We start from the raw sequence: 144,179 nt of genomic DNA, 5'->3' as shown, positions 1-144,179 counted from the left end.
TCAGGATTGGTTCTATGGATTTGTTCAGGATTGGTTCTTTAGATTTGTTCAGGATTGGTTCTATGGATTTGTTCAGGATTGGTTCTATGGATTTGTTCAGGATTGGTTCTATGGATTGGTTATATAATAATAATAATAATAATTCATTTATTTTGTATAGCGCTTTTCAAGAAGCCCAAAGGTTATATAGATTGGTTATATAGATTGGTTCAGGATTGATTCTATGGAATGGTTCAGGTTGGTTCTATTGCTGGGTTCAGGATTTGTTCAGGATTGGTTCTATGAGTTCGTTCGGGTTGGTTCTATGGATTGGTTCAGGATTGGTTCTATGGATTGGTTCAGGTTGGTACTATGGATTGGTTCTATGGATTGGTTCTATGGATTGGTTCTATGGATTGGTTCTATGGATTGGTTTAGGATTGGTTCTATGAGTTCGTTCGGGTTGGTTCTATGGATTGGTTCAGGTTGGTACTATGGATTGGTTCAGATTGGTTCTATGGATGGGTTCTATGGATTGGTTCAGGATTGGTTCTATGGATTGGTTCTATGGATTGGTTCTATGGATTGGTTCAGGATTGGTTCTATAGATTGGTTCTATGGATTGGTTCAGGATTGGTTCTATGGATTGGTTCAGGTTGGTACTATGGATTGGTTCAGATTGGTTCTATGGATTGGTTCTATGGATTGGTTCAGGATTGGTTCTATGGATTGGTTCTATGGATTGGTTCTATGGATTGGTTCAGGATTGGTTCTATGGATTGGTTATATGGATTGGTTCAGGATTGGTTCTATGGATTGGTTCAGGATTGGTTCTATGGATTGGTTCTATGGATTGGTTCAGGATTGGTTCTATGGATTGGTTCTATGGATTGGTTCTATGGATTGGTTCTATGGATTGGTTCTATGGATTGGTTCAGGATTGGTTCTATGGATTGGTTCAGGATTGGTTCTATGGATTGGTTCTATGGATTTGTTCAGGATTGGTTCTATGGATTGGTTCTATGGATTGGTTCAGGATTTGTTCTATGGATTGGTTCTATGGATTGGTTCAGGATGGTTCTATGGATTGGTTCAGGATTGGTTCTATGGATTGGTTCTATGGATTGGTTCAGGATTGGTTCTATGGATTGGTTCTATGGATTGGTTCTATGGATTGGTTCTATGGATTGGTTCTATGGATTGGTTCTATGGATTGGTTCAGGATTGGTTCTATGGATTGGTTCTATGGATTGGTTCTATGGATTGGTTCAGGTTGGTTCTATGGATTGCTTCAGGTGGTTCTATGGATTGGTTCAGATTGGTTCTATAGATTGGTTCAGGATTGGTTCTATGGATTGGTTCAGGTTGGTTCTATGGATTGCTTCAGGTGGTTCTATGGATTGGTTCAGGTTGGTTCGATGGATTGAGGTTGGTTCTTCAAATAAGCTTTTCTCTTTAAAAGCCTATAATTTTTTTATCTACGAGTAACTTATACCTACCTGTCACACCTGTAGCTCGTCCCTCTTGAGGACACTTGTCTTTTGTGGCGCTGACCGGTACTGATCGTGTTTGTGCACCGCAGGAGAAAGTTCAAGCCCGCTCGCAGTGCATTGTAGGTGCGAGCTGGGCAGTAAAATTGGTCATATAAATATATATATATATATATACATAGGTAAAATATGTTATACAGTATAGGTAAAATTATACATATACTGTATATATATTTGTAAATATGTTGTAGATATATCGTTATAGAAGTAAAAAAGCGATCCCAACAGTTGATGTACTTGTACAAAGAGAGACTCAGGTGCGTATAGGGTGATGGTCATACTCATACCTGCGCTGCACGGAGATGGAAAAATAGCATGGTTGAGTCCAAAGAAGATCCCACGACCTCTGGTGTCCGAGCAAAAGCCGTTATCAGATGCAAGCACTCCTTAGAGGTCGATAAGAAACAGTTTCCCACAGGTCGACATTTACATCCATGGTGCCTCGGGTCACCTGCCTGATCACAATCTCCTAGCAAGGATCTTTGTTTGATAAAAAAACCAGAATAACAAAGCCCTTTAATTAGTGTACATGGTGAAGGTTTAAGTTTTGTTGTGCAGGTCTTCCTCAAATGTATGTGATGCATCACAGCTAAGTTTCCCTGTGAAAACGCGACTTCGAACTGGTTCTTTGCCATTACTGCTCGTTTTTACCCTGAAGTGTTTGTTTTTACCGCTTTAATCTCAAAAATCGATAAACATGTGACTGACGCACCCAAATCGCATCAACATGACCTCCATAGATGAGATCTGCACTCAATAAAACAACACACACACACACACACACACACACACACACTCACACACACTCTCTCTCTCTCTCTCTCTCTCTCTCTCTCTCTCTCTCTCTTTCTCTTTCTCTTTCTCTTTCTCTTTCTCTTTCTCTCTCTCTCCCCCTGCAGGCCGTTTGTGGTGGGCGTGGCATCATGGCGGCGGTGAGCAACTGCTCTGTGTTGTAGTGAGTTCTTTGTGAGTTTTCCTCCTCTCCTGCCCTCCCCTGCCCCCCCCCCCCTCCCTCCTTTCCATCCTGTGTACTTTGGCATTTTGTTTTCATCCTTTCTACACCTTTGTCTTCAAGAGAGAGAGGTTTGAGAGCGGACCCATTTTGGGTGCGGCCTACCGGCTTCGACGATGCTTTGTAAGCCTTTTTTGTGCTTATAATGCACGTTTATTATTTATTCTAGTTTGATTTATTTCGGTTTGGTACCTACTTGTCCGGTTCGGACAAGGGGGGGTGTTAATTCGCTGGGATGGCGAATGCACGCTCTCGGTTAGAGGCGTTCGACAACTTAACAAGGAAGCATGCATTTGTGTGTGTTCCACCCGAAGGAACTTACACTGAGGACATTGTGTTGTCGGTGGGGAAAATAATCGGTTGTGAAAATGTACGAGCAGCGTCGAGAATGAATCAAAAAGTTGTTGTATTTGTGTCCGATGAAAGATTCGTTCACGATGTTGTTAGTGCGGGTTTAACCACAGAGACAGGTCTCTTTGTCTTGGCGTCGCCTATGGACACTCCGTCGATGAGGGTCGTCATATCTAACGTACCCCCATTTATAACCTGCAACCAGCTGATGTCCGTTTTGTCCCGATACGGAACAGCTGTGTCGAAAATCACAATGATTCCGCTCCGGTCTCAGGATGAACGTGTTAAACACGTGATGAGCTTCAGACGGCAGGTGTATATGGTGCTTCCGGATCGAGGCGATGACACGGGGTTAAACATCACGTTCAAGGTAAAGGTGAACAACCATGAGTACCAGATGTATGCGTCATCGGCCTCATTAACATGTTTTCAGTGCGGAGCTTTTGGCCATGTGAAAAGGTTTTGTCCGAAGGTATCGTGTGTACGGTGCGGTGAAGCAGGTCATAGTGACGCTGATTGTAAAAGAGATAACACCCCGGTCTCTAACGTACGAAACAACGTAAACCGAAATACCCGAACGGTTCCTACCGCCGCTCCCTCGCACTCGAGGAGTAGGGATAATACTCCTGTTCGTCTTAGTGAAAACGACAACACCGCTGCTTCGGTAAATAATGAAATAACCCCAGATAACCCACCTGTGGTGGCAGATGCTACGTGCAGTGAGGAGATGGAAGAAAATCCCATTGTGGTGACAAAAAAACGAAGAGCACCTGGTGCTTGTAACTCCAACATTACTTTGAAAAAGGTAGTGTTGGATAAAGACAGTGTGGGTGCAGACGCCCTGGAACGGCTTTCTCAGGTGTCCACAAGCTGTGTTGACACCAGGGAGAAGGAACCTGAATTAATTAATTCTGAAACATTATCGGGCAGCACCGAAAACCTGGGAGAAAAAGTAGATGGCGAGACTAAAGATGATGGTGAGCTCATTAGTGAGCCGCCACCTTCACTACCTGCTGAGACCGAGCGGATTGGGAATGTCTCAGCCCCAAGCTCCTCTTTACCAATGCAAGATCTAAATCATGACACTGGTTCGTCAACTGAGCCAGTGAACATCTCCCTGCAGGAGAGTGAAGCCGAGATTTCAGCTCCTGCTGAATGTCCCGGGTACCAGAGTGAGGATGACTCTACCATAGAACATTCCAGCAAATCTTCGGACTTGGCTGGAATCAAAATGGTGACTGTGCAGACTGATATATGTGACCTGGGTGGAGCTGTTTCTGATTTGTCAGATTCAGAGGATGAAGTTGAGATGACTGAGTTGTCTCAATCTTCATCAGATCAGTCATCCATAGCCCCTCAACTTGTTATTTCTTTTCTGAATGACACCTACCGACACCGAAATGTGATTGTAAAAGATCATTTTCCTGATTTAATTTCATTCATCCAGGCTGCAAAGGACATAATTAGGAGGCCGGATGAATTTCATTTAACAAGGTCGCTGTTTCATCGGCTTAGAAAGGCTGTTACAAAAGCAGGGAGCGAGATTTCCCATCAACCGCTCACGCCTTTTGATAATCCATGAAAAAAATCATCTTTGGAACCTTAAATATGAATGGCGGAGGTGCAAGCCAAAACCGCCAGGTTCAGGTGAAAAGTTTATTCGAGCGCAAGAAAATTGATGTACTCTTACTCCAGGAAACCCATATAATTCAAAATGGGGAGTACGACTGGTGTCGCCTCTTTAAAGGACAATGTTTTTTTAGTAACATGTCTTCTTCTTCTGCTGGTGTAGCCTTTTTACTCAGACCAGGCCTAGTACCTGAGTCATGCCTCTTCCAGGAGGTGATTAAAGGCCGGTTTATTTCATTGGAACTGGTCATTAACAATTTTCGGTTTACACTATTCAACGTTTATGCACCAAGTGAGAGTGTGGAACGAAGAGCTTTCTTTTCATCTTTAATTCGACACATGCAGTCGATAGATCTCAATAATTGTATTTGCATGGGGGGTGACTTTAATTGCACCTTTAAACCCAGTATAGACCGAAATACAGCAGAACCTCATCCCGAAGGTAGTACTGATTTGTTAAATTATTTTTCGGCAGTGGGTGTGCTAGATGCATGGAGACTGCATTACCCCAACAAATCTGAGTATACTTGGGGACGATGTGCCAATGGGAGAATGACCTTCGCTAGACTTGACCGTTGGTACATAAACTCACAGTTCAGGAATGCGGTTATCTCTCCAAATCATTTTCCATCTTTGTTTTCTGATCATCATTTAGTTACCATGGGCCTCTTTTTCCCTCAACCCTTACGCAAAAGTGCATACTGGAAATTCAATACCAGTCTTCTCGAAGATGCTTTGTTTAAAGACGCCTTCCGTGCTTTTTGGGTCATCCAACTTTCAAGAAAGCCCTCTTTCTCTTCTTTAGCATTATGGTGGGATAACACAAAAGCTCAGATTAGAGTGTTTTGTCAGCAGTTTGTTTCAAATGGAACTGACGTAAAAAATATAACAATGGCTTGTTTAGAAGCTGATATTATACGGTTAGAGTGTAAACTGGCTAAAGATAATATCAGAAGAGACCACAGGTTATTGGTTGAAAAGAAGGCTCAACTGAGAGAGCTGATTCAGGAGAAAGCAGCAGGCCTGTTAATTAGATTAAGAATAAACAATTTAAAGGTATCAGACACCCCGAGTAAATCTTTCTTCCAAATGGATTTTGTAAATAAGTCACCCAAAACCCTTTTCTCTGTACAAGACTTTAGGGGAAACATGGTTGCCAACCCTGGAGATGTAAGGTTGTGCATTAGAGAGTTTTTTTCAAAAGCTTATGCAAAACAAAATGTTTGTGAGCAAACCATGGAATTTTTAACTTCTCACCTTTCATCCCTAACTGAGCCTCAGTGCCTGGGCCTGGATTCAACAATTACTTTGCCTGAGCTAACGCAGGCCCTAAGTGAAATGGACTCGGGGAAAGCTCCTGGGATTGACGGCCTACCGGCAGAATTTTTCTTGGCTTTTTGGGACCTTTTGGGCCCTGAATTATTGAATGTCCTGGAATCATCCTTGGTGCTTGGAGAACTCCCACTAAGCTTCAGAAGAGCAGTGGTGTCGCTGATTCCAAAGACTGGGGATCTACGACAGATAAAGAATTGGCGGCCGGTCTCGTTATTATGTACGGACTATAAAATATTGTCAAAAGTGTTGGCCAGTCGGTTGAAGACGGTAATCGGTGATCTAGTCCACCATGATCAGAGTTACTGCATCCCAAACAGATCTATTTATGATAATATTTTTTTGATTAGAGATTTAATGGAATGTGATTGCTTGGAAAAAGATTTTGGGATAATATTCCTGGATTTGGAAAGGGCTTTTGACAGTGTGGATCATGTTTTTTTGTATCAGGTGCTAGAAGCATGTGGCTTTGGTGTCAATTTTAGGGCCTACGTGACTTTGTTGTACAACAATATATTTAGTTTATTTAAAATAAATAACGAACTCAGCTCTCCGGTACAGGTTCAAAGAGGGGTGAGACAAGGATGCCCGGTTTCTGGGTTGTTATTTTCCTTGGTAATGGAATCACTCCTAATTTTATTTAGGAAAAATATTTCAGGAGTGACTGTATCCCCTGGGAGTCCTTCAGTAGTTGTATCGGCTTATGCAGATGATGTCTGTGTGGTTGTTAAGAAGGAGAGTGATATCCCAGCACTTGTTGAATGTTTAAATCTTTTTTGCCTCGCTTCTTCTTTGAAGTGTAACTGGGACAAGAGTAAGGCCTTATGGATTCCCTGTCTCAAGAACATTCCACCTGGAAGAGTGCTGGTACCACCTGTGCATCTACCAACAAAGTTAAAATGCGTGGAAGACGGAGTCAAATACCTTGGGGTTTTCCTGGGATCTCCACATTACGTCCTCAAAAATTGGGACGGGATTGTTGAGCATGTCAAAAAAAGACTGGGACTGTGGAAACGAGCTCTGCCCCACCTTTCCTACAAAGGCAGGGTTCTAGTGGTGAATAATTTGGTGGCTTCTTCCCTGTGGCATAGGTTTATCTGCCTTCAGCCACCAGAGGCACTACTAAAGGCAGTGCAGAGGCTACTCGTGGATTTTTTTTGGAGTGGACACCATTGGTTACTACCAAATGTCATATGTAGCCCCTTGTCTGAAGGTGGCCAGGGACTGATCGACATAAAAAGTCGTATCATGGCTTTTCGGCTGTGTACCATACAGCAGTTGCTGTACAAGGAACGACTGCCAAGCCGACTTCTGGCCTATCACGTGCTGCGAAAAGCAAGCGGGCTCGGATATGGCCTTGAACTTTTCTTAGTCCAACTCCAACATGTCGACACATCTCATCTACCATCATTCTATCAGAGCCTTCTGAATGCCTGGCAAAGCCTTTCAACTAGTCGCCAGCAAGAAACCTATGCTACAAGCATGTTTGTGGAAGAACCCCTTTTTTACAACCTACTGTTTCCTGCAATTCCAAGAAGCCGAGACTTTTATCAACACTTTATTACAGCGGGCATAATCAAAGTGTTGGACCTCCGCCATGATTCTGGTTGGGGGTGGAAGACGGTGCAAGAGATAGCCGATATGACTGGAATATGGTCAAACAGAATAATCGGAAGAATACTAAAGGGAATAGTAAAGAAAAGCTCCCAACTTGGACTAAGATGGACCCAGGAAGTTTTGGTGACATCCAATGACTGGCATTTTCCTGGTTTATTGGTACAGCCTAGTCACGGAGACTTGCCCCCAATTAGTGAGGGACAAAACATTTTTCAGAAATGCAGTAGTAAAGACCTGTATCGGTTATGCACTGCAGTTCTGCTTGGGAACTCGCCGTTAAATGGAGTGGCCAGGTGGAAAGGGCTAATGCCGGAAGGACTCCCATCTGAGCCTGCATGGGAATCAGTATACAGTAAGCTGGTAAGCAAAAGGACAGGTGATCTCCAGTGGCGAATGATACACTGGATCATTCCATCTAATAAATTAGTGAGTCATTTCGCGCCCATATCTACGTGTTGCCCGTTCTGTGTTTACACAGAGGATGTGTTCCATGCGTACATTGATTGTGCAAGGCTTGTGCCTTTATTTCAATGGCTGAACTACATGGCTGGAAAAATGAAGATCACTTTTTCTCTGCGATCATTTATTTTTGGTTTCAATGATATGAAAGAACATGTACATATGTTGTTTTTGTTTTTAGTGGCCACGGCGAAAATGGCAATTTATTTATCGAGGAAGGAAAAACTGAAAGGAAAGCCGATTGGGCAATGTGATGTCTTGTTCTTTTTTAATGCCTTGATATCTGCAAGACTCAAACTTGAATTTTGTGATTCTGGAAGAAAGAAATGTATTGATGAGTTTATGAACATCTGGTGTTTTGATGGGATCTGCATGGTGCAGGAAAATGAATTATTGATATATTTGTAGGTTTGTTGGGATTGAATCAGTGTGTGGTCGGTTTTTCTGTTGTTGTTTTTCTTTTCTAGTTCATTGTACTGTTTTGATTTCCTGTCATTATCTCTTTTTCTTTTCTGTATTTTTGATTATTGTGCCTGTATTGAATAGTATCTTCACCGACTGGCTTGTATTTTTATATTTTTGTAATAAAAAGTCTAAAAAGTCAAAAAGTCTCTCTCTCTCTCTCTCTCTCTCTCTCTCTCTCTCTCTCTCTCTCTCTCTCTCTCTCTCTCTCTCCAAAAGAACAAGAATTTTCTGATAGATGGTGTGTTTAAAATGTTATTTGTTCTGTGAGGAACGAAATGCTTAATTTTGCTTTTTGATGTATTCATAGCTCTTGCATGAGCATGTCCTTTAAAATTGTTTGTGTTTTTTTTCACAATTGTTTGTAAAATATTTTTGTACTTGCTGGTTTCGTTTAAATATCCTTTGCTCCTTTTTTGTGTAGTAATGATCCTTATGCAAATGTTTCTTTAAACTGGTTCCTCTGTTTACAACTACTTTGTGAAAAGTTTTTTTTATACTTTTATAATAAAAGAACACAAAAGTCTCTCTCTCTCTCTCTCTCTCTCTCTCTCTCCCCCTCCCTCTCTCCCCCCCTCTCTCTCCCCCTCCCTCTCTCCCCCCCTCTCTCTCTCCCCTTCTCTCCCTCCCCCCCTCTCTTTCCTTTTCTCAATTTTTCACTTAATTTAATCAAACGCTTAATTTGCTCTTGATGTGTTCATAGCTCTTGCGTGAGCATTTCCTTTAAAATTGTTTGTGGTTTCTGTTTGTGTCCTCACCTTTGGTTGGTAAAATTTTTATACTTGCTGGTTTCTTTTGAATATCCTTTGTTCTTTTTTGGTGTGTTTATGACCCTTATACAATGTTTCTTTGAACTCGTTGCTTGGTTTAACACTGCTTTGTGGAATGGTTTTATACTTTTATAATAAAAGGATACAAGAGTCAGTCTCTCTCTCTCTGTCTCTCTCTCTCTCTCTCTCTCTCTGTCTCTCTGTCTCTCTGTCTCTCTGTCTCTCTGTCTCTCTCTCTCTCTCTGTCGTTGGTGAGTCGTGCGTGGGTGTGGCAATCATGGCTGCTGTGTGTGAGGAGCTGTGAGTACTGTGTTGTGTTGTTGCCTTTCCCATCCCCCTTTTCACTCCCTCGGTGTGCTTGTACGTGTTTGTGAAGTTTTTCCTGTGTTTTCCTTCTTTGTTGAGACAAGAGAGAGAAAGAGAGCGTGCATGGTGAGTTTGGTGCGAGTCCTAAAGAACCTTGTGTTCTTCGGGCCTGTGCTCTGCTTGCCGTGTTCTTCATTATCGTCGTTTATCGGCTCCCTTATTCTATTTCTTTTCATTTTACCTTCGCCTGCAGGCTTTGCTTGCGATAGGTTCTATTTTGTTTTGTTTTTTCAAATATTTCCTTAGTTTTGGTTCATTTATCGCTATGGCAAGCGGTCGTTTGCAGAATAGTATTTATGAGTCGCTGACTCGAAAGAATGGAGTCATCGTGAGTCCGCCCGACGGAGTTCGGGTCGAGGACATTGTGTTGGGCTTGGGAGAGCTCGTTGGGATCGAGAACGTTTTAGCGGCTTCGAAGATGAACCAACGAGTTGTGGTTTTTCTTTCAGAGGAGCGCTACGTAGCCCAGGCGGTCGAAACGGGCTTGTCGGTACCGCCGGACATTTTTGTTAATGTGAGTCCGATGGACACGCCGGCGGTGAAAGTGATTTTGTCGAATATTCCGCCGTGCGTGAAAAGCGGAGATATTGTGTCCGTTTTAAAACAGTTTGGGACCGTGGTGTCACGAGTCTCCATGAGTCCTCTTCGTTTGCGATCCGATTCAACGGTTCGTCTCATAATGTCGTTCCGACGGCATTGCTACATCGTGCTAAAGAACAACGCCCAGTCGCTCAATGCGTCGGCAACGCTGGTTGCTGATAAGCGAAACTACACGATGTACATCGCAACGGAGACGATGACGTGTTTCACCTGCGGGGAGCACGGACATTTGAAAGGCGCTTGTCCGACGTCCATGTCCGGTGGCACATCGACACGGACGGAGCCAAACGCTGCCTCAAGTGGCACATCGACACGGACCGAGCCAAATGCTGCCTCATGTGGCACATCCAGGACGCTGGATCAGCCTTCACTTTTGAGGCTTGAAACTGAGGAACCCCCGACGGAAGACGGGGTTTTCATCACTGTGACCTCCAAGAAGAGGCAAAAACGTGGCGGGGTTGGTGAGGACGTGCAATCAAGCCGTCCGAAAAAAATGGCGTCGGCAAAGGAGCTTAACGTTCCTGTTTCAAAAACGGATTCGTCCACGGCTGGTTTTGCTTTGCAAAACAGATTCAGTGTTTTAGGCGAAGAAGAAGAAGAAGACGTTTCCGCACCTGATTGTTGCGAGCCGCGCACAACGGCCCCAGAACCGATCGTAAACACCTCCATGACTACTGGCAAGGTGACCTCTAATGAGGTGCCTGATGCACCCCCACTCCCTGTTGAGTGTGAAATGTCGGAAACCATGGAGGCGGAAAATGTAACGACCTCTTCTCCGGTAGAGTGCGAAGCCTCCGTTGCAGAAACCTCAGTTTCTCACGTGGATTTTAAAACCCCCATTACGGAAACACCGGTCCTGCCTCCGGGAAAGGGCGAATTTTCCGCTGTGGAAACACTCACATCAGAGTGTGTTAATGTTAATAGAAACTACTCTGATGATGACTCAGACGGTGCCTCGTCGCTTGCCTCCGGTGCTAGTATTGAAGCCTGGAATGATCCAGGTTTGGTTCAAGGTTCCGAGGGAGGCGCTGAAGTGTCACCCACCGAGATCTTAAAGTTTCTTCACGACACCTTTCGAAAGAAACAAATCAAAATCAATAATTTTTTCCCAGATTTGTCTGCTTTCATAACTTCCTCCAAACATCTCCTCCTCAAGGCAGAACAGCTTGGTGTGACAGAGTCACAAGTGTTTCGCCTTAGGAAATGTGTGCTCAAAGCCAGGAAGGAGTTGCAGGCACAGTCTGACTTCTTCCCCACTTAATTATTCATCTTTAAATTTACAAGATGACCTTTTCTATTGTAACCTTAAATATTAATGGGGGGTGCTCCCCCCTGCGTAAGGCCCAGGTAAAGTCGCTTGTCCAGCATAAACGCTTTGATATTGTTCTTTTGCAAGAGACAAGGTGTAGCCCTTCTTGCGTTAGTGAATGGACCAGAATGATGAAAGGACAGTGGTTCTTTAGCAGCTTGGCCTGCTCTCGTGCTGGAGTTGCTGTCTTTTTGCATCATTCTTTCTGTGCACAGGGTGTCGCTTTTAAAGAAATTATTAAAGGGCATTTAGTCTCAGTGAATTTCTTTTTAATGGTTATAAGCACACGATCCTAAATGTATATTCACCGAGTAATAGCACAGAAAGATTTAATTTTTTTACACAGTTGGATTTTACTCTCACGCACCTTGACTTTGATGGTATTGTTTGTCTGAGTGGGGATTTCAACTGCACAATGGACCCCACTCTTGATCGCAATGGAGCAGAGCCCCATCCAGCAAGCTTGGTGCCTCTAAGGGGAGCATTGTCCAAGTTTTCCTTTGTGGATGTGTGGAGGCTCCAGAATCCATCCGCACGTCAATATACATGGTGCCGCTGTGCAAATGGCCGGCTGTCTCTTGCGAGGCTGGACAGAATATATGTCAACAGTGACTCCTTAAATGTTGTGGGCCACGCTGTTGTAGCCCCGAGCGGTTTTTCGGACCACCATATGGCCATTCTTCATGTCCTTTCTCCGGCCCAGAATCGCGGTGCTGCTTACTGGACTTTCAACGTCAGCCTCTTGCAAAATGAAGCGTTTCTTGATGCTTTCCGGGCCTTTTGGGAAGTTTTAAAGTTGCGAAAGCCTTCCTTCTCTTGCCTTGGGCAATGGTGGGATAACGCAAAGGCCCAGATCAGGTCATTTTGCCAACAATATAACTCCTTTTGTACGAAGAATGAAACAGCGATGCAAACTCTCATCGCCAAAGAGATCTTGTGTCTGCAATCAAACCTTCCGGCCCAGAGCGCTGAAAGGACTTGTTCTTTAATTGTGAAGAAGAAAGCCCTCCTTGCTAAGCTCTGCGCAAAGCAGGCTCGAGGGGCTCTAATACGATTACGAATGGAGAACCTGCGTTTCATTGATACCTCTTCGAAATTCTTCTTCGGTTTGGAACTGCGAGCGAAGAGAAACCAGCAAATAACTTCACTGTGCACGCAAGGAGGTCGAACGACTCAGGACCAAAACGAGATCAGAAATTTGGCCAAAGAATATTTTTCAGATTTGTATTGTGCTAGGAACACAAAGAAGAATGTGATTCTTTCAATGACTGCTTCTCTGCCAACCCTGTCTGAGTCTGCACGGCAGCAACTGGACGAAGAAGTTACCCTAGGGGAACTTTTTGCCGCTTTGCAAACTTTGCCCACCGGCAAGGCTTCGGGGCTGGATGGAATCCCTGCGGAGCTCTATAAGGCCTTCTGGGACCAACTGGGACCCGAACTGCTCGGCCTCTTAATTGAGGGCCTGCATTCAGGCTTATTACCACTCAGTTGCCATAGGGCTGTACTTGCCCTTATACCCAAGAAGGGAGACCTACAACAACCTCGGAATTGGCGTCCAATTTCCCTCCTCTGCACTGACTATAAAATTATTTCAAAAACTCTCGCAAACCGCCTCAAGCCTGTCATCGGGGATATTGTACACCCCGATCAATCATATTGTATCCCAAAAAGAACAATACATGATTGTATTTTTATTGTGCGTGACGCGATTGACATTTGTACCGCGGAACAAAGAAATGTTGGTCTAGTGTTTTTAGATCAAGAAAAGGCTTTTGATGCCATCGATCATTTTTATCTCTTTGCTGTTTTACGGGGGTTTGGTTTTGGTGAAACTTTCATCGGTCACGTCAAATTATTGTATAATAATATTTTTAGCCTGCTTAAGGTGAATAATATTTTAAGTCAGCCTTTTTCTGTGACTCGGGGTATTCGCCAAGGGTGCCCTTTGTCCGGCCTTCTTTATTCCCTCTCCGTTGAGCCTCTTCTGAATCGGTTGCGCACACGGCTTCGTGGTTTTTGTCCTCTGCCATCGGCCAACCCGGTAAAGACCGTCGCTTATGTGGATGACCTATGCGCGTTTATTAATTCCGATGAAGATATTTGTGCCCTGGTCGAGTCCACCAATGAGTTTATCTTGGCTAGCTCCGTAAAGGTCAATTGGCAGAAGTCCAAAGCTCTTTACTTAGGTCCCCAGAATGGTATCCCCCCTCCGACCCTGCCAATGCAGCTTGAGTGGGCACATGATGGGATATGCTACCTCGGGGTCTTTCTCGGCACTCAGGATTTCTTTTCTAAAAACTGGGAATCGCTGATTACCAAGACTGAGCAGCGGCTGCAAAAATGGAGGGGACTATTGAGACAGCTTTCCTATCGGGGTCGTACTCTGGTCATCAATAATCTTGCGGCATCGATGCTGTGGCATAGGTTTATGGCACTACAGGCCCCAGGTTCTATTCTTAAAAAGCTCCAAAGTATTTTTATCAATTTCTTTTGGGATGGGAAGCACTGGCTCCGGCCCGGCGTAATAAGTCTGCCCATTGCTGAAGGTGGACAGGGATTGATATACGTAACAAGTAAAGTGATGGCTTTTCGCCTCCTTGCATTACGAAGGCTGCTGTATTCCGATGTACCATGGAAAGCCTTTGCTCACTGCTTGCTCAGGCAAGCAGGGAGACTTGGCTTCGGTGACGAAATCTTTCTTCTTGACGCAGCGAGGGTGGACATAACATCGATCCCCTTGTTTTACAGAAGTATGCTGGAAGCATGGCGGACAGTCGCGTTTTGACGCGACACCAGTGCCTATACTCTCCAAATGTTTTTAAATGAACCAATTTTCTTTAATCCCTTTTTTAAAGGGGTCTGTAGTGACCGTTCCTTTGTGCAAAAGTTCATTGATGTCAACTTTACCAGGGTCAAGCACCTTAGGAATCCCTTTACATATAGATGGAAGCCAGCTGCTAATGTTGCCGTGGCAACCGGTGTGAGATCCATCAGAGTTATTGGAAGGATTTTCTCCGTGATTTCACGAGCTTTTAAACTAACCGGGCTAAAGTGGGATCCAGAGATTGAGGCTGCCCTCCCTCTGTCCCAATGTCCTTTTCCTCGTCTTTTAATTTCATTTCGGGGTTTTATCTCCTTTAACTCGATGGAAAAATCCTCGGTGTATAGTCTAAGTGTTAACACTCTCATTCCTGACAGACCTGCAGAGCCACGAGCTCATTGGAAAGCGTTGCTTCAGGCTGGCCATTCCGCAACAATCAAATGGCATGTGATGTATAAGGAGCCAATTGTCAAGCGCTCTGGGGATTTACAATGGCGGCTGGCGCACTACATCTTCCCTTGCAATGTTCTGTCCCATCACATATGTTCTGAAAATTCAGAATTGTGCCCCTTCTGCGATGCCCCTGAAACCATTTTTCATGCCTTCATTGAGTGTTCGAGACTGTCCTCCCTTTTTAATATTTTATTACTTGTGACTCAGGGGCTCGGTTTGTTTTTCACACATTGTGTTTTTATATATGGTTTTAATATTTCTCATTTAAGTAAAAATGAATGTTTTTTAGGGAACTTCTTGTGCTCTGAAGCAAAGCTTGCCATTTATCTTTCAAGAAAACGGAAATTGCAGAACATTGATATTTTAGCTGATGACCTTTTAAGGATTTTTAAAGCATCGGTAACATCTCGTGTCCATTTTGAGTTTGAAACCCATGATTTTGCTGTCTTTGAAAAACGATGGTGTGCCAAACAATCTTTATGTAGCTTGGTCAATGGTGTTCTAGTAATTAATTTATAATCTGGAATCTTTGCTTCTATGTTACCCCATCCACCATGCTCTTCCTCTGCATGTGTTGCATGTATTTTTCTTTGAAGTAAGCCATAACCCTTTTGTTTGGAAATAATTGTCTGGAATCACATTGAATGATACCTTTCAATAAAGAGGAACAAAAATCAAAATCAAAATCTCTCTCTCTCTCTCTCTCCACCTGCTGGCCGTTTGTATGCTGGTTGTACTGTCATGGCGTCTGCTTGTGGAGGCCTGTGAGTGCTCTGTGTTGTTGCTCCATTCCCCCCCCCCCCCCCCGTTTTCCCCCCCTGTCCTTGTGCCTGTTCGTGGAGTCTTCCTGGTGATTCCCATATACGTTGAGACGGGAGAGAGAGCCGGAGAGCACAGGGTGATCGCTGGTAAGGGTTCGCCGTTTTTGGGCGTCGCCCGATCGGTGTTTGCTCCTTCATCTTAAACCTCTATTTCCTTTTTTTCCTTTCGTTTATCTTTCCTTCAGTTTGTTTTGTTGCCTCCCTTTTCCGAAGTTAGGGAAATCGGAGAGGTCTGATTACTTCCCATTCCCGGAGTTCGGGTAGGGAAGATTATATTATATATTCACCCTCCCCGAGTTGGGGAGGGGTTGTAAGTGCAGCTGTTCCAGCATGGCAGCTGCACTATCTCGATTTACGGCCTTTCAGAGCCTGACCCGTAAGCACGGGTTCTTTTGTGTACCTCCGGAACGTGAGGTTAGTGTCGAGGACGTTGTCCTCGCAACCGGTCGTGTTGTCGGGATCGACAAGGTTGTTGCCGCTTCGCGGATGAACAAGCGGATCGTTATTTTTTTGTCCGACGTGGATTGTGTCCCACAAATTGTCGAACAGGGTTTGACAATCGATCCAGATTTATTTGTTATGATTTCCCCACTAGATAGCCCAGCGATAAAAGTCGTGATATCCAATTGCCCCCCATTTGTATCCGACGATGTACTAATTAAAGAATTGTCCCGATACGGTACCATCGTGTCTCGTATCTCCATGATTCCCTTCGGGTCACGAAACAACGATTTAAGGCACGTGGTTTCATTCCGGCGGCAAGTGTTTATGATTTTAAAAAATTCCCAGAAGGATTTAAACCTTATAATAAAATTAAAACATCAACAGAACGAATATACAGTGTACGTGTCCACCAACGTTCTAAAATGTTTTGGCTGCGGACAATTTGGGCATGTTAAGCATGACTGCCCCCGAAAAGAGAATTCTCCACAAGTACAACCTCCCCTCCGAACCGGGAATAAGCAACCCCCCCACCTTCCCACCACCGATCCAATCCCTTCCACCACCGACCCAAGCCTTCCCACCACCGAACCAAACCCTCCCACCACCGACCCAAGCCTTCCCACCACCGAACCAAACTCTCCCACCACCAAACCAAGCCTTCCCGCCGCCGAACCAAGCCCTCCCACCACCGACCCGAACCTTCCCACCATCGACCCAAGCCTTACCACCACTGATCCCAATCTGTCTACCACCGACCCAAGCCCTCCTACCACCGACCCAAACCCCCCCCCCCCGCCGTACCCCCTTCCCCTCCCCTTGAAACAGGGGCCCCTCCCTCTACTGAAGGATCTAATTGCAGCCATCTCCTGTTAACGCTAGACCTCACCCCCCAGGCGACATCGTCCAATCACAGCTTGTTGCCTGCTATAACTGATCCTACCTCTCTCGCCGTGGTAGCCGATGGGAATCCCCTCCCGATGATCACGTCCTCCCCCCAAACCCTTGCAATCTCTTCCCACTAACCAGGACGAGTTTCAATTAGTCTGCCCAAAAGGAAAAAGACATCTGCAAACAACAGATGAAAACGGTCATCTCTTTAAAAAACCTACAACTGAAAACCGACAGCCCCTCCTCTCTGCCCTAGATTTGTCCCTCGTCACAGAAAATCGTTTCTCGGTATTGGAGGACATAGATGTGGATGAATCCTCGCCCTTGTCTACTGACCTAGAAACTGATATGGTTGAACCGCAAAAATTAGTACCCCCCCCCCCCACCCCCCCTCCCCTGAAGATGGCTCATTTCTCTCCCTCCCCGTCCCCTCCCTCTATGGACTATGCCCCATCCGATAACGTGGAGGGATGTGATGACGGTGAGGAGATAAATGATGAAAACCAGTGTGACACACCATCTGAGCCATCTGATATAGATGACTCTGTTAGTGAATGTGGTAGCCTTAAGGAAAAAGAAACCCCTCCAATCCCTCCCTCCGAGATAAAAAGGTTTCTTAAGGACACATTCCGAAAAAGGAATGTTGTTATAGAAACCTTTTTTCCGGAGCTACCTGATTTTATACATTCCGCTAGATTGATGGTAAAACGGCCCCACGTTTTTAATTTCAATTCCTCCCAACGTCACCGTTTAAAGCAGTGGTTGCAAAAAACTAAGAATGAACTGCTATCAAAAAATTGAGTGGTGGTCACTCCTCCTTGTAGTTGTAATGAGTTTTTCCATTTGTAGCCTGAATATTAACGGAGGATGTAGCTCTGTCCGTAAAGTTCAAGTAAGGGATTTTTTATTACAGAAGAAAGTTGACATTGCCCTTTTACAAGAGACCCATGCCAACGACTGCTGTGTCGCAGAGTGGTGTAGGCTCTTCCCCGGCCTGTCCTTTTTTAGTAATGGTGACTCCCGCAAAGGCGGTGTCGCAATAATTCTTAGCCCCTCCTTTTCGCCTTCATCGCTTAAATTCGACGAAATACACAAGGGATCCCTAGCATCCCTAGAATTCCACTACTGTGGAAAATTCTATACTATTTTAAATATCTATGCCCCAAGTACGCCTGTAGCTCGGCGAGTTTTTTTTAATGCCCTTGGGACACACCTAACGTCCCTCGACAGCCAAAACACCCTAAAAACCCAAGACAATCATGTTTGTATTGGTGGAGATTTTAATTGCACCCTCCAACCCCAACTAGACAGGAACAGTGCAGAGCCCCATCCTGCCTCCACAATCCCTCTCACCAAATTTTTAAAACAAATGAATTTGACAGATATATGGCGGGTACAGCACCCATCAATCAGGCAATACACATGGTGTCGATGCATTCAGGGTAATATTGTACTTGCTCGCTTGGACAAGTTTTATATTAATCCTCCACTTGAACGCCTCGTTCTGTCATCCAAAATTTGCCCATCAGGATTCTCGGACCACAGCGCAACATTTCTCAAAATTTCTGCCCCCTGCCCGAAACACAAGAGTGCTTTTTGGAAATTTAATAACAACTTACTTGATGATAGTACCTTTAAGGACATTTTTCCGGAAATTTGGAATATTCTAGTTGCCTCCCAAGGGAATTTCTCAAACCTCAGACAATGGTGGGATAATGCCAAAACGCACATCAGACTGTTCTGCCAACAATATCGTGCGTATGGTGTTCAAGAGGAAAGAAAAACCACAACCTTACTTGAAGATGAAATCCTGGAATTACAGGAACAGCTTCAGGGAACTGCAAGTGTGAGCTACCAGGGAATGAGGCAACAAATTCATGGAAAAACGGCCTTACTGAATTCCATATCTGAAAGGCGAGCACAAAATGCTTTATTGCGCCTGAAGATGAGGTACATACACGACCTTGATGCTCCAACCAAATTCTTCTTCAGCCTTAAAAGGGGGGCCTCTTCGTCAATGATTACACGCTTGCTCCATGATGGGGAACTCCTTTATGAAGATGGCAGAATCAGGGAATGTGCCCGGAAACATTTTAAACAACGGTTTATGCGGCATGACATTAACCAGGATGCAATATCGGAACTTGTTTCTAACCTTCCAACATTGGCGGAGGATCAGAAGCAGCAGTTGGAGGATCCTCTTAGGTTACCTGAGCTCACCGCTGCCTTGAAGGCCTTGGAACCTGATAAAGCCCCTGGACTGGATGGGCTGACTAGTGAATTTTTCCAGTTTTTTGGGGACGCCATTGGACCTCACCTACTGCGGGTATTGAATGAATGTTTAGAGGATGGACAACTGCCGTGGAGTTGCCGGAGAGCAGTCACCACCTTAATTCCTAAGAAAGCGGACACTCAACTTATAGAGAACTGGCGTCCTATTTCTGTTTTATGTACGGATTATAAAATTTTAGCCAAAGCCTTGTCTAATCGAATGAAACCTTTTATGAATGTACTAATAAGAGAACATCAATCCTTTTGTATTCCTGGACGTACTATTTTTAATAATATCTTTCTTATCCGTGATACCATTCGGTTTTGTAACAATTTTAATATGAATGTTGGTCTGTTTTTCATTGACCAAGGAAAAGCCTTTGACTGTATTGACCACATGTACCTTTTTAGAGTTTGAGAGAATTTTGGGTTTGGACCTATTTTTATCTCGTACGTTAAACTTTTGTATTGTAATATATCCAGTGTTCTTAAAATTAATCAAGTATTGTGTAGCCCCATTGCTGTACAACGGGGAGTACGGCAAGGTTGCCCGCTATCTGGACTTTTATACTCTCTTGCCATCGAACCTCTTCTGCTCCAATTACGTACGCACATTTCTGGCTTCACTGGATCAATTCTTACCACACCGCTAAAAGTCTCTGCCTATCCAGATGATATCTGTATTTATATAAAAAATAGTGCTGACGTCACTGCGGTGGCTCAGGCACTAAAGACATATTGTCAGGCTTGTTCAGGCCAGGTAAACTGGAAGAAGAGTGAAGCCCTTTGGATAGGACCTGGAGATTGCCCGCCAATTGTCCTACCAGGAGGAGTGAACTGGCAGAAAAGTGGCATTAAATACCTCAGTATTTTCCTAGGAGACAACACCTTTGAGCAGCAGAACTGGGTGGGATTACCGGACAAGGTAATGGCAAAACTGGCCCGCTGGAAAGGACTTCTTTCTCAACTTTCGTACCGCGGAAGAACTCTCGTCATTAACAATCTTGTCGCCTCTATGCTATGGCATAAGATGATATGCCTACAACCGCCCGGGAGCCTTCTTATTACACTGCAAAAGAGCATTGTCGACTTTTTCTGGAGCGGGAAACACTGGCTCCAACCCCCCGTGGCATACTTACCACTCACTGAAGGTGGCCAAGGTCTTATTGATATCCGCAGCCGGATTATGGTCTTCCGGCTTCATATCGTGCGCCAACTTGTATATGGAGATGAAGCCCTACTCTGGAGGCCTCTGGCTAACTGCATATTGCAACTTACATGCAAGCTGGGTTACGACCGAGAACTTTTCTTGATGAACCCTCATCAAATCGATTCATCCTTGCTGCCCACCTTTTACCAAGGGGTGATGAACGCCTGGCAAGCCCTGTCCTTTTCCCGTGAAATGGCAACATACAACATGGAAATGTTGTTGAATGAGCCCCTATGCTACAACCCTTTCCTGGAAAACTGCTTGAATAATAGGGGACTCGTTCAATGTTTTGTTGATGCCAAGCTGCTTTTTTTTTTTTTTTTTTTTTTTTTTTTGGATCCAAGATCGAGGCTCGTGAAAGAGCGAACATTAATCACACAGAAAGACAAACCGACACATAAAACATATAACATAGGGAGCGGTAGACAAGATGGGGAGAGAGGGGGAAGGACACAAACACAACATTTGAGAGCAGGGACCGAGAGACATGGAGACATCGAGAGATCTGAGAGAGGGCGAGGGCTTTGGGGGGGGGGGGGGCGTGGGAAGGGGGCGGTGGGAGAGGTATAAAACATATGGACACTGCCAGGACTTCCAGGAAAGAAGTTGGAATTTCAAACAAGGTGGATCTGGGGTGAATTAGCGGGGGTAGAAAAGATCAAGGTTTTGGATGGGGGAAGATAAGAGATGGTGGTGAACAGCTGTTTTAAAGACCTGGAGGGAGGAGTGGGATTGAAGGGAGTGAGGGAGTTTGTTCCAGAGGCGGGAGAAAAGAGGAATGAAAGAGTGAAGGTGAGCGGAGAGCCGAGATTTCGGCAGTTTAACCATCAGAGGGTTGCTGGCAGATCTTGTGCGACCTGTAGGAATATTTGGGGGACAGAGCACAGAGAGAGCTGGGGGTGCAAGGCCGGAGAGGAGTCGGTAGAAGACAGAAAGACCACCTACCTGCCTGCGGTGAGTGAGTGAAAGGCCCTCAGAGATAGCTTCATCGCGGGAGATTCCAATAATTCTGAAAGCTTTGGTTTCAACAGCGTGAAGCCGAGCTAGGTGTGAGGCAGGAGCACCGGCCCATAGGGGAGAACAGTATTCCATTGAGCTGCGGATGAAAGCCTTGTATGTGGTGAGGAGCTCAGGTGTGCCGAGGAAGGACTTCGCACGACGGAGGATGCCCAGTCGGCGACTGGCTTTGGAGGCCAGCTTGGAAATCTGCGAGTGAATCTGCGAGCCAGCTGCGAGTGAAAGACCTCATGACAGAGTCTGGGAGCTGCCGGCTGAGTGCTGCCGCTGTGGCACAAAAAACCGGAATAAAATCTGTCAGGATCATCTCTCGGTTCCTTCAAGGGATATCCACAACGTATCGTAATACCTGCGAGGAACTTGGCCCTTCCCCCGAGGAAACAGCGGGTGACTTCCCCAAACTCCTAGTCTTCAGCCCGCCACTTAATCTGTCCCCTGGCCTGAACAGCCCTGATGATACTGCATTATCCCTTCCCGCCTTTCCAAAGAAAACTTTGTACAACGCGTACGTTAAAATTTTATACGCAAAAACATTTTCTGAGCACCCGAGGCTTCGATGGCGGGATGTTTTACCCCCAATACCACCCAATTGCCCCAATTGGCGAAGTTTTTATCTCTTGCCTACTCCAAAGTATGTTGGAGATATTCAATGGAAACTTGTACACTGGATTTTACCTTATAATGTTTTACTGAACCGGTTTTCTACTGCTAACTCTAATCTATGCCCTTTCTGTGCATCCATTGAAACCCTACCGCATATATACCTTGAGTGTGAACGATTGCAACCTCTTTTTACATTCCTTCAGGAACGCTTTGTGAAGCTTGGTTCCCTCTTCAATCACAATGTTTTTATTTATGGTGTTTTAGGACCGTCTTCCCTTAGGAATGTGGTTTTAATGAATTTTTTAATTGGCCAGGCCAAGTTTGCAATTTATAAATCCAGGAAGAAAAAAATGGGAAACGCTTCTGATTCGTCATATGATGTACTGCTCACCTTTAAGGCTCTTGTAAATGCAAGACTAAAGCTAGAGTACCGGTTTTTTAAAATGAACAAGAATTTAACATGTTTTAAAGAAAAGTGGGTTTTTAATGATGTCATATACACACTTGATGATGATGATTTGATAATAACTTTTCCTTGAGACCATTTTTATTGTGTTTTGTTTTCTTTATGACTGAACATAACTGATTTTTTGTACTCTTGTAATAAAAGGAAGAAACAGTCAGTCTCTCTCTCTCTCTCTCTCTCTCTCTCTCTCTCTCTCTCTCTCTCTCTCTCTCTCTCTCTCTCTCTCTCTCTCTCTCTCTCTCTTCTCTTTCTCTTTCTCTTTCTCTTTCTCTCTTTCTTTCTTTCTCTCTAAGCCGAACTGAACAATAAACTAACCGATCTCAACAACGTCCATTGGTAAGTAATTTGTAACCACCCAAGCTTATTTTGATGGTTTATGGTATTGTCCTCACAATTACAGTACAAGCGGTCACCACAGTGCATATTCCTGATTACATCGACATTCATCGAGTCAAAGCTTGCTAGAAACAATCAAACAACTACAAGTGAATTTAAACAATGCTCATGTTTCCCACCGATAGCATTTCATGAAATTTGAATGGATTTTAAAAGCAGGGATTGTGGTAATCCACCGATCAGTCAGAGTTCACTTTGCTTTATGGGGTTATCAAGATTGACCAAAGTCCAATTACCCTGCGGGGAATCGATATCTAGCTGACTTGCTTAGACATACACTACAACTGCTGCTGCTGCTGCTGCTGCTGCTGCTGCTGCTGCTGTTGTGTCTGTTAATATCGTTGTTGTTAGATATTTAAGACTTGACCAGAGAAACAAAACCAAAACAACCACTAACTAGAACACCACTCGGTAGAGAGCGGTCTCTGCCAGGCTGATCAGTTTACCTTTTGAATCCCACTGATAGGCCAGATCTGGATTTGGACCTGAATCAAAATATAACCTATTTGTTCTCGTCGCTTAACCAACTCATCCAGCTCGTTTTGTCATTAGTCATCCACAACTTTTTGAAATATCATGCTGTATGTCGTTTTTGGCCCTATCTCTCGATGGTGAAGAATCACTTAAAGTTTAAAAACTTTTTTTTTCCGTTTTACTGCATTAAAGCTTTTATTCTTATTCTTAAATGATGTTTTTCTCCTCTAATTCCGAGATATATCAAAATTAATTCTCTGACACTTAGGGCCTACTTTCTTTTTCATTTATTGTTTTGGGGAGAGGGGATGTTAAACAAAACGTATTATTCCAACTTGACCCACGGCGGGAGTATGCGCTCTGCTGAGTGGCGTTCTTGTTGATTGTTTAAAGATATAAAATGTCAAATTAAAGGAGCCATGCAGGTGTTGTTTAAGCAGGTATTATTATTATGACTTCCTGTGGTGGCTGGGCGTTTACTTGGCATTCTTGCACGTCCGCCTTCTTCCCGCCATACCGTTTTGTCCGCGACGAGCAAAAGAATTGATCGGCTCCGTTTTCGATGTTTTCTCTTTAATACCGGACCCTTGGATAGAGGTGTTGTGGAAATCAACCAGATTTACAACGTGTTCCATATGTATGGTTTAATCTCAATCAGATCTGTACATCATTCTGTAAAGTACATCAAGCAACATACATGTCAGGATCTAGGCATCATATGAGAAAGATTGAATATATCAGTCAATGCAAGCAAACCTAGAATATAGGCGGGTACGTACCATTCAATTCTACATGGCATTGTATAATGATGTCGCAGGAGTGGCCTCGAGTCGCGGACGTCCGAGGTCTTATAGACACCGCCCAGCGGTTTAAGGGAGAACCAAACCTGGGTTCAACTTTGGTACAATTTCATCACATTCTCCCCACCGTTAGAACTATACTGCCGCTAGGCAGGAAGCGAGTGCGCGTCAGCATTAATGGATTGAGGAAGTCATCATTTTATTATTGGGGTGTTAAAGACATATTTCCCTATAAAGTCAGTCGGTCCTTCCATAGCGGTCAGGGTGGCGAAATTACCCTGCCAACACAGGGTCGGAAACTACCGGGTACGACATCCCCAAGCCCGGAGTCCCCCCTGCTTCGGAGTAGCCGCTGGAGGCAGGTGTCGGAGGGGCACCTCAGTGCCTTCACTGCTTCAGGCGGGGGTGTATCAGGCGAAGGGAGGGACGGTCACGTGGGTCACAATAGTCTAGTCTTACAGCGGGGTCGTCGGCACAGTAGCTAGATAGGATACGTTGTACCTTGGCGAAGAGCGAATGTCCATTCGTCGCAATGCAACACATGTGTAAATCAGTAAGCCTCTTTACAGTAAGCTGTAACCGTAAGTAAGGTTACATGACAGGAGGCCATTACAGTAAGTCCATTGCAGTCGGTACCTGCCTAGGCTCCCAAGGGTACATGATCGATCCATGTTAGGTCCATGTCATGGAATTACAGTAAGCAAGTACAGTAAAGAATTACAGTAAGCTGTAACAGTAAGTAAGATGACATGACAGGAGGCCATTACAGTAAGTCCATTGCAGTCGGTACCTGCCTAGGCTCCCAAGGGTACATGATCGATCCATGTTAGGTCCATGTCATGGAATTGCCAAGGGAGAGAATCGATGAGAGCCATAACGAGAGTTACTCGACACCGGCAGCGGCCCTGTTGAATCACGAGACTCGAGCGTCCTCTGACGGCAGCTCATACGCATTACAAACTCTTGTTTCGGCACGTGAATCTACCGTTGGCAGCGATCCTTCGCACGAGACACGAGCGGCCTCTGAAGGCTGCCTGGACGACCGGCATGGCTGATTACGACGACACACAAAACGACCGGAACGCGCCTCCCCAGCGGAGCGTGCAGAACCTCCGGGATGCATACGGCAATCCTGTCCTGCTGTACAGCGCGCGGAGGATCGGAGAAGATCGGCTATACCGGCTACCGAGAGGATGCCCCGGATGGAAGGATTGTCCCATTCAAAGCGAATTGAATTGTCCCATTCACAAACCGAGAGAGAGTCCCGGCTGGACAAACCTTGTTTGTCCCAGCGTTGTCCCGGATGGATTGTCTAGATGTCGAGATGATTGTCATGCTAGATGTCCCGGATGGATTGGCCATCCACGGATGTCCGACCGATCCATCCATTCAACGCCTTCATTGCATGGCACGGATCCAGCCGGACCGCGGATGGATCGACCATCCACGGACGCAAAGACTCAGAGACCCAAAGACAGCCATCGCCCCGGATGGACTGTCCATCCATGCTAGATGTCCCGGATGGATTGACCATCCACGGATGTCCGACCAATCCATCCATTCAATGCCTTCATTGAATTGACCATCCACGGATGTCCGACCAATCCATCCATTCAACGCCTTCATTGAATGGCTCGGATCGACCATCCATGGACTCAAAGACTCACTCAAAGACACAAAGACTCACTCAAAGACACAAAGACATCCATGGACGTCATCCTGGGTCCCCACAAGGGGCGAGGTGGGAGTCGTTATACCGGACGGCATCCGGGCGAGCAACAATAACCTCCTGGGATCCCACCCCCCCCACCGAGGTTGCAGCAGCGCGCTGCATACCGAAGTCAGACGACCTTCACAGTCTGGGTCAGTCTGAGTCACAGTCAGTCTGGGGCAGAGGGAAAATGGAATCAGACGAGGCGTCTCGCAGTCTCGAAATGTGCGTGGATACGAGCCAAGAGCTCTGTCCGATAAACAACAAGCCCAGAGTCAAGGGCGAGCAGGCAGTACGGTGCCCCCGTTACTTGCGCAGGTGACAAGGGAGTCGGGCGCGACGCTCAATGTCACCATTTCACGAGGTCACCGTGTACTCCCTAAACGGCGCGGGCGCGCGACCTTGAGGTAGCGCCGCGTTATGTAGTTTACGTCGTTTACGTAAAGGACATTTGGTACGTAGTTTACCAAGGTACATGGAAATGTAAACGAATCCCCGATGAGATCGCGTGAAGCACACAATTACGTTAATGACGCCGTAGAGCAAACGTGTGATTAGTCGGTGACGTCATCAATTGGTTCGGGCACGTGCGGTTCATTGGCGAAACCGAAAGTCGTCCTCGGCCTGTCGAGCCAGCGTGGCACGCTGAGACGAGACGCACGCACGAGACGCACGAGACGCACGAGAGGCCTGAAGTAGCGTCTTGTTCGATGGCTTTCGGGCAGGGTTTGTCCGGGGTTGAAGCGGGGGAATAGCGGCAGCAGTGCGGTAGTTATCAACGGTATCTAGCATGATACGATACATCACGCCAACACAAATCACATTTCACAAATCACATTTCACAAATCCCCGAGTGCCGTGAACCCCTTAGAACCCTTTAAGATTGTTTATTAAGGTTATGACAGCGGAAGAAGATGAAAGTTTAGGAAGACCATGCTCGGCGAGTCCCCGAGTGGAGCCAAACGAGCCTCACGCGTTGAGGCGAGTCCGGGCAGCGGTGTTCGCCGGCCTCGCTGAGAAGCCATGCGTAGGTGGGATTCCGACCAGCAGCAACGGGGCCACAGAGTAGTGCCAGCAAGGGGAATCGCATGCGCTTCGTGTGAAGAAGGGGTCCATCCAGCGAAGATGCGGCGCGCGCGACTGGCGCGTCGTGCCTAGTGAGGATGCCATCCAGCGATGGTGCAGCGCGTGATTTGTGCGTGAGGAGGTGATTCCGGCGAGCAGCGATAGGAATCGCCGGCCTCGCCGAGTAGGGCCCGCGAAGGGAGCAACGTGCGGCTTCGCGGCGAGGAGGTGATTCCGAGCAGCGATCGGAATCGTGGGCCTCCCAGAGTATTAGCACGCGATGGGTGCAGTGCACGACAATTTGCGCGGAGGAGGTGATTCCACCGAGCAGCCGGAGTGAGCCGGCCGTGTGAGGCACAGCGTGATTCCGACGAGCAGTGCGCGATTCGCGCGGAGGAGGTGGTTCCACCGAGCAGCGAGGGGATTCGCGTGGAGGAGGTGATTCCACCGAGCAGCCGGAGTGAGCCGGCCGTGTGCGGCACGGCGTGATTCCGACGAGCAGTGCGCGATTCGCGCGGAGGAGGTGGTTCCTCCGAGAAGCGAGTGGTCAGGGTGAGCCGGCCGTGTGAGGCATGGCGTGATTCCGACGAGCAGTGCGCGATTCGCGCGGAGGAGATGGTTCCACCGAGAAGCGAGTGGTCAGGGTGAGCCGGCCGTGTGAGGCACGGTGTGATTCCGACGAGCAGTGCGCGATTCACGCGGAGGAGATGGTTCCACCGCGAAGCGAGTGGTCAGGGTGAGCCGGCCGTGTGAGGCACGGCGTGATCCCGACGAGCAGTGCGCGATCCGCGCGGAGGAGGCGATTCCACCGAGCAGCGAGTGGTCGGAGTGTGCCGGCCCACGCGGAGGAGGCGATTCCACCGAGCAGCGAGTGGAAGGAGTGTCCGGCCCGTGCGGAGGAGGCGATTCCACCGAGTAGCGAGTGGTCGGAGTGTGCCGGCCGTGTGGAGGCATGGCCGACATGGGAGTCGTGATCACTCGCGTGGGAATCTCATCTCGGGCCGAGGCACGCAAATCTAGGATGATTCTCTCGGACGGAGCCGTTAGCGTTTCGAGCAACCGAGGCTAGACTCGTACCTTCGGCGCCAAGCGGGTCCGTCGTTCCGACGGGGTTGCGGCCCAGGACATTTCCCAGTGGCCTCCTTCAGCAGGCGCCTTGCCGGAGTCCGTCATGCCTGCTCCAGCGTCCGGGCCCCAGGAGAGCAGTTCGCGCTTTGACGGCGCGGTTCCGCAAAATGCTTGCGCTTCCGGTCCCGTCGAGGTAGACCGGCAGCGAGAGTCGGCGGAGCTCCGTGGCTGGAGCTGGCTCGATGGGCTCTCAGCTGGTCATTCCTCTCCGAGGTGGGCCGCGCAGGAGCACGGAGAATGTCGGGAAACGCTCGTCTGAGATCAGCGTTCATCCGGCCATCGCCAGACTCGTGTCCCACCATTCCCGAAGATCATGATTGAGATTAAGTGTTGTGGAAATCAACCAGATTTACAACGTGTTCCATATGTATGATTTAATCTCAATCAGATCTGTACATCATTCTGTAAAGTACATCAAGCAACATACATGTCAGGATCTAGGCATCATATGAGAAAGATTGAATATATCAGTCAATGCAAGCAAACCTAGAATATAGGCGGGTACGTACCATTCAATTCTACATGGCATTGTATAATGATGTCGCAGGAGTGGCCTTGAGTCGCGGACGTCCGAGGTCTTATAGACACCGCCCAGCGGTTTAAGGGAGCACCAAACCTGGGTTCAACTTTGGTACAATTTCATCACAAGAGGTAAGCTGAATCTCTATCTATTGTTGAACCTCTTGTCTTGAAGTAACTTTAGGCAAATTATTGTATTGTGTGGATCGGTGGATGCAAATGTATCATAGTAGGTTTTTGGCGCCAAAATTAATGGCACGTACTGAATGGCTGTATTTTTCCTTTTCAGTTTTTACGTGAATTAAAGACACGCTTTTTGAAACCAAGACAAGTCTCGTGACCCCTGAGGATTATAGACATAAAGTGCGATAACCGCCACAGGAGGAAATAGCATAACTGAGTCAAATGGAGAAGTGCAAAATCTGCAAGATCCGAAATCTTCTAGGCCATGGGCCACATATGGTCCACAAGCATCCCCCCCACCTCTAAACCAAACCAACTTTTTTTGAAGCCCAGAGGCATACTAAACACGATTCCAAATGTTACCAAGAAAAATTTAGGGATGCAATGCCCATTTCGGCTCAACAAAGTAGGGTACCCTCATAATTATGCCGACGCTCTCCGACGTCGACCGAACTTTGACTACTGATTATAATCTTCCACCAGAGGCCTCAAATAGCTCCTATTTCAATATATGATATACCAAATGAAAGATTATGAGCTGTTCTTTTTGAATATGTGGTAAATGAAACTATTGGGACAACTAGTTAAATAAACAGCTCTGCGGAACACAATAATTCAACCCGCGACTGCTTCTTCAATGAAATATTGGTATTTATTTCACAATCAGATTTTTTAACATTTATTTACATGGAAACTTTTCAATGTTGTATTAATCTCTTCATCGTGTATTACATTTGCTTTCAGGCGATACCTTCATATTTTTTCTAACAAGAGCCAATCTGAAATAACAGCCATTTGAATGTTTTAGATTCAACGTTGTGGAACGTTAACATGTACTATATTAACAATCCAGTTGCACAGCAATACCTATATTACATAACGTTTTTATCTGCATATATACTAAACTGATTTTAAATTTCTTTTGTTGAGAATACAAGATACTAAGCAAACATGTTTATTTATTTTAATCAATAGTTGTGACTCTATCCAATATGGCCATCACATAGTGCCAAAAATCGCTTAACCCTCAAAGCTTTGACAAAGAGAATGTACACATATTCTGCTAAACATGTTTGTTACACACACAATACTAAAAAAACCACACACACACACACCCCTAAACACACACACCTACACACACACACACACACACACACACCCACCAATAAGCCGTTTGCCCGGGTGTGGTGCCCACAGCCATCGGCGGTCACAGACACACAGACATTTCATTTTGAATTATACATATCAAATATAACATAAAACACAGGAACACATCTGGTTAATCAATTACATTATAGACAAATTTGAAACATGGATAAACATGATTTAGTGTTCATTCTATGTCACTGTCTGTTTCATCTCCATCCAGGGTACTACTGTTCTCAGCCATGAGTGCATCATCATCATCATCGTCGTCGTCGTCGTTATCGTCGTCGTTGACTGTACCAGGAGCAACGGTACGGGCTAGATCCGAGAGTTGTGCAGGCAACATAGTTCCGTCATACCACAGAGGTTCGAGATGCTCGTCTGTTTGTGTCCATCCGTGGCCATTGTGTGCCAGCGGAACATCAGGTTTAGGGATATGTGCTCGTTTCCAGATTCCCACTTGATAGTTGACTCGCGCAATGTGCTGAAGCAAGCTTCTTCTACAGGGAGGTAAAGTGGCCAGTCATATCATTAAGCAATTGGTCAAAGTTGTCGAATTCTGAGTGAAATACACTGGGTGCTGTGGGTGACCTTACGATCTGACTTGACAGCATTGAGGATGTTTCAGTCACAGCCTCAGCCAATGCTGTCTCGAGCTCCAAAGAAAAGCTGTAACTCTCACAATGACCAAGACGATTTAAGAGTGTTACTAGCTTCTCACTCCGAAACAGGTGCCGAATAGTCATACACAGAAGTATGTGCTTTGGGTGCTTCCATGATCCATTTGTTGCCGCTCGACAGAGGTCTTGACCTATTGACTGAACAAGTCTATGAACTCTTGCTGATGTATGAACTGCTTTGCCAGTTATCGCATAGAGTAAGAAACGTTCAATTTCTGCTGGAATTACTATCTGGTTGTTGGTAAGGTCTTGAGCTGTTGGTGGCCATTTGACCTCTGTAGAGTTATTGTATGCCTCTTGTATTGACTGGTGCATTTGTGTGCCGACAAGTGCAACTGTGTCTTCTGAAGCTAATTGATAGGCTTTTCGAACAGCTGAATCGACATTAATTTGAGTATTGTATACCAAGTATGATTGGAAATCTCCCATTTGACAAAATCCCAGGCTCCTTTGGTAAGCATCATATTTCTCGAGCTTCTTCTTGAGGTTGGTGCTCCTGAAGTTGGGATTCGGGTGTGGACTGTCCTGAAGCCTATTGGTGTAGACCTTCAGCAAGACAGATAGCTTCATAATTTTCTTCTCAGCAATAATTTCTTTGTCAACCACTTTTGTCACTTCTGCCATTGCCATCTGGTGAGCTTTTTCTACTTCACGCTGTCTCTCTTGTTCATCAAGTCGATCACTTCGCCATTTTTCAGGGTTCTGTGTGTATCTGTTTCGACATGACCTGTGAAACTTTGCTTCACATGCAAAGAGGTCATGCCCCCTGATGCGTAAAAGGAGAGTTTCATCATTTCGCACCTCTGCTACATCAATGACATGTTTCCAGCCTTCCCGTTCAAAGTCTATGAGGCCTTCGGTTGTCCAGCTGCCTTGGATTTTTACTTTCTTTCTTGCTTCTGATCTGCAGAAGATACAATCAGCATGGAAGATAATGTGATCACTAGATGATCGGCGGGTTGATCGGGATTCTGGCAAAGATGATGTTTCTGCTTCTTTTAAGCGGTTCAGATTCATCGTAAAACGTTGATAGCATTCCCGGTGAAAACCATGCACTTCTTCAATAATGTCAGGTAGTTTTCTGCATGATTCTTCAAGTCGATAGGGTGAATCTTGAGGTTCAGCCATTCTTCTACGCTTGATCTCCTTCAACTTTTCCATCTTCAGTTCCGGATCCTTTACATTCGTCATCAGCTGTATTGGTCCATACTTCAGCCCTGGTACGTGTATGATGCAAATGGGTTCCGTGTCAGATGTACAATGCTTTCGCTTCTTGTGGGATGTCGAAGCCATGGTTAGATGCACGGTTCTCCAAGTATAGATGTCAGCATCGCAGTCTAAGTCCTACTCGCATCTGAAAGTACACATAAAATAAGAATTAAAAAAGCAGTTACTATTTTGCTTAAGTTAATAACAGGGGTTATTTATCCATATATCAAGATATCCATTATTTATAATTAGTATAATCTGCAAATAGAAAACTTAAATATGTAAATTGACAGCAGTTAAACTTAATTAATTCAAATGGTTGTTGCCTGTTTTCTTCCATATTGAGGAGAGATCTTAACTATGTATTTAAAACATTCATTTGTGGAAAATGAATCTGAAATGCAACTAAAATAGGCATGGGTTACATATTCATTTATTTTAGTGACAATCCCCATAGTTGTAGGAGAGGGCACTGTCATGTCACTTTTGGTGGCAAATTTGGATTTTGCTAGCTAGTGACAATTTTTCTTGTGATCTAAAAAGTGAATCAATTAATTACAATGCATATAAAAACATTACGGGATCATGCCGATGGGTATTGCCTGCATAACTGGATTCAATATAGTGCATGTTAACGTTCCACAACGTTGAATCTAAAACATTCAAATGGCTGTTATTTCAGATTGGCTCTTGTTAGAAAAAATATGAAGGTATCGCCTGAAAGCAAATGTAATACACGATGAAGAGATTAATACAACATTGAAAAGTTTCCATGTAAATAAATGTTAAAAAATCTGATTGTGAAATAAATACCAATATTTCATTGAAGAAGCAGTCGCGGGTTGAATTATTGTGTTCCGCAGAGCTGTTTATTTAACTAGTTGTCCCAATAGTTTCATTTACCACATATTCAAAAAGAACAGCTCATAATCTTTCATTTGGTATATCATATATTGAAATAGGAGCTATTTGAGGCCTCTGGTGGAAGATTATAATCAGTAGTCAAAGTTCGGTCGACGTCGGAGAGCGTCGGCATAATTATGAGGGTACCCTACTTTGTTGAGCCGAAATGGGCATTGCATCCCTAAATTTTTCTTGGTAACATTTGGAATCGTGTTTAGTATGCCTCTGGGCTTCAAAAAAAGTTGGTTTGGTTTAGAGGTGGGGGGGATGCTCGTGGACCATATGTGGCCCATGCCCTATTCCCTTGTGATAGAAAACATGAACCATAACCACTCGAGGCTCCATAATAATAATGACGTCACAGTGTGCAGAGCAATCCATAGGCATATCTGCAAAAGTTTTCATATCCCAGTCCCAGAAAAGTAATGTAACAAGGGTTATACTAGGTGGTTTGCCATTGCCTTCCCGGCAGTAGTTAGGGCAGGAATTTGGAATTTGTTCAGGGTGCCGGAGATAGCTCGCCGACTCTTCGCGAAGGCCAACGGGGGTCTTCGTCCACCAACTAATGCCAACATATGAGACGCCCGGGTTCACGTCGATCCGAGAGACAGCACACACGGACTGGTGAGTGGTGAATAATCCTACCTGTGAAACTCCAGGGCGGCAGTTTATAGCAGGTCGGGATTCAAACCCAGGTTAGAGACAGTTTCGAGCCGAGCGAGCGTGCACCTCCATGGCTCTCGGGCATCCGGCCAACCCGCATAATTGATAAATTGTCACATTTGACCTCATGTGACCCTTTTGACCTTGAAAATGACCTTCAACGTCCGAATCGGAGGTCGGATACGGCCACGCCCACATCATGTGAGACATGCCACGCCCTATAAAACTACGTATTAACATAAAAAGGGTGTCCTTTGAAAAAATTAAAAACCTTTTCAGGTTTGCGTACGTATTACATAGATGGCCACAAACACGGAATTGGGGAATACGTTAATTGTCGTTGTTCAAAACGATCGTCATTAAAACAAGTGTTAAAATATTGAGAGGAAAAAGTCACTTATTGTGAACAAATTAAACCGTTAAAACAGTCAAACGTAACAAGTTGATGGTCTGTCCGCAATAAGGCGACGAAAGTGCAGGCTGGAATCGGCGGATTGCTTCACTGCAAACGATGGACATGTATTTGTGAGACAAACACGTGGTTAATGTCTCCCGTGCGCATCTCGATTGTTTCGGGAACAGCAACCAGGAGGTAAGGATATCTGTTTGGGAATGGACGAACGAGTAGGAAAATGACATGATCGTTTACATCGTGACTCGTCAGTGTTACGTGTGTCTCGCAGGACGGAGTGACCGGATACCATGTGCAGTCACACGACCCTCGCGTGCTGTGTGCTAAACCAATGGGCGCTCGAGTTTACCGGAAACCTCAGTCGGATCCTTCACAGTCAGTCCCCGTGCGGCGTGAATGGAATCCCCCTGCGCCCCTCAGTGCGAGTCCCCCTGCGCCCCTCAGTGCGAGTCCCCCTGCGCCCCTCAGTGCGAGTCCCCCTGCGGCCCTCATTGCGAGTTCCCCTGCGCCCCTCAGTGCGAGGTCCCCTGCGCCCCTCAGTGCGAGTCTCCCTGCGCCCCTTCAGTGCGAGTCCCCCTGCGCCCCTTCAGTGCGAGGCCCCCTGCTCCCCTCAGTGCGAGTCCCCCTGCGCCCCTTCAGTGCGAGGCCCCCTGCGCCCCTCAGTGCGAGTCCTCCTGCGCTCCTCAGTGCGAGTCCCCCTGCGCCCCTCAATGCGAGTCCCCCTGCGCCCCTCAGTGCGAGTCCCCCTGCGCCCCTCAGTGCGAGTCCCACTGCGCCCCTCAGTGCGAGTCCCGCTGCACCTCCTCAGTGCGAGGCCCCCTCCACCCCCTCAGTGCGAGTCCCCCTACACCTCCTCAGTGCGAGGCCCCCTCCACCCCCTCAGTGCGAGTCCCCCTGCACCCCTCAGTGCGAGGCCCCCTCCGCCCCTCAGTGCGAGTCCCCCTGCGCCCCTCAGTGCGAGGCCCCCTGCGCCCCTCAGTGCGAGTCCCCCTGCGCCCCTCAGTGCGAGTCCCGCTGCACCTCCTCAGTGCGAGGCCCCTCCACCCCTCAGTGCGAGTCCCCCTACACCTCAGTGCGAGGCCCCCTCCACCCCCTCAGTGCGAGTCCCCCTGCACCCCTCAGTGCGAGGCCCCCTCCGCCCCTCAGTGCGAGTCCCCCTGCGCCCCTCAGTGCGAGTCCCCCTGCGCCCCTCAGTGCGAGTCCCCCTGCGCCCCTCAGTGCGAGTCCCCCTGCGCCCCTCAGTGCGAGTCCCCCTGCGCCCCTCAGTGCGAGTCCCCCTGCGCCCCTCAGTGCGAGGCCCCCTGCGCCCCTCAGTGCGAGTCCCCCTGCGCCCCTCAGTGCGAGTCCCCCTGCGCTCCTCAGTGCGAGTCCCCCTGCGCCCCTCAGTGCGAGTCCCCCTGCGCGAGTCCCCCTGCGCCCCTCAGTGCGAGTCCCCCTGCGCCCCTCAGTGCGAGTCCCCCTGCGCCCCTCAGTGCAAGTCCCCTTGCGCCCCTCAGTGCGAGTCCCCCTGCGCCCCTCAGTGCGAGGCCCCCTGCGCCCCTCAGTGCGAGTCCTCCTGCGCCCCTCAGTGCGAGGCCCCCTGCGCCCCTCAGTGCGAGGCCCCCTGCGCCCCTCAGTGCGAGTCCCACTGCGGTCCTCAGTGCGAGTCCCGCTGCACCTCCTCAGTGCGAGTCCCCCTGCACCTCCTCAGTGTGAGTCCCCCTGCCCCTCCTCAGTGCGAGTCCCCCTGCACCCCTCAGTGCGAGTCCCCCTGCACCCCTCAGTGCAAGGCCCCCTGCACTCCTCAGTGCGAGTCCCCCTGCGCCCCTCAGTGCGAGTCCCCCTGCGCCCCTCAGTGCGAGTCCCCCTGCGCCCCTCAGTGCGAGTCCCCCTGCGCCCCTCAGTGCGAGTCCCCCTGCGCCCCTCAGTGCGAGTCCCCCTGCGCCCCTCAGTGCGAGTCCCCCTGCGCCCCTCAGTGCGAGTCCCCCTGCGCCCCTCAGTGCGAGTCCCCCTGCGCTGCTCAGTGCTAGTCCCCCTGCGACCCCCAGTGCGAGTGCCGCTGCGCCCCTCAGTGCGAGTGCCCCTGCGCCCCTCAGTGCGAGTCCCCCTGCGCCTCCTCAGTGCGAGCCCCCCTGCGGCTCCTCAGTGCGAGGCCCCCTGCGACCTCAGTGCGAGTCCCCCTGCGCCTTCTCAGTGTGAGTCCCCTTGCGTCCTCAGTGCGAGTTCCCCTGCGCTCCTCAGTGTGAGACCCCCTGCGTCTTCTCATTGCGAGTCCCCCTGCGCCTTCTCAGTGTGAGACCCCCTGCGTCTTCTCATTGCGATTCCCCCTGCGCCTTCTCAGTGCGAGTTCCCCTGCGCCCCTCAGTGCGAGTCCCCCTGCGCCCCTCAGTGCGAGTCCCCCTGCGCCCCTCAGTGCGAGTCCCCCTGCGCCCCTCAGTGCGAGTCCCCCTGCGCCCCTCAGTGCGAGTCCCCCTGCGCCCCTCAGTGCGAGTCCCCCTGCGCCCCTCAGTGCGAGTCCCCCTGCGCCCCCTCAGTGCGAGTCCCCCTGCGCCCCTCAGTGCGAGTCCCCCTGCGCCCCTCAGTGCGAGTCCCCCTGCGCCCCTCAGTGCGAGTCCCCCTGCGCCCATCAGTGCGAGTCCCCCTGCGCCCCCTCAGTGCGAGACCCCCTGCGCCCCCTCAGTGCGAGTCCCCCTGCGCCCCTCAGTGCGAGTCCCCCTGCGCCCCCTCAGTGCGAGTCACCCTGCGCCCCCTCAGTGCGAGGCCCCCTGCGCCCATCAGTGCGAGTCCCCCTGATCCCCCTCAGTGTGAGTCCCCCTGCGCCCCTTAGTGCGAGTCCCCCTGTGCCCCTCAGTGTGAGTCCCCCTGTGTCCCTCAGTGTGAGTTCCCTTGCACCCCTCAGTGCTAGTCCTGTGCACCTCGATGCCAGTCCCCCTGCGCCCCTTTCCAGCCTCCTCCACCTGCACCCTTTGTGAGTAGCTGGGGCAGCGAGTTCCCCATGCACAATATGCTTACGGGGGGTTGTGTTGTTTTTCAGGTATCGAGATTGCTAAAGAAAAAGGTGCAAAGTATCGACTTGGACCAGAACTAGAGATCTGGTAAACTCTCTCTCATTGAGCACCTTTTTCTTTTCTTTTACACTTGGAAAAGGCAACTGTCCCCAGTCACTGTAAAAGGAAACAATTTCTTTTTTGGCAACCGAATTTAGAAACTCATACCCAGGTGTACCCTTGGGGTTCCCTTCGTATGCATACGAAGTTTCAGGTTTCTAGCTGTCATCATCGTGGAGCTGTGTGACTGACGAACACACACTGGCTATTTTATTAGTTTAGATTAATCTTCGGTTCGTAGTCGATAGAGTACCTACATAAATCACATACAGGAGAAAGACATTTCTCTACATCAGTGTACTTTTTACATGCATTAAAAGGACATTGGGAGACAACAAACAAACACACATTGTATGGGATTTGACACCTGGGTTTCCTACATCATGTGACAAGTATTCAGACGGGAAAGTCAAAAGTGATTTCAGATCACATTGCAACAAAGAAGACAAAAACTTGTGATTGTCTTGCATGGCCAATCATTATGAGCTTAAAGGGCAGATCCGGGGATGCAGCCACAATATTTCAAAAAGGATTTGCGGGTGAGTGAGGTTGCCAACATTGCCTGTCAAATAGTGGAATTATTTATAAAATAAGATAGTGGCAGTACACCTGGCGCTCACCTGGTGGAATAAACAGTATACTGCACCGACTAAAGGTATTTTAAACCAATTTGAATAGTTGCTAGAAGACAGGGCATCATGTAGAATCATAACAACATAATCATAAGACTTTAAACAAGCAAACAAAAAAATACCTATTTTCGGGGGAAACACCTATCCCCTCCCATCCCATTCTGTACACCTCCTCAGACCCCAATTTTTCCAATGCTTTGAACAAACATTGGTACATCAGGGATGATGAAGGTTGTGGTGAAGTGTCATCAAAATTGTGTGTGTAGGTTCTGAGAAAAAAAGCAAATACTTATTTTGGGGGGCAAGCTCCTCCATACACCACTGTCGATCCTGATTTTTTTTTAAAAATGCCAGGAACAAGCTTTCGTACAACACGGGTGATTAAAGTTGTGGTCAAGTTTCATCAGAATTGCGTGTGTAGTTTCTGAGAAGAAAGAAAATTCCTATTTTCGGGGGCAACCCACCCCTTCCGCTCCCCTCCCCCGTAGACCCCTAAAGGGGTAGATTTTTTTTTAATGCCGTGAACAAATTTTGGTACATCATTGATGGTGAAAGTTGTGGTGAAGTTTCATCGAAATAGTGTGTGTAGTTTCAGAGAAAAGAGCAAATATCTATTTTGGGGGGTCAAACCTGGATGCACTTTGACCCCCATTAGACCCCAATTTTTTTTTTCATGCCGTGAACAAACATTAGTCACAACACAACAAATATCATTTGTGCCAAATTTGGTCGCAATCCCATCAGCGGTTTCGGAGAAGAAGTTTCAAGTGTTTACGGATGGACAGACGGACGGACGACGCGCCATTGCATAATATTCGTTCCAGGTGACCTAAAAATTATGGAGCAAATGGTCTCATTATGGACATTACACACTCTGTACTATGACAAAGGACCCATGCCCCCTCAACCCTCTTCCACACATTTATGTCTGGGCCAGGAGACAGAGGTCTCAAAGGTGAGCCGACTTGATATTTGTAGTCAACAAAAATAGTCACAGAGTCCAAAGGGGCTGCGAGCTATCTTTCCACTCTCAGGTTATTACCTCTGCCACCGAAAGTGGATGTATGATATGTTTTCACCCCTGTTTGTCTTTCTGTCTGAGCAGGATATCTCGATAAATAATGTACAGATTCGGACGAAACTTGGTAGACAGGTTGGAGTTTGACACGAATGAAATGATTCAATTTTGTTGAAAATCTGGATCCGGATACGATCATTTTTAACGTGATTCTTCACCATTGAGAGAGAGAGGGCCAAAAATGATATATAGAATGAAAGCTCAAAAAGTTATGGATGGATTCGGACGAAACTTGATCGACCGGTTGGGTGTGTGACACTGACAAATTGATTCGATTTTGGTGAAGATCAGGATCCAGATACTGTAATTTTTAAATTTTGTAAGTGACTTCACCATTTAGAGAGAGACGTCACCATCAAGTCTGTACCAACTGTTGTTAACTGCAGAGGTTGTGGAGACCTGCTTTTCACCCATTACTGTATTGGGTCTCTCATAAAGATGAGATTTCCAGTATAATTTTGATGGTTACAAATGAGGCACAGCGACCTCCATTGTCTCCCTGGAGCATTCTGCGCACACGAACAAGCAGAGCAGGACCAGGCTTGTTCGTATTGCATTGAGATCCCATAACTTTCTGGATCTCCCAACTTGTTTTCTAACCGCATGTTAGGCACACGCTTCATAAGATTTTTAAAATTGATGTGACAAGGCACAGAATGACTGACTGCTTCAACAAACCATCCTTTGGTCATTGAAAACCAGCTATGGTGTATTTAATATGTCCTTGTACAGTAGATAAAGGATGATAAGGTTTTCTTTTCTTCCTTTTTGTGGGTTTGTTGTATATTCATCAGCTTTTAAATTAATTTCTCTCCTTCGAAATAGAAGTTTGCCAACTGCAACTCCGGATGATGGATAAACAACACTTTTTCACAGCACACGTTTTGATTACTGCCGTCCGTACATGTTACCTTGTCTGTAACAGTGGCTATGGCTGCGGGGATCACTTCTTCGAGAACGACACGTGTCTTCACTCCTTTCAGGTTCTGGCCGAGCTTTTGCTGTCTCCAATCACTCAAAACATCATCTGTGATGTGGGCATGTAAGTTTTATTTTGATATAGCATATGCTGATTTTCATCCACCCTTGGGGGTAGGAGCACTCAGGTTACCTGTTAAATGAGCAAGTATCAGAGGTCCACAAAATATTAAAGTACAAATGAAGGTGATGAGGTGAGACTGCAAGTGTGTCAATCACAGTCTCTACTGAGATGCCCCTACTGCGATGCACTGCCAACTTTTTCCCCATACTTGAGCTAATCAGGGCCGGTGCAACGGTACTAGGCGCCCTCGGCAAACCTTCAGCTTTGTGGCTTTTAACTTTCGATTGACTTTCAAACCTTGAAAGAAATGTGCATTTGTATGAAAACGTTCTGCGCTTATATTTATAAAATAATTTTCAATCAAAAAGGTGAATCTGATACTGATTGTATGTTGTCATTGTTCTACACTTTTCACTGGATATGTACTCTAAGACATGCTCATGACAATGTGTAATATGGATCACGTGATGTCATACAGGGTGTCTCAAAATAGATGGAACCCATTAACATGATAATAATTTATTACTCAGACAAGAAACTCCAAAAAAGATTACATTTCCTGGAAGCTGATATGATAACAATTAAAAAACTGAAGATTTGAGGTCTCTAGCTCAAAGGATACATTTATTAGAGCACATGTTCCAAATGACCGCCTTTGCGCCTTAGACACACTTGAAGCCGACGAGCGAAGTTGTCAATCACCCTGACACACTCTTCCTTCCTGATGGCACGAATCTTCTGGGTGATGGCCACTTTCAGTTCAGAAATGGATTGAGGACGATTCTCATACACGTTGTCCTTCAAGAACCCCCGGAGATAAAAATCTGGGGGGTTCAGATCGGGTGAATGCGGAGACCACTCGGGTTCGCGGCGCCTGCTGATCAGCCGATCAGGGAATCGGTGGTCCAGCCACTCCATCGTGATGTTGGCTGTATGTGGAGTTGCCCCATCTTGTTGGAACCATTGCACATCTCGATTCACGCCACGACGTCTCCCAAGTCCCCTCCAGAACTTGTTGAGCACCACAATGTAACGCTCCTTTGTGACAGTGACTGCCTCCTCGTCTGCGTCTTCAAACCAAAACGGTCCAATTATGCCATGTTTTGAGATGGCCACCCAGGCCGTGCATTTCACAGAGTGCAAGGGCCTCTGAAGCACCTCGTCTGGGGCGTGTGTGCCCCAGAACACATTGTTCTTGCTATTGACATGCCCACAGAGCAAGAAGTGTGCTTCGTCGCTGAACCAAACATCATCAAGAAAGTCAGGATCCTCTTCGATCTTGTTCTCGAACCACCGGCACATCACAACAGGTTTTGCCATGTCAGCTGGTGTGAGTTTATGCTTGATCTGGATCTTGTATGGGTACAGCTGAAGATCCTTGATAAAGATTCTTTGCACTGACGCACGTGAAAGACCCAGCTCTTGGCTACGTCTTCGGTTGGACTTTTTCGGGCTCCTTCCGACAGAATGTCTCACCGCATTCACATTGTCAGGAGATCTTGCAGTCAGCTTCCTGCCAGAACTGGGTGTTTCTGCCTTCTTGTTGAGGTTGTTTACTGATCCAGTGGCTTGAAATTTGTGTGCCCAACTATAAATTTGGTTTTTCTGGGGATAGTTGTTGAAGTTGAACTTCCTGTGAAATTTTGCTTGCACCGTTTTGAATGATTTCGTCTCCAAATAAGTAGTGACGCAAAATATTTTTTCCTCCTTTGCCCAAGGCATTTTGATTGATAATTATTAACGCACAGGTTGTAAACCTGGTGCGTTATAGCGTTTGCCTGGGAATTTCTGTCTCTCCAAAAGTGAAGCTCCGTTTCTGTCGCTCAGATGTGTAGCCAGTTTCTGTCGCTCAGATGTGTAAACATGACGTCATCAAATCTATATTTAGGCTAACCATGGGCTACCCCTTTGGCTGGTACGCGGCCGCTCGCTAGTACATAATATAGGATATATTTGTTATCTATATTATAATAGCCGTAGATGATTCTGTCTGTCTGTCTGTCTATCTGTTGGGTGTCTGTCCGGGGTGTGGCTTACTCGGTTTGCAGAGTAGCTCCACCCATAGCTCCACCCATTCTGGGAGTGGCTATAAACAAATATCCACCATTTTATTAACTCGCATAGCTTTGAGTCCTGTTTTGTAGGCCCGTGGTGTCTTGCTCTCCCCCAGTTTTATTTCAAATCAAATTCGATAAATCATTTCATTTTTCACAGTCGCTAACATAGTTTTAGACTCGGTTGAAAAAAAACGGGAAGAAAATCCGATGAAAGTTGCCGTTTATAGAACGAAATGAATTCTCAAAGGCCTGTAACTTCAAGGCCATTGAGTCTCTCTCACGCCTTTATCTCCAATCTAACTCACCATATGATTTCATTTTTATCGATGGTTTTACTTTTAGACTCGGTGTCAGCAATAATTGAGAACAATCCACACACGCGGGAAAATGCAGAGATATATTTTTTAAAATCGCGTCATGGTGTATCATACACCGCCCAACATGACACCGCCGGCAATGTGTCGATATATATTAAAAATTCGCTTTTGCTTTTCCGTTATGATATATTACTATTTCGTTTGATGATAGTCGTCACAAAAACGTCAACAATGATGCCGACATATATTTCTTCGTTTTTATTTCATTCAACATATTAGCCGGAAGTAAAATATGTTTCAGGAAATTACCGAGAGATATTTCTTCGTTTTTTTTATTAGTTATGTGCGCATACACTTTAAATAGGTTTATTTGAAATCTTTAATTTTCCACAATATAATTTACTTGCCATTTATCATTTGATGATTACGAGACAAATTCCTCTTGAGGATCGTGACAATTCATGCGTTGCGTGGAAACTTCCATTTCCAAAATGAATGAGACGATCGATGAAGAACGACTCGGTGTCACCAACGCGGGAAAATGCAGAGATATATTTTTTAAAATACACCATATCACCGCACAACACCGCCCAACAGCCAACAAGTATCATACACCGCCCAACAGCCAACGAGTATCATACACCGCCCAACATGACACAGACAGCAACATGTCGACATTATCGCTTTTTCTTTAAACCGAGTGAACCGAGCCGAACCGAATACACCGCGTGAATTCACCGAGCGAATTTCAGCCAATTCCACCTATTTCTTCGTTTTTATTTTATTCGTTACCAGCAGAAGTACCCAGCGTTGCCGGGCGGGGGAGGGGGGAAGGGCACGTACACTTTAAACATGTATATACATGTGGGATGTGGGATATATACATGTGGGACATGTGTACGTGTGTGTACGTGTGTACGTGTGTGTGTGTGTGTGTGTGTGCGCGTGAATATGTGTGTGTGTGTATATATGTGTGTGTATGTGTATGTAGGCTAACCCCCGCTCTAGCAGGGAAAATGGCCTTAAAATGCATGTTGTTGTTGTATGTGTATATACATGTCTGTGTGTGTGTGTTTGTGTGTATATGTGTCTGTACGTGTGTGTGTGTGTGTCTGTTTTTGTGTGTGTGTGTGTGTGTGTGTGTGTGTGTGGAGATGTATATATGTGTATATATGTGTATATGTGGATACATATGTGTATACATATTTGCATATGTGCATATGTGTATATGTGTCTGTACGTGTGTGTGTGTGTGTGTGTGTGTGTGTGTGTGTGTGTGTGTGTGTGTGTGTGTGTGTGCATGTGTGTCGATGTACGTGTGTGTGTATGTGTATATGTGTGTGGGTGTATATGTGTGTGTGTGTGTATATGTAAACATGGGCCGGTGTGTGTGTAAAGTGTGAGGAGGTATTGGAGAGGAAAATGCAGAGATATATTTTTTTAAATCGCGCCATGATGATAAACGAAAATACACCGCCTAAAATAACAGTCGACATATCTATCTATAATTCCAGCAATCTCTGTGTGTACGTGTGTCTGTGTGTCTGTGTGTCTGTGTGTCTGTGTGTCTGTGTGTCTGTGTGTTTGTCTGTGACCGCTGTTTCTCGACAACCACGGGTCCGATATACTTGAAACTTGCCAGGTATATTGCTGGGGACCCGAGGATGTGCCTTTTCAAGGTTTTAAATTAATCGGACAAGTACTTACCGAGCTATGTCCAAAAAACGCTTCAACCAATCAGAGAGCAGCGAGCTATCACGTGTGCCGAACGTGGCGATCAGACTCTGCCTCGGACGGCACATTTGACAGCGTATTCATTTATTTCACGTTGGAAAACTATGTTGCCGTTAAACTATGTTTTAAAACGATTTCAAACTGCGATTAAATTAAAACGATTCATCGTAACTGCGATTTGCGAACTTCCGGCAGCCAATCACAGAACGCTTTGTTGCGTAGGCGTGGCCGATGTGAGACGAGCGGAGCTGAGCGCGTTACGAGCTGACCGCCATTACGGTACGTAATTCGATTTCTTATGCGCATTATTTCTCCCAATTCAGTCAGAGCGAAGGGCGGAAGCGAAGAGCGTTGTTTTTTTTGTTTACGGACGTACGGGCGGGGTAGAGCGTACGGGTAGCGTTTTTTTTTTTTTTTGGCAAGGAACGGGCACCCACGTACGGGCAATGCCCTAGTATTTAAAATTCGCCATACACATCCATGCGGGAATCCCACGGGCATGGATGTGTGTGACATTTCGACATATTGAGTTACATGCTGCGCCTGCACATTCAGTTATATAAGATGGTTACTGGCAATTGATCACATCCACAAATGATGTAATCCACACAATTTATGTACTTTACATAACGTTAATAGGAATACATGCCCGTGTAGATGGGAAATACAGTTTGTTTGAAATAAATCACAAATATCAGAAGAAAGTTTTTTAAACCATTTTATATAACTGAATGTGCAGGTGCAGCATCGAACTCAATATGTCGAAATGTCACACACATCCATGCCCGTGGGATTCCCACGGGTGACCCCGCTAGTATGTTATGTTATAGGATATATAGGATATATGTTATATGATATAGGATATATATAGGATAGGTTATAGGATATATATGTTATAGGATAGGAATATAGGACCCAAATGACCCAGAGGACCCAAATGACCCAGAGGACCCAGAGGACCCAGAGGACCCAAATGACCCAGAGGACCCAAATGAACCAGAGGACCCAAATGACCCAAATGACCCAAATGACCCAGAGGACCCAAATGACCCAGAGGACCCAAATGACCCAGAGGACCCAAATGACCCAGAGGACCCAAATGACCCAGAGGACCCAAATGACCCAGAGGACCCAAATGACCCAGAGGACCCAGAGGACCCAAATGACCCAGAGGCCCCAAATGACCCAGAGGCCCCAAATGACCCAGAGGACCCAAATGACCCAGAGGACCCAAATGACCCAGAGGACCCAAATGACCCAGAGGACCCAAATGACCCAGAGGACCCAAATGACCCAGAGGACCCAAATGACCCAGAGGACCCAAATGACCCAGAGGACCCAAATGACCCAGAGGACCCAAATGACCCAGAGGACCCAAATGACCCAGAGGACCCAAATGACCCAGAGGACCCAAATGACCCAAATGACCCAGAGGACCCAAATGACCCAGAGGACCCAAATGACCCAGAGGACCCAAATGACCCAGAGGACCCAAATGACCCAGAGGACCCAAATGACCCAGAGGACCCAAATGACCCAGAGGACCCAAATGACCCAGAGGACCCAAATGACCCAGAGGACCCAAATGACCCAGAGGACCCAAATGACCCAGAGGACCCAAATGACCCAGAGGACCCAAATGACCCAGAGGACCCAAATGACCCAGAGGACCCAAATGACCCAGAGGACCCAAATGACCCAGAGGACCCAAATGACCCAGAGGACCCAAATGACCCAGAGGACCCAAATGACCCAGAGGACCCAAAGGCCCCAAATGACCCAGAGGCCCCAAATGACCCAGAGGCCCCAAATGACCCAGAGGCCCCAAATGACCCAGAGGACCCAAATGACCCAGAGGACCCAAATGACCCAGAGGACCCAAATGACCCAGAGGACCCAAATGACCCAGAGGACCCAAATGACCCAGAGGACCCAAATGACCCAGAGGACCCAAATGACCCAGAGGACCCAAATGACCCAAATGACCCAGAGGACCCAAATGACCCAAATGACCCAGAGGACCCAAATGACCCAGAGGACCCAGAGGACCCAAATGACCCAGAGGACCCAGAGGACCCAAATGACCCAGAGGACCCAAATGACCCAGAGGACCCAAATGACCCAGAGGACCCAAATGACCCAAATGACCCAGAGGACCCAAATGACCCAGAGGACCCAAATGACCCAGAGGACCCAAATGACCCAGAGGACCCAAATGACCCAGAGGACCCAAATGACCCAGAGGACCCAGAGGACCCAGAGGACCCAGAGGACCCAAATGACCCAGAGGACCCAAATGACCCAGAGGACCCAAATGACCCAGAGGACCCAAATGACCCAGAGGACCCAAATGACCCAGAGGACCCAAATGACCCAGAGGACCCAAATGACCCAAATGACCCAGAGGACCCAAATGACCCAGAGGACCCAAATGACCCAGAGGACCCAAATGACCCAGAGGACCCAAATGACCCAGAGGACCCAAATGACCCAGAGGACCCAAATGACCCAGAGGACCCAAATTCTATGTATGTTTCTATGATGATGTATGTTTTGGTGAAAGTACATAATGTGAATACTAGTAGCAATTTTACAAAAACCATGGCATAATTTCAAATCTTGACCCGAGATGATAATTATGCTACATCATAATTTCCATGTGCCAACCTGGGCGGAATCCAAGTGGATTCACTTGACTTGTTAGTTGTTATGGTCTCCTCTCTTGAAATCTGAAAGAAAAAGAACAAGAACATTAATATTGGCAGAATTATGAGCAGTGACATGGGTTCCATGTATTTTGAGACACCCGTTACTATGTGTTCCTGCAGCAAAGTTGATCATTAGAATTTTACTTTCCGTGCTTTCAGTTTACCAAATATAGAAGCAAGCTCCTTAAGGTGAATGTTTTGTGCATTCTCATGTTCTTTTGACGAGGTTGGTCACCCACCCAACAAGTCTCTCTTGCATCATTGAAGAATTAATGTATTGTAACGGTCACAAATCGTATCAGATAACTCCGGTCCGGAATCGGTGAGTTGCAAAGTGACCACGATTGCCCCTCGTCCCAGGAACCTCCTGCCGGATCCCACATCCAGAGTCGTTGTTACGTGGTCCTCCCGGTGACTACCTGGTCTCGGTGACCCCCGGACCGTGAGAGGAACCCCGCCAGAAAGATATATGATTTATACGCTTTCGTAACGCAATCAATATGAAAGACACAACAATTCAAGTCAATAAGAAACCCCCACACCAAGGATCCGGATTAATGGATAATATATTCCCAATCAATCGACAACAATCAACCCTCAATCAACAATAGCTCTAAGATGGCCATCTTATATATTCCTCCCTTGAGCCCCACTCACGGCTCCCTCCATGGTCAATGTCTCTCACAATGTCTCGGGGCCCCTGTAGTTCGATCTCCGCACGCGGGCGGTGGAACGGACCCTTCCTGACGTGCTTCAACCGTGCACGTCCCGTACCGGGAACGGCCGCTGCAGCGGACACTTCCTCGGCAGCCCACCGAGGTCGGTGCTCGTGATCGCGGCTCCGGGGCTCGCAAAGCGCGCGAGGCCCCAGGCGCCTGCCGTACGCGTCCTTGTAGACGATGAGGTGAACGGTGCCGGACGCTTGGTTCCGTGCAGGAACCCACGGCAACTTGACGCGTAACCGGTAATTACCCCGCGCAGGTAACTCCTCTCGCCAGACGGGCTTTTACACTCAGCGTTCCCAACGCTGATCAATATCGACGCCGCTCGTGTTGGAGCTGGGCGATGAGCAGAAGATGGCCGCTTTCTCCCGGACCTCGTGTCTTTTTCTTCTTCCGGTTCACCATCCCGTTTCTGGTCTCCTGTTATCAGGAGCGCCTCTAACCATTTAACCACAACAACCTTTAATAGAATAAACATTAATAAGCAATGACCTGAATAGTAAGTCACATAAATCCGGAATCCGTAACAGTCGTGTTATCATATAGATTGAGACGAGCGAGCATCGTGTCGATAGGCAGTCACGACAGAATTATCTTTTGCCGAGCATGATAATCACATGACAGAATGACCAAGTCAGATGACCACTGTCTTATCTATACACAAAGAATTAAGTTAAGCACCCCCCCCCCCCGTTTTTTTACAACCTCGCACATTACAAGTTTGTTGTCGTCAAAACAGTGTAATATACCCATGATATTGCTATATTTTCTGGAGAAGTGATATTATGGTCACATAAAAACATAACAATCATGCCGTTTTCAATATTTTATTCTGAATAATTTAAGGTGACATTTTTTGGGAATTTTAGGCATATTTTCACCTCAATTTAAGTATGGAGCTATAGGTCCATCACGGACAGTGTGGATGACGTTTATGTTTTCTAACGTACAGTCATTGTTCTGAGAAGACCTCTAGCGATCTTTGCGTCAATAACGTGTGTAGGACCCACGTGATCGGATCACTGACTCAACCAATCACTTTTTTTCACTTTGATCACTCAATTTCATCAATGGATAATTGCTAATGTCATACCAATCATTATTTGATCTCACATACCTTAGAATATATGCCAATGTATACATATACACAAAGAATATATATTAGGGGGTGCTTACCTTAATTCGTTGTGTAGGGGTGCTTAACTTAATTCTTTGTGTATATGTGCCAATTGCTAGATCAAATAGATTCCCCCGAGCCACCATATGCCACCATCGTGATGTAAGCAGGATAAGTCAGGAGACCAAATCAATTTAACAAGTGTATTAAAAGAAAAGCACATATGTACAAGCAGGCATCAACACAATTTCCCATTACCCATACGCGACACTTGCAACGACCCATGGAGTCCAGTGGAGACCAGAGACAAACCACCAGCACACAGTAAAGTAAGTTATAAATAAACCTTTCCCACAATTTCGGCTCATTTGGGCGACCTTGGGGAACGGTAAAGTTGGTAATTAAAGTGAATGCAGTAGTATGTTAGAAACCGTTTGGTCATTCACGGGATGAAAGGTCCCGGCACACCTCCCGTGTTAATGGAGGCTGTCAGATGTGACAATATACTGACAGGATGGCCTAAAGGAGTGCACACTCACTCTAGGGACATCTAGCCTGGGGTTGAATCCCGACCCAGCTATAAACTATCATCCCGGTGTTTCACAGGCAGGGTGATTTATCTGTGCGCCGTCCCTCGGATTGATGATAAATGGCCATCCGGTCTGCCGGTATTAGTTGGTGGATGTTAAAGATTCCCCGGTGTCTTTCGCAATGAGTAGGTGAGCTATCGCCCGCATCATGAACAAAGTCCAAATTCATGCCCAAACTACTGCTTGAAGATGGATGTAAAACCACCTAGCATGACCTCTGGGTAAGACACTGCTTCGCAGAATCAACACTCTCTAACATAGTATGGTACACGTACACCATATATATATATACTAGCGGGGTCACCCGTGGGAATCCCACGGGCATGGATGTGTGTGACATTTCGACATATTGAGTTATATGCTGCACATTCATTTTTACAAAATGGTTACTGGCAAGTCATCAGATCCAGAAATGGTGTGAATTTAGTTATTTCACATAATATGTGACCCCTCACTCCTCTCCACCTGACACTCTCCTGTCTCCACCTGACACTCTCCTGTCTCCACCTGACACTCTCCTCTCTCCACCTAGCACTCCTCTCCTCTCCAAACCCTCACATCCCTCTCCTTTCCAATCCCTCACCTCTCCAATCCCTCACACTCCTCTCCTCTCCAATCCTTCACACGCCTCTCCAATCGCGCCTCACACTCCTCTCCAATCGCGCCTCACACTCCTCTCCAATCGCGCCTCACACTCCTCTCCAATCGTGCCTCACACTCCTCTCCAATCGTGCCTCACACTCCCCTCCAATCACTCCTCTCCAATCGTGCCTCACACTCCTCTCCAATCACGCCTCACACTCCTCTCCAATCGTGCCTCACACTCCTCTCCAATCGCGCCTCACACTCCTCTCCAATCGCGCCTCACTCGCCTCTCCAATCGGCTTTCCCCGTCTCGTTTCTCTCCTTTTTCTCCCGTCTCGTTCTTTTTCTTGCTCCAAATCGGCCCGTCGGAATCGGAAATCGGCCCGTCTCGCCCGTCGGAATCGGAAATCGGCCCGTCTTGCTTTTGTGCTTGTGCGTAAATAAATTGTGTTCATGACACCATTTCTGGTGTTGGGCTAGCGGCTAGGGTGCCGGCTTAGGATCCTGGGTTCGAATCTCGGTCGATCGCCGAATTAATGCCAGGGGGGTTGACTCAGCCTGTCATCCTTCCGAGGTCGGCTAATTGAGTACCAGTTCACTGGTAATTCCCTGTTTGTCGTTGAAGGCGGCAAAAAGGGTTGGCGTCAGGAAGGGCATCCGGCCGTAAAACATTGCTTCAAAAAGGGGACAAAAAAACAACAACTACCACGGTCCCCGAAAAGGCCAACCCCCGCTTTGCGGGGAAAAATGGCCTCTAAACGGTGGTTTTTACACCATTTCTGGATCTGATGACTTGCCAGTAACCATTTTGTAAAAATGAATGTGCAGCATCTAACTCAATATGTCGAAATGTCACACACATCCATGCCCGTGGGATTCCCACGGGTGACCCCGCAAGTTTGCATTGACGTTCGTCGATGGACTCGTTCGCCCGTCTCATTCGTTTTCTTGCTGCATCCTGTTCAAGTCTGCGTTCTTCATCGATCGTCTCATTCATTTTGGAAATAGAAGTTTCCACGCAGCGCATGAATTGTCACGATCCTCAAGAGGAATTTGTCTCGTAATCATCAAATGATAAATGGCAAGTAAATTATATTGTGGAAAATTAAAGATTTCAAATAAACCTATTTAAAGTGTATTCGCACATAACTAATTTTAAAAAACGAAGAAATATCTCTCGGTAATTTCCTGAAACATATTTTACTTCCGGCTAATAATGTTGAATTAAATAAAAACGAAGAAATATATGTCGGCATCATTGTTGACGTTTTTGTGACGACTGTCATCAAACGAAAAAGTAATATATCTTAACGGAAAAGCAAAAGCGAATTTTTAATATATATCGACACGTTGCCGTCGGTGTCATGTTGGGCGGTGTATGATACACCATGACGCGATTTTTAAAAATATATCTCTGCATTTTCCCGCGTGTGTGGAATGTTCTCAATTATTGCTGACACCGAGTCCAAAACCATCGATAAAAATGAAATCATATGGTGAGTTAGATTGGAGATAAAGGCGTGAGAGAGACTCAATGGCCTTGAAGTTGAAGTTACAGGCGTTTGAGAATTCATTTCGTTCTATAAACGGCAACTTTCATTGGATTTCCTTCCCGTTTTTTTTCAACCGAGTCGAAAACTATGTTAGCGACTGTGAAAAATGAAATGATATATCGAATTTTTAATATGTATCGACACGTTGCCGTCGGTGTCATGTTAGGCGGTGTATGATACACCATGACGCGATTTTAAAAAATATATCTGCATTTTCCCGCGTGTGTGGAATGTTCTCAATTATTGCTGACACCGACTCTAAAACCATCGATAAAAATGAAATCATATGGTGAGTTAGATTGGAGATAAAGGCGTGAGAGAGACTCAATGGCCTTGAAGTTACAGGCATTTGAGAATTCATTTCGTTCTATAAACGGCAACTTTCATCGGATTTTCTTCTCGTTTTTTTTCAACCGAGTCTAAAACTATGTTAGCGACTGTGAAAAATGAAATGATATATCGAATTTAAAATAGATATCGACACATTGCCGTCGGTGTCATGTTGGGCGGTGTATGATACACCATGACGCGATTTTAAAAAATATATCTCTGCATTTTCCCGCGTGTGTGGAATGTTTGTGGAAAATTAAAGATTTCAAATAAACCTATTTAAAGTGTATGCGCACATAACTAATAAAAAAAACGAAGAAATATCTCTCGGTAATTTCCTGAAACATATTTTACTTCCGGCTAATATGTTGAATGAAATAAAAACGAAGAAATATATGTCGGCATCATTGTTGACGTTTTTGTGACGACTATCATCAAACGAAATAGTAATATATCATAACGGAAAAGCAAAAGCGAATTTTTAATATATATCGACACATTGCCGGCGGTGTCATGTTGGGCGGTGTATGATACACCATGACGCGATTTTAAAAAATATATCTCTGCATTTTCCCGCGTGTGTGGATTGTTCTCAATTATTGCTGACACCGAGTCTAAAAGTAAAACCATCGATAAAAATGAAATCATATGGTGAGTTAGATTGGAGATAAAGGCGTGAGAGAGACTCAATGGCCTTGAAGTTACAGGCCTTTGAGAATTCATTTCGTTCTATAAACGGCAACTTTCATCGGATTTTCTTCCCGTTTTTTTTCAACCGAGTCTAAAACTATGTTAGCGACTGTGAAAAATGAAATGATTTATCGAATTTGATTTGAAATAAAACTGGGGGAGAGCAAGACACCACGGGCCTACAAAACAGGACTCAAAGCTATGCGAGTTAATAAAATGGTGGATATTTGTTTATAGCCACTCCCAGAATGGGTGGAGCTATGGGTGGAGCTACTCTGCAAACCGAGTAAGCCACACCCCGGACAGACACCCAACAGATAGACAGACAGACAGACAGAATCATCTACGGCTATTATAATATAGATATATATATATATATATATATATATATATATATATATATATATATATATATATATATATATATATATATATATATATATATATAATATATATATACATATATATATATATATAGATATATATATATATATATATATATATATATAATATATATATATATACATATATATATAGATATAGATATATATATATATATATATATATATATATATATATATATTGTTGCGGATATGGGATTTGGCCTCCATCCATATCCGCTTGTAAATATTCCCCAATACTCCCCAACTATCCCCAATCCCCCATTCCCTAGTCCCATTGTCTGTAAACAACACTCTGTAGAACCGACCTTCCCCTTCTTCCCCCATTAAATGTCGTGCCCAGGTTCACCGCATCTCATGTAGACAACTATAGGACATCTTGCTAGTTATTCTTAGTCTATGTCAGTTAAGGACTCGTTTCCATTAATTCTGACTCTTCGTTGCACCAGAATGTGATTGTATGGCACCAGTAGTGAGTTTAGGACCTCCCAATACCTCCCCACAACCTCATCTCCGCATCCTCCCATCATCTCATGGAACAACAACAACTACAACCACAGCGGGGGCGGCGCGGGGAGTGGGCGTCCTCACTCCGGCTTGGTTAGCCGCCATTGCCCATGTGCTCCGACGGGGTTACCACGAAGGGGCTGACTGTCAGCTCCTCGTCAAGGGCGGAGCCCGGTAACCCCCCGCACCCAATAAGAAGCGGCGGGCCGATTCCATCTGGGGCGGAGCTAACGAGCCGAGGGCGTGTCACTCCCCGCTGGATATACGCAGCCACTTACCGGAGGTGACGTGAGATGCGCCCCGAGCTTGAAGAGAAACAGACGCCACCTCCAGCGCGACGATACCTCCCCGCATGTCTGGACCGGACCGTGTGGATCCTGTCCCTGAGCCAAGGTGCACCTTGTGCTATCCATCGACTACCTGCCCTTCCTTGCCATCAATCCCTGTGTGAGTCAGTCTTGTCCTGTTTATCTGTGGTCTGTCGGGGCTACTATAAGACCGTGATTAAGTGCCCACCTTCCTATGCTGTACCTCTTGTCAGTGTAATCTAAACGTTCTGCATACAAATATTATAACCTCCTCCGGAGGTCTTGAGAACTGTACCCCTGGTGTCGTGTCATTTAACCCAGCCGTTGTGTCCTTTCCTTAATTGATTTAGCATAGCGCGATTTGGCCAACGTTCGAGTGGAATCGGGTAAACTGTGCAGACGCGGTCATACCAAACCGCTCGGTAAACTAACATCCAAAACCGCGTCTGTAACAATATATATATATATATATATATATATATATATATATATATATATATATATATATATATATATATATATATATAAAATCATTTTTAATGCAAAATCTAGGTTTGGGGAAGAATGAGGTAGGTGATGAAGAGTGATGTTTGTTTCCTTACATCAAGGCAATGGAATGACAGAAACAAGGAAATTGGTGAACAGGAAACGGCCAGAAGGGATGGAAGGAAACGGTGAATGAATCGTCTCTGGGAATTTCTGTGTCTACAGACACGATGAATAATTTATGTTATGAATTAAAAAAATTGATGAGTATGTTTTCCACTGTAGGGAACGAGATGCGGATGTTTCAGCCATTGACCCTTTAATCTTTGTTTTGCTCTGGCAAAGGGCTAATGCTGGAGATGTTAGCAGCACCCTCATTTCCCATCCGCACCCTCATTTACCACGGCATATTAACACAAGTAATAAACATAGGGGCAATACCACTGGCGCCTCACCTGGTAGAATAAACAGTATACTGCACCGACTAAGGGTATTTTAAACCAATTTCAATGCTTGCTAGAAGACTTGCTAAAGCTAAACAATGCTTGCTAAAATTTCAATGCTTCAATGCTTGCATGTAGAATCATACTAACATAGTCATAAGACTTTAAACAAACAAAGAAAAAAATACCTCTTTTGGACGGCAACCCCTCCTCCCCCAACCCCATTTTTTTTTAATGCCGTGAACAAGCTTTGGTACATCACGGGTGGTGAAGGTTATGGTCAGGTTTCATCGAAATTGTGTGAGTAGTGCCTGAGAAAGAAGCAAATACCTATTTTGGGGGGAACCCCCCCCCCCCCATAGACCACCAAAGGGGCAGATTTTTTTTAATACCCTGAACAGACTTTGGTACAGCATGGGTGGTGAAGTTTGTGGTCAAGATTCATCAAAATTGTGTGTGTAGTTTCAGCAAAGAAAGCGAACACCTATTTTTGGGGGGGAAGGGGGCAAATCTGGACCCACTTTACCCCCCCCCTCCCCCCCCCCCCCCCCGTCAACCCCCTCAGACTTTGATTTTCTTAGCGCCGTGAACAAACTTCGGTACATCGCGTGTAATGAAGGTTGTGGTCAAGTTTCATCGAAATAGTGTGTGTAGTTTCAGAGGAAAAAGCAAATTCCTATTTTGGGGGGGTCAAACCTGGATCCACTTTGACCCCGGTAAACCACCTTAGACCCCGATTTTTTTAAATTTCATGTCGTTTATCCCGAGGGCAACCCCCCTCAAATACATCCTTAGACCGAAATTTTTCTAATGCCTTGAACAAACAAACATTGGTACATCATGGGTGATGAACAGAACGTTGTGGTGAAGTTTCATCAGAATTGTATGTATAGTTTCTAAGAAGAAAGCAAATTCCTATTTTGGGGAGGTCAAACCTGGATCCACTATGACCCCCGGTAAACCTCATTAACCCCTGATCTTTTTTTAATGCCGTGAACAAACTTTAGTCACAAAACAAATATAATTTGTGCAAAGTTTGGTCACAATCCCATCAGCGGTTTCAGAGAAGAAGTTGCAAATGTTTACAGACTGACGATGCACTATTGCATAAGCTCCCTGGAACTACGTTCCAGGTGAGCGAAAAACATTCTAAAAAGTGTAAAATAATGTATTGATGGTACGCCAAAATGTATGTAAACAAGGTAGGAATAGTCACAATAAATTGTCATGTGAAATCATTCTTATATCTGGTTCTTTTGTCGATACTCAAATTTATGTTTTTATGTAAATAGCTGTTTTTGCCTACAGGCCGGTGATGCACAAGAATGTCCGTTACAACTGCAGAGTGATCTTCTTAAACCGGTGAGTTTACAAGTACGTACATCAAATGCCTCACTGGTGTGAATGGTATGGAGTGGGTTCTGGGGTCAGGAGGGCTGTAGGTGGTAGCTTGAGTGGTCAATGGTAAAGTAGTTTAGGGGGGAAAAATTGGTAGCTGTTCACAATTCAATCCCAGGTGACACTACAAATATGCATGTGCATGCAGTGGGACCTTTTTTTATTTCTACTACAGATATGGAAGCTCACGGAAGAGGTAAATGACATAAAATGACCAGGCCTATAAATTGACAGTTGAAGAGAGGAGCAGGTAGATAAAGATTCATAATGATGAGGATGTTGTACTGCCTCACATCATTCCAATTGTTGTTGTACACCGCTCCTTTCCTATGCCATCTCCAGGCATTGCAAAACGTCATTGCCGGGCACCGAAGGGGGCTCGGCAGTGACGCACGCTGAAAGAGAGTACGTACTCAGTTTTCACTGGTTGTTTTCTTGTTTGTTGTACACCGCTCCTTTCCTATGCCATCTCCAGGCATTGCAAATCGTCATTGCTGGGCACCGAAGGGGGCTCGGCAGTGACGCACGCTGAAAGAGAGTACTCAGTTTTCACTCTGGTTGTTTGTTTGTTTGTTTGTTTGTTTTCTTGTTTTCTTTCTTGTTTGTTTTCTTGTTTTCTTGTTTGTTTGTCCGGGCGATATCTCAGCCATCCTTTGAGCTAGTAAGCTGAAATTTCGGCACAGTAGTGAGCAAGTCCTTTGTCAAAAACGTATTTTTTTTTTTGATTAATCAATAAATTGAGGAGTTATTTAATTATTAGCGATTAATTAAGTACTTATTTAATTAATCAAATTTCCTTTCTCTTCTGACCATTAACTCAGGCACCTTTTGAGTTAGGAAGCTGATATTTGGACATGCCAATGACCAGGTGATTTGGCTGCAAAGGATATTTTTGATTTATTAATTAATCAATTAATCGATTAATTATTTAATTATTCGATTAATGACAAAAAAATTTTTTTTTTTTAAAGTTACAGATTCTGATGAAATAGTGGTAGTTTATGTGTTCTCTGACCAAATTGATTAATAATTACATTTTTTTATGATTATTATTTATTTATTTTCATTATTAATCATTTATTTATTTTCTTTCTCATTTGGCCAATATCTCAGGCACCTTTTGAGCTGGGAAGCTAATATTTGGACATGACAGTGACCAAGTGATGTGGCTATCAAGGATATTTTTGATTTATTGATTAATCATTTCATCTATTTATTATTTATTGATTAATCGATTAATTATTTATTGAGTAATCAATTAATTATTTAATTTTTTATAAATGACTTATTTAATTAAATTTCTAAAAGATACATCTTCGCATGAAGCACTAGTGGTTTAGTTATGCTATTATCCAATTGATTATGAAAATATTTTGTGATAATCTTTTATTGATTTTAATTATACAATTAATCAATCAATTAGTGTACACCTCTCCCTCCCAATGCAGCCTCAATGAGCTGCACTGCGGTATTGCCGGGCGCCGGAGGCGCCCCGGCAATGCCGCGCTGTAGGATATTTAATTATTTGGCATGGGGGCGGTGTACTTTGAATGTATGTGTACTTGTTGAACACCGCTCCTTTCCTATGCCATCTCCAGGCATTGCAAATCGTCATTGCCGGGCACCAAAGGGGGCTCGGCAGTGACGCACGCTGAAAGAGAGTACTCAGTTTTCACTCTGGTTTCTTGTTTTCTTGTTTTCTTGCTTTCTTGTATGTTTGTCCGGGCGATATCTCAGCCATCCTTTGAGCTAGGAAGCTGAAATTTCGGCACAGTAGTGAGCAAGTCCTTTGTCAAAAACGGTATTTTTTGTTTTTTGATTAATCAATTAATTGAGGAGTTATTTAATTATTAGCGATTAATTAAGTGAATGAATGAATGAATTTTTTCATTCATTCATTCATTCATTCAATTAAGTACTTATTTAATTAATTAAATTTCCTTTCTCTTCGTACCATTAACTCAGGCACCTTTTGAGTTAGGAAGCTGATATTTGGACATGCCAATGACCAGGTGATTGTGCTGCAAATGATATTTTTGATTTATTAATTAATCAATTAATCGATTAATTATTTAATTATTCGATTAATTACAGATTTTTTTTTTTTTTTTCAGTTACAGATTCTGATGAAATGGTGGTGGTTTATGTGTTCTGTGACCGAATTGATTAATAATTTATTTTTTTCATGATTATTATTTATTTATTTTCATTATTAATCATTTATTTGTTTTCTTTCTCATTTGGCCAATATCTCAGGCACCTTTTGAGCTCTGAAGCTAATATTTGGACATGACAGTGACCAAGTGATGTGGCTATCAAGGATATTTTTGATTTATTGATTAATCATTTAATCGCTTAATTATTTATTGATTAATTGATTAATTATTTATTGATTAATCAATTAATTATTTAATTTTTTATTAATGACTTATTTAATTAAATTTCTAAAAGATACATCTTCGGATGAAGCACTAGTGGTTTAGTTATGCAATTAGCCAATTGATTAAGAAAATATTTTGTGATAATCTTTTATTGATTTTAATTACACAATTAATCAATCAATTAGTGTACACCTCTCCCTTCCAATGCAGCCTCTATGAGCTGCACTGCGGTATTGCCGGTCGCCGGAGGCGCCCCGGCAATGCCGCGCTGTAGGATATTTAATTATTTGGCATGGGGGCGGTGTACTTTGAATGTATGTGTACTTGTTTTCTTGCTTTCTTGTTTGTTTGTCCGGGCGATATCTCAGCCATCCTTTGAGCTAGGAAGCTGAAATTTCGGCACAGTAGTGAGCAAGTCGTTTGTTAAAAACGGTATTTTTTGTTTTTTGAATAATCAATTAATTAAGGAGTTATTTAATTATTAGCGATTAATTAAGTACTTATTTAATTAATTAAATTTCATTTCTCTTCTGACCATTAACTCAGGCACCTTTTGAGTTAGGAAGCTGATATTTGGACATGCCAATGACCAGGTGATTTGGCTGCAAAGACTATTTTTGATTTATTAATTAATCAATTAATCGATTAATTATTTAATTATTCGATTAATGATGAAAGATTAAGTGTTTGATCAATCAATTAAAGATTAAGAGATTTTTTGTTTTTTGATCAATCAATTAATTGAGGAGTTATTTAATTATTAGCGATTAATTAAGTACTTATTTAATTAATTAAATTTACTTTCTCTTCTGCCCATTATCTCAGGCACCTTTTAAGTTAGGAAGCTGATATTTGGACATGCCAATGACCAGGCGATTTGGCTGCAAAGGCTATTTTGATTTATTAATTAATCAATTAATCGATTCATTATTAAATTATTCAATTAATGACTAAATTTTTTTTTTAAGTTACAGATTCTGATGAAATGGTGGTGGTTTATGTGTTCTATGACCGAATTGATTAATAATTTAATTTTTTAATGATTATTATTTATTTATTTTCTTTCTCATTTGGCCAATATCTCAGGCACCTTTTGAGCTAGGAAGCTAATATTTGGACATGACAGTGACCAAGTGATGTGGCTATCAAGGATATTTTTGATTTATTGATTAATCATTTAATCGATCAATTATTTATTGATTAATCAATTAATTATTTAATTTTTTATTAATGACTTATTAACTTCAATTTTTAAAAGATACATCTTCGGATGAAGCAATAGTGGTTTAGTTATGCTATTAGCCAATTGATTAAGAAAATATTTTGTGATAATCTTTTATTGATTTTAATTCTACAATTAATCAATCAATTTATTGTACACCTCTCCCTCCCAATGCAGTCTCTACGAGCTGCATTGCAGTATTGCCGGGCGCCGGAGGCGCCCCGGCAATGCCGCGCTGTAGGATATTTAATTATTTGGCATGGGGGCTGTGTACTTTGAATGTATCTTTACTTGTTTTTGGTCTGTTTTGGTGAATAATATTACGTTTATAGGGGTAGGTAAGAAAATACCGTAGGTAAGGTAGAATGGTATAGGTAATAGTATGGACTGTGTAACGTGCAGGAGCATTTTGATGTACATAAGAAGGGAAAATGTAGCTTAAGGTTGTTTAAATGTTCATCATACGAGGGATGGTGACGCGATAATTAGCACTAGGGTTTAAGGTTAATTTCCCCTGTATGTGACTTCCCTCTGTAACCATTCCTTAAGTTATAATAACTGCTGGCCAAGCAAAGGGAGAGCCGGCGAGAGTACATACTCCATGGACATGTTACGGCAAAGGACACGTCCAGTAGAGGCGGAGCGACTGTACGATGGGCGTGGAAAAAGAAGGCCGGCAGGCCACGCCCCCAGAGTGACGCGGCCGGGTGACGTCAGAGAGCTCGCAAGAAGAAGGCAGTTGGTGCGGGACGAAGGGGACGCTGGCAATTTTTGGGCATGATCAAATGTGTGCGCTTTTGATGAGAGCTGTGTTATACGGTGATTACGAGGCGTTTTATTATTGGACTCACCAAGGAGCTGGAGGTTGTGCTGTGTGTCCCCAGACGGTGGAGGACGTGCAGTGCATTCAGAAAGTATTCAGACCCCTTCACTTTTTTCACATTTTGTTATGTTGCAGCCTTATGCTGAAATCGTTTAAATTCATTTTTCCCTCATCAATCTACACTCAATACCCCATCATGACAAAGAGAAAACAGGATTTTAGAAAGTTTTGCAAATTTATTAAAAAGAAAAAACTGAAATATCACATTGACATAAATATTCATACCCTTTGCTATGACACTTGAAATTTAGCTCAGGTGCCTCCCATTTCTCTTTATCATCTTTGAGATGTTTTTACACCTTGATTGGAGTTCACCTGTGGTAAATTCAATTGATTGGACATGATTTGGAAAGGCACACACCTGTCTCGATAAAGTCTCACAGCTGACGATTCATATCAGAGCAAAAACCAAGCCATGAAGTCGAAGGAACTGCCTGCAGAGCTCAGAGACAGGATTGTGTCGAGGCACAGATATGGGAAAGCCTACAAAAAAAAATCTCTGCTGCATTGAAGGTTCCCAAGAGCACAGTGGTCTCCATAATTCTTAAATGGAAGAAGTTTGGAACAACCAGGACTCACCCGGAGAGCTGGCCGCCCCGCCAAATCGAGCAATCGGGGGAGAAGGGCCTTGGTAATAGAGGTGACCAATAACCCAATGGTCGGTTTGCAAAAAAGCACCTAAAGGACTCTCAGACTGTGAGAAACAAGATTCTGTGGGCTTTCATGTGTCTTTCACTGAGGAGAGGCTTCCGTCTGGCCCCTCTGCCATAAAGCCCAGATCGGTGGAGTGTTGCAGTGATGGTTGTCCTTCTGGAAGTTTCTCCCATCTCCACACAGGATCTCTGGAGCTCAGCCAGAGTGACCATCGGGTTCTTGGTCACCTCTATTACCAAGGCCCTTCTCCCCCGATTGCTCACTTTGGCCGGGCGGCCAGCTCTAGGAAGGATCCTGGTTGTTCCAAACTTCTTCCATTTAAGAATTATGGAGGCCACTGTGTTCTTGGGAACCTTCAATGCAGCAGAAAATTTTTTGTAGGCTTCCCCAGATCTGTGCCTCGACACAATCCTGTCTCTGAGCTCTGCAGGCAGTTCCTTCAACCTCATGGCTTGGTTTTTGCTCTGATATGCATTGTCAGCTGTAAGACCTTATATAGACGGGTGTGTGCCTTTCCAAATCATATCCAATAAATTGAATTTACCACAGGTGGACTCCAATCAAGGTGTAGAAACATCTCAAAGATAATCAAGAGAAATGGGAGGCACCTGAGCTAAATTTCAAGTGTCATAGCAAAGGGTATGAATACTTATGTCAATGTGATATTTCATTTTTTTCTTTTTAATAAATTTGCAAAACTTTCTAAAATCCCGTTTTCTCTTTGTCATTATGGTGTATTGAGTGTAGATTGAAGACGGAAAAAATGAATTTAAACGATTTCAGCATGAGGCTGCAACATAACAAAATGTGAAAAAAGTGAAGGGGTGTGAATACTTTCTGAATGCACTGTATTAAGGAGGCTATCTTTGGGACTTGCCTCACGCCTGTGGAGCCGAAAGTGAGCGGTGCTTTCGGGCCGTTGCCATCTTGTGCGCTTCCGGCGCGGGAGGCTCTGAGCTTGCCACCGCCACCAATCTCTCAAAAGGGCCATTTGGGCCATAGCTGAGTGCTAGCTGGCCAATGGAGATTTTATTTTATTACCTTTTTCCCCGTTGTGTGTTGTGTCAGTGTGTGGGGGTGCCTCAAAGTAGAATCTATTTTACCTCGGTATTTATTTTCATCCGCGCCGTATTTGCTTTTTAATCATTATCGTTGCATTTTTGTTGTTGCATTGAGTTCGGGTTTCAGAATAAACCCTTGTTTTGTGTCGTCAAAAGCCTCGCATCTCTTCTATCCTGGGCGCACAAATTAACCGCCATAATCGGGAGGTCGCCTCGGGAGTAAACTGGTTCGAACATCCGTCCCGGCTGATCTTAATCGCCAGGGACACGACAATAATTTGGGTGAAGTGGCTTATTTCAAAGTAGACCCGCCCTCTAGAAATCATGTCATATGATATGAGAAGGGATGATCTTGGGTAAGTAGGCCTGCAGTCATTTCTTGGTCTACAAGGTCCTCAATTGATGACAACAGGCAACTGCAGTAATTTTGCAAACCATACTTACTGTTATTAATTTTGAAAGATCCATGATGATTTGAGTTGTAATTTGTAGAACCACATGACTAGTAGTTGCCATGGTTGTTGTACTGTATGTGTTCGCTTGACCTCCAGGCACATCTTGCTCATTCGACCAAAGCTTAATCTCTGCAACGATGGAAACTATCGAGAGCTGCGTTGGTTCAGCCCTTGGAGGGGGCCGAGGTAATGTCTTTTCTTGTATTTATCAACTTGTTGAGGGCATTGCAGGATCCCTTAAATTGAGGGAATGGAATTTAAGAGACTTGAACCATTGGGTTATTCCACACCAAATGGACATAACCATTCCTGGGTTTCTTGAAAATTGACAGTTCCCCCCCCCCCCCCCCCCCCCCACCCCTTTCACGTGAGGGTGCCACAACCGAAATTGTCACTTCCTCGGTAACAGTTGCTTGATACAAGGAATGAAACTTGTGAGAAGGAATGAAAAATTGTATTATCCTCTAGCTTCTACCTATAGAGAGGGAAGTGAGATGTACATTGGATGGCTTGTATATATACAGTCATGGCCAAAAATATTTGCACCATTGCACTTTTTTCAAATAATGCACCATTTCTTCCAGAAAATTGTTGAAATTTAAAAATATTTTGGTATCCACATATGTATTTCTTTGGTTTGCAGTGGAACAAAACAAAAAAAGCTGAAAAAATTACTACATCTTAGCATATTGCACACAAAAATCCTAAAATGGCCTGGACAATATTATTGGCATCTTTTAGAAGTTGTTATAAATAATTAGATTTCAAGCAGGTCCTGATACTTTGGAATTGAACTCACCTGTGGTGAGTCGCAGGTGCCTGCAATATAAAAATCGCTTATTCAACCAGTTTGAATGGAGAAAAGGAGTCATTCTGCTGCTTTGTGTCACTGTGTGTACTGCAATGAGCATGGAGAAAAGAAAAAAAACCAGAGAATTGTCTGAGGAGGTCAGACACAAGATTGTAGCCAAGCATGGACAATCAAAAGGCTACAGGTCCATCTACAGAGACCTTGATGTTCCTATGTCCACCGTACGCAATGTTATCAGGAAGTTTAAGGTCCATGGCACTGTAGCCAACCTCCCTGGACATGGCCGCAAGAGAAAACTTGATCGAAGATTGCAGCAAAGGATTGTTCGAATGGTGGAGAAAGCCTCTCAATCAACTGCCATACAGATTCAAGCTGGCCTTCAGACACAAGGTACGACAGTTTCAACTCTCACTATCCATCGCCAACTCAATGAAAGGGGCTTCTATGGAGGGCCCCACTGCTGAGAGAGATAGACATAGACATAGGCATAAGAAAGCCGGACTGGAGTTTGCCAAAACACACATGAACAAGCCAAAATCCTTCTGGGAAAATGTCCTGTAGACAGATGAGACCAAATTAGAGCTTTTTGTTGAAGCACATCATCTCTATGTGTACAGAAAACAAAATGAAGCCTTCAAAGAAAAGAACACCTTCCCCACAGTCAAACATGGAGGAGGTTCAGTGATGCTTTGGGGTTGCTGTGCTGCCTCTAGCATTGAGTACCTTGAATGTGTGCATGGCATCATGAAATCAGGAGATTACCAAGGCATTTTGGGGCGCAATGTTCAACCCAGTTTCAGAAAGCTGGGTCTCCCTCGAAGGTCATGGGTCTTGCAGCAGGTCAATGACCCCAGACACACTTCAAAAAGCACCCAGGAATGGTTCAGGACAAAACGCTGGACTGTTCTGAAGTGGCCAGAAATGAGTCCAGATCTAAATCCCATTGAACACCTGTGGGGAGATCTGAAAACAGCATTTGGGAGAAGGCACCCTTCAAATCTGGGAGAACTGGAGCAGTTTCCACAAGAAGAGTGGGCCAAACTGCCAGTAGAGAGGTGTAAGAAGCTCAATCATGGCTATAGGAAGCGCTTGACTGCAGTTATTTTGTCCAAAGGCTGTGTGTGCTACCAAATATAAAGTCTCGGGTGTCAATAATTTTGTCAATGCCATTTTTTTTTTCTGATTTAAAAGGATATCTTAAGTTCTGAATAAAAAACAAAGGTTCTGTAATATTAACAGTGAAATAAAGAATTGTGGAGACCAAATACTTTTGTCAATTTCAATTTCTTTTTCGAGAAAGTTGTGAGTTATTTGAAAGAAGTGCAAGGGTGCCAATATTGTTGGCCATGACTGTGTATGTATGTATGTGTATATATATATATATATATATATTGTTACAGACACGACTTTGATGTTAAGGTGGGCCGAGCGGAATGGCCGTCGTGTCCGCACAAATTACCCGATTGTACTCGAACGTCGACGAAGCCGCGCTACGCTGGCTCAATAGGAAAGAGAAGACACCCGGCTGGGTCATAATGACACAATACGACACCAGGGGTTCAGCTCTCAAGACCTCCGGAGGAGGCCATATTCGTGCGGAAGGTCAGATTACAGGGACGAGAGGTACATCATAGGAAGACAGGCACTCAGACACAACCCTATACCATTCCCGACAGACCACAGAGAAACAGGACAAAAACTGACTCACACGGGGACCGATGACAAGGAAAGCGGGCACTCGATGGCCAGCACAAGGTGCACCCTGTGCTCAGGGACAGGATGGCGCGGCCCAAAAGATGCAGGAGGTCTCTCAGCGCTCGAGGTGGCGCCCTGTCGTCTCAAGCTGGGGGCGCATCTTACGTCACATCCGGCGCGTGGCCGCGTATATCCGGCGGGGAGTGACACGCCCTCGGCTCGTTAGCTCCGCCTCGTGGAATCGGCACGTTGCTTCTCATTGGGTGCGTGCGGGGGGGGTTACTGGCTCCGCCCCCGACGAGGAGCTGACAGCCAGCCCCTTCGGGGTAACCCCGTGGAGCGCATGGTCTGGAGCTAATCGAGCCGGTGTGAGGACGCATCCTCCCCCGCTCCGCCGCCATCCCCTCTGTTGTTGTTGTAATTGTTGTGGTAGTTGTTGTTATTGTTGTTGTTTGGGGAAGAAGATGGGAGGAGGTATGGGAAAGGTCCTAAACTCACTACTGATGCCATATAATCACATTCTGGTGCAACGAAGAGTCATAATTAATGGAAACGAGGCCTTAACTGACATAGATTAAGAATAACTAGGAAGATGTCCGAAAGTTGTCTACGTGTGGTGCGGTGGACCTGGGCACGACATTTAATGGGGGAATAAGGGGAAGGTCGGCTCTACTGATTGTTATTTACATGCAATGGGACTAGGGAATGGGGGACTGGGGAAAGTTGGGGAGTATTGGAGAAAATAGGGGAATATTTACAAGCGGATATGGAGGCCAAATTCCATATTCGCAACATTGCACCCTTCTCTACCCTCGGGGCGTCCCGACCCGATACATTTTTACCTACTTTAGTGTGGCACGCAATGTAGTTCCCTCTACTATTAACTCTACCCTGAGTGCGACAGTTTTACAGATATTCACAAATGAGTAAATATGTCCCCCTGCGACGTTGCACCCTTCTCCTCACAGAAACACACCCACAGGATAACCGAATCCGGAAAGAATTCTCAAACTAAACATACAGCCGGTAGGGAGCATTATTTACAAGATTACGCTGATATCTACACTACGATCCAGGACCTGTTTTTGGAGGAACACATGCAGATGTTATGCATAGAGAGAGCGCGCTTGCCAACATCGATACACCAACCCACGAGTGCTCTGTGGCCGACGGCCTTTAATAACGTGCAGAGCACCCTTCCCGAGCATCAAAAGCACCACCCCACCACCAATCGGTGCAGTCACCATTGTTCAATGATTAAAAATAAATGCGACAACCCCTAACCCTGCAGGTGTCTCTTGCTCTTCTTGTGGTGCACTTGGTGTCAACTAAAAGTGGTTCACCTGTATGGCATAGGTGCCACGTTGACCCATAGGTCCATCCCCGGGTGGTGCTTGGCCGCAAACGAGCTGCGGTCCATTGTGGGTGGCCACAAACATTGCGGTCCATATGGTGTATCGATCCAGGCAGCCAACAGCGAAAGTGCAGGCCCACAACTGCGTAGCCAGCACCTCTCTCTCCTCTCTCTCTACCCCAAAGCCAGATCCTCGGAGGTGGGAGACAAAAGAAGCAGACAAGTGAGTAAGGTGGTAAGGGCGCAAAAGTGCACGCAATATAAGGTAATGCACACTGGGGGCACATGGGAACCAGGTGAGACAGGTACGTTCCTATCGTACGCCCCCCCCCCCACCAGGTAACCTACATGGCCCCTCCCTTACCCCTTACTGTATCCACAAAACACAACACTACCCATAAACATCTACTTTACAAATCAACAAACATCCCTACTGTCTTCCCCGTTCCTCCCATAAACCAAATTCGTCTTCTCTCCCTCCTAACCAATCAAATTTGCCATTTTCAACTCTCATCAAAATTTGCCATCTCCAACTCAACATCATAATTTGCCATCACCAATTCATCATCAGTCCCTCCTAGGGAGGGAGAGATGGAATCACTCCAATGTCTCATCCACGTCGTGATGCGTCTCACAAATCCACACAGCGATTCATCTCCTGCAACAAAACAAAGAAAACACAGGTGTGGAGTCATCATCATCACCACAGGTAAGTGGCTGCGTATGGTGCGACAGGTTCTTCAATCCTAACTATTTCCTAAATGACTTTAACAACTTTACACTACCCGGGGTCTTTCTCCGGCCAAACCATTGGCCCTCTTACACTATGGGTTCTAAAAACCAATTCCCATTGGCCAAACTGTGGTGCTCTTCAATTTGGGGTCTCACTCCCCCGATTCATCTCCCGGTGCCCTCGCACAATTTCTGGGCTGTGGCGTGTACCTCTCCCAGTGGGTCTACCCACCTGCACACCTCCACCACTGCAGTTGCCTCCGAGCTTACCTGCTCCTCACCCTAACCTAACTACCTGGGGAAGGCCCTCTGGCTCTCTCCCCACTCCGTGCCCTCTCTGGCACTGGGCTGCCCGATCCACACCCGGGATCCTCAGGCACCCACTCACAACTACCGGCTCCCAGAGCCCACCTGCGGCCTCACCTGGCCGACATCCTCACAGTGGTGGAGTGCCCAACCAACTACACACACTAACAGGCTACACGCCCAGCCATTTCCACAACACTAATGCACCCATTCACAACACCATTCTGCAACCGCACCACAAATGCCAATATCCAACCACAATTTACCTGCACCCTCTACCTAACACTTACACTACCCGCCCCGGGTACTCGTGAAAGGGGTCCACTCTTCCCCCATCCACACCTTCGCACCACGCACACCACTCCATACCACTTACTCCAACTCTCTCCACACACCTGTACTTGCACCCTGTGCTCTCACACCTGGTGCCACCGGCACCCTTCTCTCCCCAAGCGCATTCGCGCTGATCCACAACACTCACTACTCATACACTGCTCCACACACCTGTCCAGTTGCACACCTGTGCAATCACACCTGTTCAATCCTCACACACACAGCATCATCTCAGCTAACTACTCCCTTCTGAAACTTGCGCTTCCCAGTCGTCCCTTTAACTATTGCGCTCCCTCGTCATTATAATCCACACTAATCTACCTGCGTCCCCACTACAGGTATCAGTCACTAACTAACCTTAACGTTACCTAAGGTCATCTTCTCTAGATCCCTACACACCATATCCTAACCCTCCCGGGCTAGTTTTCACTGCCATACACCCCATAAACTATTGCTCCTTTGCCCCCACCTGTGAGGGATGGTGGATTTGCCATCCCACCACATCGGGGGTCTCTCACTATCAATTTTGCACGTCAAATTTCAACAATTCAAAAATTTTCTATTTACTGCCAATTCTATTCACTTTTCTAAATTTTGTATCAAATCACTACTATCACTATCACCATCACCCGTCTACTTATTAGGTACTCTCGGTGCGCCAATTCACATCTACAGCCCGGCTTCGTACAGCCAAGCCATGAATGCGAATTCTTTTGTGCTGGCGGCTGGATGCGTCCGGCGCTCGGTGCAGGGAAGGAGGTTTACCCGGCCCGAGATCCCACGCACCTTCTCGGCGTGGAGCCATCCAATGTCCCGATCTCGACCTGCCGGCACGTCTCACCAAAAAGTGGTCGCCATGACGACCCTTTCTATCGGGCTGCCAGCTCCGCCTAGTGGAGCCTGGACGCGGCCGTTCAAAGCGAGGCCCGGCACGCACCGAGGGCCTGCTTCGGCTAAAAGTCGCTCTAACCTCTAACCCGTGTAACGTCGATGCTTCACCTGGACGCTTACACCCCGCAGCCCGTTCCTTGCTCACACATCCAGCCGTGCCCATGCTCCTCGTACCTTTCCTTACACACCCAGGCACACCCATTCCACTCACAGCCTTGGTCACACACCTGACCACCGAACACTTTGGCACACATTCGTTGGTAGCACACCTCACCAAAACACCTCTTCGCGCCCCCTCCTCTGTCACCTCCTCTGTGACAATCACAGGTGTGCTCTCATTCGCACACCCAACCACGTGCCTCACCACCAACTCCAGCGTGCATTCCCACTCACGCTCTACCATTCCAGGTGCGCATCCTTCCATCCCAGGTGTACATCCTCGCTCACCTGTCACAACTAACTCACGCTCCATGTCACTCTCACTACTTTCACCTCCATTCCTGACAGCGCACTCACCCTTACTCTTGACAGCGCACTCTTTCCTCGTGCACCTGCCCGTCACACACCTTTCTCGCGCACACTCTCCCGTTACACCCTCTGTAACACTCACCACAGGTGTGCATTCTTCCTTGCCTTTGACAGCGCACTCTTTCCCCATGCACCTGTCCGTCACACACCTTCCTCGCGCACACTCTCCCGTCACACCCTCTGTAACACTCACCACAGCACGCTTCCATGTGCTCCCTCGCACACGCGCTACGACCGACTCATTCTCGCCAACACCCTCACTCCTTGGCATGCACTTTTTCCTCACACACCCCAGAGTCGGACTTTCTCGCACACCTCCTCTTTCGCACACCAGACCTGTCACACACTTCACCAGTGGCCTCTCACGAACACCCGGGTCTATTTCGACCCCCAAGCTTATTAAATCCCCTGGCGCATCATACGCACGACCATATTGGTCACCACTTACACCGGGTCCTCTTTCTCTTCGCTTCTCCTCCATCACCTGCGAATCCCTCATCCGGTTAATGAGCACATCATCACGATCCAAACACAGACTTTGGACCAATTCTTTTATCTCCTCTTTTATCTCTTTCTTATCCCCTCTCCGTCGCTTCTTAATTTCGCTCATCCCTTCTTCCACTTCTTCTAATTTGTGCTTCACCTCTTTTATTCCCCGGTACGTCTCCTCAAGCTCGTCCTCCAAGGCTACCTTGACCGTTTCCATGTGCGTCCTCACCTGCCGATCCTTCGTCTCCATAACCTCTATCACTTCGTCCAACCTCGTTGTCAGTCCCTCACGTACCATCTGACATTCCCTCTTCGTCGCTACCAAGTCATCTTTTAGTTCTTTCTGTGTCGCCTTTAAACCTCCTAATACCGCAGTGTTCCTTTGAACCTGCTCCACTAACTCCGTCTGTCCCACCGTCAGCTGCTCCACCTCCTGCGTCAGGTCCTCTATGCCCCCTTGTAACTTTACAGTCCCCTTTCTCACCTCCTTTTCCATGTGCTCCTCACAGTGCCTCACCTCCTCGCGCACTCCTCCGACCTCCTCACTCACTCCTCTTCTGATCTCTTCTCCCATCACTTGCATCTCCTGCCCAGATGCCACCCTCATCTGCTCCATTTCCTCCCTGTGAGCATCCAGTTTGGTTTCTACCCCCACTCTGACCCCCTCTATCTGCTGCTCCATTTGTTTAACTTCCCTTTCCGCTTGGTCCCTCATGTCCCTCAATTTGCCTTCCATACTGTTTTCTAACCCCTCTAACCCCTTTTGCATCCCTTCCATTTGATTCTCTTGAGCGGCCATTCTGTTTTCTACCCCCATTAACCCATTTCTCACCTCTTTTATCCCGTTGTCTAACCCCTCAAAATTATTGTCTAACTTCCCAAATTTCTTGTCTAACTCCTCAAAATTATTGTCTAACTTCCCAAATTTCTTGTCTAACTCCTCAAAATTATTGTCTAACTTCCCAAATTTCTTGTCTAACCCCTCACCAGTACCCCTCGCTTCGTCCCTCATTACCCCCATTTGGCCCTCTAATCGCTCACCCTGAGCATCCATCCGGTTCCCCATTACCCCCATTTGGCCCTCTAATCGCTCACCCTGAGCCCTCATTCCCACAATTTGGTCTCCCATTCGTTCCATAAGGGCCCTCATTTGCAACATAAAAAGGTTCGGATCCACCAGGGGCGCTGCCACGGTCGCGGGCGCGGTGACCAGCGAGGCGCCATTTTGCGCGTCTGCTACCCTCGCTGCTTCGCTCTCCTCACGTCCCTCAATTTGGTCCTGGACCGACCCTGCCTCACTCTCCCCTACCGGACCCCAGCCGTCTTGATCCGCCATAGCGCGACTTGCAAAATTCGAGTTTCGTAAAACAAAACAAATTTCGGCCGCTCCAAATTTTGACCAAATTTTTTTTTTCCTCTATTCGTTTTTTTTTTTTCTTCAAAATTTGGTCGGGCCTCGAATCCCACTCCTGACACCAATTGTTACAGACACGACTTTGATGTTAAGGTGGGCCGAGCGGAATGGCCGTCGTGTCCGCACAAATTACCCGATTGTACTCGAACGTCGACGAAGCCGCGCTACGCTGGCTCAATAGGAAAGAGAAGACACCCGGCTGGGTCATAATGACACAATACGACACCAGGGGTTCAGCTCTCAAGACCTCCGGAGGAGGCCATATTCGTGCGGAAGGTCAGATTACAGGGACGAGAGGTACATCATAGGAAGACAGGCACTCAGACACAACCCTATACCATTCCCGACAGACCACAGAGAAACAGGACAAAAACTGACTCACACGGGGACCGATGACAAGGAAAGCGGGCACTCGATGGCCAGCACAAGGTGCACCCTGTGCTCAGGGACAGGATGGCGCGGCCCAAAAGATGCAGGAGGTCTCTCAGCGCTCGAGGTGGCGCCCTGTCGTCTCAAGCTGGGGGCGCATCTTACGTCACATCCGGCGCGTGGCCGCGTATATCCGGCGGGGAGTGACACGCCCTCGGCTCGTTAGCTCCGCCTCGTGGAATCGGCACGTTGCTTCTCATTGGGTGCGTGCGGGGGGGGTTACTGGCTCCGCCCCCGACGAGGAGCTGACAGCCAGCCCCTTCGGGGTAACCCCGTGGAGCGCATGGTCTGGAGCTAATCGAGCCGGTGTGAGGACGCATCCTCCCCCGCTCCGCCGCCATCCCCTCTGTTGTTGTTGTAATTGTTGTGGTAGTTGTTGTTATTGTTGTTGTTTGGGGAAGAAGATGGGAGGAGGTATGGGAAAGGTCCTAAACTCACTACTGATGCCATATAATCACATTCTGGTGCAACGAAGAGTCATAATTAATGGAAACGAGGCCTTAACTGACATAGATTAAGAATAACTAGGAAGATGTCCGAAAGTTGTCTACGTGTGGTGCGGTGGACCTGGGCACGACATTTAATGGGGGAATAAGGGGAAGGTCGGCTCTACTGATTGTTATTTACATGCAATGGGACTAGGGAATGGGGGACTGGGGAAAGTTGGGGAGTATTGGAGAAAATAGGGGAATATTTACAAGCGGATATGGAGGCCAAATTCCATATTCGCAACAATATATATATATATATATATATATATATATATATATATATATATATATATATATATATATACATATATACATACATACATATATACATACATACATATATACTAGCAGAAGTACCCGGCATTGCCGGGCGGGGGAGGGGAGGGGAGGGGGAACGGGACGGGAGGGGAACCGGAGGGAGGGGAGGAGAGGGTGGGGAGGGGAGAAGAGGGGGGGCGAGGGGAGAAGAGGGCGGAGGGGGGGAGGTGGTGGGAGGGGGGGAGGGTTGGGGGGGAGGTGGGAGGGGGGGGAGGGGGGAGGGGAGGGGGGGGAGGGGGAGGGTGGAGGATTTGTTTATGGCAAATGCTCTGCCACCTGCTCAGATTCCGTGTATAATATTCCTCGTTGAAATGCGCTGAGGTAAATATGAATAAAAAATATGGATCTCATAAAGATGAAAGGAAAAAAAACCTATGTGGTGTGAATGGCAATGTTCCTCGCTGAAATGTGAAAAAATGCAATCGCTTTTCGCTCTGAAATACGTGCGAACGCGTAACTGAGTTTATGGCGGCAAGGAACATCACGTGATCGCTCTGAGTGAATCAGCTCGCTGCTCTGCCACCGCCTCAGATTCCGTGCATAATATTCCTCGCTGAAATGCGCTGAGGTAAAAATATGGTAAAAAAATATTATGAAATAATTTTTTTTAGGTCGGCCATGTTCTTCCCAGGCTCAATGGCCATGTCTATGCCACAAATCAAGTACGTGAGCGAGTCGGGCGCACTGAATTGAAAATATATAGAACGCTCATACTCCGTGAAAAGTGAAGCCGCCGTGTCACCATCTTGGTTAGCATGACTCAACCAACTCGCTTCGCGGATCTCATTTGATTTGAACGTGTGAATTACGTGCGAACGCGTAACTGTGAGTTTATGGCGGCAAGGAACATCACGTGATCACTCTGAGCGAATCAGCACGCTGCTCTGCCACCTGCTCAGATTCCGTGTATAATATTCCTCGCTGAAATGCGCTGAGGTAAATATGAATAAAAAATATGGATCTCGTAAAGATGAAAGAAAAAAAACCTATGTGGTGTGAATGGCAATGTTCCTCGCTGAAATGTGAAAAAACGCAATCGCTTTTTGCTCTGAAATACGTGCGAACGCGTAACTGAGTTTATGGCGGCAAGGAACATCACGTGATCGCTCTGAGCGAATCAGCGCGCTGCTCTGCCACCGCCTCAGATTCCGTGCATAATATTCCTCGCTGAAATGCGCTGAGGTAAAAATATGGTAAAAAAATATTATGAAATAATTTTTTTTAGGTCGGCCATGTTCTTCCCAGGCTCAATGGCCATGTCTATGCCAAATATCAAGCACATGAGCCTCTCCGTTTAGGAGTCTATCGGTAACATTACACACACACACACAAACTGTGTTTTATATATATAGATACATACATACATACATACATACATACATACATACATACATACATACATACAGTATATGAGAACCTGACTGATGCTCGCATTTTCAAATCCTCCCTGCCCAAACTACTGCAGGAAATCCCGTTTTTTGTGTTCATTCTGGGAATATGATTGACCGGGTGAGGTTCAATGGTTTTGAGTTTTGCTGCCCGTATTGCAGTATTGACCTTGACGTAAACCGTTTTTGGTTCACGAGTTATCAAGTGACCACTATATTCGTCATGTGTGTGCGTCTGTCTGTGTGTGCGTCTGTCTGTGTGTCTGTCTGTCCGCAGCATAACTACCCGATGATGTCATCTGATCTTGATGAAACTTGGGTGGGAGGTTGATATCATGATCTAGTTGTGTCTTGCCTAGAGTGGGTGTATTGCGTCCATTGTGGGCGGAGCCACGCCCGAAAAAGATGTCTTTTTAGGGGGTAATCGAGTTCAAGCTACATCTTCTCCGAGGGATTTGGTGGAATCTGACAGGGGCTTCGATATTTGGTTAGGCCAATGTCATGTGTCTAGCCCCACGGAACTCGTTTTTTTTTTTTCGTTTTTTTTTCGTTTTTTTTTTTCACTTCATTTTTCACCGAATTTTCGGTATTGTGTAGCTAACTAACCTCATAACTGATTATACATTATTTTCTATCTCATTTCAAGGTCAGTAACCTTCGTTTTGACATTTCCGGGCCTGGCCTGTCCGCGCCTGTTTCGGTTATAGTCCGTCCTTTGTCATTGAATACCGCTCGCTCGTGAACCATCGTCGTCTCCTGACTTGTTATATTTAAATTGGTGCTTTTGCTCAGAACCGAATAATCTCCTTTTGAAAAGAGCTTTCGTTTGACACCCGAATCACCTCCAAGTGACAATTTGAACCTGACATGCAGCCTTCTGAACTTCCAAAGTCATGCAAAAGCTCAAAAGTTCCAGCCTCTTGGTAAGGATTCTGTCACTGTGAGAAGGCTTGCTGTGAGTGGCCTAGAAACCCTCCAACGCCTGAGAAAATTTCTAGTGTCACCATATTGAAAAATTTCCGACCTTCAAAATATATTAAATTTACTGTATTGCCCTCAACAACCTCGCACCTTTGCCTTATAAAATGGAGCTACTTCCTTCAACACCCTTGGATTCAAAATGCAAACCTCCTTGGCAGACAATCAAACGGAGTTATGTCTTTGTTCCATGTACTTTTGCATTGGAATATGTTGTTTATCCCGATTACAATTATAAAACTACTCGATCAATTTCTTATGTCGTGATTTTAATTTGGCAGGAAAATCTCAAAGTAATTGCTTTGACAAGCTTTACGATTATGCTTTGGCATTGTCTTATTTTTCCTCAGGGAAGTGGAGGACTTTATTCTACCTAAAGAAATTCAGGATATCACTGGGCAGGTGAGAAATAGTATATCTGACTCGTTGCTTTTTGTGTCTTTCAAGTTGATCCACGTAGTGTGCGGTTTTTGCCCCCATTAATCCCCCTACCCCAAGGTCACCTTCTAGTTTTTCCTTCCTGAGAGTTTGCTTCTGTTGCTTTGCTTCAGGCGTGGTGTTCAAGTTTGCTTCAAGCTTGGTGTTGGCTTTGTGGTTAGGGTGCTGGTTTGGGATCCTAGGATCCTGAGTTTGAATCCCGGTCGATCGTTGAATTAACGCCAGGGGGGTTGACTCAGCCTGTCATCCTTCCGAGGTCGGCTAATTGAGTACCAGCTTTCTGGGATGAATGTGCCGGTGTGGACACTGATTTAGAATAGGTACCCCGTATCCCTGCATGTCGTAAGAGGCGACTAAAGGGTTGGTGTTTTAGGAAGGGCATCCGGCTATAAAAAACATTGCCTTAAAAAGGGAACCATGATTATTGTCATGGGGCCTGCTTTAGCAGGGAAAATGGCCTTAAAAATTTTTTTTTTTTTTTAGAGTTTGCTTCTGTATCCAACTTGTTCACTCCGTGCGTCCTCATTCCTACCCACACCGATTATTTGTCTCCCTCTATTTTATCCTTCAACCCTGCTGTTGGCAATTCCCCCCTCTTTCTCTTGTTCCTTTTGATTTGTTGCATCATGATCCGTTCACTGTTCTCGCTCTTCCATGAGCTTTGACCTTGTATACAAAAAAATCTAATTGGGATGACTACACATCCTCTGCATATTATTTTCATTTGCACAGGGTCTAAGGCTCCTTGAGGAGCTGAAACACAAACCATGCACAAGCAAAGGCAGACAAATGCATGAGACTACACCAGACGACCTCAGATAAACAGCTAAGCTTTGGGGAAGTGACATAACTTCCTGATGCACTCTGAGTACCGGTGCATCATCTTTATAAAGTCTCTTTTTCTCTCCCTACTTATAGTCGGGCAATTGAGGAGGAATTTCCTCCTCCCAACATAGGCTAACCCATGGTGTTTGTCCATGCTCGCTTTTTAAATGCTGAGTATCAATCAAGGAAGCAGCATGCACCATGAAAACGCATGCACCAGGAAAAAGTCATTGGTATGGCTTGGTTATGGTCAGAATTGAACCGCCGATCTCCCAGACTCGGAATGGCATTCGGTGGAGTGCATACCTCCACCAGGCTGAACAGCTTACGTTTTGTATCCCATTTGATAGACCGGATCTGGATTCGGACCTTAACCAAAATATAATTGGCTTGTTCTTGTCATCTAATCAAATCTTCCAGCAAGTTTTGTCACAATCCATCCACAACCTTTTGAAATTTCATCCTATATATCGTTTTGCCCCATCTCTCAATGGTGAAGAATCACTTAAGGAATTTGAAGAAACTCTCGTATCCGGATCCGGATCCAGATCTTCACTGAAATGGAATCGATTCGTCCTTGTCACACACCCAACATGTCCACCAAGTTTCATCCAAATCCACCCATAACTTTTTGAGATATCATGCTATGTATCATTTTTGGGTCCATCTCTCAATGGTGAAGAATCACTTAGGACATTCTAGTATCCAGATCTGGATCCGGATATTCACCAAAATCTAATCAATTCGTTCTTGTTACACACCCAAACTTATCCACCAAATTTCATCCGAATCTGTCCACAACTTTTTGAGATATCTTGTTCACAGACAGACAGACAGACAGGGTTGAAAACATAACCTCCATCAACCTTCGGTGGCGGAGCTAATGACAAATGACTGTCTTTCTTTTTTCACTGTTTTTAAAAAGTGTAAAGTTTCCATGCAGATCTCTCTCCATGTGAACCTGGCCTTTACATGACACTACCATGTGGGTCACCACTGGGTCCATGAACCTATGGCTTTTACAACATCATGTGGGTCTCACCAGAACAGGAGTATATTATTCCATCATTATAAAAACAGTCAATCCTGATCCTACCATGGGATGTAAATATCCTACCATGGGATCCTACATATATGACAATATATAATATGTAAAAGGGTGTTCATGTGATGGAATATCATCAGCAAAACTAAACTAAAAGCAGGAAATTATTTATCTTTACTTTTGTTAGCAAATAAACATTTTCAGTGGGAATGTCACGTATACATTGAATACAATGTCTGGCAAATGTTCGCAGGTCCATGTGCTGTTTGGAGACGCCGTGATCGCCACGCAAGAGACATGTTTTGGCACCGAGATGTGTGAGGAGTTGTGGACGCCAGACAGGTGCAGTTCACCATGCTAGCAATTTAGAGTAATAATTACATAATTCGTCCCTTTAGTTTAGTAGAAGATTATCTTTCTTGCATCCCTATGATATATTTTCATTTTCTGCAGCCCTCACGTACACATGGGCCTGGATGGCATTGAGATTTTCACCAACAGCTCCGCCAGTCACTATGCGCTCCGCAAGGCTCAATCCCGTGAAGAACGTGTGTGCTATGCCACGGCCAAGGTTAGATCCTCACCTATTCCCACTTCATTCTTTGCTATTCCTGACGGCCGGAGGTCAACATGTCGTGGTTCAGTACGAGATCCATGTCTGTTAATTATAACTGTTCTTTCATTCTTTGTGGCACTATTATATGAACATGGGGGAGGACAGAAGAGCAAGTTGTACCGATACAAATTTGACCATCGATTCTGCCTTCGTGTCTACAATGCCTGCAGAGCGGAGGGGTGTATCTGTTCTCCAACTTGCGTGGCTGTGATGGGGAGCGAACGTACTATGACGGTGGCGCCATGGTGGCTGTAAATGGAGAACTCCTCGCCCATGGAGCGCAATTTGCACTTACCGATGTGGTGAGCCTGAAATCTCATATTCATAGCCATCCCAACTGGCTGAAATTGGGGGTTCAAATGGGGCCTTATGCTATTCTGAACCACACATTTGAGGTTGCTGTGAAACAAAATCTACATATTACCTACACAAAAGCAGAACCCCATCCTCCCCATTGTCCCTATATAATACTAGCCAATGTACCCGTCCCCAGTGACGGGAAAAGCAAGCAAAAATACCTGTCCCCAGTGACGGGAAAAGTTTTAGTTAGTCTATCAATTTAAATTATTTCATGGACTTTAAAAAGGTAAATTATGTTGCACTAAAGAAACAGTTAAACTGCCGAAATCTCGGCTCTCTGCTCACCTTCACTCTTTCATTCCTCTTTTCTCCCGCCTCTGGAACAAACTCCCACACTCCCTTCAATCCCACTCCTCCCTCCAGGTCTTTAAAACAGCTGTTCACCACCATCTCTTATCTTCCCCCATCCAAAACCTTGATCTTTTCTACCCCCACTAATTCACCCCAGATCCACCTTGTTTGAAATTCCAACTTCTTTCCTGGACGTCCTGGCAGTGTCCATATGTTTATACCTCTCCCACCCCCCCCCCCCCCTTCTCATGCCTCCCCCCCAAAGCCCTCTCCCTCCCACAGATCTCTCGATGTCTCCATGTCTCTCGGTCCCTGCTCTCAAATGTTGTGTTTGTGTCCTTCCCCCTCTCTCCCCATCTTGTCTACCGCTCCCGATGTTATTTGTTTTATGTGTCTGTTTGTCTTTCTGTGTGATTAATGTTCGCTCTTTACGAGCCTCGATCTTGTATACAAAAAAAAAAAAAAAAAAAAATACTGCCATTTTCTATTTGAGACCAATTGGTCGTCCTGTTTACCAAAAATTGCCAAAAGACCAATGGGTCATTTACGTGCTGTTTGCTGTATTGGTCACTTTGGCCTGGTTGCATAAAGCATATTTAAGGAAAGATTTGAGGATTTACTTAAATATTTCCCTAAGTTTCCCCTTAAGGACACCATTAATTTGCGGATGATTGCATATTTGAATATTGCTTAAGTTTTTCCTTAAAACCTTCTTTAAACTCAAAGAAGCACAGCCCTCCACCTTGCCACCCTCCCTCCCCCCCCCCCCCCATCCTTAAACACCAACCTTTGAGTTTCCAAAATGCACTCTTCATGAAAATTGGTCATGAAGAGAACGATTATTGCAGCGCGACACTATGGGTTGATTGAATGATACTTCCGCAATTGAGAAATGATTCTACATTGCGAAATACACTCTGAGTGGCAGAACAGTGACTTGGATAACATTTTCACTATTTCATGACATCCAGAATATTTTGGTTGTAGTTTTGCACTCGGATTTCACTTTCATAATTTCACACTTTCACCATTCTTGAAAAGCTTCAAACATTTACTTCACACATTAACACATTTACAATAAAATGCTCAATGAGAATCTAATGAATTTTATACAAGAATCATTTTTAAACATTTTGTAACACCAGCAAAGAAATGGTTATTGGGTGACAGAGGTCACCAAATATATGCCTTGTCTGATTTAATTTGATTCAGGAGGTTGTGGTGGCCACAGTTGACTTGGATGAGGTCCGGAGCTACCGAAGTAACATCACATCTCGTAACAGTGCTGTGAGTGTCCATTATCTTGCTAATTACTGTTTAGAAAATCTCTTCCTTTTGACTTGTGATGATTTGGGTTCTCGAGCAACTTTGTAACGGTAAAGGTTTCTGTAAAAAAATAATTCATAACTGATTGCGGTCATAGGCGATTCGGGCTTGCGTCTATCAGCGCGTCACTGTGGACTTCTCGGTAGCTACAGACTGCAGCCTCGCCCAGATTTCCACACCAATAAAATGGATTCAACCATCACCGGCTGTGGAAATCAGGTAACGCTGTCTGGATGTCTCGCAGCTGGTGCTTTGTTAATGGGATTGCAACTTATAATCCATGCCATTCAGTTATCTCTGGACCTTTGTTTCAGTCTTGGGCCAGCGTGTTGGCTGTGGGATTACCTCCGTCGAAGCAACCAGGTAATTGATTTGCCAGATCATCATTCAGGTTAGTAATTGCAGTGTCAATTAACAGATGCCTTTCTCAACATTTGGGAAGAGCTAATTTCTGATCGCAAAGCTTGGATTATTTAGTCAAAGTTACTTGTGTATCTGGAAGATTGAAGCTTTTTTCCAACTTTGTGGTACAAGCTCCAATCAACAACAACAACAACAGGCATTTTAAGGTCATTTTCCCTGCAAGAGCGGGAGTTAGCCTTGCGGTCCCCATGACAATCTTCTCCATTCTGCCCTATTTTCTACATCTCCCCTTGTTAACCCCCTTGCCCGCATTTCCTCTTCCACCACCTTCAGCCAAGTCTTTCTCGGTCTTCCCCGTCCTCTACTGCCTTCTACATTCTTTCATTTCCATCATTCTTCTCAACCAGTCATTTTCATCCTTCCTCAACACATGACCAAACCATCCCAACCAGTTTCTCTTCACAGCATCCATCACAGGCTCTATTCCCATCATCTTTCGCAATTTATCATTTGTCTTCCTCTCTCTCAACGATACTCCACAAATCCACCGAACCATTCGCATTTCCACCCTTTCCAGCCTTCGTTGCTGCTCTACATTCATTACCCATGTCTCGCTCCCATAAATCATAACACTTCTCACACATGCAGCATACACCTTTCCCTTCACCTACAACGACACTCCCCTCCTCGTCAGCATGCCACTCAGTTCCCGAAACTTCTTCCATGCACATCTCACTCTAGCAACCGTTGCCGAGTCTGATCCACCTTCTCCATTCAGCATGTCTCCTAGGTAGCTAAATGTTTTCTGTTTTCACACCTTCCAGCTTCACGCCATCTCCAAGATCCAACTCAACATTTCCTCCATCTGCAGCTCCCTCTGTGCACACCTTACATTTGAATGTAGCTGCCACACTGGTTAATGACCCTCTCGGACCACTACATTTTTGATGAACCCACTCAGCGCACATTGTACATTGAATGGAGTTCACTCCGACACCCTTCCTGCACACAGCACACGGCCACTTCCACACGGTACAAGCTCCAATCGATACATTGATATTGTGCGTGTGCCTTACTTGTGGAGGACTAGGACTTGAGTTATCTGAGCGATTCGATTTTTGCTTTGTGGGCTCGTCATGTACCAATGGGCCTGTAATAACATCTATTCTAGGCCGGTTTCTTTCTCCCACTGAGTGGCGGTGTTGATTCGGCATCTACAGCCTGTGTGGTGTTCTCTATGTGCCATCTCGTTTGTACGGCTGTTCTTGCAGGAGGTCAGTGTTTTATTTATCATCATTCCACTGCCTGTGAGCCCCTTCCACATCGCCATGTTGTTTCCTCTTTTAAGCTTCTCATCAGTCCTCCATATATCATCCACCCATCCCTGCCAGACACACAAGTGCTGGCTGATGTCCGCCGCATAGTGTCTGAAGAAACATTCACACCGTGTGAACCACAAGACCTCTGTAACCGAATCTTTACCACATGCTACCTTGGTGGTGATAATTCTTCCCGTGAGACCCGGAAACGAGCCTCAGACCTGGCTCGCCAGATTGGGAGGTGGGAGAGCTGAGCCGAGTCTGAGAGACAGAAAGGAGCCTTTTACATGATACTGTGCTTTACCATACACACCTGACCATGCCCAGCTTTGGTTTCTGGTTACTTGTTGAACATTTACTTAGTCACGTACAGTGCCTTCACACAGTATTCAGACACTTTGACATTTTCACATTTTGTTGTGTTACAGCCTGAATTTAAAATGGATTAAGTTGAGGTTTTTTTTTGTCACTGGTTGACATATAATACCCCATATCAAAGTGGATTTTTTTTACTTTTCGAATTTTTTACAAAATAATTAAAAATGAAAAGCTGAAATGTCATGAGTCAATAAGTATTCAACCCCTTTGCTATGACACTCTACAATCTACATTGAGCTCAGGTGCATCCAATTTCCTTTGATAATCCTTGAGACATCTCTACAACTTCATTGGAGTCCACCTGTGGCCATGATTTAAAAATATTGGACATTATTCAATTGATTGGACATGATTTAGAAAGAAAAACACCTTTCTATACAAGGTCCCACAGTTGACAGTGCATTTCAGAGCAGAAACTCGACCAAGAAGTACAAGGAACCATCTGTAGATCTCTGAGATAGAATTGTGAGGATGCATAGATTTGGGGAAGGGTATAAATGTCTCGAGTGTTGAAAGTTTCCAAGGGCACAGTGAGCTCCATCATTAGGAAATGGAAAGAATATGGAACTACCCAGACTCTTCCTAGAGCTGGCCGTCTGACCAAACTCAGCATCTGGGCAAGGACCTTGGTCAGGGAGGTGACCAGGAACCCAATGACCACTCAGACAGAACTAAAGAGCTCCTTGGCTGAGATGGGAGAGCCTGTTGGAAGGACAACAGTCTCTGCAGCACTTCACAAATCTAAGCTTTATGGGAGAGTGGCCAGATAGAAGCCACTCCTAAGAAAAAGGCACATGTCAGCATGCCTTGGGATTGCAAAAAGACACGTGATAGAACATGAGGTAAAATATTCTGTGGTTTGATGAGAGGAATATTGAACTCTTTGGCCTGATTGCAAAGCGCTAAGTCTGGTGGAAACCGAGCACAGCTCATCACCAATCTAACACCACACCTACCGTGAAGCATGGTGGCGGCATCATCATGCAATGGGGATGATTTTCAGTGGCAGGGACCGGGAGACTTGTAAGGATAGAGGGAACAATGATTGGAGCCATATACAGGCAAATCCTTAAGGAGATCCTCCTTCAGTGTGCAAAAGACCTTAGTTTGCGGCAAAGATTTACGTTCCACCAGGCCAATGACCCCAAGCATAAAGCCAAAGCAACACTGGAATGGCTTCAGAACAAGAATGTGAAAGTCTTTGAGTGGCCCAGCCAACACCCAGACTTGAATCACATTGATAATCTGTGGAAAGACCTGAAGCTTGCTGTTCACCGATGCTCCCCATCTAACTTGACAGAGCTTGAGCAAGTCTGCAAGGAAGAATGTCAGAAACTTTCCAAATCCAGATGTACAATGCTGATGCAGACATACCCAAGAAGACTTGAATCTGTAAACGCTGCCAAAGGCGCTTCTACAAAGTATTGACTTGGGGTTGAATACTTATGTAGATCAGATATTTCTGTATTTCGTTTTTAATTGTTTTGTAAAACTTTCTAAAAGAATTCCACTTTTACATTATCTGGTATTGTGTGTCGATCAGTAACAAAAAATCTCAATTAATTTTTTTTTAAATTCAGGCTGTAACACAACAAAATGTGAAAAAAGTCCAAGGATGTGAATACTTTCTGAAGGCACTGTACATGGTGTGATTCTTGTATCAATTAAAATGCGTTTTAACATATGGTGTTTTCACTGGTAGTTTTTACCCCTTAACTATAAATTTGGATGTATTTGTGCTTTGGAATTGGAGTGTGACGCTGGCATTGGAAAACTCTACTGCCCCTTGCTGCTTATTGTTACTGCTGCTTATTATGCTTACCACAGAAGTAAATTGCAGTGTTGTGGGATTTTAACACATAAGCTCTACCTGTACCCCACATCGACTTAAAACGGCATTCTCCAGTCAGTGAAGTAATCACATGAACTTTTCCCCATTATGTCTTGGTATCAACTGGCATTAGCACCAAACATGGTAGACAGTAAAAAAAAAGAAAAAAAAAAGGAGTGTGCAAGTAGGTTAAAACATTGTCTTGTGACTCACCTACATACCTGTTGTGTTGTCAGTGTGACTGATGGAAGTGATATATTGGATGATGCTGGATGGTGCTTTCATTTTCAGTACCATCAGTCACCACATGATGCTATCAAAGCTTAATATGAAGAGGAATCACTCGCCCTTGTGCTCAAATGCACTGAACATTGTTCAAATGCGTTACAAAACAAATCGTAAAGGTGCTTACCGAACAGCACCACTTCAGCACCACTTTCTTGCTTGCTATCCAAAATACTCGTACAATCCACATGAACCATAATGTTCACAGTAAGACGAGGATGAAGTGATGTTTGATATCAGATCACATTGACTTTCACCTTTCGGCTCAATTTGGCCTGTAAACTAGGATCGGGAATGCTGTTTACTCCAAGCTGCGTAACTCTAGTGAGTCTAGTGTAAAAGGCCCCCAAAGGGTCTACTTTTGCTGTTAGGCTCGATGTTTTTTTGAGTGACATTTGCCCTCCTTTGCAGCTACCACATGGATGTGGACATTCAGGCAGGCGTATCGACTTTGCTGGGGATCTTCAGTTTTGTGACCGGGAAATCTCCACAATTTGAAGCACATGGAGGGAGCAGACGTGAGAACCAAGCCCTGCAGAATATTCAGGTAGAAAACATCACTCCTGCAGTTACACGTATCTCTGAAGTTATGCACACTGTGTTTAGACTTTTGTGAATTTTCGGATTCAGAATTTTCAGTATTTTGTGCAAAACATTCTAAAACAAGTAGAGCTACATTCAAAGTACACTGGTCCCATGCCAAATAAATAAATAACATATCCTCCAGCGAGCGACATTGCCGGGGCGCCTTCAGCACCCTGCGATGCAACCCACCATGCAGCACATGGATACGGAATTGGAAGGGAGCGATGTACAATAATTGATTGATGAATTGCTTACTTAAAATAAGTAAATAAATGAACAGATGTTTGGTACTACAAAACTTTAAAATACACGAAAACAAACACAACATAATACGATTAACCGAAGCTTTTCATGCTGTACTACTTAAGGTAAATCACAGCAAGAGAGCGAAAGAAGGAAGTGAAAGAGCATGCATATATATAAGCATGTCCATGTAAGATCGACACTGATTGGTTCATCAGTCATGATGTAATTGGTAATCCGAACACTCATTGGCTCATAGTTACCACGATCTCTGGCTCTGATTGGCTGGATAGGAGTTGAGAGCGATGACTCACCATCTGCACAAACCACCTTGGAGAGAGAGGGGATGGGGTTCTCAAAAGCCGAGGACTCACAATTTGCACACATACCATGGACAGGGGTCGGGGCAACACCTTTGATCTTTCCATATTGAAAGAGAAAAAGAGAATGTACAAATTCCTTTTGACGACACAATATAGGGTCCATGGAAAAGATGAAGGTTGCTTCCAACATACGTAGATGCAACCCAAAGGTTGGCTGATCGTATCAAACAGCATTTCCCTTGGTGATTCAAAGAAAGAACTTGGGAATTAGGACACAACCAGTGCGAGCATGTAGAAATGTTCAAGGACCATGAGCCATTTCTTCTTGTTCTTCTGCCATGGCACACCACTTGGTTGCCAACCCCATCTGTGCAGACAAGTACAACGCAGATATATTCAAGATATTGAGCTGAGGTCAGAGTATGTTACAGCCTGAAAAGCTTTGGTTAATCTTATGTCGTGTTTGTTTTCGTGTATTATAAATAAAAAGTAGTTGTAAATAAATTAATTTCTTAATAAATTGGCTAACAGCATACCTAAGCACCACTGTTTCATCTGAATCTGTAACTTTTAAAAAAAATAATGAATCAATTAGTTAATGGGAAAATTCAATAATTAATCGATTCAATGATTAATCAATAATATAAAAAAATATCCTTCATAGCCAAATCACTTGGTCGCTGTTGTGTCCAAATATCAGCTTCCTACCTCAAAAGGTGCCTGAGATATTGCCCCGATGGGAAATAAAATAAACAAGTAATTTATAAATGGATAAGAATTAAGTAATTAATCAATTCATTCATTAATCAAAAAATAAAAAATACTGTTTTTGCCAAAGCCAAAGCACTTGTTCACTATTGCACCCAAATTTCAGCTTCCGAAGCACAAAGGATGGCTGAGATATCGCCCGGACAACAAGAAAAATAATAAACAAACAAATTGAGTGAAAACTGAGTCCACCCTTTTGGCACACATCAACGTCGGGCGCCGAAAGCCTACGGCACATGGTGATGGCGTCGTGCAGTGCCTCGAGATTGAATAGGGAGGGAGGGGCGGTGTACAAAAAGTTATACAGTGCCTTCAGAAAGTATTCGCACCCCTTAACTGTTTTCACATTTTGTTGGTACAGCCTGAATTGAAAATGGATTGAATTGAGATATTTTGTCACTGATCTACACATAACACCCCATCATGTCAAAGTGGAATTTTATTTTTTGAAATGGTTAAAAATTAATTAAAAGTGAAATACAGAAATATCTATAAGTATTGAACCCCCCTCAGACAAAGGTCTTTTGCACTCTGAAGCAGGGTCTCCTAAAGGATTTGTATGTATTTGGCTCCATTCATCGTTTCCTGTGTCCTTACAAGTCTACCAGTCCCTGCCGCTGAAAAGCATCCCCATAGCATGATGCTACCACTACCATGCTTCATGGTAGGAATGATGTTAGATGGGTGATGAGCCGTGCTCTGTTTCTGTCAGACACATACCGCTTTGTATTCAGGCCAAAGAGTTCAATTTCCGTCTCACCAGCCCAATTAATCTTTTGTCTCATGCTCTCAGAGCATTTCATGTGCTTTTTTGCAAACTCTATGCGTGTTGTCATGTACCTTTTTCTCAGGAGTGGCTACCGCCTGGCCACTCTCCCATAAAGCCTAGATTTGTGAAGTGTTGCAGACACCGTTGTCCTTCCGGTAGGTTCTACAATCTCAGCCAAGGAACTTTGTAGTTCTATCAGAGTGGTGATTGGATTATTGGTCACCTCCCTGACCAAGGTCCTTCTTGCCCAGTTGCTCAGTTTGGCCTGCTGGCCAGCTCTAGGAAGGGTTTGGATAGTTCCATATTCTTTCCATTTCCAAATGATGGAGCTTACTGTGCTTTTGGGAACGTTCAACACTGGAAATTGTTTATACCATTCCCCAGATTTATGCCTCCTCACAATTCTATCTCGGAGTTCTACGGACAGTTCTTTGGACGTCATGGTAGAGTTTCTGCTCTGACATGCACTGTCAACTGTGGGACCTGGTATAGAAAGGTGTGTTTCTTTCTAAATCATGTCCAATCAATTGAATTGGCAACAGGTGGATTCCAATCCAGTTGTAGAGTTATCTCAAAGATGATCAAAGGAAATTAGATGCAACTGAGCTCAATTTGAAGTGTTATAGCAAAGGGGTTGAATACTTATTGACACAAGACATTTCAGCTTTTCATTTTTTATTATTTTGTGAACATTTCTATTAAAAATTCCACTTTGACATTATGGGGTATTATGTGTAGATCAGTGACACAAAATCTCAATTTAATCCATTTTAAATTCAGGCTGTAACACAACAAAATGTGAAAAAAGTCAAAGCTGTAACACTACAACATGTGAAAATTGAAAAGCCCATCCGCATCTGCTTTGTATTCAGACATCTTCTTCACTAGTCAGGTTCACTATGTCAATAAATTATATTTCGTTCAAAATCATGGTAGATTAGCAAACCTATACATTTTTGGAAAGGTTATAGCATAAGGAAACTAAAAATCAATGTTTACATTTGGAGAGATACCTGTATGGCGGCCATTTTGGATTTTCAAAATGGCCACTGTAAAATACATATTTTGTTCTATTTCTGCCTCTAATTACCCTAAACACTTTTAAAAATATACTAAACCTATATTTTCAGGGACAAGGAATCCAATGAAAGTATCAAATTAGTGCTATGGGGAATGGTAAGACACGAATCAAAGGTTTTGAATTGCAAAATACTGTCTTTATATTCGCGATAAGTTGCATAATCAAATACATGTTATCATTTTGTACAGGCAGTTAATAACATCAAAATGTGTCACAATAATTCATATCACCAAACAAACACAGGCAGTCAGCAAAATCATATATACACATGCAGTCAGTATAACTTCACATCTACACAGGCAGTCAATGACAAAATATACACAGGCAGTCAATGGCATCAAACATACACGATTACAGAATATGCCATTTAGAGTTCGTCATCACTGTCCTGTGTGTCGTATCCGACAATATAGTCCGCATCGTTTTCACAGTCCGTTCCACACAAGCAAAGGTCGGTCAAATTGATTGGCAAATCGAATTGGTCGAATGGTCGATCGAATCGAATTCGATGAATCGAATCGAATCGAATCGATCAAATTGGTCGAATGGTCGAATGGTCGATCGAAGTGATTGGTCGAATTGGTCGAATCGAATTGGTCGGAATTGGCAAATGTAAACATTGATTTTCAGAATTTCCATGTAATAACGTTTCCAAAAATGTATAGGTTTGCTAATCTACCATGATTTTGAACGAAAAAACATAGTGAACCTGACTACATCCTCCGTATACTAAACATGACGAAAACAGCTAAAAAAAATACAAAGTGAAAATTGACGATTTTATGTGACCTTGACCTTTTGATCTTTGTGGTTTGCACCCTTTGCTCTTTTCATACTTTGCCCTCTGCCCCTCCCCCGCTCCCCCCACCCCCCGAGTTTTGTTCACTAATTTGTTCCTATTTTTTCCAGCTTATAAAACCAACTTCCACATCCTCTTCAATCTCACTCTTTCAGGTCTTAAAGAAAGCTGTTCACCACCATCTCAGATCATGCCCCCCCCCCCTCCCATCCTCCCCCCCCCCCCCCCCCCCCAGTCAACCTCCTTCCAAATTTCCACTTTTTCTTTCCTGAGAGTTCTCTTCTGTATCCATCCTGTCTTCCCCTGCCACTCACACCCATTAATTGTCCAAGTTCTCGTCAGTTTTGTCCTTCAACCCTGCTGTTGATGTTTCTCTCTCTCTCTGCTGTACCTTTTGTTTTGGTGCGTCTTGATCCATTCCGTGTTCTAGCTCTTCCACGAACCTAGACTCTGTATACAAAAAAAATAAATATACATATATATATATCTGTGCAGCGTCGTGTTGTGTTGTGTTGTGTTGTCTTGTGTTGTGTTGTCACTGAACTACTTTTTCAAACTTTTGTGAAACCGTACCAAACTTCTGGTATGCACCTATCTCTCCCATCGGTATGTCCTAAGGGTATTTTTTTTGAAAAAAGTTCCAATTTTTTTTTTTTTTTTTTTTTTCCAACTTCAATTGTTTCTAAAATGTGATATCACGTATATTACAAATACATTTGTGCAAAATAATTGTTTGAATTATGATTGGTTTAAACCATGACAAAACGGCAACTCGGGTACAGTCATTTATCAGTCTAACGCCAACATAGTTTGCCAACGTGAAATAAATGAATACGCTCTCAAATGTGCCGTCCGAGGCAGAGTCTGTTCGCCCCCCCTCGATCCGATGCCCTAGGGCATGCCCGTACTATATATATATCTAAAATTATATCCCCCCCCTCTATTTACATGAAATGGTTTGGTCCATTCGCAAAGCCAAAGCGAACGGCTTGCGAGTACGGTGACAATCCCCCCCCTCTATTTACATGAAATGGTTTGGTCCAAAGCGAACGGCTTGCGAGTACGGTGACAATCCCCCCCCTCTATTTACATGAAATGGTTTGGTCCAAAGCGAACGGCTTGCGAGTACGGTGACAATCCCCCCCCTCTATTTACATGAAATGGTTTGGTCCAAAGCGAACGGCTTGCGGAGTTTGGTAAAGAAATCGCCATAGCTCGGTAACTACTTCTCCGATTAATATGAAACCTTGAAAAGGCACATCCTCGGGTCCCCAGCAATATACCTGGCAAGTTTCAAGTATATCGGACCCGTGGTTGTCGAGAAACAGCGGTCACAGACATACACACACACATACACACACACATACACACACACACACAGAGATTACTGGAATTATAGATAGATATCTACACATCTGGGCAGTGTCTGTGTTGTCACTTAACGACTCCCTCAAACTTTTGTTTCCGTGGTTGTGAAGTGCTTTTAATAACGTTGTGGTGGTTTTGAATCACGTGGTGGTGAGGTATTTTGAATTATGTGGTGGTGAGGTGTTTTTAAATGACGTGGTGGTGAGGTGTTTTTAAATCACATGTTGGTGAGGTGTTTTGAATTACGTGGTGGTGAGGTGTTTTGAATTACGTGGTGGTGAGGTGTTTATAATTACGTGGTGGTGAGGTGTTTTTAATTATGTGGTGGTGAGGTGTTTTGAATTAGTTGGTGATGAGGTGTTTTGAATTACGTGGTGGTGATGTGTTTTTAAATGACGTGGTGGTGTGTTTTTAATTTCATGGTGGTGAGGTGTTTTTATTACGTGTTTTATGGCTGTGAGGTGTTTTTATTATGTGTTTTATGGCTGTGAGGTGTTTTCAATTTCGTGGTGGTGAGGTGTTTTTAATTTCGTGGTGGTGAGGTGTTTTTATTACGTGTTTTATGGCTGTGAGGTGTTTTGAATTACTTGGTGGTGAGGTGTTTTGAATTACTTGGTGGTGAGGTGTTTTAAATTACTTGGTGGTGAGGTGTTTTTAAATCACGTGGTGGTGAGGTGTTTTGAATTACGTGGTGGTGAGGTGTAATCGTCCCAAACTTCCAGTCTGCACCTACCCCTCCCCTATGTATGTGCTGAGGGGTTGTTTCTTGAAAAAAAAACATTCAACCTAAATCTTCCGCCTAAATTGCCTATAAAAATGTAATATCACAAACACAACAAATACATTTGTGCAAAATAATTGTTTGTATTATGATTGGTGTAAATCATGACAACACAGCAACTCAGGTGCAGTCATTATCCTCAGCTAAAACAAGCCCGTTCTTCAGTAACGACGCGTGGTGAGGTGAGCGCAGCTAGTATATATGTATGTATATATATATATATATATATACTGAAATGCAAAAGAAACTTACCACCTTTGAAACCTTTAAATATCAACAATAACACTGCGTATAGTAAATGTGTGAACTTATTTGTGGACAATAGTGTCGTCACTGTCAGACAAAACGGTCACGGATGGTCACTTGAACCTTCAATGGTCACTTCATAGCACAGCTGTTGAACAGCCGTTTTGACTGTCAGTGATTAGCCAAGGGGTACGGGATGATTTTAATGAGCGGCACGTGATGTCTTGATATTGGCTTTAAAAAGGCCAGTGCAAAATGGGCATTTCAATCAACATGCCACGATTGTCAAGGGATCAACGGCAGCGTGCCCTGGGCATGCTGCAAGGCGGACTGAGCTACCGTGAGGTGGCATGTCGCCTTGGCTGTTCACACCAGACGATATCGGCTCTGGTGGACAGAGACACCCTCCACAACTCTGCAGATGACAGACCTCGATCAGGGAGGCCAAGAGTCACCACTGCAAGGCAGGACAGGCAGATGGTCCGAAGTCACCTGCGGGATCGATTCCGTCCAGCATCCCGCACTGCGGCAGAAACTCCGGGGCGTGCAAACGCACGGATCTCCAATGATACTGCACGAAGACGACTGCATGACTATGGTCTGACTGCCAGAAGACCATACAGAGGCCCCGTGATGACGGTTGCCCATCACCGCAACCGTCAGAGATGGTGCCAGCAGCATCAGCGGTGGACCTTGGCGCAGTGGAACGAGGTCGCTTTCAGCGATGCGTCAAGGTTCTGTGTGGACAGTCCTGATGGGCGTGAGCGTGTCTGGAGAAGAACTGGCGAGCGATATGCCGATTGTTGCGTGCGTCAAGCCAACAGGTGGGGTGGCCCAAGTGTGATGGTGTGGGCCGCCATATCAGGCCGGTACAGGACGCCACTGGTGGTTGTGGATGGGAATCTTAACGCCCAGCGGTATGTGGATAACATCCTGCGACCTCATCTGCTGCCATTCCTGCTAGACCACCCAGAACTGAGAACCTTTCAGCATGACAACGCTCGTCCCCATGCTGCTCGCTTTACCACTGCATTTCCCCAAGGCGAGAACATCAACACCATGCAGTGGCCTGCGCTCTCTCCCCTGACCTGAATCCCATAGAGCACCTGTGGGATGAGCTTGGGAGACGCGTAGTTGGCAGGGCCAGGACACGGGCAGAGCTGCTTCAGACATTGAGGACTGAGTGGGACAGAATCCAGCAGCAATCCATCCAAAGACTGGTAGGCAGTATACGCCGACGATGCACTGCCTGTATCCAAAACAATGGTGGCCATACACGCTATTGAAAGGGGACTGACATTGCACCCTGTGCTGTTCTGTACTGTAGAACAAACTGATGAGATGGTGTATCTTGGTCAAAAACTTGACATGTCATCAATAAAATGCCAATGTTTCAATTAGCAATTGTTGGTTTGTTTTATTTTGAACTGTTACAATTTTATAACATTTCAAACAAGTGGTAAGTTTCTTTTGCGTTTTCGGTCTATTTGAAGTTGGTCAAAATGGTCAAAATGGTCAAATTTTTTTGGTCAAAATGCCCATTTTGCACTGGCCTTTTTAAAGCCAATATCAAGACATCACGTGCAGCTCATTAAAATCATCCCGTACCCCTTGGCTAATCACTGACAGTCAAAACGGCTGTTCAACAGCTGTGCTATGAAGTGACCATTGAAGGTTCAAGTGACCATCCGTGACCGTTTTGTCTGACAGTGAGGATACTATTGTCCACAAATAAGTTCACACATTTACTATACGCAGTGTTATTGTTGATATTTAAAGGTTTCAAATGTGGTCAGTTTCTTTTGTGTTTTCGGTCTTTTTGAAGTTGGTCAAAATGGTCAAATCTTTCGGTCAAAATACCCATTTTGCACTGGCCTTTTTAAAGCCAATATCAAGACATCACGTGCAGCTCATTAAAATCATTCCGTACCCCTTGGCTAATCACTGACAGTCAAAACGGCTGTTCAACAGCTGTGCTATGAAGTGACCATTGAAGGTTCAAGTGACCATCCGTGACCGTTTTGTCTGACAGCGAGGACACTATTGTCCACAAATAAGTTCACACATTTACTACACGCAGTGTTATTGTTGATATTTAAAGGTTTCAAAGGTGGTAAGTTTCTTTTGCGTTTCAGTATATATATAAATATAAATATAAATATATATATATATATATATATATATTGTTGTGGATATGAGAATGTTTTTTTATTTTATTGTTGTGGTAAAATGTTGTTGTAAAAGGTTGTTGTAAAATATCACCCCTCCTCCCTCCGTTTGTGGTTGTATAAAGGTCAAAGGGCGTTCCCGTAGTTAGTCCATAAAACATACATGCAGGACACGATATATCTTTTTTGACAGTTATATCCTTATTATGTGTATTAGTGTAAGGCTGTGTCTTCCATTAATTGAAATACTCCATTGCACCAGTGAAAGAGAATAGATCCCCTTTCCTTCCCATCCCCAAAATCTCCCTTTCCTTCCCATCCCCAAAACCTCCATTTCCATATTACATCCCCTCTCGTCATTGCTGAGCCCTCGATTCCCAATCACCTCCCCTCCAATAACCGCCATTGACCATGTGCTTGAGTCGGAGAAGAAAGGCATGTCTCCACCTCGTCAGAGGGGAGGAGGGGCGTGCCCGCCCGTCGTCATCCAGGGCGGAGGCCGAGGGTCGCGCGACCAACCAGGGCCGAGGTGAGCACCCCGATGGGCGTGTCCAAAACGCCGGCGGCGTAATCGCTGGAGGCGCTATAAAAGGCGCAAACGGAAGTGAGTAGAGAGTTGGTCTGAGTCGGTTGCCAGAGGAGGGTCAGTGGTTGCGTTGGTTGCGGTGGTAAGAAGTCGGTGGTGAGAAGTGGTGGCGTCGAGGGGTCAGTGGTTGCGTTGGTCGCGTTGAGTTGTCAATGGTGAGGAGACACCAGGGCCAAGAGAGAGAAGGTGCCAAGGGCCATTACCAGCAGTTGCGCCAGAGACGGCAGACGCGCCCTGAGCTGAGCCAGAGAGGCAGCGTTGACTCCACCAGGCAGCTTCAACCCGTTACCCCGCGGGGACCAAATAGCGGTGGCATCGGTGGCCGTCGAGGTCCAGCCGACGTCCCGTGCGGGATCAAGCCCGAACCATCTGCCCCCAGCTGAACCTTCCCATTCCTCCTTCCAACATTCATTCCATTCCATCCTTCTTGTATACGTGAGTTTGTTTTGTTTGTTCTGTCCCTGGGTATTTAATTAAGTCTGTAGGTAAGCTAAAATTTGCACTGTGTCACCTGCGTCTTATGTGTTGTAAATAAAACTTGATTGCTCCTTTTTGCTTGTGTGTGTAAATAATAAACCCCATTACTCGTCTGTACGTCTTCTCGTTTTATTCCTTTTCCTCTTGCATTGCGTCGTTTTTGTCTTTTCCCTCATTGAGCAGCTGTGGTGCGATACGGCCAAAGTTCTGGGTGAATCGGGTGAGTCAGGGATCCTGTAACGGTCGCGGCAATACCAAACCGCTCGGTCATCATAACATCTAATCCGCGATCAGTAACAATATATATATATATATATATATATATATATATATATATATATATATATATATATATATATATATTATGCATTTATGTTTTTCTAGTTTCTAATAAATTGTTCTGCTGGATTATATATCTGTGTAGGCCTGTGTTCAAATGCAGTTTTGCCATCTACGTTCCGACTTTCTATTGTCTGCAATTTCATTAGGTGTGAAAGTTTCCACTAACCTCACTTGTTTTGGCCCACTATGCACAATCAAAAAATAAATAAATAAAAATGTCAGGACAGGTCCAAGTTGTGCTCCACAGTCCAACTGGCTACATTTGTCCAATTGTCAGACACTTAATGTGCCGCCATTTGAGCAGCGCATGATCCACAGCAAAGTGCAGAATCCCTGTTTTTAAGCCGCGGAGTATTCCGAAGGTTTGATCGACTACATTTTCGTGAATGGAGCCTACATACACCACTGGATTTTATGGAGAATGCTGCAAATCTATCTCTTAACTTTAGAACAACCAAAACCTTTTACCTCCTACCCAAATGCATCTGTGAAATGTCCCATTAACATTGAGTATGTATAAATGTATTCCTTTCATTTTCATAAATGCATAATCGATTATATTATTCGTGCTTCATGATGTGGGCAGTAATGGGAGGTGGCTTATTCACTCAATGGTTATTTACTGTTACTATTTAAACAAATGGTACCATCCATTGCCCTGTAGCCAGTGTATCCTGCGTGCATTGTAACTTAGGGTAGGTGTTAACAGAAGGTGGGGAGAGGGGGACAATGAGAAAGCAACTGAGCAGACCAAATATGGTGTATTTATGTCATTGGGTACCCTGGTGTTGGGCTAGCGGCTAGGGTGCCGGCTTAGGATCCAAGGATCCTGGGTTCGAATCCCGGTCGATTGCTGAATTAACGCCAGGGGGGTTGACTCAGCCTGTCATCCTTCCGAGGTCGGCTAATTGAGTACCAGTTCACTGGTAATTCCCTGCTTGTTGTTAAAGGCGGCAAAAAGGGTTGGCGTCAGGAAGGGCATCCGGCCGTAAAACATTGCTTCAAAAAGGGGACCGAAAAACAACAACAACCACGGTTCCCGAAAAACGCCAACCCCTGCTTTGCGGGGAAAAATGGCCTCTAAAGGTGGTTATTTTATTTTTTTATATGTCATATAGTTGGCTATCTTAATGTGTGGTCACTGCAGGCTCGGCTACGGATGGTACTGTCATATCTGTTTGCGCAGCTTGGCTTGTGGGCCAGGAACCGTCCAGGAGGGCAACTTGTCTTGGGATCTGCCAACGTCGATGAAAGGTATGGTAAGGTGGTTGGTTTAATACCTTAAGGTACTGAGTTCAAGATGCAGTCATGCCATAAATGACTCCAGATGGGTTGACTCAGCCTGCTATCTTTCCAAGGTTGGCAAAATGAGCACCAGCTTTGGGAAGAATGAGTCGTTCGAGTATCCTGCGTCGGAGTGGCGACCCTTGTAGGATTGTGCCCCGTAGCCAATGAAACTGATCCCTTCATTAATGTTGCATCCTAATTTATGCCCATGAGAGCCCAGTTTGATGTTACATGAGGGAGGTTTTGGCTGTAGTATGATTGCCTGAATCAAGAGAACATTCTCTATTAAGCCATCAAAACAATGTACTGGCTTGTAGACTGTTAATTTTTTTATTTTTTTTGGTGTTATCTGCTGCACCACGTGTCTTACCCGACTCCAGCCTGCTGGGATATCTCACCAAGTATGACTGTTCAAGTGCAGACATCAACCCCATCGGTGGGATCAGCAAGATGGACCTACGGGCATTCCTGCAACACTGTGAGCACACGCTGAACCTTCCGACACTGGCCAGGTATGGCGGGCACAGTCCGACCGCTCGCCATGGAGCTGCTTCCGATGTCGGTCTTTGTGGGACCATTGCACAGTGCAGTGGGGTTTAAAACAGTTTAAACAGTTTACTGCCCATCCAATGGACGGGTGCACACATTGATGAATCACGCTAGCTGTGAAAAGCCAGGATGGCAGGTTTATTTTATCTGGGTCGAGAGTATTTTTGTTTTTTTTTAACACTCGTTAATGTTTTTACCTCTGCCACCGAAGATGGATGTTATGTTTTCACCCTTGTCTGTTTGTTTGTCTGTTTGTTTGTTTGTGAACAAGATATCTCAAAAAGTTGTGAACAGATTTAGATGAAATTTTGCCGAAAGGTTGAGTATGCGACGAGGATGAAATAGTTAGATTTTGGCGAAGATCCGGATTCGAATCCGGTTAGTATAATTTTTTAAGTGATTCTTCACCAATGAGAGATCAGGCCAAAACCGATACATAGCACGATATCTCAATAATTTATGAGCTGATTTGGACCAAACTTGGTGGACCGGTTGGGTGTTTGACAAGACCGAATCGATCCGATTTTGGTGAAGATTTGAATATGGATTCGGATACGAGGTTTATTAAATTTTTGAAGTGATTCGTCACCACTGAGAGATCGGGCGAAAAGCGATATATAGCATAATTTAAAAAGTTGTGGAGGAGTTATGACTAAACTTGGTGGACGAGTTGGGTAGGTGACAAAAACACGCCGATTAGATTTTGGTTCAGGTCCGAATCCAGATTCGGCCTATTAGTGGGATACAAAACATAAACTGCTCAACCTGGTGGAGGTATGCTCTATCGAGTGCCGTTCTAGTTTGCTGCTGTTTTGGGATAGGTGTTTTGTTTTTATCTCCCATATTTCTCGTCTCGCCGCGGTGTTTTTGCAAGTGAATCTGAGATAGAAAAGGTGAAGTATAAATTAAATCATGCTGTACAAGAAATGATTACCGTCACCCGTTAACCAAGTGATGGGACAGGTATTATAATTGGTCAAGGTGTCAGTGTAAGTGCTTAGTGAGTCCATAGGCAGACCAACTTTAATACAGCTCCTCCAATTAGCCTTGTGAACAGTTTGACAAAGTTATTTTGTGCAACCAAATGTCAACCATAACCTGCCTTTGTATCTTGAATGTGGATTATGTCAAAGTTATCCATGCCCGTTCCTGAGTGTGTTTGCCCACATCACTTGTGCTTTGAGGTACGCTGCGAGCCCTGTGGACTCAATTAGCGTTAGGCACCGTTTGACAAAGTTGTCGAATTTAACCATAACTTATTATTTATTGTTTTCACTTGAAATGTGCATTGTGTCCAAGTTAGATAGTGGTTTATAATTTGTGTAGTATCTTCTACTGGAGGTCAGCAAACTCTTCATGACTGCTACTCATTGATTCGTTTGGAGCATGCAGCTGCTTGTGGCGTGGTTATACTGCTGATGCAGTGCCCCCTGTAGGTTGGAGCAGGAATTTCGATATTTGTTTTCAAGGTGCTGCCGATAATGACACTGCGAGATATTTAGTGTTCACAAGTCCCTATAGTGCTGGCAGACTAGTCCTCCAGCTTAACATCCCTTCAATAGATGGTGCACGTATTGAAGCATCGCTTTTCATGTCAACCACCAGGATGGAAGTTTATAGCTGGGTCGAGCTTCGGGCCCAGGCTAGACAGCCTCTGGGGAGAGTGTGCATACCTCTAAACTATACTGCCAGCCCATTGGGTGCAATATTGAGCAAATGCTGAATCAATTCAGGCTGGAGTTCCCCAAGGATCCGCACGTGAAAAAGCTGAATGCCTCAACTCTGTGTTTGCCTCTAAATCTTGTGTCCCAAACCCATCCCTCTCTGTACCCACCGTACCCAGTCGTACCCAGCTGCTCCTGGACTCTGTGTCCTTTCCTCCTGACAAGGTGGAAAAGTTTCTGGCAACCCTCGACTCTGATTCTGCAACTGGTCCTGACGGCATCAGCCCACGGGTCCTAAAATCATGTTCTTCTGCACTTTCACTCCCTCTTTCTGTTCTCTTCACCCTCTCTTTTGCTCAAGGTCATCTGCCATCTGCTTGGAAATCAGCCAACATCACCGCTTTGCACAAAAAAGGTGCAAAAACAGATCCCAGCAACTACAGACCAATCAGCCTTCTCCCAATTATCAGCAAAGTCATGGAATCCATCATTGCTTCAGATATTAAATCTTTCCTCTTCTCCAATGGCTTGATCTCTGATCATCAATTTGGTTTCAGACCTGGTCACTCTACTCTGGACATGCTGCTTCTGCTTTCTCAACAATGGATGGAGGTCCTCAACGCCAAACAGGAAATTAGAGCTGTCTCCCTTGACATTTCACGTGCCTTCGATACGGTCTGGCACCCTGCTCTGCTCTCCAAACTCTCCTCCTTTGGTATCCATGGAAATCTCCACGCATGGCTGGCGGACTTCCTCTCTGGTCGTAGTCAACGTGTGGCCCTGAATGGGTTTCTCTCATCTCCTCTTCCTGTTCAGGCTGGAGTTCCCCAAGGTAGTGTTCTGGGCCCTGTGCTTTTTCTGGTCTTCATCAATGATCTCTCTGACTCTCTTGAAAATCCTCTCTATCTCTTTGCTGACGACTCTACTCTCTGTCGCTCCATTCCTCATCCCTCAGATCGGCAGTCTGCAGCCTCCTCACTCTCTGCAGACCTGGACAAAATCACAGACTGGTCAAACAAGTGGAACATGTCTTTCAATCCTGATAAATCTCACACTCTTACAATGTCTCTCCGAAAGGACCGACTGGACAACCCTCCCATCTACTTTCTCAACAATCCTCTCCAAGAAGTTCTGTCGCTCAAGCTTTTGGGTCTCACTATCTGCCATGATCTTTCTTGGGAAAACCACATTTCCAAGCTGGCCTCCAAAGCCAGTCGCCGACTGGGCATCGTCCGTCGTGCGAAGTCCTTCCTTGGCACACCTGAGCTCCTCACCACATACAAGGCTTTCATCCGCAGCTCAATGGAATACTGTTCCCCCCTCTGGGCTGGTGCTCCTGCCTCACACCTTGCTCGGCTTCACGCTGTTGAGGCCAAAGCTTTCAGAATCATTGGAATCTCCTGCGATGTAGTCAACGCCGAGGGCCTTTCACTCACTCACCGCAGGCAGGTTGGTGGTCTTTCTGTCTTCTACCGACTCCTCTCCGGCCTTGCTCCCCCAGCTCTCTCTGTGCTCTGTCCCCCCAATATTCCTTCAGGTCGCACAAGAGCTGCCTGCAACCCTCTTCTGGTTAAACTGCCAAAGTCTAGGCTCTCTGCTCACCTTCACTCTTTCATTCCCCTTTTCTCCCGCCTCTGGAACAAACTCCCCCACTCCCTTCAATCCCACTCCTCCCTCCAGGTCTTTAAAACAGCTGTTCACCACCATCTCTTATCTTCCCCCATCGAAAACCTTGATCTTTTCTACCCCCGGTAATTCACCCCAGAGTCCTTGCAGTGTTCATATGTTTTAATCCTCTCCCACCTCCCCCCAAGTCCTCCCGATGTCCCTGCTCTCAAATGTTGTGTTTGTGTCCTTCCCCCTCTCTTTTGTGTCCTTCCCCCTCTCTCCCCATCTTGTCTACCGCTCCCATTGTTTTTTGTGTTTTGTGTGTCGGTTTGTCTTTTTGTGTGATTAATGTTAGCTCTTTCACGAGCCTCGATCTTGTATACAAAAAAAAAAAAAAAAATTGTTTTTTAATTTTTACTCAAACGTGTTTAGCCCTTTATTGAACTGTATTATAGGTTTTCGAAATATCTTTAACTTGGTTCTGCTCGTAGATGTCTCGTGTTCCAATTTGATCTTGTGCAACAAAACAAATTTTGTTCCTATAATAGCATTGTTACCTTGCTATAAAATGAGCAGTGTTGAGGTGATCAAATAGATTTCTGCTTAAGGTCATGGCTCCCCAGTGATCAGGTCTGCTGTAACTCCGCGTATGAAATTTGTTTTATTTGTAAATAATTATCAGGGAAATTTCAGACCAAACTTTATGGAGAAATTCAAATAATATATTATTTTCCCTGTGTTTGATTGTCCTTGCCCTCTCCTTTTCCACCAGGATTTTGCAGGCCCCTCCAACAGCTGAACTTGAGCCGTTAGTAGATGGATGTCTGGCTCAAACTGATGAGGTAAATTGTAAATATTGAAAATCATTCTGAAGATCCCTCCTTTAAGTATTTGCTCAGTTCATTCTGGCCATCGTTCATTAAGCTACCCAGTAGAATCTGGGAAAATTTAAACTATGAGATCTGGGATGTGCCAACAGCAGCACATCCCATGACCTCTTTTTTGAAGCCCCTGGGTTGACCCTTTGCATGGGAGCCTATGCTGCATTGATTAACAACAAATCGAAACTCCCTCCAACTCCCTCCTCCCTCCTCCCCCCTCCTCAAACTCCCTCCTCCCCCCTCCTCAAAGTTGCCTCCTCCCCACCTCGTCTCCCTTCTATCTCATGCCTCCACCCCCCCCCCCCCAACCTTCTACTGTCCCATGCCCCCCCTCAAACAACCCCTCACTCTGCCTCATCCCTTCACCACCAAACCTTTCATCCTCCTCATCCTTCCTTTTCTTGGAACTCTTCTGTAATCTCTGACACACTATCAACTGCTCTCCCTACCTCCCCCTCTCATCCTTCATCTTACCCTACTCCTCCCCTCCCCTGTCCTGTACCCGATGCTCCCCCTCTCTCTTCTTTAACGGTATGGACCTCAAACATCCGGGGCCTTCGCTCAAACCTGACTGATCTCTCCATACAGGTTGCTTCTGACTATCCAGACTTGATCTGCTTAACAGAGACTTTCCTCCTTCAAGATGTCTCTGATTCCTCAATATCTCTTCCTGGTTACTCCCTCTTCCGGTATGATAGACCTGAGCCTCATCCTGGTGGTGGGGTGGCTATCTTTATCAAAAACTCTCTTCCTTATTCTCCTTGCACTGCCCTCTCTCCTCCTCACCCCCAGGAGTACCTCTGGCTACGGCTTCCTCTCCGCTCCCACCTTTTGTTCATATGTGTTCTGTACCGTCCCCCAAACAGTGATGACTCAATTTACATTTCACTCTCTGACAACATGGACCAACTTCTATCCACTCATCCCAACTCTCTCTTCCTCATATGTGGTGACTTCAACTCTCATCATGCCACCTGGTTGGGTGTGGGTTCCTCTCTCACCAGTCATGGCACCTCAGCAAAGGACTTCTGTGACTCACTGGGATTGACACAATCTGTCAATTTCCCGACCCGGATCTCAGCCAATGGAGTTTCTTCTCTTCTAGACTTGGTTATGACAAACTTCCCTGCTAATGTCTGCTGCTCTTCTTCTGCTCCAATCGGTTCTTCTGATCATGTGCTTGTCAAAGTGGACATCTCTCTGGCCATTCTCAGAGAGCCTCCTCAGCGTCGAAGAGTCTGGCATTTCACTCAGGCCGACTGGGACGGGCTTCAAGCAGCCATCAATCGTCTGGATTGGTCTCCCATCTCCACTGCCTCTGACATCAATTCTTCCTGGGAATTCTTCCAAAGCAAACTGATCTCTCTCATGCACAGATTTATCCCATCTCGTCTTCAGTTGTCTTACCCTTCCTCCCGTCCATGGTACACCGAATCTTGTGGTGAGGCAGTTGCCCTGAAACAACTTGCCTTTGCCTCTTGGAAGGCTATTCCAACTGAAGGCAATCTCAGTTCCTTCCACCAAGCTCGGAACAAGTGTGTGTCTACCCTCAGGAGTGCCAGGAAGCACTATCTCTACTCACTCAAGAACGAACTCTCAAACCTGTCTCCTTCCTCCAAATCCTGGTGGCGTCTGGTCAAATCCGTTTCTGGTGTTTGTTCCCCCTCCATCCCCTCCCTTACCTCAAATGGCCACACAGTTGACATCGCACGTGACAAAGCCGAATGCCTCAACTCTGTGTTTGCCTCAAAATCTTTAGTCCCAAACCCATCTCTCTCTGTTCCCACCTTTCCCAGTTGAACCCAACTGCTCCTGGACTCTGTGTCCTTCTCTCCTGACAAGGTGGAGGAGTTTTTGTCTAACCTCGACTCTGATTCTGCAACTGGACCAGACGGCATCAGCCCACGGGTCCTAAAATCCTGCTCTGCCACTCTATCTCACCGTCTCTCTGTTCTTTTCACCCTATCTTTTGCTCAAGGTCATCTGCCAGCATCCTGGAAATCGGCAAACATTACCGCTTTACACAAAAAAGGTGCAAAAACAGATCCTTTTAACTACAGACCAATCAGCCTGCTCCCAATTATCAGCAAAGTCATGGAATCCATCATTGCTTCGGATATGAAATCTTTCCTCTTCTCCAATGGCTTGATCTCTGATCATCAATTTGGATTCAGACCAGGTCACTCTACTCTGGACATGCTGCTTCTCTTGTCTCAACAATGGATGGAGGTCCTCAATGCCAAACAGGAAATTAGAGCTGTCTCCCTCGACATATCACGTGCCTTCGATACGGTCTGGCACCCAGCTCTGCTCACCAAACTCTACTCCTATGGTATCCATGGATATCTCCATGCATGGCTTGCGGACTTCCTCTCTGGTCGTAGTCAACGTGTCGCCCTGAATGGATTTCTCTCATCTCCCCTTCCTGTTCAGGCTGGAGTTCCCCAAGGCAGTGTGCTGGGCCCTGTGCTTTTTCTGGTCTTTATCAATGATCTCTCCGACTCTCTGGAAAATCCTCTCTATCTCTTTGCTGATGACTCCACTCTCTGCCGCTCCATTCCTCGTCCCTCAGATCGGCAGCCTGCAGCCTCCTCACTCTCTGAAGACCTGGACAAAATCACAGACTGGTCAAACAAGTGGAACATGTCTTTCAATCCTGACAAATCTCACACTCTTACTATGTCTCTCCGAAAAGATCGACTGGACAACCCTCCCATCTACTTTCTCAACAATCCTCTCCAAGAAGTTCTGTCGCTCAAGCTTTTGGGTCTCACTATCTGCCATGATCTTTCTTGGGAAAACCACATTTCCAAGCTGGCCTGCAAAGCCAGTCGCCGACTGGGCATCCTCCGTCGTGCGAAGTCCTTCCTAGGCACACCTGAGCTCCTCACCACATACAAGGCTTTCATCCGCAGCTCAATGGAATACTGTTCTCCCCTATGGGCTGGTGCTCCTGCCTCACACCTAGCTCGGCTTCACGCTGTTGAAACCAAAGCTTTCAGAATCATTGGAATCTCCCGTGATGAAGCTATCTCTGAGGGCCTTTCACTCACTCACCGCAGGCAGGTAGGTGGTCTTTCTGTCTTCTACCGACTCCTCTCCGGCCTTGCTCCCCCAGCTCTCTCTGTGCTCTGTCCCCCAAATATTCCTACAGGTCGCACAAGATCTGCCAGCATGCCTCTGATGGTTAAACTGCCAAAATCTCGACTCTCTGCTCACCTTCACTCCTTCATTCCTCTTTTCTCCCGCCTCTGGAACAAACTCCCACACTCCCTTCAATCCCACTCCTCCCTCCAGGTCTTTAAAACAGCTGTTCACCACCATCTCTTATCTTCCCCCATCCAAAACCTTGATCTTTTCTACCCCCGCTAATTCACCCCAGATCCACCTTGTTTGAAATTCCAACTTCTTTCCTGGAAGTCCTGGCAGTGTCCACATGTTTTATACCTCTCCCACCCCCCCCCCCCCCTTCCCATGCCTCCCCCCCCCAAAGCCCTCTCCCTCCCACAGATCTCTCGATGTCTCCATGTCTCTCGGTCCCTGCTCTCAAATGTTGTGTTTGTGTCCTTCCCACTCTCTCCCCATCTTGTCTACCGCTCCCGATGTTATATGTTTTATGTGTCGGTTTGTCTTTCTGTGTGATTAATGTTCGCTCTTTCACGAGCCTCGATCTTGTATACAAAAATAAAAATAAAAAAAAATAAAAAAATTTAGCTTCCCCCAATTAGGCCATATTAGCTGCTCACATATCTTTTCCGCATATCTCGTGGGATGGTGAGTTGGACAGGTGACCGTGACAGGTGGGGAGGGGGTTTGAAGGCTTGAGGCGGGTAGGGTATTGACACCTTAGCGTTGGGAGGGGAGGGGATTGATGCCTTAAGGTTGGTAGTGGGAGGGTGATGACTTAGAGTTGGGAGCGGAAGCAAAGATGGGACAGAGTTAGGAGGGGAGGTTGAGGCTTTGGAAGGGGGGGGGGGGGGGGGGGGAGGTGACAGACTTGAGATTAGTAGGTGGAGGTTGAGGACTTGGGATTTGAAGGAAATTAAAACGAGACACTTTAGAAATACTCATCGCCTCTTTTGGATTGAATGAGGAAAATGGCCGGCCTCACTAATGTCATGTTAACAAGGGACGACTTGCAGTGTGGAGAGGCTAAGGTCATTGATTTAAAGAGTTCCATTTTGTCACAAAGCACTTGCTTTGCCTGAAACATTCAGCAAGTAGAGTCCTACTTCAGCGATTCTATCCTGACCAAGCTTTTGAACGTATGAATCAAATGTTAAGAAACACAGTTGACACCACGTCCATTACATCTGCTTTGTAACAGGCAGATTTGGGTGTCACATATGAAGAGTTGTCGGTGTTCGGCCGCCTCCGTAAGGTGGCTTTGTGTGGCCCCTTCAGCATGTTCCTCAAACTGGTGCACAAGTGGGGTTATCTCCTTTCGCCGTCCCAGGTGAGTATCTTTAGCGATATTAATTATATCTTCCATCCATCCTCCATGGTGTCGGAAATGTCCATCAGTTCAAATATTGCATTTCCACCCTTGGTTTGCCAGCTCAGAAGTGTTAGAGTTAGTCTTGCGTTTGAGTTGTCGAATCTGGGTTCAATTCCCGACCCAATGATAAACTGTCATCTTGGTGCTCCGTGCCCGATGATAAACTGGACCATTGATGAACTATCATTGAGCACACCGTCCTGTGGAGGGGACATAAGCTTGCTATCCCACCTGCTAGCATCTTCTTGAAGATGTTAAAGATACCAAAATATCTTTTCAAAAGAGCAGGCCATTGTGAGTTAGCCTGGGCAAGTTCTAAGATCCAGTCCTGACCGAGGGCTGATTTGGAATTTCTTGCATTGGAATTGCAGCCTGTCCAGAGGTAAGTTCTCATCTGTGAAATCATCCACAACCAGTAGTGGGTGTCTCTGAGCCACGCCCCACCCCAATCGTAGATATGAAAGAATAAGAACCGCAATAACAAGCTAAACAGATTTTAGATTGTATTTGCAGGGGGGGATCAATCATAAATAAAAAGAGGTAGTGCTATCACTGTACAAGAATTTAGTAAGGCCTCACGTAGGATATTGTACAGTTTGGGTCACCACATCAGAGGAAGAACGTAGCTGCCATAGTGAGGGTTCAGGGTGGAGCAACTAGATTGATTTTTGGGCTAGCTCGACAAGCTACGAGGAGTGGTTGAAGGAGACAGGGCTTTATATATTAGAAAGGAGGTGATTGTGAGGGGATCTGATAGAGATGTTTATGATAATAAAGGGTAGTGGGAGGACAATAATTGCACAAGATTTTCAGCAGAATGAATAGTGACAGCACCTGGGGCCATAGCCTCAGAGTAAAGAAGAGGAGAGTTAGGACGGTAGTAAGGCAGGGGTCTTTCACTCAGAGGGTAGCTAATGCATGGAACGGTCTCTGGGGCTGGCAGGATGGCCCACAGGTATGCACTCTCACCTGAGCTGTGTAGCCTGGGTTCGAATGTCGGCTCAGCGACAACCTGGCATCCTGGTGTATCACAGGCAGGACGAAGCATCAATGTGTGTGCCGTCCCTTGGATGGGCGTTACACTGAGCTTCCTGTCTGCCAGAATTAGATGGTTGACATTAAAGATCCCATGGTGTCCTTCCCGAAGAATAGACGAGCTATCGACTGGCACCCGGAACAAATTAAAACTTCCTGCCCTCGCTTACAGTGGGTCCCCATCAGTGGCACGCCGTGTCCCTGGCCAATGCTGATACTCACAGCCTTGTGCTGCATACACCAGAAGAAGAAGAAGAAGAATCTCCCTGGAAATGTCGTGGGAGCAGAAATAAAACATGAGATAGTTTTAAACTAGAATTAGATAGATATGTAGAGACATTGGAGATAGAGGAATGCATCGATATTAGCAGGAATGGAGGGAAGTAATCGTATTGTACGAGTTTGTATTGTGATCGTGATGTCAAAAGATGAATCTACTGTCTGTGTTTGCCGTTTCTTCACCCCTTGAATAGTCTTCAACTCCCCTTAATGCCACCATTTTTTTTTTTTATTACATACACCATACATATGTGTAATTGAGATCTAGTGATACAGATTGTCCAAGACCCTCATCAGTTATGTGTACGTGAGATTTGGTGACATTTTGTGTTTGTCTTGTAGGTGGCACAAAAGGTACAGTACTTCTTTCGGATGTATGCACGAAACAGGCATAAAATGACAACACTCACCCCGGCCTATTATGCCGCGGCCTATAGCCCAGATGATCACCGCTTCGACCTACGACCTTTCCTGTATGACACTGAATGGAAGTGGCAGTTTCGCTGCATCGAACAGACGGTGCGTAGCCTGTCCGCTTGTGTCCCACGCGTGATGCTTGACCACAGCTGACCTTTTCAACTATTTGTAGAGAATTATAAATTGGCAAATATTTCAATCTGGCCATATTGTGTTTTGTAATTGATAACATTGTGAATAATATGTTTCTATAACTATATTAAATTAACTAAAGATGTCAAAACAACTCTGATGATGTTCACATCTCTACATAAAATTGCTTCACTAATTGGGATCTGCAGTATCCCAACTATCCCAAAAATCCTCGTGTTTTGTTCCATAGGTTGAGAAAATGGAAGCTCGAGCCAAAGATGGAGAAAAATAAACAAATGGACAATGTTGAAAAACACAACGAAATCTGTGTATTACCACTATTGCAGGTAGTTATAATGTATTTGAAAAGCAAACCCAAACTTGAAATAAACCCTCCCAGGGTGCGGTGCATGCATGTATTTTCCCACAATGCAAAGGAAGCAGCAATGTGCTCGATGAAGGTGTGCAGTGTATCGTGGAACGTAGTCGTAATCAACATACTACGAGGTGGAGTTGACCGACCTTCAACGTGGAATCGTTTTTGTGTGCCAGAAGTTCGTGACATTTCTGTTACATGAGGCCTCCCCATTCAACTGTGGGTGATGTCCTCAGGAAGTGGAAGACAAGGCAAGCCACTTGGAAATTAGACTCACCTTTATCAATGAATGGTTGTACACCCTCATCAGTATCACTGTTTTATCCTGGCATTTATTGTGCGACCCTGTCACACCGGGGGCATCACTGGAAGCTGGCTGGCTATGATTGAGTAATACATTGCTTTCAAAAACCATGATTGATGTAATGATCGCTTTTCCTGAATAAACAAAATCCCATTGTGTCTGACTCTGACCTTTACCTGGAGCCATCCCACAAGCCTCTGAGCTGTCTATCTTGGCCCAGTTATAAGCTGTCATCTTGGTGTTTATTTAGTGAAACTGGGTGTCCCTTCTGCCAGAATTTTAGTTTACGTTAAAAAAAATCCCATGGTGTCCTTCACGAAGAGTAGGTGAGTTATCATCACTTAACTCCTGCCTTAACCGAAAAGGGGGCACTGCATTTGTGGAACTGTCATGCCCTGCGAGAACTGATGCTAACCTGGAGCCACGTGTTGCATACAGACGACGACAAGCTGGAGTCATTACATTTTTACATTTGCATATTGATGGCTTCAGAAATCAAAATCATGTTGAGATTCCCAACATGATTTCTTTAAACCATTTAAGCTTTTATAAATTATGTGGTTGCATCAGATATGGGCTGACACTGAATTAAACGCTACATGAGTGTTCCGTTAGCGAGCAGCTTGCCGAGTTGGCTTGATTGATTCAAAGTGCTCAAGCAAGTCCTCCAACGGAACGGAGTGCTCGGCACTGCTTAACAAGATGGCAGTCTCCACTGTAGATACAGTCGCAGCAAAATACATTTCTCTTTCATTGTCAATGTGACCGTTCCCTCTTGCACTCCATCTTGGTCTTGGTGACCATGCTTGCATATCCATTTCATCATGGCGACTCCATCAAACCACCGCCCGGCCACTCCCGCGTTTCAAGCGGAGATGCACCAAAATGGACAAGCCATAGCATATTTCAAAAAGTTATGGTTGACTTATGACAAAACATAGTGGATGAGTTGGTTAGGCGATAAGAACAAGCTGATTAGATTTTGGTTCATGTATGGGGATCCAGATCTGACCTGTCGGAGGTTTGCGCTCTACGGGTTGTCTTGTCCGAGTCTAGCTCCAGTAGTGACCCCTCGATCTATGTCGTGGCAAAATCTTTCGTGACAACATTCTGTAATGAAGTGGACGGGGCAGCTGAGAAAATTCAGGAGAATCAGTAAACCAAGGATCAAAATCGTGCCAACTATCATTTTCAAATGACGTCCATTTTGTTTTTCATTTTAGAGGCTGAAAGTGTGAAAATTGAGCATGGCATACAATTTATTCAGATTCAGCACCCTAAAATAGGCTGAAACATTTGCATGCCGGGCACTACCACAATTTGCCCCAAAAACATGATTTTTAATTAATTTAATCAGGATTTGGGTGCAGGCTGCTTTCTTCACCCATGGATCAGGTATCACGTGTCGTGCACACGACTCCTATTTTCAGCAACGGAAACTAGCGGTGAGTAATAATCCATAACGCAATTTCCTATTGGTTCAACCTACTTCCGTACATGTTTCTGCACGTATATTATCTTGCAAATATTGCATTAGCCAAAATCAAGGTAGAATGCAATAGTAAGAACGCATTAAAGCAGATAATGGTGCGTGGATGTGGTCCAGGCAGGATGGGCATGAAAATGTGCTCTCGATTAAATGTCCTTGCTAGGGGGGCGGTGTAGGTGGCGTTGGTCTATTGTGTGGTATAACAATGACCCTGCACAACGGCTACTTTACGCCCTTTCGGCATTTGATTCACAAATAAATTAATCGTTTATAAAGTATACATTGAAAGTTGGGTAATAACGGTTACCAATGTAATGTGAAGGAATTAAAATTCGTGTTTTAAGAGTTTATACATATTTGTTTAGGCGGTGTATGTTTGAAATTAGAATCAAGGCAAACGTTGTACGGAGATGATAAAGTTTGTTCAATTTCATGGAGCGGTTACGTGAAAAGTTTCTTTTAAATGTCGAGATGTAAATAAATTAATAGAAATCGACGGTTGAGGATGTTCTTTAATGAATGATTAGGAAATTGTGGCTGATGTGCTGAAGACGAGCGGAAATTTGCCTTCGGGACTCGCATGTTTACATGTACTGCACACTAGTCACTACTGTACACTACGTGCTTTGTCGGTTTATGTTATTGGAGAATTACCACAGCGCGGTCATTAATTCCATCACCGAAGGCGGGTACAGTTATGTTTTCACCCATGTCTCTGTGAGTATGATATATCAAAGTAATACTAATACTAATCGATGGATTAGGACAAAACATGGTGGATTCGTTGGTTAAGTGACAAGAACAAGCCGATTAGATTTTTGGTTCAGGTCCGAATCCAAATCTGCCTTACAGTTACACTCACAGTGGGATACAAAACGTAAGCTGTTCACCTGGCGGTTCACTCTCGCACTGTGTGTGTGTGTGTGTGTGTGTGTGTGTGTGTGTGTGTGTGTGTGTGTGTGTGTGTGTGTGTGTGTGTGTGTGTGTGTGTGTGTGTGTGTGTGTGTGTGTGTGTGTGTGTGTGTGTGTGTGTGTGTGTGTGTGTGTGTGTGTGTGTGTGTGTGTGTGTGTTTTCTCGCTCGCTCGCAGCATAACTACCCAATGATATCATCCGATCTTGATGAAACTTGGGTGGGCGGTTGATATCATGATCTAGTTGTGTCCTGCGTAGAGTGGGCGTATTGTGGGCGGAGCCACGCCCGAAAAAGGTCTTTTTAGGGGGTAATCGAGTTCAAGCTGCATCTTCTCCGAGGGGTTTGGTGGAATCTGACAGGGGTTTCGATATTTGGTTAGGCCAATGTCATGTGGCTAGCCCCACGGAGCTCGATTTTTCATTTTTGCAAGGTCAAGGTCATGAGGTCACAAAATTTAGAAAAGTCGGTTTTTTAATGGTTTTATTACATTGTTCGCTTCCTGATAGGGTGAAATGTCGTATATGATCTTATATTATCACATACATCATGAAATACAAGTTTTCCAACAAATTTCAGCATCTTCGACCTTTGACCTTTGAAGGTCACAAAGGTCAAATTTTCATCAAAGTTGTCGGAATCGAACCAAATTTTCGGTATTGTGCAGCTAACTAACCTCATAACTGATTATACATTATTTTCTATCATTTCAAGGTCAGTAACCTTTGTTTTGACATTTCAAGGTCAAAATCCGCTTCCGGGTCACTCGCCTAGCAGACTGAGCTGAGTCGGTCGTCCTGTGTATTTGATTGATTCCGTTGGATTTAGCGTGTGCTGTCATGTCGTACTTTGTGTGAATGACTGTGATGGATCCTTGTTTCGTTTCCTGGCTTCTGGCGGCGTGTCTGCCCGTGATATTTGCAGTACTTTGGTTTTTACTCGCCACCAAGTTGATAATTTTGAACTGTGAGTATCCGCCATGTTTTTTCGCTGCGCCTCACGCAGCCCCGGTGTGTGCCTCTCAACAAGACAGTTCTTTTCCCGTCTCTCCCCACCGCTCGCCCCATCGCTCACCCCATCGCCCGTCCCATCGCCCATCCCATCGCCCGTCCCATCGCCCGCCCCATCACCCGCCCCATCGCCCGCCCCACCTCTGCACGCACCGCTGCATGTACCGAGCCCGACTATCCGCTCTAACTCCTCTGTCCCAAGGCCTATTCACTACACTCGGCAAAAACGTTTGTCTTTAAACACCACTCGATTGATTCCTGGACTCGTCTCAGGCCTTAGAGAACTTAAAATCATCGTTGGTCTCCCGAGAAAACGCACAAAGCGAGGCGGGAGGAGAAAGCAGAGAAAAATACCGATTGTGATTTCTCTTTGCAACCAGCGACGGCCAGGTCCACATTTTAATAGTTCCTGCGAAAAGGTGTCCCCTGTCAACTTCAATAACCTCATCTATCCCTGTAGAACACACACAGCACCAAAACAACACCATTCTGACCTGTCTCTCGCCTTATTCAACGCTCAGTCTGTAAGTAGTCCTGACAAGCGAACCAAAATTACCTCTTTTATTCAAGATAACGACATCGACATGCTTTTTCTGACCGAAACTTGGCTCCGACCCAGTGGCGACGAAGCGAGATGTGCTGATCGCACCCCACCTGGATACACCCTGCAGTCATTTCCTCGCTCCTCTAGGGGTGGGGATGTGGCTGTTATTTACAGAGACAACCTCTCTACCTTTGTCTCCTTCACCACGACTTTTTCGTTTGACCATTCATCCTACGAGCTAGCCCATGTCACCTTCATTCTGTCAGAAAACACTCTTCATTTCTTCTGCCTCTACTGACCTCCACCTAACCAGAAAAACAAGCTTACCGACTCTATGTTCGTGACCCAGCTTCCTAATCTGCTCGACCACTGCAATACTCTTCCTGGTTTCGTCTTGATTCTTGGAGATTTCAACGTCCACGACGACCAACCACAACATTCTCTCACTTCAAAGATCATTGACCTCCTTTCTACTTTTAGTCTGTCTCAGTCTGTCTCCCAACCTACACATGTTAAAGGACACATCTTGGATTGGTTAGTGCACAGATGCGATGATCAGTTGGTGCAGTCCACGTCAGTGACCTGTGCTATCGCCTCGGACCACTTCCGTGTCACCAGTCACCTGAGTATTGCTGTTCCTTGTCTTCAGCCCACCTTCATCACTGCCCGCAACATTCGTGCCATCGACCGTTCCGCCTTTAAAGAGGACCTTCACACCCGTCTCTCTGGCCGTTCCTCTGTCACTGCAGAAGACCTAGACTCCTGCCTCCGCACAGCATTGGACTGTCATGCTCCAGCCACACGGTGCGCCGTTTCCAGATGCAGGAGTACTTCGTGGTTCAGCGCAGTCAGCGACGAAGTCAGGGCTGCCAAAAAGGAACGACGACGTGCCGAGAGACAGTGGCTGAAGACTGGCCTCACAGTCCATAAACAGTTGTATAACATAGCTAAAAGACTCGTCATAAAAATCATTCTGAAAGCAAAAACGTCATATATTTCTGATCTGATTACTAGGAGCTCCTCCTGCAAGCAACTGTTCAGCATTACCAACCGCCTGTTTGCCACCAAAAATAAATCCGTTCTTCCCAGTGTATTTCCTCAAAACGAACTACCCCAACGCTTCCTGCATTTCTTTCACAATAAAATTCAGTCAATAAGAAACAATCTTGATAAGCAGTCACTCCTTTCCCTGGATGATGCTGAACACTGCTTTCACGGACGACCTCTCAGTTTGTTTACTCCTGTTACTGAGGAAATTGTCAAATGTACAATCCTCAAGTCAAACACAAAAACATGTGATCTTGACCCCCTTCCCACCGATTTGTTTATTGAGTGTTTGGACACCCTCCTCCCATTTATTACTGCAGTTATCAATGATTCTCTGACTACTGGTTCATTTCCACCTCTCTTTAAGCAAACTCTTGTTAAACCACTTCTTAAAAAGCCCACCCTTGACCTTAACGACATGAAAAATTACCGTCCTATCTCCAACCTGTCTTTCCTGTCAAAGATGACAGAAAGAATTGTGCTATCACAGATGAATGACCATCTAGTTTCAAATAATCTTTTCAATTCTCGCCAGTCAGCATATAGACCAGGCCATAGCACCGAGACCGCTCTCCTAAGAATAACCAATGATCTTCTGACCTCTCTTGACTGTGGTAAGGTTTCCGTTCTTGCTCTTTTAGACTTGTCTGCCGCCTTTGACACGATTGACCATAGTGTCTTAATTCGTCGTCTTGAACTCGCATTTGGTATAACTGGTACTCCCCTTTCTTGGCTGATGTCCTATCTTACTGATAGAGTGCAAACAGTTGTTGTCAATGGCCAGAAATCAGCCCCTTCTCTGCTTTCCTTTGGTGTTCCCCAGGGCTCAGTCCTGGGACCTATCCTCTTTCCTTTGTACACTCAGCCTCTATTTGATCTTGTTGCCAGACATTCCGTTGATCACCACGCCTTTGCGGACGACAATCAGCTGTACAAAGGAAGCACGATTCAACAAATCGTGCCCACTGTTGAAGTGTTAGAAGGCTGTATTGCCGACGTGAAGGCGTGGATGACCCAAAACAAACTTCAGCTGAATGATGTTAAAACAGAGTCTATGATTGTAAGATCACACAGATGTTCTCTACAATGTTCACTTCCTACCACTATTCATGTTGGTGAAACCGATGTGAACTTTGTTTCATCGGCCAAGACCCTTGGTGTGGTTTTCGACTGTAACATGACATTTTCCAAGCAAGTACTTGAAACTTGCAAATCAGCATACTTTCAGCTGCGAAAGATTGCATCCATTCGCCACTTTCTTACTCCTCAGGCTGCTCTAACTCTGGTCTATGCCCTTGTCCTCTCAAGGCTAGACTATTGTAATTCTTTGTATGCTGGCTGCCCTCAGTTTCTCTTGGATGTTACAAAAGGTTCAAAACTCTGCCGCTCATCTTGTCTGTAAGGCGAAGAAGTCTGACCATGTTACTCCGTTCCTTGAATCTTTACACTGGCTGCCTGCCTGTCTCTGCTCGTGTGCAATACAAAATTTGCACACTATGTTATAAATCATTGTGTGGAGCGGGACCTCACTATCTCTCCGATTTGCTCACTCTCTATGTACCTCGGCGACGGCTTCGTTCAAGCGACGACTTGATGAACCTTAGAGCCGCCGCGCACCAGCACCAAGTCATTTGGCGAGAAATCCTTTTCCTTTGCTGCACCTCTGCTCTGGAATGACTTGCCTTCCTCTGTTCGACATGTTGACTCTCTTCCTGCCTTTAAAACCGCCCTCAAAACCTATCTGTTTCACAAGTCTTTCAAAGTCCAAGTCCTGTTTTCCCTTTGGTTTGAGGTGGGACAGAGATCAAGAGTATGTCTGTGTACGTGTGCGGGGGAGGGAGGGAGGGAGGGAGGGGGAGGGGGAGGAGGAGGGGAGAGTACACATCTGTGGGTTTTGAATGGGGAGGGAGAGGAATAAGGCAAGAGTGAAGGTGGGTCTGTGTGTGTGTATGTGTGTGCGGTGTGTGCGTTCGCATGGTAATGTAAAGCGCCACGAGGGTCGTTAACTCTGCTTGATGGGGCTATATAAGACTCCTTTATTATTATTATTATTATTAAAGGTCAATTTTTCAAAGTTGTCGGAATCTAACCGAATTTTCGGTATTGTGTAGCTAACTAGTCTCATCTTACTATAATTCACCAAATGTTCGTCTGTCTGTCTGTCTGTCCGTTCGAAGGCACCGTAAAAACTGCTGAATCGATCGCAACGCTATTTTTGGTGGGTAATGCTGGGATCTCCAGGAGTAAAATAGGCTATTTAGTTTTTCCAATTTCAGTTTTGGTCTCCAGCATTCTCAGGTTTGGACTCCCGCATAACATTCACATTCGCATAACGTTCATTGTGACGATGTTTTCATTGTGACGATGTTGTTTTCCCGGGTGCCGCACAAACAGCTGCTCCAATCACTGCACGGCTGCACGGATCGGACTCGGTGACCTCGGCCAAAGACCTTTTATAAGGACATGGGTTGAATCCCTGTTTGAGAGAATTCCATCCTCCTCCCCGCCATCACGGTCGTCTCTCCAACTCACAATCCCACGAGATATGCGGAAAGGACGACCCAAAACCAATTATCTTCTTTTCGATTCGTATATAAACATCATTAAAAGTAAATAATGACCTCGGCCAAAGTTCAAACGACGTTTAATCTCTACATGAGAGAATTCCACATAGCTATTTGGGCGGTGTATACGCTAACAGATCGCTGTCTCCATCGATCTTGCCAAGGCCATAACACCTATCGGCTCAAAATCCTTTTAACTGTTGATTTGGTAGTTTTTACAATGAAGGAAACACGTACTGGGAGTACATACGACATCGGGAGTACTAACTGCACGCGTCTTCAGTATCAAGCTTAAATCTCTCATGGCGGATCTGAAGAGCGGAATGCTTGGAGAAGTGGTGGGCTCCTTCGGCATGAAGGAGGATCAGAAACATGGACTCCCACACTGGCACATCCTGCTGATACTTGCTCCCGCATGACGTTATTTTCCCGGGTGCCGCACAAACGGTTGCACCGATCGAGATTTAATGGATGTTTATATAAATCGTTTAAAAGAAAAAAAGCCTTCAATTTCTGATATTTAGCCTTTTCATTTGGGCCTCCCAATTGAAGCCCCGCCCATAGGGCGGGTACTGTTGATAGTAACAGATAATACATTCCTATTTATATATTGTTACGGTTTTTAAAACCTTCACTAGTAAATTTTAGTAAATGTTTCCCTTATAAATGATCCCCTGTAAATATCCCCATCAATTGGCTTTATTAAAGATCGCACCCTAGTTAGTCCATGTACAACACGTAGAGAACCATAGGACCTCTCTGTAGTTATTTCATTATTATGTGTTTCAGTTAAGGATCTGTTCCCAATAGTTGAATCTGCGTTGCATTAATCAAATAAGATAGGCCCCATTCCGTCCATTTTGCTCTCTGTCTCCAAATTGTGGTACTTTGCTTGCCAGCAGCATTCGCTGCCGTTTGCCTTGGGCTGTTTGCTGGCACCAAGCCGCCATTACGCACGCGGTCAAGCCGGAGAAGAAGGGGGCGGAGCGCCGAGACCGAGGTGTGGCCTTTTCGGCGAGTCAACCAGGGCTGAGGTGAGCTCGGTGGTGGGCGTGGTTTCGGAGGAGCGCATAGTAATCTTGGCTCGCGTTATAAAAGAGCGCGCGGAAAGCCCTTTGACGGACTTCTTTAGACGGGCTCCTTTTGGAAGAACTGCGCGGAGACGTCTCTGGCGAAAGAACTATACGGCGGCGCTCTTGAACAGGACTCGCGTGCACACGGCAGTGGCGAAAGAACTATACGGCGGCGCTCATTGCAAAGGCGTTATAAGAGAACCTTGGAGAGGGTGCGTTTGGCAAAGCCATTCATTTATTACATACAGAGCATCCCAGTCCCCCCACTATACGTAAGGTCCGCTGCCTTACGTATAGTGGCTTACGCTGCTTAAGGTTGAACGATACGCGCGAAGCTGCCTGCCGGGTTTTCGCCCGTGGGACCGGAGCCTGGACCCCATCGCCTGGACCATCCACCTGGACCTTCCACCCTACCAGCTACAATCCCCGTGTGAGTGCGTATGTTTGTCTGGGGTCGTAATACAAGACTGTTTAAGGCTACCCTGTGTACCTGCTTCTTCTTCTCCTTGTAAATGCCCTTCTTTCGTTTCCTCTTGTAGATAGTAAATAAACCTGTGTTCTTCCTTTACCCTTTTTGGTTCTTTGGCTTCCTCTCATCTGGTCGCTCTAGTCTTTTCCCCATTGAGTACCTGTGGCGCGATTTGGCCAAACGCTCGGAGTCGGGTTAGTCCTTTGTTAATGGCTCGAGCTGCGGATTGCTAAACCGCTCGGCAATCTTCCATCTTATCCGCGGCTTGGGCGGGGCTCATTTCCTCGCTTACCGGAAGGCGCTGGTAATTAGGTCATAGGAATAATTGGCCTACTACCCTATTCAGCGCTGACCGGAAGTGCCGTAATAGCCCCAGGACCGGCGGAGACGGCCAGCTTAACAGGACAAGGGGATTAACACCCCCTTGCTAATGGGAGTGCCGTCCCCCGGATCCGTAACAATATTTTCAATGTCGGCTTTGACCTTTGTCATTGAATACCGCTCGCTCGTGAACCATCGTCGTCTCCTGACTTGTTTATTTTATTTTTTAAAGCTTAAACCATGTTTTGATTATTTGTGCAATTTCATAATCTACTATATATCAACTGAATGAATGAATGAATGATCGTTTTAAGGCCATTTTTCCCCGCTAGAGCGGGGGTTAGCCTTGCGGGCCCCATGACAATCATGGTTCCCTGTTTGAGGCAATGTTTTTATGGCCGGATGCCCTTCCTGACGCCAACCCTTGGTCACGCTCTTACGATGCGCAGGGATATGGTGTACCTATTCTAAACCGGGGTACACACCGGGATCATTCATCCCAGCAAGCTGGTACTCAATTTGCTGACCTCGGAAGGATGACAGGCTGAGTCAACCCCCCTGGCGTTAATTCAGCAATCGACCGGGATTCGAACCCAGGATCCTGGGATCCCAAGCCGGCACCCTAACCGCTAAGCCAACACCAAGGTCTTTATTAGAGACCAATTGACCATATCGTAGTAAGAGAGTTTGCTAAATTCATTCTAATTGATGTAAACCAATAAATACCTTGAGTTGTGGTGGTGATGCTTCATCGATGGAGCAGGTGAAGTACAGGAAGTCCCTCCGTCGTTGGAGCAGGTGAAGTACAGGAGGTTCCTCCTTCGTCATTGGAGCAGGTGCCACCCAGCTGCTGGTTGCATCATTTTTCTGTGGGCCAATTTTGCCGACCTCGGAAGGATGACAGGCTGAGTCAACCCCACCTGGTGTTAATTCAACGGGATTACGAACTCAGGATCTTAGGATCTCGAGCCCGCCGCCATAACCATTAGGCCAACCAACACCAGGTGATGTTGGAGCAGGTGAAGTAGAGGAAGTTCCTCCTTCATCGCTGAAGCAAAATAATCTCAATGCGGTGTACACCTTTACCTGCTTACCTGTAGTCATACATTGACCTGAAAAGCCAATTTGGTTAATGCTTTCTATATGTCTACACGTGCCCCTCCAGCATGGCGTTATGGAGCCCCGTACAGCAGAAAATTTCATGCGTTTTCATTGTGTCTGTACAACAAGAGCCATCAACAAAGAGGATCAATCAGGTGGGTTCTTTGCTTCAACCCTCGTTTCAGAACACTTTTATTGTAAATTTGAGACTTCCCATTTTTGGTTTTGTGGCATTGTCAAAGTCCATAAAAGTACGACTTACATTTGTGCAAATACTCTGTCATGTGTTGTTGAGAATTGTAAAATGGCTGCACGCATGCTGGTGGTTCTAGCCGTACTCTGTGATAGCTCTGGATAAGTTGAACCATGCGGCAGAGATGGCGGGTGTGGAACGAGCGAGGTGCACAGAGAAGGTCGATGGAACTTGCTGCCTTGTTGCACTCGACAAAGGTATGCGTCGGGGAGATACCCATCACAGCTTCGTATTTTAAATTGCTTTGTGGGAGGAATGTATTGCTTTATTGTTGCTCGTGCAAATACCGACTGTATCCATAATACAACTCGGAACCAAGGAAACCGGAGTCATGGAGATCTCATGGTATAAACGTGTTCAGTTAGCACTGTACAGAGTTCTAGCCTGGGTTCCATTTCCGACATGATTATGAACTGTCGGATTGGTACTTCACAGGCCCGGTGTTGTATCACACAGTGAAACATTAAGCTGGGTGCCCCCGTCTGCCTGCATTAGTTGGTGGACGATAAAGATCGCACAGTGTATTTTGACAAAGGGTAAGCAAATTCGTGGTGGCACATAATTTGTGGTGGGGATTACCTGAGGTTGTGGTGAACATCCGTCTTGAGGGAAGATTGTGACTGATCAGACTGGAGAATTTGGTTCCACGGGCGAGAGGAAAAAACAAACAAGTGGAGGTGAGCAGAGAGTCTTGATTTTGGGAGTTTAACCATAAGAGGGTTGCAGGCAGATCTTGTGCGACCTGTAGGAATATTTGCGGGACAGAGCCCAGAGAGAGCTGGGGGGGCAAGGCCAGAGAGGAGTCGGTAGAAGACGGAAAGACCACCAACCTGCCTGCGGTGAGTGAGTGAGAGGCCCTTGGAGTTAGCTTCATCGCGGGAGATTCCAATGATTCTGAATGCTTTGGTTTCAACAGCGTGAAGGCGCGCTAGGTGTGAGGCAGGAGCACCAGCCCAGAGGGGAGAGCAGTATTCCATTGAGCTGCGGGTGAAAGCCTTGTATGTGGTGAGGAGCTCAGGTGTGCCAAGGAAGGACTTCGCACGACGGAGGAGGCCCAGTCGGCGACTGGCTTTGGAGGCCAGATTTGAAATGTGGTTTTCCCAGGAAAGATCATGGCAGATAGTGAGACCCAAAAGCTTGAGTGACAGAACTTCTTGGAGAGGATTATTCAGAAAGTGGATGGGAGGGTTGTCCAGTCGGTCTTTTCGGAGAGACATCGTAAGAGTGTGAGATTTGTCAGGATTGAAAGACATGTTCCACTTGTTTGCCCAGTCTGTGATTTTGTCAAGGTCTGCAGAGAGTGAGGAGGCTGCAGACTGCCGATCTGAGGGATGAAGAATGGAGCGACAGAGAGTAGAGTCGTCAGCAAAGAGATAGAGAGGATTTTCAAGAGAGTCAGAGAGATCATTGATGAAGACCAGAAAAAGCACAGGGCCCAGAACACTGCCTTGGGGAACTCCAGCCTGAACAGGAAGAGGAGATGAGAGAAACCCATTCAAAGCCACACGTTGACTACGACTAGAGAGGAGGTCCGCCAGCCATGCGTGGAGATTTCCATGGATACAAAAAGAGGAGAGTTTGGTGAGCAGAGCGGGGTGCCAGACCGTATCGAAGGCACGTGATATGTCAAGGGAGACTGCTCTAATTTCCTGTTTGGCATTGAGGACCTCCATCCATTGTTGAGAAAGCAGAAGCAGCATGTCCAGAGTGGAGTGTCCAGGTCTGAAACCAAATTGATGATCAGAGATCAAGCCATTGGAGAAGAGGAAAGATTTCATATCTGAAGCAATGATGGATTCCATGACTTTGCTGATAATTGGGAGAAGGCTGATTGGTCTGTAGTTGCTGGGATCTGTTTTTGCACCTTTTTTGTGCAAAGCGGTGATGTTGGCAGATTTCCAAGCAGATGGAAGATGACCTTGAGCAAAAGAGAGGGTGAAGAGAACAGAGAGAGGGAGTGAAAGAGCGGAAGAACATGATTTTAGGACCCGTGGGCTGATGCCGTCAGGTCCAGTTGCAGAATCAGAGTCGAGGGTTGACAGAAACCTTTCCACCTTGTCAGGAGGAAAGGACACAGAGTCAAGGAGCAGCTGGGTACGACAATGAAGCGTTGTTTTGCCTCTTTTCATTCCTATCTGAGCAATTATTAGGTCATATCATCTCGATTGTCAAAGAAATGAACTTATAAAATGGGTCGTGATGTCCATCCTTCCGGTCGTCGTCCGTCCATTAACAGTAGCCCGCACAATCGCTCAGGCTTCGTTTCTTCAATTTCAGATCATGGGGTCTCCCAGGGGTGGTTAACCCCCAAAGTTGGGATCCATACTCATCCCTTATTTACCAATCGATTGCTCTGAAACCCGATACAGCCATTCTACTCAATGGTTCACAGGATAGCTTGGTCTTGCATTTTACATAGAAATGGATCGTTCGACAGCACTGACTGACTGTGGTTGTCGTGTAGTGGAGGCACACGGAAGAGACTGATCGACAGTGGGACAGGTTGGAGATGGCTAGACAAAGTTAGTCGGTCAGTCTTTACTTGGACGTGGCCCAGAATACCGATGACTGGCGGAGGAGCACCTCTGGAGCTCTGGAGAAGAAACTATTTGTGAGTTTCGGGAGAGAACACAAAGTTTATTGGTGGCCAATTTGGTGATATTGATGGTGAATCTGCCAGGAGAGATTGCTGAAGATGGAAACACTGAGCTTAACAGAGGAGGACTGCTGGAGTTGATAGCTGGGCATTAGAAGAGGAGGGTGTAGCGTTCTTGCTGGACAGAAGGAGGGTCAGTCTTGGACTGATTTTGGAGTTGTAATGATAAAGGAAAGATGGAGTAAGGGGAAAAATGAATGGATTTTTTTTTTTAAGGCAAAAGGACAGCAGGTGGGGAATGTCTGCATTTATTGAATATGGACAACTTTTAATGCTTGCTTCTGTTTTTCTGTTCAAGTCTGCTTTATGAAGCCTAATCATTATAATTTTATTATCACAAATCTGAATATCTTTGTTGAATGGGAATACTGTGGATCATGGCAGTTTTGAGAACAGTGATGACCAAAAGTATATTATGCTACATATTCATTTTTTGTTTTTTAAAATAATGACCGGTAAAGCTAAGAATGAGGATGGTGGATGCATGTGCATGCAGGGCGGCCAGAACTCTGGGCTCGACTTGACCGCAAGCTCAATAAGCAGGCAGAGAAACGTTTTCGGAAGTTCCAGCTCGGCTCAAAGCCCAGCACAGGTGGGGGGGATTCGGTCGTGGCAGGATGAGGAATAGGTGGGTTCTGAATCGTGTGGAATACTGTCACATGGCTTCCATCTGTATTATTCGTTATAGTCCACGAGGTGACAATGTGATGTGAAAATTCTAAGCGCAGATTAAGACTCCGTCCATCAGATTCTTGAGGAATAGTGTTTGGTCTTGTTTGTGACATGCGTCTCCACAACTACATGGTACAATGCATGTGTTCACAATATCCCGACACCCTCTCTGCAACAGCCTTTGAGTGTGACGTCGATAGGGACTTCAGGGTAGTTCCAGATTGCTGGAAGCCAGCGAATGGAGTGCAGTTTGTGAACGGGCAGCTCCAGCCAGATGAGAACGGCCACATCCTTGGTTAGTATCTCGGTGCTCAAAGTTTACTTTTATTTTGGCCACTTGTGCAGGTCCGTGGGTCAATGTTTTGTGCTTTGGACTCCTGAGTGCAATTATGGGTTGATCAACATTAATAAGCATTTAAACAAATGTTAGTCTGTGGAACGGAGCTGCATTAATGACATTTAACTGTCCTCGTAGTTCTTCTCGCACAAAACGGGAAGTGCTTTGTTCACAAATAAATCTTATATAAAACAGACTATCCTGTTACTGCCTGGTCCAGCACTGAGATGTACTTTCCATTTGGTTTCAGGCTGGGTGCCTGTGTGCAGCTCGGCCAGGCAGTACGTTTGGCATAACATGGCTGTGGCTCGAGAAATCGGCAAGGCCCTTGTTCTGCGCCCAGAGGCCGGTCGTCTCATCCTCAGTGCGGAACCACTCACCCAGCTCTTGGACCAAACGTTGGAACTCATTGGGACGCATGTCAATAATAATCCATATGGTGAGCAATGAGGGTAAAGCACCCACGGCTGAGATAACCAAAATACGAGGGCCAGTTAAAATGGTGATATAAATTCGAGAATGTAATGTGTGTAGCTATAGATGACATATGTTATATCTATGGGTAAGAGTCATGTTTTGCCTGTTTTAGATCTGGAAACATTGAGCGTATGACGTCAGTAGAGCAATTCCAAGATAGCGGCTCCCTTAGAAGCATGCATCAGGGAGGAGCAACGTTTTGTCATCCATTTCTTGGGAAGTGAGGGTGTGAATCCCAGTGAAATCCATTGCAGAATGAAGATGCAATATGGTGACGCATGTTTATCGCTGCAGCAGGTGTACGACTGGGACAGGAGGTTTAAAAGTTGAGTGTCCAGTGTGACAGACGCTGCTCGCTCGGGCCGGCCTCACACAGCCGATACACCAGAAATGGTTGCAGGAGTTCATCGTGTGCTAAGGGAAAACAATCGCATTACGCTGGATGAAGTGGTCTCCGAATTGAACATTAGCCATGGTTCAGCACACCATATCATTCACAACGGGCTGGGGTTCCGCAAAGTGTCTGCAAGGTGGGTGCCTAGACAACTCACACCCAAACTGAAAGAACAGCGAGTGGACGCATGTGAAGAACTTCTGCGATGTTACGAAACAGAGGGGACGCTTTCTTACAGCGTGTAGTGACAAGGGATGAAAGCTGGGTCCACCACCTTCAGCCAGAAATGAAGAGGGCAAGCAAAGAGTGGTGCCATTCAACTTCATCGAAGCCCATAAAATTCTGCACACAGCCATCCACTGGAAAAATGATGCTGACGCTCTTCTGGGATAGCCGAGGCCCACTTGTAGAGCATTATATGCCCAGAGGGATCACTGTCACTAGTGCATCATACTGCGACCTCCTTAAAAATAATCTGAAACCAGCAATCGGATCAAAACGTCATGGACTACTCACTAACGGTGTTTTGCTGCAGCCTGATAATGCTCGGCCCAATACTGCCCGCGCTGCAGTTGCAACAATCGAGGACCTGCATTTTGAGTGTCTTCCTCATCCACCCCACTCGCCAAACCTCGCCCCTTCGGATTACCACATCTTTGGGCCACTTAAAGAGGTGCTTGGTGGAACCACTTTCAGATCCGACGAAGAGGTCCAAGAGACAAGATGATTTTTTTTTTTTCTAGAGGAATCCAGGCCTTGGTAAAGCGCTGGAAAAAATGCATTGAACGCAATGGAGATTTGGTTGAAAAATAACAGTTGTTACATAGGTACATGCAATAAACAAGTTGTGAAAAATATTTTAAGGTTACTTATTGACTGCCCCTCGTAAAATAACAATTTGTGGAACTTGCTCTCACGTGTCAGTTTGCTTATTATTCCTAAAGTACAAATTGTTTCCTTCTTTTTCAGCAGCCTTTCCCTCCCCACTTTTTTTTTTTCAATTCTTCATCGCCTCTTATCTCATCCACCTTTTGATTTCACTGTTATTTCAAATATTTAACCAGACTCGGTGTAATGATTAGAGCGTTTGCGCTGAGTCTGGGAGGTTTGTGATTTTATTCCGACCTTCTCAGTCATACAAAATGGTATGTGCTGCATCCTTTCTTTAAAGTCGGCCATTGAAGGATAGAGCATGGACAAAGTGCATCAGTTGGTATTCATGGGGAGGAGGAAATTTCTCATCGATTGCCATGCTGCATGGAGGGAAAAGTGACGTAAAACAAAATGGCGTCTCCGGTACACGGCGTGCCTTTGGAAGTGACCTGTCTCCCCCCCAAGCTCAGTCTCCTTTCTTGGGGAAACCACATTTCAAGGTTGAACTGCAAAGTCTGCAAAGTCACCGACTGGGCATCCGCCTTCGTACAAAGTCCTTCCTTGGCACACCTGCACTCATATCCACCTACAAGGCCTTCATCCACAGCTTTATGGAGCACTGCTCTCCCCTCTGCCTCACATCTTGCTCACCATGACGCTGTGGAAACCAAGGCCTTAAATATTATTGGAATCTCCCACGCTGAGTCTATGGGCTTCTCTTTACCATCACAGACAGGCTGGTGGTGTCTGTCTTATACCACCTCCTTTCTCGTCTTGCACCCTCTCACCTCTCCTTACTTTGTTCACCCCTCCTACCCAGGTTTCTATAGGGCGCACACGGTCCACCATCAAGCCCTTCTGGTGAAACTACCTAAATCCAGGATCACTGCTCACCTCCTCATTTGTTCCTCATTCCTCTTTTCTGCCACCCCTGTGCAACCAACTGCCACATTCTCTTCAATCTTAATCTTCCTTCTAGGTCTTCAAGAACACTGTTCACCACCATTCCAGACAATCCCCCATCCAAATCCATGATCTTTTCTACCCTCATTAACCCACCCCTTACCTCAAGCAGTCCTCCTTCCAAATTTCCATTTTTTCCTTCCTGAGAGTTTCCTTCTGTATCCATCTTGTCTACGCCATGCATCCTTTCCTTTCCTCCCCACATCCATTGTTTGTCAGTGTCCCCTATGTTGTCCTTCAACTCAACTGTTGGTGTCCCCCCTCTGTCCCTCTACTGTTCCTTTTGTCCTGTTATGTCCTGATCCATTCAGTGTACTGGCTTCTCCATGAGCCTTGACTCTGCCTACAAATTTCAGCACATTTAGCATACCTGATGGCACAATTTAATAAATGAAAAGCTACTACTTGCTCCTTCATGGGGAAATCATGGCTTTCACGACATCATGGCTACCAAACTTTTTGCGAACAAAACTAATTTTGTTTCGCATAGCTACATGCTTGGCCCAATCAGACAGCTCCACAAAATTTGTGCTGTCCAATTGGCAAGTCCATAACAGTTTTTATTTTACGAAAGAAACAGTTTAAAGTCGATAGTGAGAAAAATGTCAACAGACGACGACTGAGCACAGATCTACAATGTGTACCTGGTTCTGCATACTTCAAATATGATAAAACATTTACCATTAATTTCTTGTAAACATGAAAATATGAGATCAGATGAGATATTTTCATTGTCTACTTGATTGTACTCAAAATATGATCCCCTGGGGCCTAGGCCTAATTGATTGGGTTTTTTTTGACTACTTATTTTCTATTTATTTTTTGGACTTTATTTTTTGTGTTTTGTGGTGCACTGACCATAATCCGGGGGTCGGCACCTTGCAACTCCATAGCCGCATGCAGCTCTTTAATTAAAGACTTGTGTGTGTGTGTGTGTGTGGCCCGACCCTGATCCATTGAACCAACTTTTTTTTTTCTCCATCAATTTTCAGAAAAAAAATCTGAATTGTGGAAGGATAAAATAATACATGAGAACTTTGGCAATGACAAACTGGAAAATATATCTGATTACCGGCGAATTATGCGAGTTTGACTTGACCATTGTGCTCCACATATCGTCCACTGCGGTTATTTCAGACATCTTGTTCGGCAATTAGTCCATGGGCCAGACAGAAAATCGGTACCAAATTTGGGGCAAAACTTAAGTGGTATTAAAATGTTTGTGGGGTCAGTATAAACCACCTTTAGAGGCCATTTTTCCCCGCAAGGCGGGGGTTGGCCTTTTTCGGGAACCGTGGTTGCTGTTGTTTTTTGGTCCCGTTTTTGAAGCAATGTTTTACGGCCGGATGCCCTTCCTGACGCCAACCCTTTTTGCCGCCTTTAACGACAACCAGGGAATTACCAGTGAACTGGTACTCAATTAGCCGACCTCGGAAGGATGACAGGCTGAGTCAACCCCCCTGGCGTTAATTCAGCGATCTACTGGGATTCGAACCCAGGATCCTAGGATCCTAAGCCGGCACCCTCGCCGCTAGCCCAACACCAGTATGGGTCAGTATGAACAAATTAATATACGATAACCTTTCCACAGGAGTAGCTTAGTCCATTTATTTTCCATCTTAACATTTTGGCCAATTGGTGCTTTTTTGTAATTAAGCAAAGTCATATATCATGAAAATATTCCATTAAAAGCCATCCATAATAAGTTAATAATATTTCCAGCTAACAGAATATTTCCAAGAGTCACTGATTATGGTTATTTTACCATAATATAGGCTAACCTCGATATATCAGTATGGACGGGGTCCATGAAAATGGTCCACACTATAAGTGAATAGCAATATATAGGGAGATTTTATATGCTAATAATAAGGAAATGGGCAATTTGGGATCCATTGAATAAAAGTGAAATATCCAATATCGTGATATATTGAGGTTAGCCTGTAATCATATATTTACTTCCAGATTTTCGACAAATATTGTAAGGATGTAGATGTTAAGTTGTTTTCAGGCAGTAAACTGAATTGGGTGGGATGTGGAAGATGAGTATAAGCCTTTGTTTATTTCAGATATTTATTTCAGGTTTATAAGGTCAACTGTGTCCATCAGTATGGGTTCCAGCCCCAGTAATTAATCAGTCCTACCCTGTCACCATGGACATCATATGTATCCACTCAGTGTCTGGTCCCTGGGGTTACCATGGCAACACTCCTGATTGATACATGATAATAGTACACTGCTCACTCTGCCGACTGTTCCAGTGTACATGCTCCATTGCTGTGTAACATATTGCATTTTATTTTAACAGTAGATAGTGATAACAAATATCGAAAAAAACTTCCAGCATGCAGGTGCACTCCCAATCTTATTAAGGTAAGAAGTAATTTTCAGCTTTCGATGTATTTTTGTGAAGGTTATGATGAACAATACATAATCATACTTGAGTCTTTTAGGACTGTAAAAAGTGTCATGGGGGTGGTCTGCAAATACCCACCCCCACTTCTGATGTGTTTTAATTTCTGCTGACCACACCCCCCCTCCTACCTCCCCCCCCCCCCCCCCCTCCCGAGGTATTTTCTTTTTTTCTGACAACTCCCACCAAGATATTTGGATTTTTCCCCCACTAAAGTATTGCAATTTTTTCTACCCCACCTCCACCAATGTATGGCATTTTTGCAGTTATAATTACAACCTCCCCCCCCCCCCCCCACCCAATACCACCACCCCCTCCATCCTATTTTTATTGGTTTAATCCTCCACACCAAGCTATTTCAATTTTTCCTGACTCCCACCAATGTACTTTGATTTTTCTGCCCACCCCCTACTTTTATATAACCTGCAGACTGTCCCCCATGACAATTTTAAATGAAACAGCCCTTAATAAGATTTACTGTTTTTTTTTTTCAGGGTTTGACAACATTCTAATGAAAGATGGATCCAGCATTTGAAGAAGGAAGAAGGAAGCAATGACTTGCCAAAGAAACGGGCACGCTTTCAGTGTGTCATCCACTGCTCTGATGATGACTCAAATTTGATCTCACCACAAAACTTTGAGTCATGGAAGACACTGCTTAGGGCTGCAGAGATAAGACAACATGCCTCTCTTTTAGACATTGCAACGGGTTTGTGTGAAGGAGAGATTCCACAGGTCCAATATCATCGCAAGTGCCGAAGCATATTCACCATGAAGAAGCTTCTCGACACGATTGTCAAGAAAGGTACTTCTGTGGACGTAGAAGACAGCTCTAGAAGACCAAGTAGAACTGCACCAGAATTATCTCGGGTGTATCCTGATAAATGTATCTTCTGTGAGAAATCAAGCAAATATCTGAAGGGCCAGAAGACAAGGGAAACTCTTGTACAGTGTTCAGAGTTACGTGCAGATGATCAAATCCGTAAAGCAGCAACCAGAAAGCTTGGCCACAGGATACTTGCGATTACAAGTAGAGAGTTGGTTGCTGCTGAGGGCCATTACCACAGGTCTTGCTACCGTGCATACACACGGGTATAGTTTGCTGCCAATATGGATGTAGGAGAGGGTCAAGAAGACAATACAGAAGCTCAGTATGAAGTTGCAGAAAGGGATTCATATGAGCAACTATTCTCATATATAAGGAATGAAATGTTTCCCAATCCAGAAGTACTACCCATGACAGACCTCGTCTAGACTACAAACATACATGGAGTCATTTGGAGTCAATCAGGTCAGAGATTCAACAAAGAAACATCGCCGCCGTACGCTGGAGCATGAGCTGGCAGGTTCCCTACATATCTTTCCTAACGACAAAGAAAAGCTCCTTGTTTACCCAGACAGTCTTTCTATGCTAGAACTTGCTAAAACAACACACTCCTTGAAGATGGAACTGCAGTATGCAAGGGCTGCCAAGTGTGACAATGTTATAACAAAATCAGCTCTGCAGATAAGAAATGAGATCAAAAAGCAAGATTCTAGTCAAGTATGGCCACCTAATGTTAAGCAGGATAAGACCATTATTCCTGAAACCCTCACTCAATTCCTGCAAACACTTCTAAGTGGAGACTCTTAGTGTACAAATCCATCTGACCGAATCCAACGACTAGTCTCCTCTATGGCAGTGACTTAGTCTTTGCAGTGACCTGTGACAAGATCAAGCCACCAAAACACATACTTCTTCCATTTGCCATCAAGTCATTGACAGGAAACATAGAGTTGATACATATCTTGAATCGATTTGGACACAGTGTTTCATACTCACAAGTTGAGGAAATTGACACTGCACTCTGTCTCCAGAAGATCGAACTTTCCAGGGATGACATACCACTACCAGGAAACATCTACCCTGGTGTGTTCACCACTCTGGCCTGGGATAACATTGATAGGCTGGAGGAGACCATCAGTGGAGAAGGAACCTCTCACAGAGTTAATGGTATTGCTGTGCAAACAAAGTTCATTGGACCTACACTACAAAGAGTAATGCCTGTGGTTACTAAATCAAAGAAAAAGAGTATTAGCCCTGCACCAGTGATGCTGCAGTTATAAATAAGAGACAGTTATAAATATCACAGCACCTATACTTCTATTTCATGATGCCTTGCAGTAGAAACAATATTGACATGGAAGTTGGCATATCCTGGGAGTAGAATTTCACCAATGCAATCCATTACCATGTACAAATGTACATGTACCCTAATTTTGTGTGTGTTTTGAAGGCAAAGAGTAAAAATGTGGAAATGTCTGATGTTGTTCTTGAATTTCATGCAATGTAAATGTATTCTACAACAGACTAACACATTTGAGACAGAAATATCATACTTTTGGGGGAGGTAGCAAAGCTGTAAAAGATTATACCTGGTGAAAGTGCATTTTTGGTTCTGCCAGAGGGTGTGCCCATGCAAGACATGATAATTACTAATAAGCTACCTCTCTGGCAAGGTTATCATATCAAAACATAATCTAGGGATGTTGAACTATTAAAAAATGGCAACTAGAATTTGCCCACCCAGATGGTACCGATACGTGAAATTTTGGGTCTGGGCCCATGGACAATAGCGCATCCTCAACCTCTAGGCTCACTTTAGAATTTGAACCCCACCATCCCCTACCCCTTTCTTGAAAGTGAGCGATTCCCTGATCCTCACTGGGCAGGTAAACGAGAACCCTAATTATGCAAATAACAAAGTCGATGATGTTTTGATAACTCCCCTTATAAGAGGGTGTGCATGTGACGTCACCACGGTTGTCATCAGCCATCTTGGAGTACAAGCAAACAAAGTAAAACTACACTGGCTGCATCATTCTTTACATTTGTTAAAATATGAGTTATATGGTGAGTTTTTGCGCTGTATTTTGTTGTGGTATTCGTTCCGATAGGGAGGATTGGTTGTCATATTATAGACTGCCTATAACAACAATATAAAGATTTTGGTATGGAGGCTTGATGAGGTATGAGGGGTGTTCAAGAGGGATTCGGAATGAGACTGACAGTAGTCCAAGAAACGTCAAATTCGTATTTTACTTCTCAATATCTAATCATCTACAAGAGATAATGTGTGTGTGCGTGTGTTCGTAAATGAGACTCGGGATGATGGTGGCAAAAACACTGATGTGTAAAGTGTGATGAAATAGAAATGTGAAAAGTTTGGGAACATTGGTAAACATGTATTGCATTACAAATCGATGTGTGTCTGTCATGTTTTATTTTGATTTTCTTTTTTTGTGTGTGTACAAATTCAAGGCTCATGGAAGAGCGAGAACACTGAACGGATCAGGATGCAACAGAACAAAAGGAACAGTAGAAAGAGGGAAGAAACACCAACAGAAGGGCTAAAGGGCAACATAGAGGGGGACTTGGACAAAAGGGATATGCAAGAATGAGGGGTAGGGGAGCATGCATGGCAAACTCTCAGGAAGGAAAAACTGGAAATTTGGAAGGAGGTGGGCTTGGAGGTAAACGGGGGTAGAAGAGATGGTTTTAGATGAGGGATGACCTGAAATAGTGGTTAACAGCTGATTAAAGACCTGGAGGGAATAATGAGAATGTGGAAATTGGTTCCACAGGCTTGAAAAGAGGAACGAATGAGTGGAGGTGAGCAGTGATCCTGGATTTTTGAAACGGGGGTTTATATGCATTGCGGCTCTAAAGATATTGCATTTCTGACCGAATTTGAAAAAATGGTTCCTGTTGTTTAGGTTGCTGACCCTTGGCTTAACCGATTATATAAACAAAATACTCATTCGTTTTCGCAGGGTTGGGTCGACCGGAGCAGCCTTTGCATGTGCTCGTCCCACATTGCGCATTTGGCGTGACATCACCACCTCAGTTATCTCTGTCACAACTCCGATCTTGGTTTGAGACTCCTGAGGGCCAAGTGGAGGGTCTTGTGTGGTGCTGTGCCAATGGAGAGCTTTTCAAGGTGCCATTACTCTTGGGTTTTTTTTTTTGTGTTTGGTTTGTAATTCACATGCAAAGCAAAATCGGTAAGAATAATCGTTTCATCTTTAACATTTCCAGAATGTGTCGATAGACCAATATCGAGAGAGAGAAATGTATTACAACCACAATATGTGAATGTTTCCATGATGTAATGTTTTTCTGGTGTGCTTACCCGCATAGGTTAATAGACATCACGTTGGATTGAGTTGGCCGCTGAACACCGCTCGGCTGGCTGAGCAGCCCGTCCTTATCTCCGTTTCCTTTCCCACGACAGATTTTGTACCAAACTCCATATTTGCTGGGCTTGCTCGGCTTGATAAACAAACATTACCCAGCATCCACCACATTCGCTGGTAGATCTCAAACCGTTCATCCATGGTTTGGAATCCAATACAGTCACAGTAAAATGTGGAATACTGGGAAAATCATCTTTCTTTTCATACTTTTCTATTTATTGCGTGATATTTGGCCATTTTTCCCTTTCTTGTAATGGAGTTTGAAATGCAAGAGTTTTTGTGTATTATTGTGACTAACTTCAACCTGCTTTTTTTTTTTTGTAGACAAGTTTGAGACTCGTGAAAGAGCTCGAGCAGAATGTAAGGGACAAAATGGAAGGGGAAACGCCAACGGCACAATAGAAATGAAAGATCACTGGGAGGGGGAGAAGACACATGGGGTGAACAAGCAGAATAAAATACAGCACAAAGAGGAAGGGAAAAATGGGGATCAGACAGAAAAGAAAAAACTAATGGGTGGGAAATCATAACTTGGAAAAGGGGTGTGCTTAGGAATGGGGTCATTTGGGATAGAACAGATTATGAGTATGGATGGGGGTGACCTGAGGTAGTGGTGAAGAGTGATCTTGAAACCCTGGAGGGAAGGTTGGGACTGAAGAGACTGGTGTGCTCCATGCAGAAACCATGATAGGCCCATAGACTTGGCCTCATCAAGGGAGATTCCAATGATCTTGAAGGCCTTGGTTTCCATGCCACCAAACTGAGCAAGGTATGAGGCGGGAGTGCCAACCCAAAGGGGAGAGCAATACTACATCACTTTTCATTGATTCTTGCTCTTCCACGAGTTGAGATTCTGTATGGAAATAAAACTAAAACAGTTCCAGACAAAGATTGCATTTTAATAGGTACAAATAGCCACCAAATCCAGGTACAATGTAGATAAGTTCCACCAGGCTTTTTTGTAATGCTTTGACATTCTAAATATACAATATTATATCTAATTAGCTTAAAACTCGTTTGATTTAAGTTACATTTATTTATTTACATTGCAGTGTTAGAGGAGGCTGGTGGAGCTATGTGTATTTGCTTTTTTTTTTTATGTGCATGCAAGTTTTGGGTTTTCTCATGTGCAAGAGAGGCCCATTGTCAGGCACATGTGGATAGCTTGATGAATATCGATTAGGATTTGTATGTTCGTTTGCAAGCCATGTGACTAATTATAAATTTCAAATTATGCAGAGATAGTGAAGCTACGAGGCCATGTTGAAAAGTAATTCCTCCTATTGTCGAGGTTCGCACAGTCCTGGAATGTCCTTGAAAGTCCTGAAAAAAATTGATTATTCTAGTCCCGAAAAAGTATTATGGCTGTCGGCCGCTCCGACGTGTCAGCCTTTCGCCGTGTGCAATTTATCAAATGTAAATAGGTCAGTCCTTTCATAAAATCATTTGTAGTAAAATCGTAGTAAAGCATTGGACCAATCAAAACTTAGAGGTCATATCAAGATCTTTGTGAGTGGCTGCATACTTCGCTATGACGTCGGAAACTAATTACACATATTCACGGAAATGTCCGATCTACCCGGAAGTTAATTTCATATGCGCAATTGCGCACTGCGCACAGCGTGTTTGAACAGCGAAAAAAATGTCAAGGCTTTGTCATTTTAATCTGGCATGGCTCAACCAACCCAATTATCGGGATTGGTTGGAGAAAGAGTCGATTCATAGAGCTCGGTGCAGTCTGTGTGAGAAAAGCTTTGATATCGGAAACATGGATGAAAGTGCGATGAAGAGCCACTCGAAAGGCGCAAAGCACAAACGCTTGCTGCAAGAAAAGGAATCGAATCAACGGTCGAACTTGCACATTACAGAGTATTTTGGAAGGCCAACTACCACTCAAAGGACAGGTATTTATCACTGCTTTTTCTCCCATTTGTACTCCACGGCCGTTTTATTGCACTCTATTTATTATTCGCTTGACTCTGTGATGGGATCAGCTCGCGAATTCGTGGCATTTCATTGGTTCAATTCAATTCAATTCAAATTTCCAGATGCCCTTTACAAAATCCACCACGTGGACGTAAATAGAGCTACTCGATTTTGTTTATCTGCATTTTGCTGCAGGTTTAAAGGGAAAACATGTTGTCTTACTCATAAAGTTGTCAATAAACCAACTGTATTTATTATTATATGAATAAAATGGCAAACTACAGCAAATTGCCATTGGCGATTGAGTAAAGGGCAACAGAAACATTGTAATAAATGAATAGTACGGACGTACGTTCGTTGTTCGGCAATTATTTGTTAGATTTGTATTTTACTATTGTGTAAACATTTAATGGAAATCTGACAACGATTTCCATAGCTTTGTTGAGTAAATATTGTATGTAACTGTTTTCAATAAATCTAATTACAAAGAATCGGCTGATTTTCAATAAACAGTCAATTCAAAATATTGTTGCGGTTTTGAGTTTGTACAATAAAGGTTAATTTCCCCCTCATAGTTTAGTCACACTACAACACGTAGCCTCGCGATAGTTCAGTTATGTCTTAGTAAATGTTAGCATAGTCCTTTTCCTGTGTTAGTTTTGCGTTGAGTAGAAAAATGAGAGTTAGGTTTCCCTCCAATGCCTTATGCTGCCTCGATACTTTGGCTTTTGGCGCAAAATAACACGAGGTCGGGCCTGGCAAGTCGATCCAGGCCGAAGGAAGGTGGAGCAGGGAGAGTTTGAGTGACGGTAAGCACGAGCCGCCAATCAGGGCTCAAGGGAGTGGCTTAGCACTGCGTCCAAAGGCGTGTTTTGGAACATTCGAGCGAGCTCAGGGGGTTGGCAATATAACCCGTTGTGCGAAGCCCCCCACTGCAGTTCTGCGGAGAGGTGAGCTGAACCAAAGAGAAGAGAAAGAGGGGTCAAGAGTTGAGAGAGTTCAAAGAGAGAGAGAGAGAGAGAGAGAGAGAGAGAGAGAGAGAGAGAGAGAGAGAGAGAAGACGCGTATGAACCAAGTTATAAGGCGCTCTTCCAAGTTAAACGCTCAGTTGAGCTTGAGGCAGAATCTCTTGAGTTACGTGAGTGAGAGCGCGCCGTTAATTAATCGCGCTGTGAGAAACCGCCAAGCCTGGCGAGAGACGTGTACATTTTCCCGCCTGCCTGCTCTGCCCTTTGTTCGAGAGACGCGCTGCAAGGATCCCTCCCGCCGCCTGCTTGCCTTCATCGAGGGATGTGCTGTGACCGGGGAGAGCCACGCCGGGCGAAGCTGTTCCTGGACGACCAAGTCGGCGCGTTCAGCGCGTGAACATCATCCTTCCTTTCATTTCCCTCTGTGAGTGTGACCGTGTCTGGGGATAAGTTAAGACTTTAAGTTCTGCTCTGTGTCTCTTCGACTTGTACATAATCATGTAAATAATTATTAAACCTGTATTCTTCCTTTTATTCGACAGTCTCGTCCTTTTCCATCATTGACTAAGCGTGGTACGAATAAAACCGCTCGAATCGGGTTCCATTACCAGGTAACTGCACGGACCACGTGGTACGTCATCCGCTCAGACGTACTCAAATTACGCGTGGTTCGTGCGAGGCTTGCTCCCCGCTTCCGCGGCGGCGTGAGTACTTAGGTACGTGCGAACATCGTCCCGAAACCCTACCTTGCGTCTGCCCGGGAGTGGCGATTCAAATCTCGCGGTTGCGAGGACCCAAGAAGAACAAGGGGCTTAATCTCCCCTTGGTAAGGGCAGGAGGGTCACGCGAAAACCGTAACGATGTTAAATTAGCGTTAGCAAGATAATAGGATAGCTGTTATCCTACATATTTAGATGCAGTTCTCGTTTATTAGTCCCCTACCGGCGTGAATCACCGGAGGGGCCTATAGCAGTATAGGTTTGCACTCCGTCCATCACGCCAACAACAGTTTTGCAGACGCAGCAGTTTTGCTAACGTTTTATGCTAATGATTTCAAACTTTCCATGAACCATTGACACTGGCCAGACTCAAGTTCTTTCTCGCGGTTGCCCAATAAATCACACCATTCCTGACCATGTATCAAAGTGATCAACCACTGCTGCCCTACATCACCCATGATTTACTGAATCTAATCCAAGGGTTGCTTGAAAGATTTGTCGACCATAAGGTGACGGACGCTTTAACAGCGGCCAAGTTAGCTTCATTCGATGTTAGGGATCAGAAAAACTTCTTTGATATTTCGAAGCTGGACATCGGATTGGCTGCAAGCAAGGCTTTAAAAGAAAGTTGTCGGACGAAGAAGGCATCTGACCGAGCTGTTCTAGAATTCCGGATTGAGTGTCGAACCCTGTTGATGGAACATGTCGGAAAACTTATCGAAAAATGCCCGATCAAGTACCCGCTTGCAAGAAGCTTGGCCTGTCTCGACCCAAGGCATTTTGAACAGAAGGATGTAGCAGTCAAGTTCATGAGGAGAGCCTTGGGATTATTGGCGGACGCCCACTGGATAACCCCTGAAACTGGTGATGATGCCCTTCGCCAGTATTCAAGATACTTGGATGATGCATCCCAAAGACATAAACATTTTGATCGCAAAGAAACTCTATTGGACACTCTTTGACATGAAGACATTTCGAGGAAGGTGGAGTTCAGAAAACTGGGATGCTGCTAGCCTGTTGCTGCTCCTGTCCCATGGCCAGGCCACGGTAGAACGTGGTTTCTCAATCAACAAAGAGGTGGAGGTTGAAAACCTGAAAGAAGAATCTGTCATCGCACAGAGAGTCATATGTGACCATTTACATGCTGTTGGGGGTGTTCAGAATGTTGAATTAGACAAAAAACTTCTGTTGTCTGCTACTGCAGCTCGAAGGAGATACCAAGACCATCTCGACGAGCAGAAGCGCTCAAAGGAACTACAGCCAGCCATCGCCAGGAAACGTGAAATGGAACAGGAAGTGGCAGAAATTAAAATTCAGCAAAAGAGACTTAAAACAGACATAGATTCCCTGCAGATGACTTTTCATTGAGGGCAGAAAAGGAGCACGATTTTACACACATTAGCAAAGCTAACAGCTTACGTGAATCGGCCAAACGCAAGGAAGTTGACTTAAAATTAGTTGAAGAGCAACTGGTCGAGAAGGCCAGGCAGTTGAAAAGCATGTAAATGTGAATACCCTGGGACATATGCTTGTACATGTACATAACTGTAAATAAACTTGTGCCTAAAAGTGACAACTAATCTGCATCGGACAACAACAGGTACACATTACAAGATAATATCAACAACTTGTCATTTCATAATAAAGTTTATTATATTGTGAAAAATACACTTTGTTTTTGTGAAAAAAGTAAAAAATTGTCCTGGAAAATAGTATTTTTGTCTTGGAAAAGTCCTTGATTTTTTGCATTCTTTGGCTGTACGAACCTTGTATTCTTCTACAAAACAAGAAAATATATTCAAATGAAACGACAGATACAGTACTAACATCAATCTTTATTCTACCATGGTGCAAATTTACTTCTCAACATAAATCACCAAGTGCTGGGTCCACAGACATTTCTGTGAATGTTAAAGTACTTTTCATCATCGATGCCATCACGATAGCACTGTACTTCCTGCTGATTTAACCAGGGCTTCACAGTGGCCTTGACATCATCGGCGGAAGGAAAATGTTCTCCACGAAGGTGTTTCTTAAGTTTGGGGAAGAGATGAAAATCTGACGGAGTTAAGTCGGGGCTGATGATCCTTTGTGGTGGTACTCCATTGATCGTCTCTTTACTCTCAGGATCATGATGGTGCACCCAACTCTCATCTCCAACGCTTCACACTACACAGCAGTGGCAACGTCGTACCACCCTCTGCCATCTTGATTAACATAGCACTGAGACATCTTGTCAGAATCACAAAACTTCGCATCAAATGGCAGCAACAACTAATGTGCAAACTGTGCATTGTTTCATTTGAATATCTTTACCTTTTTTGGAGAAAAGTAATTGGAGGTATTGCTTTGCAACACGCCCTCTTAACTATACCAAAGCAATTTTGTGTTCTATTTGTGGCATCGTCACCAACATACAGCAACCAGTCCTCAAGTGATTTCCCCCCCCCCCTCCCCCCCCCCCCCCACTACAGCTCTCAAGAAGCACATAGATTTAAAATGTGACAAATGAATTAAAAAAAATTATGCTAAATAAAAAAGGCAATGTAGGGATGACAAACTAATTTGAACTTTAGTACGGGGTATTCATTCCCCCTGCCCCCAGGCAACGCCCGATACCACCCCCGCCCCCCATCCCTCTCGAGCAATACGGGGTATTCATTCCCCCTGCCCCCAGGCAGCGCCGGACAAAACTAAAACTAAATGATGACAAACTAAAACTAACAAACTAAAAAAGGTCGTAAACAAGATAGGGATGATGTTGGTTTAGAGAGTAGCTAACAGTATAGCCATCACATAACAATCCCTACATCACTGCCTCATTTACACTTCATCAGTTATTGCTTCAAGCTTCTACAAACACTCCACTGGTACACCAGTACTTGATTACTTTTGTAGTGTAGCCACATACTGAGACTCTACAAATTAGCAGCCCGAATATAATGTTATAATATTTGTACGTGATCATCAACTTCTTACAAACTGCATGAACATCTATAGAGAAAACACAGTTTGTGTGTGTGTGTGTGTGTGTGTGTGTGTGTGTGTGTGTGTGTGTGTGTGTGTGTGTGTGTGTGTGTGTGTGTGTGTGTGTGTGTGTGTGTGTAATGTTACCGATAGACTCCTAAACGGAGAGGCTCACGTACTTGATATTTGGCACAGACATGGCCATTGAACCTGGGACGAACATGGCCGAACTAAAAATTGATTTCATAATATTTTTAAACCATATTTTTACCTCAGCGCATTTCAGCGAGGCATGTTATGCACGGAATCTGACCGGTCGCAGAGCAGCGCGCTGATTCGCTCAGAGCGATCACGTGATGTTCCCTGCCGCCATTAACTCAGTTACGCGTTCGCACGTATTTCAGAGCGAAAAGCAATTGCCTTTTTTCACATTTAAGCGACGAACATTGCCATTCACACCACATAGGTTTTTTTCCCTTTCATCTTTAGATTCATATTTTTTGCCATAACATAGTGCATTATGGCTCTCTCGAGCTCGAGTTAGCCAATCATGTGGGCGCATGAGGCCACGTTGGCCACGCCCACGACAGGACGCAGAGTTGCAATCGATCGCTCAGAGCGATCACGTGATGTTCCTTGCCGCGCGACTATATATATATCACTCAGATCCCTCACAATCGACCACCACCCCCTCCTACAATACTAAATATCACCCAGATCCCTTGGAATCGACCACCACCTCCTCCTGCAATACTAAATATCACCCAGATCCCTTGGAATCGACCACCACCTCCTCCTGCAATACTAAATATCACTCAGATCCCTCACAATCGACCACCACCCCCTCCTACAATACTAAATATCACCCAGATCCCTTGGAATCGACCACCACCCCCTCCTACAATACTAAATATCACCCAGATCCCTTGGAATCGACCACCACCTCCTCCTACAATACTATATATCACTCAGATCCCTTGGAATCGACCACCACCTCCTCCTACAACACTAAATATCACTCAGATCCCTCACAATCGACCACCACCCATCCTACAATACTAAATATCACCCAGATCCCTTGGAATCGACCACCACCTCCTCCTACGATACTAAATATCACCCAGATCCCTTGGAATCGACCACCACCTCCTCCTACAATACTATATATCACTCAGATCCCTTGGAATCGACCACCACCCCCTCCTACAATACTATATATCACCCAGATCCCTTGGAATCGACCACCACCTCCTCCTACAATACTAAATATCACCCAGATCCCTTGGAATCGACCACCACCCATCCTACAATACTAAATATCACCCAGATCCCTTGGAATCGACCACCACCTCCTCCTACAATACTATATATCACTCAGATCCCTTGGAATCGACCACCACCTCCTCCTACAACACTAAATATCACTCAGATCCCTCACAATCGACCACCACCCATCCTACAATACTAAATATCACCCAGATCCCTTGGAATCGACCACCACCCCCTCCTACAATACTATATATCACTCAGATCCCTTGGAATCGACCACCACCCCCTCCTACAATACTATATATCACCCAGATCCCTTGGAATCGACCACCACCTCCTCCTACAATACTATATATCACTCGGATCCCTTGGAATCGACCACCACCTCCTCCTACAATACTATATATCACCCAGATCCCTTGGAATCGACCCCCACCTCCTCCTACAATACTAAATATCACTCAGATCCCTTGGAATCGACCCCCACCTCCTCCTACAATACTATATATCACTCAGATCCCTTGGAATCAACCCCCACCTCCTCCTACAATACTAAATATCACCCAGATCCCTTGGAATCGACCACCACCTCCTCCTACAATACTATATATCACCCAGATCCCTTGGAATCGACCACCACCTCCTCCTACAATACGATATCTCACTCAGATCTTTTGGAATCGACCACCACCTCCTCCTACAAGACTAAATATCACCCAGATCCCTTGGAATCGACCACCACCCCCTCCTACAATACTAAATATCACTCAGATCCCTTGGAATCGACCACCACCTCCTCCTACAATACTATATATCACTCACATCCCTCACAATCGACCACCACCCCCTACTACAATACTAAATATCACCCAGATCCCTTGGAATCGACCACCACCTCCTCCTACAATACTAAATATCACCCAGATCCCTTGGAATCGACCACCACCTCCTCCTGCAATACTAAATATCACTCAGATCCCTCACAATCGACCACCACCCCCTCCTACAATACTAAATATCACCCAGATCCCTTGGAATCGACCACCACCTCCTCCTACAATACTAAATATCACCCAGATCCCTTGGAATCGACCACCACCTCCTCCTGCAATACTAAATATCACTCAGATCCCTCACAATCGACCACCACCCCCTCCTACAATACTAAATATCACCCAGATCCCTTGGAATCGACCACCACCTCCTCCTACAATACTAAATATCACCCAGATCCCTTGGAATCGACCACCACCTCCTCCTACAATACTATATATCACTCAGATCCCTTGGAATCGACCCCCACCTCCTCCTACAATACTATATATCACCCAGATCCCTTGAAATCGACCACCACCTCCTCCTACAATACTATACTATATATCTATACAATACTATACAATACTATATATCACTCAGATCCCTTGGAATCGACCCCCACCTCCTCCTACAATAATATATATCACTCAGATCCCTTGGAATCGACCACCACCTCCTCCTACAATACTATATATCACTCAGATCCCTTGGAATCGAACACCACCTCCTCCTACAATATTATATATCACTCAGATCCCTTGGAATCCACCACCACCTCCTCCTACAATATTATATATCACCCAGATCCCTTGGAATCGACCACCACCTCCTCCTACAATATTATATATCACTCAGATCCCTCACAATCGACCACCACCCCCTCCTACAATACTAAATATCACCCAGATCCCTTGGAATCGACCACCACCCCCTCCTACAATACTAAATATCACCCAGATCCCTCACAATCGACCACCACCCCCTCCTACAATACTAAATATCACCCAGATCCCTTGGAATCGACCACCACCTCCTCCGACAATACTAAATATCACCCAGATCCCTTGGAATCGACCACCACCCCCTCCTACAATACTAAATATCACCCAGATCCCTTGGAATCGACCACCACCTCCTCCTACAATACTAAATATCACCCAGATCCCTTGGAATCGACCACCACCTCCTCCTACAATACTATATATCACTCAGATCCCTCACAATCGACCACCACCTCCTCCTACAATACTAAATATCACCCAGATCCCTTGGAATCGACCACCACCTCTTCCTACAATACTATATATCACTCAGATCCCTCGGAATCGACCACCACCTCCTCCTACAATACTATATATCATTCAGATCCCTTGGAATCGACCACCACCTCCTCCTACAATACTATATATCACTCAGATCCCTCGGAATCGACCACCACCTCCTCCTACAATACTATATATCACTCAGATCCCTTGGAATCGACCACCACCTCCTCCTACAATACTATATATCACTCAGATCCCTTGGAATCGACCCCCACCTCCTCCTACAATACTATATATCACTCAGATCCCTTGGAATCGACCACCACCTCCTCCTACAATACTATATATCACTCGGATCCCTTGGAATCGAACAGCACACCCTCCTACAATACTATATATCACTCAGATCCCTTGGAATCGACCAGCACCTCCTCCTACAATACTATATATCACTCAGATCCCTTGGAATCGACCACCACCTCCTCCTACAACACTAAACATCACTCAGATCCCTCACAATCGACCACCACCCCCTCCTGCAATCTATATATACTAGGGCATGCCCGTACTATATATAGTATATCTAAAATTATACCCCCCCCCTCTATTTACATGAAATGGTTTGGTCCATTCGCAAAGCCAAAGCGAACGGCTTGCGAGTACGGTGACAATCCCCCCCCTCTATTTACATGAAATGGTTTGGTCCAAAGCGAACGGCTTGCGAGTACGGTGACAATCCCCCCCCTCTATTTACATGAAATGGTTTGGTCCAAAGCGAACGGCTTGCGAGTACGGTGACAATCCCCCCCCCCCCCCTCTATTTACATGAAATGGTTTGGTCCAAAGCGAACGGCTTGCGGAGTTTGGTAAAGAAATCGCCATAGCGTGCACAAACGCGCAGGAAAGCGAAAGAATCGCAAATTAGTTTTAATTAGTTTTAAAACATAGTTTAACGCCAACATAGCGGCAACATAGTTTGCCAACGTGAAATAAATGAATACGCTCTCAAATGTGCCGTCCGAGGCAGAGTCTGTTCGCCACGTTCGGCACACGTGATAACTCGCTGCTCTCTGATTGGTTGAATCGTTTTTTGGACATAGCTCGGTAACTACTTGTCCGATTAATATGAAACCTTGAAAAGGCACATCCTCGGGTCCCCAGCAATATACCTGGCAAGTTTAAAGTATATCGGACCCGTGGTTGTCGAGAAACAGCGGTCACAGACATACAGACATACATACACACAGAGATTACTGGAATTATAGATAGACTAGGGCATGCCCGTACTATATATATATCTAAAATTATATCCCCCCCCTCTATTTACATGAAATGGTTTGGTCCAAAGCGAACGGCTTGCGAGTACGGTGACAATCCCCCCCCTCTATTTACATGAAATGGTTTGGTCCAAAGCGAACGGCTTGCGAGTACGGTGACAATCCCCCCCCTCTATTTACATGAAATGGTTTGGTCCAAAGCGAACGGCTTGCGGAGTTTGGTAAAGAAATCGCCATAGCGTGCACAAACGCGCAGGAAAGCGAAAGAATCGCAAATTAGTTTTAATTAGTTTTAAAACATAGTTTAACGCCAACATAACGTACGGGCACGTACGGGCACGTGAAATAAATGAATACGCTCTCAAATGTGCCGTCCGAGGCAGAGTCTGTTCGCCACGTTCGGCACACGTGATAGCTCGCTGCTCTCTGATTGGTTGAATCGTTTTTTGGACATAGCTCGGTAACTACTTGTCCGATTAATATGAAACCTTGAAAAGGCACATCCTCGGGTCCCCAGCAATATACCTGGCAAGTTTAAAGTATATCGGACCCGTGGTTGTCGAGAAACAGCGGTCACAGACATACAGACATACATACACACAGAGATTACTGGAATTATAGATAGATAAAACACAGTTTGTGTGTGTGTGTGTTATGTTACCGATAGACTCCGAAATGGAGAGGCTCACGTGCTTGATATTTGGCATAGACATGGCCATTGAGCCTGGGACGAACATGGCCGAGACCATATTTGACGAGATCCATATTTTTTATTCATATTTACCTCAGCGCATTTCAGCGAAGTACCCGCTAATCTCAGCCAGTGCCAGAACAGCTCGCTGATTCGCTCAGAGCAATCACGTGATGTTCCATCCCGTCACAATTCACACGTTTGCACGTAATTCAGGGCGAAAAGCGATTGCGTTTTTTCACCTTTATGCCATCGTGTTTTGTGTCGATTTTGTGCGATATGAATTAAATTTTAATTCATGTTTCGTGTTTACGAATTCGAATACGAAGGATTTCCCCTTTCCCCTTTCGATTTCGAATACGAATCGAATACGAGCTTGAGTCGAGGGGGCGAATGTACGGGCTGGGAATGTACGGGTCTCCCTTCCCCCGCCTGGCAACGCCGGTACTGGAGGGCGTGGGTCACAGGATCGGTGAGTCTCCAAATCCGCTTCGTGCTCTTGCGAAGATGCAGGACGATGTCGCGATTGTTGTGCTGCTCTCCGACCATGAGAACTGCAACGTCATTGTTGACTGGCCCTCCCCTTCCCCCTCCCCCCTCGCCCCTCTCCCTCCCCCTCCCCCCTCCCACCCTCCTCACCCTCCCATCCCTCACCCTCCCATCCCTCACCCTCCCCCTCCTCTCTCCCCCTCCCCCCCTCCCCCCTCCCATCCCTCCCACCCCCCTCCCCATCCCCCCTCTTCTCCCCTCTCCCCCTCCCCCTCTTCTCCACCTCTCCCCCTCTTCTCCCCTCCCCCTCCTCTTCTCCCTTCCCCCCCGATCCCCTCCCCTCCCCCCTCCCCTCCCCCGCCCGGCAATGCCGGGTACTTCTGCTAGTCTCTAATAACAGCATTCTATAATTATCTCCATTTGTCATTGGTTACTCTAAGTTGATAAAAAAGAAAAGTAGGAAAGAAAACTGAAGCTGCAAGAAGTCCCTGAAATTATACAGGAGCTTCTTACACTTTTGCAGAAATGAAATATAGGAGCTTCTAATACTTTTAGCTCAGCCTAGCCCGAGACAATAGTATGGAGGCAGTGATGTAGGGATTGTTACGTGATGGCTATACTGTTAGCTACTCTCTAAACCAACATCATCCCGATCTTGTTTACGACCTTTTTTAGACTGTAGTTTGTCATCCCTAAATTGCCTTTTTAATTTAGCATAAATTTTTTTATTCACTTGTTTCTGTAATTTTTTACAATGTGGAATAACACAATGGTATATGGTACTCAGAGGATACCCAATCTTGGAGAAAAAGTGCCAAGATATCTTCGTTAGCAATGTCAAACACTGCACATGTCACTGACTGTATCTTGTATACTGACTGTATCTGCACTTATGTTGTCTTACATAACCCTGACTGTATCTTGCAGCTCTGTCTTATTGCTCGTTGCTCAAAGAGTAATGTCTTCATCCAGCCCTAGGCCACACAATGACCTGCACTTAGAAATGCCCAAAATAACTGATGTGGCTTCC

At 45.2% G+C, this 144,179-nt stretch overlaps 3 protein-coding genes across 13 annotated transcripts; 2 read left to right on the top strand and 1 right to left on the bottom strand.

Moving 5' to 3' along the window:
* The first annotated feature begins 23,815 nt into the window (after positions 1-23,815).
* Positions 23,816-107,115, top strand: NADSYN1 (NAD synthetase 1). Of its 4 annotated transcripts, none has more exons than XM_068122849.2 (22): positions 23,816-23,897; positions 33,991-34,094; positions 36,733-36,793; positions 39,441-39,557; positions 55,414-55,467; positions 62,256-62,345; positions 74,667-74,718; positions 76,878-76,966; positions 77,078-77,195; positions 77,411-77,542; positions 79,104-79,178; positions 79,315-79,436; positions 79,532-79,580; positions 80,752-80,854; positions 80,972-81,140; positions 83,805-83,940; positions 95,077-95,183; positions 95,597-95,728; positions 99,810-99,879; positions 104,246-104,374; positions 106,073-106,249; positions 106,530-107,115. In XM_068122849.2, the coding sequence occupies exons 2-22, from the start codon at positions 34,010-34,012 to the stop codon at positions 106,569-106,571; spliced, it is 2,109 nt and encodes a 702-aa protein (XP_067978950.2). In that variant the 5' UTR covers positions 23,816-23,897; positions 33,991-34,009; the 3' UTR covers positions 106,572-107,115. The 4 variants fall into 4 exon arrangements, with proteins under 4 accessions (XP_067978950.2, XP_067978953.2, XP_067978951.2 ...); XM_068122852.2 differs by lacking the exon at positions 23,816-23,897 and adding an exon at positions 33,546-33,899 and having other exon boundaries at positions 33,972-34,094; XM_068122850.2 differs by lacking the exon at positions 23,816-23,897 and adding an exon at positions 33,752-33,899.
* LOC144893001 (uncharacterized) lies at positions 29,899-31,972 on the bottom strand. Its single transcript, XM_078782233.1, has 2 exons — positions 30,656-31,972; positions 29,899-30,333 (listed from the first exon to the last, which is right to left on the bottom strand). Exons 1-2 carry the CDS (start codon positions 31,823-31,825, stop codon positions 30,040-30,042), a joined length of 1,464 nt encoding a protein of 487 aa, XP_078638359.1. The 5' UTR covers positions 31,826-31,972; the 3' UTR covers positions 29,899-30,039.
* Positions 107,116-108,801: 1,686 nt separating the features above from the next.
* On the top strand, positions 108,802-133,212 carry RLIG1 (RNA 5'-phosphate and 3'-OH ligase 1). Of its 8 annotated transcripts, none has more exons than XM_078782217.1 (8): positions 108,802-109,137; positions 117,553-117,643; positions 117,821-117,938; positions 120,894-120,989; positions 121,248-121,364; positions 121,657-121,845; positions 130,340-130,506; positions 130,707-133,212. In XM_078782217.1, exons 1-8 carry the CDS (start codon positions 109,037-109,039, stop codon positions 130,881-130,883), a joined length of 1,056 nt encoding a protein of 351 aa, XP_078638343.1. In that variant the 5' UTR covers positions 108,802-109,036; the 3' UTR covers positions 130,884-133,212. The 8 variants fall into 8 exon arrangements, with proteins under 8 accessions (XP_078638343.1, XP_078638347.1, XP_078638348.1 ...); XM_078782221.1 differs by having other exon boundaries at positions 108,833-109,038; XM_078782222.1 differs by having other exon boundaries at positions 108,959-109,137; positions 117,864-117,938.
* The last annotated feature ends 10,967 nt before the right edge of the window (positions 133,213-144,179 follow it).

Source organism: Myxine glutinosa, chromosome 7, assembly GCF_964187855.1.
Source record: "Myxine glutinosa chromosome 7, kmMyxGlut1.1, whole genome shotgun sequence".
In the NCBI taxonomy this organism is placed as follows: domain Eukaryota; kingdom Metazoa; phylum Chordata; class Myxini; order Myxiniformes; family Myxinidae; genus Myxine; species Myxine glutinosa.
The sequence above is the reverse complement of the archived record's forward strand: the minus strand, read 5'-3'. Positions and strand labels throughout refer to the sequence as shown.

Bases quoted from the DNA above. Each gene is read 5' to 3' on its own strand.
- RLIG1 (XM_078782217.1), top strand. From the start codon at position 109,037: ATGTACTGCACACTAGTCACTACTGTACACTACGTGCTTTGTCGGTTT. The intron at 109,138-117,552 runs GTACAGTTATGT...GTGCCCCTCCAG, and splicing joins AATTCCATCACCGAAGGCGG to CATGGCGTTATGGAGCCCCG. The intron at 117,644-117,820 runs GTGGGTTCTTTG...TGGTGGTTCTAG, and splicing joins CAACAAAGAGGATCAATCAG to CCGTACTCTGTGATAGCTCT.
- NADSYN1 (XM_068122849.2), top strand. From the start codon at position 34,010: ATGTGCAGTCACACGACCCTCGCGTGCTGTGTGCTAAACCAATGGGCG. The intron at 95,729-99,809 runs GTATGGCGGGCA...CTTTTCCACCAG, and splicing joins AACCTTCCGACACTGGCCAG to GATTTTGCAGGCCCCTCCAA. The intron at 99,880-104,245 runs GTAAATTGTAAA...GCTTTGTAACAG, and splicing joins GTCTGGCTCAAACTGATGAG to GCAGATTTGGGTGTCACATA.
- LOC144893001 (XM_078782233.1), bottom strand. From the start codon at position 31,825: ATGGCTTCGACATCCCACAAGAAGCGAAAGCATTGTACATCTGACACG. The intron at 30,334-30,655 runs CTCTGTCGAGCG...TTGCTTCAGCAC, and splicing joins TTCAGTCAATAGGTCAAGAC to ATTGCGCGAGTCAACTATCA.